Source organism: Caretta caretta, chromosome 9 (genome assembly GCF_965140235.1).
Source record: "Caretta caretta isolate rCarCar2 chromosome 9, rCarCar1.hap1, whole genome shotgun sequence".
NCBI lineage: Eukaryota > Metazoa > Chordata > Testudines > Cheloniidae > Caretta > Caretta caretta.
The window spans coordinates 62,788,801-62,919,705 of NC_134214.1; the positions used below are offsets into that span (position 1 = coordinate 62,788,801).

General features: G+C 43.9%; 1 protein-coding gene across 6 annotated transcripts; it reads left to right on the forward strand.

Annotated features, from left to right (window-relative positions):
• The first annotated feature begins 23,718 nt into the window (after nt 1-23,718).
• Nucleotides 23,719-113,975, forward strand: LOC125642467 (H(+)/Cl(-) exchange transporter 5). Of its 6 annotated transcripts, none has more exons than XM_048863883.2 (13): nt 23,719-23,919; nt 63,816-63,968; nt 90,606-90,757; nt 94,155-94,254; nt 96,936-97,123; nt 98,328-98,450; nt 99,025-99,231; nt 100,584-100,664; nt 102,179-102,721; nt 105,524-105,710; nt 108,939-109,337; nt 111,827-112,043; nt 112,750-113,975. In XM_048863883.2, exons 2-13 carry the CDS (start codon nt 63,833-63,835, stop codon nt 112,838-112,840), a joined length of 2,424 nt encoding a protein of 807 aa, XP_048719840.1. In that variant the 5' UTR covers nt 23,719-23,919; nt 63,816-63,832; the 3' UTR covers nt 112,841-113,975. The 6 variants fall into 6 exon arrangements, with proteins under 6 accessions (XP_048719840.1, XP_048719841.1, XP_048719839.1 ...); XM_048863884.2 differs by having other exon boundaries at nt 23,722-23,850; XM_048863882.2 differs by lacking the exon at nt 23,719-23,919 and adding an exon at nt 58,062-58,085.
• The last annotated feature ends 16,930 nt before the right edge of the window (nt 113,976-130,905 follow it).

Below are 130,905 nucleotides of genomic sequence, written 5' to 3' on the forward strand. Positions count from 1 at the left end.
GCTCATATGTACCACAAACGTCTGAGTTTTTTTCAGGCCAGAGCTCCTGTGGTCACATTGACCAAACGTTTCCTCCTATGCAGGAGCACAGGTGCAATGCTCCGTTGGTGCTGGCGGCCTCTCTTAAGAGGTGTGGGGAAAGCATTCCCACTACGATATAGGGACTGACCTCCTCCCTCACATTTCAGAATCTCCCCAGTCCACACCCACATAGGAAACTCCCGTGACATTGCTATTGGGCACAGCACTGAGGTCTGTCAGAACCCTTGAGAGATGGAATTCGTGGCCCGGTGAAGTAGCACCTTCAGCAGCGGCTGGGTCGCCCCTCCCCCATAAAACACCCACAGCTCACAGTCATCCTTTGCGATAAGGGTGCTGCTACTCACAGTGTGAATGCTTTGGCCACTAAGCGAAAGCACCATGGCAAAGGCAGTGCCCTGGGGAAAGGCGCGCCCAAAGCACATGATGCTTACAAAGCCGTGAAGCTGTTAACCACAGATCTCCAGAGACTGGGGCCATATTCCCTCACGCTTATCCTGCTCTTCATTTAAATGGAACTAGTGGGCTGTAGCTCACGAAAGCTTATGCTCAAATAAATTGGTTAGTCTCTAAGGTGCCAGAAGTCCTCCTCTTCTTTTTATGTGCTCTAAGGGACTGTTCCTTGTCCTGGTGTTGCTAGCAGGGGGCTCCACTGACTCCAGTAGCATTGGAGCCTAAATTTGCCACATCACTCAGGCTCCCATTTATATTTAGACTTCTAGCTGTTGTAGAAGGAAACACTTTTTGGACGATTAACCTAGTTCTCTTCTAAAACTGCCCCCCCTGGCATGTGGTGTTGTAGCCATGTAGATCCCAAGATATTAGTGAGACAAGGTGGGGGATGTAATATATATTATAGGGCCAATTTCTGATGGTGAGAGAGACGAGCTTTCAAGCTTACACAGAGCTCTTCCTCAGGTCTGGTCTACTCTACAGACTTACATCGGTATCACTACATCACCCAGGGGTATGAAAAATCCACACTCCTGAGCGACATAGTTATACCAACCTAAACCCTAGGATAGACAGTGCTAAGTTGGTGGGAGAGCTTTTCCTGTCAGCGTAGACAGCACCTCTCATGATTAACTGCGCTGACAGGAGAGCTCTCTCCTGTACACATAGAGCATCTTCATTAAAGTGCTTCAGCAGTGCAGCTGTTAGCTGCCCTCTGAGAGTCACAGCTACATTCAAGGTACAACAGATTGTTTAGCATAAGTAGTTAATGCATACTTCAAGGGACTATTCAAAGTGAAGTGGCCCATTAACTTTCCTCTAGTCATATGGGGGGAAAGGAAGTGTGTGTGTGTGTGGCAGGGAAGCAGCTGGGGGGGGGGGGGGAGGGGGAGAGATTGTTAGTGGGTTTCAGATTGCTGTAATAAGCCATAAATCCAGTGTCTCTGTTCAGTCCATGATTTTTAGTTTCCAGCAAAGTTATGAATTTAAACTCCCAGGCTCATCTTTTGAAATTGTTGTACAGGTTTCCTTCGAGGATAAGTACCGAGAGGTCAGATATAGAGTGATCACTTTGTGAAAAGTGTTCACCCACAGGTGATGTGGTGTTTTTGTCTTTTATCGTTTTCCTATGTGAGCTCATTTGAGAGTGCAGTGATTGCCTAATTTCACCCACATAGTTGTTATTGGGGCATTTAGCGCACTGGATGAGGTATACCACTTATTGTGATAGGTATGCGTAGGACCCATGGATCTTGAAAAGTTTGTTGTGGAGGGTGTTGATCATTGTAGGAATGGAGATATGTCTGTGGGTTTTGCATCTGTTGTTCTGGCAGGGTCTGGTGCTGCTTTGAGTTGGTGGGTTCTGGTCTGTGGGGATCTTGCTTCTCATGATGCCATTGGAGAGGTTGGAGGGTTGTTTGAAGCGCAGAAGAGGGGGTTCAGGAAAGATTTCTTTCAGGGTGGGCTCCCCATCGAGTATTTGTTGTAGCTGTTGATACCTTGTATGTGTCCCAGTGTGGGAGGGTGGGTGACTGCTAAGAGTGTGTAATCAGAGGGGATTTTACTTCTGTATTGAAGCAAGTTATCTCAGGGTATTTGGGTGCCAATTCCATGATGTGATCTACTTCTCTGGTGGAGTCTCTTTGTTTGGTGAAGGCAGTTTTGAGTGTGTTAATGTGTATATCCTGGACGTTCTCCTTGGAGCATATTCTGTGGTATCTGAGCGCCTGGCTATAGAAAACAGATTTCTTGGTGGTTACTGGATCTGTGAAGGTAGGTGTGATCCGTGGGTTTCCTGTATATAGTTGTCTGCTGGGTTCCATTGTTGAAGCTGATCCTGGTGTCCAGGAAGTTGATGCTGATGTGGCAGTGTTCCAGAGAGAGTTTAATGGATCAGTGGTGGTTGTTGAAGTAGTGGTGGAAATCTCACTGACTCAGATGTGGATATAGGGGCAGCTTCAGGCCACCAGAGGCAGGCTAAGGATATGATTGCTACCCTCAGCCCCCAAAGAAACTGTGGGATCATCAGCTGCATTTCCATACTTCAGACCTTCATTGAGTCTGGTGGGCCCTTGGAGTTGAGCTCCTGAAGAGCAGGTGAGCAGGAGTCATCCTCTCTGACGCTGAGGCAAAGCAGTTGGTTTCCTTGCTGGATGTGAATTAATCAGGGCAGAAGAGATTCATTATCTAATCAAGAGCGCATAGAAAGGGTGGGAAGAGAAAGCTTCTGAGAGAGACAGCCTGACCAGGATTTATCCCTGGTCCTTATGTACCCCATACTAAAGCACTGTGATTCTTTGTCTCCCTTTAGTGGTTGGAACAAGAATAGAGGTTGATGAGTCTACTGTTGCATCCAAGATGAGGAGCTTTGCCTTTAGTTCAGGCAGGAGAGGCTCATATCTTCAGAGCCAAAAGTCCCGGGTTCAATCCTCTAGCAGGGATGTTATTACACATACAATTGCACAACCATGTAGCTTCTGTACTAACTGTTTGCTGGGCACCCAGAAGCTGAGGGTGACCATAGGAATGGAAGATGCTGATGTTATCTGAGTGGAACCACAGCAGTGAATGTATCCCCTGCCTCTGCAGAAAGTTTGTTTTCCTGTGTGACAAACGCTCCCATGTGATTTGTGGGGGAAGTTCCAGGGTTAATGGGGGCTGCAGAGGAGGCACTAGCCTCTGTGCACTACTTTGTTTCTATTTGAAGAGCATGTTTTCTAGAACGTACTCTGGCAGAGAGTGAGGAAGCGTTTGAGTGCAGGGAGTGGATCGATTTGTACTGCATTTATTCCCCCCCACACACACATGCCCCAAAGAGTGTTGAATCTGTTCCTACCTCTCAAGATCCAATTCTATCTGGAGATGGTTTTGTTACTTTGGTCCCAGTTTCATTTGGTTCCATGGTTAAGCTGAACAGTTTAAGGGCAGGGTGGCAGGCAGACAGCAGACCTGTTCTGTGGAGTCTAGGGCAGCCAGAGATTCTTAGATAGTGAGACCTCTATGATCATTTAGTCTGATCTCCTGTGTAACACAGCCCAGTGATTTCACCCAGCGATTCCCTGGACAGCTCCCTCCAAACACTAGTGTGTTATTAAATGTCTAGTAATGCAGAACAAGCCCCGTAGACATCGAAATAGTTTAATTCTTGATGAGTTGGAGAATTTAAGTCAAAGTGTCCCTGAAAGATTTAGCTGAAGCACCAGGGCAGATTGGAAACCAGTCCTGCATTCTTGACACAGGGAACAGGGCCAGAATAAAACAGGAGCTGAGGTACAGAGCCTATCTCCTCTAGATCATTGGTCCCACTGCAGGTAGATGGTAACTGAAAGCTGGCTGTTTGGGAGCCTTTGTGAAGTGCAGTGTTGGGTGTCAGGCTAGTTTCTAGAGACTGGTCTCCACAATCTATTCAGCCCTTGACCTCTCTGCTGAGAGAATCGGTTATGGTGGGGTTTTGGGGGTGTGAACACCAAACGGCGCTCTCACCCCGAGGGGTGGTCCCTTCATTGGTAGGCCAGGGTAGTGGACTTTTGTGCTACCATGGCCAGTGCAGCACTTGTTCCAGGGACTTGAGTCTCCAGCATTATCGATCTGGCACCTTTCATCAGTGCTGCATGCACCAACACCTACGCTAGAGTGTATGGGCTCAAGGAAAGCGTCTTTGTTGCGCCTCAAGAGAGTCTCACTTGGCATGCAGTGAGAGAAATGAGAACATGCTGGAGACTGGAGTGGGTACTTCATCCTGAAACTACCCAGTGTGAGTAATTTCCTGTGTGGAGCTGGGAAAGCAAAGTGCTCGTATGGCCACACGTCCTCCAGCTCTGTGCTTTCACTATGTCACCATCACAGCTTTCCTCGGTGGAAGTGGCAGACCTCAGCAGCATCCAGGGAAGAATCATAGACTCATAGACTACCAGGGTTGGAAGGGACCTTGGGAGGTCATCTAGTCCAACCCCCTGCTCAAATCCCCAATTTTTGCCCTAGATCCCTAAATGGCCCCCTCAAGGATTGAACTCACAACCCTGGGTTTAGCAGGCCAATGCTCAAACCACTGAGCTATCCCTCCCCCCCAACGGGAAGGGAAGCGAAGCCCCTGCGGGAATGAGCTTTCAGGGGTGTTGAGATTTTATATGGAAAGTAGTACACAGTATGATTTGTCCTATTAAGCATGCAGCAGTCTGGGTGATCTTGTAATTCACATGGGGAGACAGCATTCACTGAGAATCAACTATACATACAATATAATGAGGGCTAATTTAGCTACAGCTAATCAGGAGAAAGATCTTGGAGCGATCGTGGATAGTTCTCTGCAGACGTCTGTCCACGCAGTGTGCAGCGGCAGTCAAAAAAGCAAATGGGATGTTAGGAATCATTAAAAAAGGGATAGAGAATAAGAAGGAAAATATCTTATTGCCCTTATATAAATCCATGGTACGCCCACATCTTGAATACTGCATACAGATGTGGTCCCCTCATCTCAAAAAAGATATACTGGCATTAGAAAAGGTTCAGAAAAGGGTGACTAAAATGATTAGGGGTTTGGAACGGGTCCCATATGAGGGGAGATTAAAGAGGCTAGGACTTTTCAGCTTGGAAAAGAGGAGACTAAGGGGGGATATGGTAGAGGTATATAAAATCATGAGTGGTGTGGAGAAAGTGAACAAGAAAAAGTTATTTACTTGTTCCCATAATATAAGAACTAGGGGCCACCAAATGAAATGAATGGGTAGCAGGTTTAAAACAAAGAAAAGGAAGTTCTTCTTCACTCAGCTCTCAGTGAACCTGTGGAACTCCTTGCCTGAGGAGGTTGTGAAAGCTAGGACTATAACAGGGTTTAAAAGAGAACTGGATAAATTCATGGAGGTTAAGTCCATTAATGGCTATTAGCCAGGATGGGTAAGGAATGGTGTCCCTAGCCTCTGTTTGTCAGAGGGTGGAGATGGATGGCAGGAGAGAGATCACTAGATCATTACCTGTTAAGTTCTCTTCCTCTGGAGCACCTGGCATTGGCCACTGTCGGTAGACAGGATACTTGGCTGGATGGACCTTTAGTCTGACCCAGTATAGCCATTCTTATGTTCTTATGTTCTGATGCTGGCATGTCTGAGACTGGCTAGACAGTGCATAGATTCAGCCATTAGGGCATGGCTTGTCAGGGAAGGGGGCCCTCAGAGGCCACTTGTGAATGGCGCAGATCTTCAGAGGGTGTCATTCTAGCAGGGCCTGGGGTCAGGCTTCTTGGGTGGGGCTGCATGGAAATCTGCTCTAGCCAGAGGCGAGCAGCAGTGGGAGAAGGGGACGGAGAGAGACACTTGGACACTAAGGCCAAAAGAGAGGACAGCAAAGAGAGAGGAAAAGGCAATGTGATTTGAAGGCTGCATATGGAACAGCGACCTGGAACCATGGAGCTGGGTGATAACGGTCCCTATCTATAGGGCTGTGATGCCTCGTTCTCTGGAACACTGAGTTCAGTTCTGGATTCCTCAGGACCGGAAAGATGTCACAAAAAATGGAAGCAATTCAGAGAAGAACAAAATTAATGAACATAAGAATGGTTATTCTGGGTCAGACCAATGGTCCATCTAGCCCAATATCCTGTCTTCCGACAGTGGCCAGGGCCAGATGCTTCAGAGGGAATGAACAGAACAAGGCAATTTATCAAATGATCCATCCCCTATCATCTAGTCCCAGCTTCTGGCAGTCAGAGGCTAGGGACACCCAGAGCAGGGGTTGCATTCCTGACCATCTTAACTAGTAGCCATGGATGGACCTATCCTCCATGAACTTATCTAATTCTTTTTTGAACCCTGTTATTGTCTTGGCCTTCACAACATCCCCTGGCAATGAGTTCCACTGGTCAACTGTGCGTTGTGTAAGAAGTACTTCCTTATGCTTGGTTTCAGAGTAACAGCCGTGTTAGTCTGTATTCGCAAAAAGAAAAGGAGTACTTGTGGCACCTTAGAGACTAACCAATTTATTTGAGCATAAGCTTTCGTGAGCTACAGCTCACTTCATCGGATGCATGCTGTGGAAAGTATAGACGATCTTTTTATACACACAAAGCATGAAAAAATGGGTGTTTACCACGACAAAAGGTTTTCTCTCCCCCCACCCCACTCTCCTGCTGGTAATAGCTTATCTAAAGTGATCACTCTCCTTGCAATGTGTATGATAATCCAGGATTTGTGCTGGAAATGGCCCACCTTGATTATCACATACATTGCAAGGAGAGTGATCACTTTAGATAAGCTATTACCAGCAGGAGAGTGGGGTGGGGGGAGAGAAAACCTTTTGTCATGGTAAACACCCATTTTTTCATGCTTTGTGTGTATAAAAAGATCTTCTATACTTTCCACAGTATGCATCCGATGAAGTGAGCTGTAGCTCACAAAAGCTTATGCTCAAATAAATTGGTTAGTCTCTAAGGTGCCACAAGTACTCCTTTTCTTTTTCCTTATGTTTGTTTTAATTCTGCTGCCTATTAATTTCACTGGGTGACCCCTGGTTCGTGTGCTATGTGAAGGGGTAAATAACACTTCCTTGTTCACTTTCTCCAGACCAGTCATGATTTTATAGACCTCCATCGTATTCCCTCCTTGGGACTGTTCAGCTTGGAAAAGAGACGACTAAGGAGGGAATACGATGGAGGTCTATAAAATCATGACTGGTCTGGAGAAAGTGAACAAGGAAGTGTTATTTACCCCTTCACATAGCACACGAACCAGGGGTCACCCAGTGAAATTAATAGGCAGCAGAATTAAAACAAACATAAGGAAAAAGAAAAGGAGTACTTGTGGCACCTTAGAGACTAACCAATTTATTTGAGCATAAGCTTTTGTGAGCTACAGCTCACTTCATCGGATGCATACTGTGGAAAGTATAGAAGATCTTTTTATACACACAAAGCATGAAAAAATGGGTGTTTACCACGACAAAAGGTTTTCTCTCCCCCCACCCCACTCTCCTGCTGGTAATAGCTTATCTAAAGTGATCACTCTCCTTGCAATGTATGTGATAATCAAGGTGGGCCATTTCCAGCACAAATCCTGGATTATCATACACATTGCAAGGAGAGTGATCACTTTAGATAAGCTATTACCAACAGGAGAGTGGGTTTGTGTGTGTGGGGGGGGTGGAGGGGGGAGAAGAAAACCTGGATTTGTGCTGGAAATGGCCCACCTTGATTATCACATACATTGCAAGGAGAGTGATCACTTTAGATAAGCTATTACCAGCAGGAGAGTGGGGTGGGGGGAGAGAAAACCTTTTGTCGTGGTAAACACCCATTTTTTCATGCTTTGTGTGTATAAAAAGATCTTCTATACTTTCCACAGTATGCATCCGATGAAGTGAGCTGTAGCTCACAAAAGCTTATGCTCAAATAAATTGGTTAGTCTCTAAGGTGCCACAAGTACTCCTTTTCTTTTTCCTTATGTTTGTTTTAATTCTGCTGCCTATTAATTTCACTGGGTGACCCCTGGTTCGTGTGCTATGTGAAGGGGTAAATAACACTTCCTTGTTCACTTTCTCCAGACCAGTCATGATTTTATAGACCTCCATCGTATTCCCTCCTTAGTCGTCTCTTTTCCAAGCTGAACAGTCCCAGGCTTTTTAATCTCTCCTATGGAAGCTGTTTTGTGCCCCTCATCATTTTTCCTGCCCTTCTCTGCACCTTTTCCAATGCTAACATATCCCTTTGAAGCTGGGGCGAGCAAATCTGCACCGAGTGTTCAAGGTGTGGGCGTACCATGGAAGAAGAGGGCAGGAAAGCATGAGTTTCATGAGGAAGGGTCACATGGACTGAACAGCTGATTCGGGACCGCAGTGATGAGTCAGGCCCTAGATATGTGCAGTTTGGCTGGGGATGTGCTAACCATCCACAAGCATCTGAAGAGGGTGACCCTTCACGGCTGGAGCTGGATTGTTTAGGGCGGTCCAGGGAGTGAGGGTAACTGGGAGCAATGGGATGAAACTGAGCAGAGGAAACCTCTGTGGAATCATCTGCCAAGGGAAATGACGGCAGCTCCATTGCTTGGGACGTTTCGGCCTGGCATATTAGTTGGGGATATACCGAAGGGAACAATTCTGCAGTGCCCAGGAGGGAAGTGGCAGGCTGGATGGTTTCTCCTCATGGCATCCCATGGGAGTTGTGATCACGAGGCACTTGAGCTAACAGTGCTGGGACCGCCAGGAGGGACTGAAGCCTGGGACCTCTCTGCATCTGCACCAGCTCCATCCCCAAACTGAGCAGGTACCCAGAACGACCTTGCCCTTTGGTGTGAGGCTGTGCCCGAGACAGCACGGCCTGTGGGAGCTTTAATGCGGCTGTGCAGGGACTGGTTATAAACTACAGCAGGGGCTCTGAAGCCTGCGGTAACCCCACAGTGCGTGGGAGTGTTTGGGACTGGAACCAAGACTGTATGGTGCAGCACCCAGAAGGAGAGCACTGGAAAGAGGGCGTGAGTGGGTGTGAGCTATACTCTGCTCCAGAAAGAGAAGTGGTCACGGCCACTTGCTCCACCCTCAGCTCTGTCCCACGGCAGTTCCTTTGGCTGTCCCGAATGTGCCACACTCTCCTGCAATGTGTCTCAGTGTCCTGATCCCCCAGATGATCCTGTGACAGTCACTGCTGCTGCTGACTCACTTGCCATAGCCTCCTCCCTGGCGCTCTCTCCAGCCGGAGGGGGTTTGGACGGAGCCGTGCTCTCCCCACAGCTTGGCTGTGACCCTGCTGTGCTGAGCAGTCCCCTGATCAGGAGAGAGGAGGAACATTGCTCAGCCAGGCGAGTCACAGCTGTCACTTGGACTCAATGTTTCTATTGCTAATGGGGAGAGATGAGTTGTAAGCTGGGTGTGGCCACCCCTTCTCCCCACTTTCCGGCGCTTACAGCGAGCCACTTTAACGGAGGAGGGGTTGGGGCAGAGGATGTAAAGAGAGGTTGCTGCGGGGTGGGGTGGAGATGGTTACATCTCACACGTACACATCCCAGCTGCTAATCTACCCCTCCTATCCCATCCCTTCCCCAAAGCCACGCCCTTCAGTCACATAACAGCATCTTCCTCTGGCATCTCGCCCCTTCTCCTCGGTGCCAGTCCCCAGGCACCCTCTTTCCTTTCTGGAGAGATGTGATGCCAACAGCCTGGATTTGGGCTCAGCTATGGCACGGCAGCTGGTTTACACAGCCTAGAGATAAACAATGCCTTAAATAGTAGGGAAGATGCTGAACACTGGGCCACTGGTATCACAGACCGACTCCCACAGTCCAGGTATTGCTGCTGTGTTACGTCACACACGCTGATTTCAGTCACCAGGCCCTAAGGTAAAAGTAGATGCAGCCCTATCTCCCCATCCCATGCCATCCTCCGGAGAGCCTAGGATTGCAATAGGAAGGGGTCTATAGTAAGCCTCGGTGTACTAGAGGAAGAGGATGAAGCGTTTTCAAAGGGTACTTCAGGCAAATGGCCTCTGAGCAGAGTGGGTTTGATATGCAGCTGCCCTGCCTGGCCAGGAGGATCCACATTTCACACCATTCCTCTGAGCTCCCAGGTGGGGCTGGGAGTTCTCCCAAACAGGTGTGGTATTGCGCCTTCATCGCATCCCACCAAAAAGACACAGGAACACATATGCTGACTTTTATTTTCCTTGGTGGGCGCTCTACCCCTGCTTCTTCCCAAGGCCCCGCCCTCACTCTGTCTCTTCCCGCCCCCGCTCTGCCCCTTCCCCCAAGTGCCTCCCACCAGATGCCAAACAGCTGTGGCTGGTGGGTGCTGAGCACCCACTCTTTTTTCCCGGTGGGTGCTCCAGCCCCAGAGCTTCCCAAGTGACAGGAGTTTGCTCAGTGCACAGAGCTAACCCAATCACCACAGCTCAGGGGCGAATGCATTTCCCACTGGGGTGTGCTGGAGTGGATGTAGGCAGGGGGAGAGGATTACTTGATTTTGGAGCACAGGGCATGGATCATCCGTTAGGGGGAGTATCCTATATAAATGATTTCCCATGATCACAGCAGAGGAAGGGGTATTTGTGGCCCTTGATCCTTCCGGCCTTCTCCCTTCCCCCTTCAGCTCCCCTCTTACTAGCAAGGCTGGAGTCTGACTTCATCCGTGAGGAATCCAAAGGCACAATGCAGCCTGCGGTGCTGCTGAGCGGTATCCTGTCCCCTCTCCTTGCTGGGTCATTTCCACAGATTGTTTTATTTCGATTCTGCGGGGCCCGGATGTCGTGAGTCCCCCCTGGGAACTGTGGTGATGCGTGATGCACACTGCATGGTATGACGGTAGTTCACTCAGACTCGGCGCGCGCTGCTTACCCCGGAGCCTAGGACAATAGAGTGGAAAGGCCGTTCAGCCACTCCTGGTCTCTTTCTCACCTGGCTTTCCGCTGCCACTTTTACTCCTACCTTTTCCTGCTTAAAGGGACCTTAGGCCCAGATCCTCCAAGGTGTGCAGGTGCCTAACTCGCACTGATTTAGGAGCCTAAATACCACTGAGGGTCTGGGTTGTAGTGCTGGCGAAAGCTGCTGGCTTGGCCACCCTGGGACTGGACTTCTGCAGTCACAGCACGTGGGCAGAAAGAGCAGCAGTGGTGCAAGCGGCCCTCACAGGGAGGGAGGTCAATTCCCATTCCGCCCTGGGCCTCTCTGCTGAGACTGCCTTGAAGGGACCAGTCGGTGCCAGTTTGGATGATGTGCGCTGGGAGCCCAGCTCATTTCCTATTGGCCACTGAACAGCCATGAGCTAGGAACAGCTTTTGTCCTCTGCTGATCTAGGCTGGACTGAGATCAGTGACGGAGAGGTTGACACTGCACTACCACAGCGATAGGTGCTGTATGAAAGCGTAAGGTAGATAAAGAGGCAGTAGGTTCTCCATCCTCTTTGCTGCCCTGTTCTCGGGCTCCCATGCTCATCCAGGAGAAAAGAAGAAGACCTGCTCCTGTGACGCTAATGAACGTGAGCTCTTCCTTGACTGTCCAACGCCCTCTTAGATTGGACCCAAACTCAGCTCTGCTTTACTACTTCTTGTACATTCCTAGGTACACATCAGAGCTCTCTGTCATGGTGCTGGGTATAAGAGGCCAGGGGAGGCTAAGCCTCCCTAAACAGCCGGCCCACTATGTTTGGTGCACGCTGCTGCTGAAAGGGTGCCGGGGCCATGGCCCTGCCCACGCTCCGCCCCAAGGCCCCACTCCCACTCGTCCTCTTCCTCCAGAGGCCCTGCCCTTGCTTCACCTCTCCTGGTCCCCGCTCTTCCCACATGGGGGTCTTGGGGAGGGGGTGAAGAGGCATGTGTAAGCAGTGAGGGGCCGGCTGGCTGGCTGGCTGCCCGGTCAGCAGGCAGGTGGGTGGGGTGGAGGGCCTCGGGGGAAGAGGTGTGAGAGGCAGGTGAGGGGAACCTCAGGGAAAAGGGCAGTTGGGGGGTCGGAGTGGGGGCTGGCCTTGGGGCGGGGCCACAGCCTGCAAAAGGAGGAGTCACGTGCCACCCATACTTTCTGTCCATAAATAGTGACCTTGTGGAGCACAGGGGACTGGTTATTTCTTTTTCCAGGGTCCTCCACGGAGAATATTCCAGTTTACCCTCCCCCCAGCACACACTTAAACTTCCCATGAAGGTTGTGAATCACAGGGAATTCCCTTCGGCCAGACAGGGGGCTGGATCGGCAATGCCAACCTATACCAGCCAGCAGCAACAGGAGGCTCTCCATTGCCTATAGCTCGGGGTGCTGTTTCATCAGTCCCAACCTCTGCTGGCGGATTAGTGATTTAGATTCTTGAATCAGATTTGGCTCAGAATAGAGGGGAGTAGCCGCAGAGCCCCCAGCACCATGGATGGATAACTCAGCTGGGCAGAATGTTCTACAGTGCAAACGCCATGGGAGAGGGGAGATTTGCAGGGTTTTTGACAAGTTTGCAAAGCGGTGACATCAGTGTGACAAGGCCAAGCGCTTACTATGAGTGCATGGGGCTGAGTCTGTAATCAATGGGCACAGCGCTCCAGCATCCACAGTAGCTCTTCTCTCTGCACACCAGCATCGAGCCGCACACTTCCGGTCTCCTGCTATTTCAGTGCTTCCCTTTTACAATAAGCGGTTTCCTAGCACACTGGAGGCAGAAGGGGTGGCAGTCGGGCAGAGGTTGCTGTCACATGATTTAGTTCTATCTTTAATGTTGAGCCAGGGGAATTTTTCTCTTAAAACAATGCCCAGTCCTCGGATAGGAAAACGCAGTGAGAAAGTTGCCTTTGACTTCCCATCCTCAATACAGCCTCACTGTCCACAGACCACAGGGATGAGGCAAGGAGACCCAGGGCTTCTGTTAAAGCTCCCACATGTAGCTGTATAAGACCTTTGGTGAAATGTATATCTCATCCGAGTAGGGAGGGATGGAACTAGTGTAATTCCTGGAGCTGTTTGGAAAATGGCAGTTTTTTCCTCCCAGGGAAAATTTCAATGAAAATGAAACTTTTTTGTGTGGTTTCATTGAAATTTTGGACATTTTGTTGGAAAACTGAAAACCCAACAATCCAAAATGTTTGGCTGAAATTTCAAACATTTCCGGTTGCCAGGTTTGGGGTTTTCAATGAAATCCAAATTTTGGGGGGCAATCAGGCACTTTCCACACATTTCCATTTAAAAAACAAATTAGCAGCAAATGTCCAGCCAGCCCCAACAATTCCAGCTCCCCCCACCATGCACACAGAACACAATTGCATGACAAATATTGACACTGATCATTGTCCATTTCCATGCCTTTTTCTCTGGGTGCCTATTGTTCGTGAAAAGCAAATGACGAAGAGCTGCCCCCTGTTTAAGGGTGAACGGTATTAATGCTCACACACACTGCCGGTTATTTGCTTCAGATGATCTGACCACTGCCCCGACAGCTTTTGGGAGTGGATGCCTGTCACAGCATGGCCTTGCCCTTTAAGGGAAGTTGGGCTCATCCTCACCTGTGCCTAGGTGTCTGCCTCCCAGGTGATGGGTTTGGGACTGGGCTGGGGGTTGGGTCAGGTGACCAGGCATCATGTGATGGTAGCCCCAAAGTGGGGCTTCCTATATGAGGAGAAGAAAAGGGGAGATCCAACACTAGGGAAGGTCTAGCTTGAGAGTCTTCTGGTGGAGCTGGTAGAATGCATCTGCTTAGATCTGAGAGTGAGACGGGACCTGATTCAAGGGTAAAGAGGGGAGAGACCTAGAGGAGATGCAAGTTCAAATTATCCCAGGGCAGAAGCTCTTCTTATCACAGAAAGGTAAAGGCTAGGCTAGAGCTACCTGGAGGGAGGGGTTGGAGGAAATCCCTTAAGAGGGCATTAGGAGACTGGTGAGCCTGGAGAAGAAGACTGGGCATGTCTACTGAGTTAAACTTTTTGCATGTTAGTAAATTAGTCCCCAGAAGGGGAGAGTAATGACAAAGTACCAGCTGTGGTGGTTTTGTTTGGCTCTGACAGTGAGGCAACTGAGGCAGCAGCAGGGCGTTACCTCTGATGAGGTAAGGCCTTGTCATGCTGCCACTTGTGAATGTGTTATTCAGGGCGTTGGTGAATGCAAAGCTAATTTTGTGTGCTATGGAGGTGGGTGGAGGCCAGGACTGACTTCTGACATATTGCCTTTCGCTGGAGATTAGGAATGTTGTTGTGGTGATACGGTCTTGAGCTAGGAAACTCTGGCTCCTGTAACATTCTCCACTGGCATGTCCACGCTGGCTGCAATGATGACTTCAATATTCTGGGAAGATCCTCTCCATGTTCCTGATGAAGACTTCAAAACCATCAAATAGAAATGTCTCCCAAACAATTGCAGGAAACCCAGTGCATGCTGCACCATTGAGGATGTCTATTCTAGGCAGACTCCAGAGGAGCTGGATGGATTCAGTAGAGCTGCCAGATCTCAGAAGTGAATGCTGGGTGTGGGCTGTCAGCAACAGAACTGTGCAGACAAAGGTATTTCCGGTTTGTGGAGGATTTAGATATTTTGACATTGGTTTCAGAAGAAATTCAAAATTTTCCACCAGAGGGGCAGCCCAAGGGGTCCCAGACTCAGTGGCAGTCTACATGGAGGAGCTTCCTTGGGGTCCGCAGCCCACTCCATATGGCTTGCTCCAAACCCTGGAAAATCAGGACTGGTGAAGAGCCAGGCAAGCTGGCAGGAAACCAGGCAGGTTTTGAAAGCTGCCTGACAGGCAGGGTTCCACTGGATCCCTGTCTGGTTTCTGGAGGAATGTTGTCAAAACCAAACCCTCCCTGCAGAACCTTTCAATTCCAACAAAACCGTTTCATTGGAATTTTTCCAACCAGTTTGGGGGGCAGCGTTGCTCACTGCACCCTCCAAGGTAACAGCAAATCCCCCCCGGTAGCTGCTGGGGCAAGAGACGAAAGACATCTCAAAAGGCAACTTTATTTTAGCATTGCATTTTAAGAGTGGGGCCTGATATGAGGGACACGGGAGACAATGGGAGTTGAGGATGCTCACTGCATGGCAGGATCAGGCCCTTAGAACAGAGGGCTGGCACGTTGATATAGGCTGCATGATGCCATCTTACACCTCATTTCTCCCCAGTGATATCCCTACTCCCTCTTCTACTGCAACAGTACACTACTATGTCTATTTCCTCCTTCTCCAGTGGTGAACCTGGTGAAAGCTGATGGGCTGACTCACCCACCAGTGCAACAGATAAAGCTCCCAAAGGAGGCTGAACTTCAATCTCTTTCTTCAGGGATGGGTTTATTTCTCAGACACCACAACAGCTCCTTTCCCGGGACCCAGGGACTCCTGAAGGCCTGTCTCAATGGGGTTGCTTTTTGGCCTTTCATCTAAGAACCAGGACCTAGGTCCTCAAAGGTATTTAGGTGCTTCACTCCCATTGAAATCAAAGGCTTTGACTGATCCCTGGCCTCCCAGGTGGGACAAGGCTCTTAAAGGGCTAGTGGCCCTGTAACAGGAAGCTTGTTAAAGTCAGTTTGGGGGAGAGAATGGATTTGGGGGAGAGAATGGACCCCCTCCCACCACCCACTGTCCAGATCCCTCACCCCAGCGATAGCTCGCCAATCATTTCTGTGCAGCAAAAGTAAGTTTTGAAGGGAGGGTGTTGACACTGAGTCCCTTAAGCTCATGGTTCAGAAGTGGGCTGGGATCCAAAGTGTTATTCAGGCCAGAACTAACCAAGCAGCTTCTGAGGATCACATTGTTATGAAGTAATCCAGTTCTGCCCCCAGTGCCTGGGAGAAGTCACCTGCTTCCCTGTAATGAGTGTCAGCGGCATCAGGGCTGCACTGTGGGAAGTTACAAAACAGGATCTCAGCAGAAGTCTGCAGCGTGTCTCACTTCTCTACATGTTCCTCCCACAAAGCGCCTGGAATTTCCACTGAGGGGAGACAACAACTAGGGTAAGTAAAGAAACTGAATGGGCCTGCGGGTCACTTGGTTACTGAAATGGAAACCAGAGCAGAAGAGACCCACTGATTCTAACCAGGGCTTGATTGTTTGGGCCAAATTCATCCTGGGTGTGAATTCCTTGGTGTTCTTTGTCCCCCACAGATCCTGGGATGCCTGTCTCTCCTGCAGCCAAGCTGCATGCACCACATTTTGGGAGGGTCTTTAAGCCATCCTTCTGTGCTCTTGAGTCTTTGGTCCTGCAGGGCAAGCCGGAGGGCTACTCTAACTTGTGCCAGTTGCCAACAGCCTGGAGGGACCATGATGGCAGATGGGAATAACCAGGGTGGCCCATTTAACCCAGTATCCTGTCTCTGACAGTGGCCAGCACTGAAGGTTTTAGCAGAAGATGTAAGAATGCTATGACAGGTAGATATGGGATCATCTGCCCCTGCATTAGTTCACCTCCTAATCTCTGATTGCCGGAGGTTGGTTTAAGCCCCGCAGCATGAGGTTTAGTATCCCTTCCAAAATTGTTGGCAAGAACTATTATAATTTTGCATATTGTATGTGCATAAGTGTTCAATTCCATCTTGAATTTTGCCAAGTGTTTTGCCTCGACAATTTCCTGTGGCCATAAACTCCAGAGTTGAATTAAGTGTTGTGTGAAAAAGTGATGCTCTACTCACAAGTTCAAGCTCTCAGCAAATTCCAGAAAAACTGAATGTTTCTGCTAAAATCATTGGCAGTCAAATAGCTCACAAGTATTTAAATGATCATCATTAGGTTTCAGGGTTAACACTCCACTCCAGGGATTGGGGCAGTTTACATCTCTGAGCTATTGTTTCAGGCAGGGTTGCAGGGAGGTTAGTTGTCAGTCCTTCTAGGTCAGGAATTAGCCCTAATGAGTTGAAGACAGGGATTTCCTAGACAGAAGAATGGCCCTTTTGTGACAGTACAAGGTTACAGAAACAGTCCATGTTAGCCTCCGCACCCAGCATTCCTCATACTCCCAGGTCCCTAGCTGGGTACCTGTGCAACTTGAAAGGAATTCCTGGCTAGCACAAAATAGGGACTGCTAGGATAGATGGCATGGAAACCAGTTGTACACGGGGCCTGGGAAGGGCTATGGAACCTTTCTAGGGTTGCCATCTTTCTAATTGCTGGTAACTGGACCCCTAAGACGCTGTCCCTGCTCCGCCTTTTTCCGAGAGGCCCCACCCCTGCTCTGCCTCTTCCCTCAAGGTGCTGCCCCCTGTCATTCATTCCTCTCCCTCCTTCCGCCCGTCACTTGCTGGATTATCTCAAGGAGCCTGCCTGCAGATAGGAGGTGGCCCTGCTTAGGCAGGGGTTGTACGTTTTAATGACCTGGTGCCTCCCCACACCCCATGGTAATGAGACTTTTGGTTTGGGTGCCATTTAGGGTTGCCAGATCCCCTTTTCAACCAGACTTTCTGGTAAAAAAAAAAAAAAAAGAGGCACCTGGCAACCCTATGGCACCTGGACACAGAAGCCAAAAACCGGACTATCAGGGTAAAACCTGGACAGATGCAACCCTAAATCTTTCACCCTTAGGGCACCAGATCAAACCCAGCTCAGTTTAGTAGGCCCAGTTGTTACCAGCTGACTGCCTGGCAGTCTCTGTGAAATGAGTGGGGTGAGTGTGCATGTCTGTCTATTTCCTGGTGGATAGGTGTCCCCATTACAAACATCACCGTTCCAGCTGAGTGTCATTGATAGCAGCACACAGGCCAAGGGCTGAATGGGTTATGGTGGCTACTGAGTCCTCTCTCCCTCTTAAGCGTGGGCCTTTTAGCTCAGGGCTGAGCGTGCCTTGCTGCTGTTTAGGGGGTAGCTGTTGTGGAGATGACTCACCCCCATCAGTCTGCCAGGGCTATCAGTCCGGCATCTCTTGCCCACACAGATTCACTGTCAATCAGTTTTACTGGAATGACTGCGTTAGTATGTAGCATCTATCTGGGGGGAATTCACACCAGAGGTGGAATCAGCTCAACAGAGAGAGATCAGAACAGGGGGTTGTACACTCTGTTGCATTATTACATGGCAGCCCAAGATCATGCAGGGGGGAATGCAAGTAATGTGCACTGGAAACCAGCAAGTTGGTGTCAGGCTGGCTGTTTCTAAGAAAAGTGTTCTGGAGTGGAAGTGAAGAACAGGTGTTGTTTATTTCCTGACACTCACCATTCACCACTCCTCCCCATCCAGGGGGATCCAGCTAGGGAATGAACTTCCAGTGGAGAAGAGGCAAATCCAGAGTGTGACTATATTTAGTAAATGTGGCAAAACTCTCCTCTTTGAAAAGGCCTTTCCACAGCATTGACACCCCCTTCTGCCCCCAAATCCCAACCACCTAAACCCTAGCACAAGCAGAGTTCTGACCCTCTAAAGAGAACTGAGCCAGAGACTCCATGAAATCCACTAGGGACTTATTGCTATTTATCATACATGAAAGGTGCTCAGATGCTATGGTAATGAGCAGTAGGTTAAGACCCTTACATTCTGAACCTTGGGGCTTTTCAAAGTCACATGGCATTGGAGCAGAAACCGTTGAACCCTAGGACCAGCATGTCATTCTCTCGCAGGAGCAATTATGCTATTGAGGTGACCTGGGGGACCAATGCGGGTCTCCAAAAAGACTGCAGCAAGCTGGGTCTGATTGCACAGAGAGAAAAGAAAGCAGCAGATAAGATAGGTGCCCTGACCCAATTCTGTCTCAGTCAACACACACAACCACGGCACCATGCACACACAAGTTATCCCTGTAGGGAGAAACACAGCTTTAAGAGAAAAAGACCTGACTTTTTTCCAGTTCATGCTAGGGATGTAAATACCGTTTCAAAAGTTAACCATTTAAACAATTAAAAAATATTTTGTTTAAACAGTTAACAGGCTGGGGCTGATCCGGATGACTGGTGTTGCTGGGGCCGCTCTGGCTGGTGCGGGGCCGGCCAGCCGGCCTGGGGGGTTAACAGTTAACAGTTAAGGCGGGTTAACCGGTTAACATTTTACATCCCTAGCTCATGGTTCGTCAACTGACTGAATTCTGATTGCTTATTTTTATTATGACTGATGCTGTAAAGGGCAGAACCCACTGGATTTTCAGTCCCCAGGAAGAGTAAGAAAAAACTCTTTGACTTGTAAACAAAACTGATTTCCTCTGGAATCACTGAGGGGGGAGGATAAAGACTGAGCCCCTTGATGACCTATATACAGAGTCATTTTTTTGACTGTCCTTTACCACTCCTGCTTAGTTATACAACATGCTGTGACCTCTGCAGCTGGTAGGCAGCCAGAGTTTAAAGGTATTTTCCTCTGATCTCTCTCTGGGGACAAGCTGTAAGTTCAGACAAGTGCTAGCTCCAATAAAAGGGAAACTGTCCAAGCCTCAACTGCAGCAAACCAGATCTTGTGTTGAAGGCCGTGTTGCTCACCAGACTGCCCCAGAGAGAGCTTTGTATCTGTAAAAAGAAAAGGAGTACTTGTGGCACCTTATAGACTAACCAATTTATTTGAGCATAAGCTTTCGTGAGCTACAGCTCACTTCATCGGATGCATAATTGGTTAGTCTCTAAGGTGCCACAAGTCCTCCTTTTCTTTTTGCGAATACAGACTAACATGGCTGTTACTCTGAAACCTTTGTATCGGTGTTACAGCTGCCCTCTAGTGCCAGGAAAATATATTTGGGTTAGTGCTGCCCTCTCCTGCCAGGAGATTTGGAGGATGAGCTGTGCCGATTGGGAACTCCTACAAATGCGTTTCCCATCATGCCCACAATAAAAGTCTGCTGGAGCCCAAAGCTTGGCAGCAAGAAGCATCTGAACTGTATTATGATGAAAAAATAATGAGGAGTCCTTGTGGCACCTTAGAGACTAACACTTTTATTTGGGCATAAGCATACAAATACAGGGAAATTTAATAGCAATCAAACCAGCACAGGAGCTACTGTGCTGCTTGTGGATTCATTTATTGGGGGGGAAGGGGGAGGGATAGCTCAGTGGTTTGAGCATTGGCCTGCTAAACCCAGGTTGTGAGTTCAATCCTTGAGGGGGCCATTTAGAAATCTGGGCAAAAATTGGGAATTGGTCCTGCTTTGAGAAGGGGGTTGGACTAGATGACCTCCTGAGGTCCCTTCCAACCCTGATATTCTATGATTGCCCTGTCCATACAAACCTTCACTGGCTTCTGTAAAGCTCCTGCAGGATTTCCAGTCTGTTGTGCTAGAGAAATCACAGAGCTTGCTACAGAATTTAGATCCAGCTTGCTAAATAGTCCACAAGGCCCTGGATCTAAGGGTCCTGCAGAAAGCACCTGGGAGGGCTTCTGCTTCATGGCATTCCAGTCACTGAGACTAACTTAATAATTATAAGGAAAAGAACACCAGCAACACAGATGGGAAGAGGATATTTGGGAAAGTCATGGAGGCCGGAGAATGTACTGTGCTGCTTGGAAACCCACCTCCTCAGCCACCGACCTGGAGAAGCTGAGGAACTGGAGAGAAATTTCTCGAAATCAGAGGAAATGAAGAGAAATCCACCTGCTTCTGTTGCTTCCAGTATGAAGTCCTATAACTGCAGCTCATTCAACTCATTCAAACAAGGCCTATGTAGACCAGGCAGCTGGGAGCTTCCATTCAGTTCCTGCTGGAAAGAGGAACTCGCCATCAGAGTTGATCACCATGTTTCATCATCACAGAGACAAAAAATGTCAAAGCTATTCAACCAAGTGTGGAGTCACTCTCTAGTGGCTAAATGCTACTATGCACATTATAGTACAGTCCTGCTCCCGTGTGCGTGTGTGTGTGTGTGAACTTTAATACATGACACCCAATTTTCTGACAATCTGGCCCTATGAAAGCTGAAGTTAATTACATATTAGACTCTGCATAACCCTCTTTGTTGCCTTTACCTCACTGTATTGACAACTGTCCATTCCATTCCAATAGCCTCTCTACATTCAGTGTCATTGAGTTAAAGAGAAAATCTGTGTAGCTTGTATGTGCTGCAACATTATTTAATCACAAACACATCTGTCCAAATCAGGGTTCCAGTTTTAAAGTCTTCTATTGTCAGACACCCCAACATCTCCTAGCAGCCCGTTACAAGAAGAAACATGCACTAATTTGCAGCACTTTACAGGGGCTTATTGTATACCCTAAGCTTACTATAAAGCATCTGACTGGTTGCTCTAAGTTGCCTGCTTATTCTCAGACAGTATAGTAATTCTGACCCAAATCCACATTCAGTGATGTTAGGAGTCCTAAAAACCTGACCCAGAAGATTATTATATTTCCCTCCTCCTTTCTTTACAATATTTTTTTCTTTGATCCTTTCACCTGCCTCCCAATGTGCTCATAAAACGGAGAAACAGCATTGGAAAGAAACAGGTAAGCTCTTTGCAAGTCACCATGCACAGTTCTGCCAGTTTCCCTCCATTGCGTTCTGCAGCCGTCCTCTGCTATTCCAGCTTGGGGTTCCCCACACACTGTTCTCCTGATACCCCTCAAACTCAAACTGTAGCCCACCCTGCTATCCAGCCCTGAGCTTCTCCCCTGACCCACAGCTCTGCCAGTGCACCTCAGTCCTGACCTGATGCATCTCCTGCTATTCCAAGAACACGTTTGGTCTTCCAGAACAAATCTTCAAAAGGCAACACCCGATGCAGAGCACACAATGGCTGATCACTCTGTGAACAGTCCCAGTACTTGAAGAATTTCACATCTGGCAAATGCTTTAGGATGTCAGAAATATGAAAGGTAATTCTGTTCTATTCTGTGGGACAAACAAGACCATTTGGAACCTTCCATTGGATCAGTATATAAATTTTAATGCGTATATCAATATTTTGCTCTTCTCTAGCATCTTTCCTACAGGCATCTCAGAACACTGTACATGCATTAATGAATTTACTCCCACTCCCTCTTGGGTATTATAATCCCCATTTATCAGATTGGGAAACTGAGGCACAGAATGGCTACCCACATTCTTATAGCAAGCCAGAGTTTGGGATGGAATCTAGCTTTCATGACTCCTAGGCCTGTGCCTTAAACATAAGATCATCCTTCTTCCATTTAAATTTTCTGGCCCAAACTAAGCAGTGTGATCTAGTGAATAAGGCACTAGAGAGGTGGACGCAAGTAGAGCCTGACAGAATTTTTGCACTGTAACTTTTCTCGCGTGAAAATAGCATATTTGGTGCCACCAAAACATTTAGCAAATTTGGGTCAATTTCACCAAATTGTTTCATTTAAAAATTAAAAAAAGCTCCTAATACAAAAAGCTCCACGAAATCAGTGTTTCATTTTGACACTTTCAAAATGAAATGTTTTGATTTTTTTAATTTGAGATGACTTTTTGTTGCAAAATTTCCTTTACTTTTATTCTTTGTAATATGAAAACATGCTCAAAATGGAAATGAAATGTTTTCTTTCACCCCAAGCAAATTTTTTAGCTTTTTAATATGCCAAATACTTTGAAAAAGATGGTTTTCAAGTTTGACCCATTTCCCCCCCAATTTTTTGAAATTGCTAGTAAACCAAAAAATCTATTATTTGCCCAGCTGTAGTCAGGGCACCTAAGCATGCAGGCCAGAGCCATAAGCTGCTTCTAGCTGGGCAAAGGAAGCCCAGATAGAGGGTCCACAGAGAAGGCATAGGATGGGAACTGTGAGAATATGTGCAAATTTATATTATTATAGTGACACCTAGAGGCCTCCGCTGAGATCAGGGCCTCATTGTGCTGGGCGCTTGCACGTAGTACTAGACAGTCCTTGCCCGCAACAGCTTGCTGCCAGAGACAGTAACATCTGCAGTGGGGCTTAGGTCTACCTAACTACTGTCCACGGAGTATGAATAGTTGCCTGACAAGTTGTGACAGGTGTTGGTCTGGCACACCTGCTCACTGTGTAATGAGCATGGCAGGGCAGTGCACCAAGCATGCAAAGGAGGATGGGTGGCAGTGAATCTCAGAGGCCTGGTGAGTAGTTATTACAATGCCAGAGCACTCTGAGTGATGTAAAGAAACTCTGAGAGAGTTCAGGTGTCTGGGAAGAAGCTCTGGAGACAGTGGGACTTCTCTGGAAACGGGTGAATGCGTAAGTGCTGGAACTAGCGGTGCTGGGGTGCTGCCGCACCCTCTGCTTGAAGTAGTTTCCATTATATTCAGGGTACATAGTTTATAGTTTGGTTCATTGGCTCTCAGAACTCCCACTCTACAAATTGTTGCAGCACCCCTGGGTGTATGGTCTCTACCTCTGACAGAGTGACTGATTTTTAACCATTCCAGGGCAGGGTGAGGCTGGGGATATATGGACAAGTGGGACTGTGGGCGAGCTGTACAGTGTCTCATTTAAGCTGGAGACGGATCCATGCTGCATCAGCAGAAGGCAGATGCTGGGGGGGGGGGGGGGAGAATCTGGATTTGGCTCTTTATAAAGCTAGAATCCAGCTGTGAAATTTGGCAGAGATGTGGCTTCCACCCATCCCGCCCTGTGCTAGGCCTGATGAGAGACAGTTTGGGCCCTGAGAGCTCATGTAAGCTGCTCCCCCCGCCATTTCACTTTATTTACACACATGTTATGTTTGGGGAGTACCCTGAGCTCGGGCCCCAGTACAATTATCCCCCCTTTGCCTGTGCCCATAACACCCACAAACTCCTGTCCGCCTAACCCTCTCTACCCCATGATTGAGGAGAGGATGGGATGAGGGATAGACGCTGATTCCTCTGCTATACACCAGGCAGGCTGCAGAAGGTGCCTGAGCATGGTGCCTCCCTGCCAACACCAAAGATGGCGGAACAGCGGCTTCACGGGGCGCACTGCTGCTGCGCCAGCGCGCCTCCCTTCCCCAGCCGGGAGCTGGCGGCAGCGCGCTGGTTTCCTGAGAAGGGAAGGTGGGTGGTAGCGCCCGGGATGGAAGCGCCTGCGACGGTCACTTGAGCGGCTTCCCACCCCCGCCGCGAATGGAGTCTCCCTCCTGCAGGTACAGCGCTGCGGGGAGCCGGGCGGCCCGCTGAGACACGCCTTCCCGGGGCCGCTGGCCCCCCGAGAGGTGAGCGCCCCGCTACGCCCGGCCTCCGAGCAGCCCCCGGGGAGACCCCCAGCCGGCCGCTGGCCCGGGCAGGGTGCTGGGCATTGCGGAAAGGAAGGGGAGGGGCCCCGGGGCAGGCGATTGGGGGTGGGGGGAGGCTGGAGGGGCCCCGGGGCAGGCGATTGCGGGTGGGGGGAGGCTGGAGGGGCCCCGGGGCTGGCGATTGCGGGTGGGGGGAAGCTGGAGGGGCCCCGGGGCAGGCGATTGGGGGTGGGGGGAGGCTGGAGGGGCCCCGGGGCAGGCGATTGGGGGTGGGGGGAGGCTGGAGGGGCCCCGGGGCTGGCGATTGCGGGTGGGGGGAGGCTGGAGGGGCCCCGGGGCTGGTGATTGCGGGTGGGGGGAGGCTGGAGGGGCCCCGGGGCAGGCGATTGCGGGTGGGGGGAAGCTGGAGGGGCCCCGGGGCAGGCGATTGCGGGCGCGGGGAAGCTGGAGGGGGTCTGAGGTATTGGAGACCCCCTTCCCCTCTGGCCAGTGCCGCCTCTTCAGTGACCGTGCTGGCATGCGGGGTGTCAGCGGTGCAGGTTCCCTTCTCCCTAGCAGAGGGCAGCAGGGTCCAGGCGTGTGCTGGGCAGGTTAGGCGGCAGTACGCTCTTCGAGCTGCGCGTTATCTTGAAGCTAGCCAAATCTCTCTGCAGATGCTGTCTCAGCAGCGAGCCCCTGTCCCTGATAAACGGCCCAGGTCGATCACCTGGTATCGTGTCCTTCCAGATGTGTCACAGAGCTGGACTGGGATCTTCAGTGGTGCTTTGTGCAGGGGGGTGGCTTAGGCTGCTGCAGGTGGGGTGCTTGGGGCAAAACCAGAGTGGCCTGTTGAAAATTGTCTTGTCACATGGTGCTGGCTGTTTATTTGACACCCTTTCATGAACAGCTATGGATGCATCACTCCCCTGATGTTCGTTTCCAGTGTAAGCAGCCGTTGTAGTTGCCACAGGGTTGTCATGGGATCACATATGGGCAAGTAGGTTGTTTTGCAGACCAGCTACCTGCTTATACACAATCATATTGGCAATCCCTTAAAGTGGTCCCCATCACTGAAAAGTTTGGGGCCCATTTGCTTTATACATACTTTGAAGTCCTCTTAAAAAATATAAGACCTGCAGCAGCTTTCTGGTTTGCCTGGGCATAGGGAACATTTTGCATTTACAGTTCAGACTCCATATAGTGTGTCAGAAAGGGTGTGGCTCTTGTGTGAATTCTTACAGGAACCAAGTAACTGCTTCTAGGATGGAAAGTTTTAGCTGTAAATGGGACTCTGGGGTCTTGTGATAGGTTCCTAAGTTCCTTAGTCAGGTGTTGAGCAAAGCGGCAAAAAGGTCATTTATGAAACCTTTTTTCATTTATCTCAAGGTGTAATATAGTATCTTTCATTTAACATATGCCTAGACCTATATCGTAGGGATATGTACTGCCTGCTCTTGTAATAACTGTGTGCTTGCTATATGAAACTGATCAGCAGTAGTGAACATCCTTGTGAAATTCATGGATACTTTGCCTCACCGTGTTCTCAGGACACACACAGCTCAGTTTGTGGTGGGCTGTACTTTAAAAAAAAAAAAAAAATTAGGTCAGGGAGACAGTTATGAATGTTGTTGTGGTGGAGAGCTTTACCAAATAGGAAACACTGCAAAACCTTCCTAAAGGTAGTCAGACTCATTTAATCTCCTCTGGAAGCTCATTTCACAACTGAATCCCTTCAGCTGAGTTCTTTGTCCCCAGCTGCCTCAAGATGCTTTCAAGGCTTTGTGGTCTGCAACTCTCTGGTTCATATATGGAACTGTGGTCTCTAACAGGGTCCCAATACATTAATTTCTTTGAAGGTTAGCACTGAGGCTGTAGACTAGCATCAGAGGCAGGGTGGGAGCCCTGTGGAGGCACTGAGGCACAGGCTTGAGGTGTTTACAGCCTAAATCCTGGAGAAGGCTGACAGCTGCAATTTGCACGAGCTTGAGCCTTCACACTGTTTTCATGTTCAGATTCAGATGTGGTGAATTGCAATAATTCAATTTAGAGATGACACATACATACGTAGCTGTGACTGGTTCCTCATCTGGAAGGAAAGGGCAGAGTTCGCTAGCAAACTAAAAGAACGTTTTAGTCACTTATGCTGCCTGGTTGTCCAACTTTTGTAAAAGAAGAACTCTAAACCAGTGATATGCTTCAGCAAGTCTTTGGTAATCAATAGCTGCAACTCTGAAAACTCAGGGGTTCAACGTCTAGTAGTGATGCTTGCACTTGGAAGTGCTGTGAACTGGTATTTGCAAGTGCTGCTGCTACATCAAAGAAGCGTGGTTTGCTAATACAAGTGAAAGCATCACTACTACTTCCACATGCAACTATCACCAAGGGACAGCTCTTATAGCCTCTGGCAAATCGTTCATGGAATTTAAGTGGAGTTATACTTTAAGCACTGTGGTATTGGATCCGGAGTCAGTTTGAAGTACAGTGTGTTGAGATTCAATTAAGATTTATTGAGAGCTAAATATGTAGCCACATTTTTTGTTCTCATTTTGACAAGGTAGATTTGCTTGTACGGTAAGCAAAGGTTACTAGTTTACACTGAATGTAAATTAGTTTATAAATATAATGAAGATGCAGTGATGTTTAACAATAGCTTGTTTAACAATGTTTCTTTCAAAACAATGTGATGAATTTGTAACCTAGACACAAGTTACATTCATCTATGCACCTTTAACTCCGGGAAAATAAAACAACCAGTCAGTGTAATTAGGTAACCGAGAGGCAGTGGTAGAGAAGACTGCCATATTCCTTGGTGCTTAGAACAATGATAGCGATACAGCAGGAGATCCTGGGTTTTGTATGAAACATTGGAAACAGCCTTTCAATTGATGCTTCTTTTTAAAGCAATCCAATTTCCTTATTTTTCTGCACCCCGAAGAGTGTGTAAGTCTTCTGCAGAGGTGGCATTATCAGAGGAAACTGAAGTGACTTAGGTAAGGAATATCATAAAGACTTTACGTTTATGTATGGCTGGCAGCAGAATGTACTCTTATTGCTATGAAAATGCAATTTGAGCCGTTAAACCCTTCATGGGTTTACAAATGAGTTTCTAGGTCACACTTTTCCTTTGCAGTTAAATATTTCACCATTTGCCTCTCCTGGGCTGTGGGATGACAGATTGTAGCAAGAAAGGATTTAAAACTTTCTCCTTTTAGCTTCTTGTCTAAGCATTGGCTTCACAATAAGTGGTGTGAAAATTGAATATTTCCTTTCCTTCACCCCCAGACAAGTACGTAAAGTTATTGTAGAACTTTAGGTAGTGAAGCTGTTTCTAGGCCAGGCTTTATTTAGGGAGTGAGATCTAATAAAGACTTCATCGTACATAACAGAGTGAAGAGCTAAGTTTAAACTAAACAATAATATGTTGACTCATCAGTTAAAGTTTTGACAGAGCTTCCCTTAAAAGATTTTTTTAAACACATACACTCCTCTTTGGGACAGGTCACTTTCTGTATACAAATTCTCACATTCAGTCTTTTCCCAGAAGAAATTTTGTTAAAAAAAAAAGGGGGGGGTGGGGTGAGAAAATCTGGATTTGTGCTGGAAATGGCCCACCTTGATTATCATACACATTGTAAAGAGAGTGGTCACTTTGGATGGGCTATTACGAGCAGGAGAGTGAGTTTGTGTGTGGGGGGGCGGAGGGTGAGAAAACCTGGATTTGTGCTGGAAATGGCCCACCTTGATTGTCATACACATTGTAAAGAGAGTGATCACTTTAGATAAGCTATTACCAGCAGGAGAGTGGGGTGGGAGGAGGTATTGTTTCATGGTCTCTGTGTATATAATGTCTTCTGCAGTTTCCACAGTATGCATCCGATGAAGTGAGCTGTAGCTCACGAAAGCCTATGCTCAAATAAATTGGTTAGTCTCTAAGGTGCCACAAGTACTCCTTTTCTTTTTGCAAATACAGACTAACACGGCTGTTACTCTGAAACCTGTTAAAAGTTGGTCAATCAGATCAGGAGTCTGTTATGGGACTTTGAATAAGTATGTGTTGTATTCTTTAAGTTTAAAAACCTCTTGTCCTCTGATAATTCAGGCTGCTTGATATCAACACTTCACACTTGTTTTATGCACTTTACCACAATTGGAACTAACAAACAGGATATTTTTTGCCCTGTTGAAATATGAACCGTTTTAATTTATTACAAGTTGACTTTTCTATAGTCTCCACATTTTAAATTTCAGTTGGAAGCCTGGCAAATATCACCCACTTAGGGCTTATCTACATGGTGGGGGAGTGCATACTATGGGGTGTGATTTCTAAAGCACACTAACCTTTTTACATAGACCAATTAATAGACCTTTCTGGTGTGCATTACAGGTTCCCTAGTGCACTTTCACATAGCGCTGTTTGAAATGCATCTGATGAAGTGAGCTGTAGCTCACGAAAGCTTATGCTCAAATAAATTTGTTAGTCTCTAAGGTGCCACAAGTCCTCCTTTTCTTTTTGCGAATACAGACTAATGCGGCTGCTACTCTGAAACTTGTGCTATGTGAAAGTGCACTCTGGAACCTTTAGTGCACACCAGAATGGTCTACGTGAACCAATTAGAATCATAGAATATCAGGGTTGGAAGGGACCTCAGGAGGTCATCTAGTCCAACCCCCTGCTCAAAGCAGTCCAACCCCCTGCTCAAAGCAGGACCAATCCCCATCCCAGCCAGGGCTTTATCAAGCCTGACCTTGAAAACTTCTAAGGAAGGAGATTCCACCACCTCCCTAGGTAACACATTCCAGTGCTTCACCACCCTCCTAGTGAAAAAGTTTTTCCTAATATTCAACCTAAACCTCCCCCACTGCAACTTGAGACCATTACTCCTTGTTCTGTCGTCTGGTACCACTGAGAACAGTCTAGATCCATCCTCTTTGGAACCCCCTTTCAGGTAGTTGAAAGCAGCTATCAAATCCCCCCTCATTCTTCTCTTCTGCAGACTAAACAATCCCAGTTCCCTCAACCTCTCCTCATAAGTCATGTGCTCCAGCACCCTAATCATTTTTGTTGCCCTCCGCTGGACATTTTCCAATTTATCCACATCCTTCTTGTAGTGTGGGGCCTAAAACTGGACACAGTACTCCAGATGAGGCCTCAACAATGTCAAATAGAGGGGAATGATCACGTCCCTCGATCTGCTGGCAGTGCCCCTATTTATACAGCTCAAAATGCTGTTAGTCTTCTTGGCAGTAAGGGCACACTGTTAACTCATATCCAGCTTATTGTCCACTGTAACCCCTAAGTCCTTTTCTGCAGAACTGCTGCCTACCCATTCGGTCCCTAGTCTGTAGCGGTGCATGGGATTCTTCCGTCCTAAGTACAGGACTCTGCACCTGTCCTTGTTGAACTTCATCAGATTTCTTTTGGCCCAATCCTCTAATTTGTCTAGGTCCATCTGTATCCTATCGCTACCCTCCAGCGTATTTACCACTCCTCCTAGTTTAGTGTCATCTGCAAACTTGCTGAGGGTGCAGTTCATGCCATCTTCCAGATCATTAATGAAGATATTGAACAAAACTGGCCCCAGGACCAACCTGTGGGCTCTCCGCTTGATATCGGCTGCCAACTAGACATTTAATAATTAACAGGCAAAATGTCAGCATGCTTTAGAATTCACACCTTTGCAGTGCATACCCCCCACAGAGGAATTACCCCATTGTATAGCCTGACTCTTAATCTCAGTGTTAAGTGTCAGTACCTCTACTTGATGAAATAGTTTTCAAAATATAAACTGATCGTTAGGTTTGGACCATAAACCTGATGGTGATTTTTTTTCCCCCTCTCCCAGAGAATATACACTGATTAATCTTGCTTATTTTTCCTAAAATAAAATCAATCACCTCCAGAACTGTGGTTTCAGTGTCAGATCTTCACTGCCCTACCTGGGGAAAAATGGTGACCAAAGAGCTTAAGGGAAAAACATAGCATCATAGTATTCCCTGAATACCAGGACAAGCAGCTGTCTTTTGAGCTACTGCCACACTGTGTTGTCATCTCTCCTGCCCCACATTGTGCATCATGTCTGACTTGGAGGGGCCATATGTGGGGATGACCTTACCAGCAATGTAGCAAATTTTGATGTAGAGTCTTGGCCTAAGGCTGGTTCCTGAGTGATATCAGGTCATTCACAAAGATGATCAACCAGCCTTCAAAAGGTAATGATTTTCACTTACTGACTTGGGTTGTATTTCATGTAGTGACCTAGAGGTGATAGACTTTGTATCCCATAACTAGGGCTTTTGTTTTTCAGGGTATATTTAATTTTGTGGGGCAAGGGTGGTTATTTTTAGCAATTTTTGAGTTCTAGGTAGATGTCCAAAACTTTGGTGTTTTTTTTTATTTTGTGGGGGGTGGGCTTTCTCTTTGTATATTCTGTAATGAGTAACTGCTTTAATTTGCCTGATTGCTCTTTAATGTAGTTCTGTTTCATCATCAGGGTCTGTGTGGAACAGTTAATATGCAAAATGTTGGTGCAGTTCAGAAATCACACCCCATAGTGCGCATTACTGTAGGTGTAGACAAGCCCTTAGATACAAGTAACCATTTCTGATGTTTTTCCTGGCATTTATTAGATAAATGTCAGTTTCTTTTTTTGTATTGTGGGTCTTTTATTGGTGTTACCGGTTAAAACCAAAAAGCAGATGCCTTACCCAAAACCCATCCCTGAAGCTGTTCAGTTTCCCTTGTTCTCTTCTAAGCAAGTTCACTTTTATTTTTATGCTACACTGATAGCATAAGAATGAAAGGAGAATTCACTGAACCTGTGGAGGGGAATCTGAAGCAAATGAAGTGTGGTAAATGCCCCCCTTTTAACACATTAACCTCTCTTCAGTATAAATGTTCCAGGTGAACACTGGCTATCAGACTAGAAAACTTGGAGTAACAATTAGATCAAACAGCCCCCTGTAATGTGGACTTTCAGAGTAAACATACATCTGATCCTGCACTACAAATCGGTGTCAGAGTGCATCTCAGCAGCAGAGAAGAACATTCTGTTCTCAGTTTCTCTGATCCTGTTGGATGTGCAATAATGGTAGTGCTGGTGGTCTTGTAAGATCAGCTGTCTGAAGAGAAAATCCCTCTGAAAAGGGAGCACGTAGGTTTACTTAGCAATATTTGGGATATGGGTGAGTAAGGTTCACCCATTAAACTTTGGATATTGTCACTGTCTCATTAAAGGCTATAACACTTCTTACATGGCAGACTGACTAATCTCAAAGCACATAATTCAAGTCTCTCAAGTTTACTTCTGTTGCAAGCACTCAGGGACAAAATTCAAATGCCCTGGGACCAAGTACCAAAAAATCAGGGATAATCTCTTGTGTGGGGACTGGGGACACTCTAACAGCCCTTAAGTGTGCTTATTTAAGGAGGTCGTTTTAAAAGGAAGTGAAACTGATACTGTATTTTGTGCTGTTGAAGTTCCTATCTTTAAAACCTTCCTTAATGTGATGTTGACCCAAGAATTATTTTTGCAAGATCAGGGACTTTCCTGACATCTCTTTTTAGCGAACAGTAAATTACAATTGTAATTTAATATGTGAAGTAGAAAATCAGATTTCTTGGATTTTATCAGGACTGTTGCTATATCAAATGAATAAAGCATTTCACCTAATACTCTAATGCAAAATATGATCACCAAGCTGTGCTCCAAAATTGTAATACAGGTAGCACCTACAATACAGTTGATTGTCTGTCTATTCTTTTGTATAGCTCCCAATGTCCAAGGAAAAGCAGGGAATAGATATCAACAGGGAATCTTAATGTACCCAGTGTGGTGATGCACTATTTTGGAACCCAGAAAACTATCTTTTAAGAGGGCTACAAAGAAATTGGCCCATCTGTAAATACCAGGCCAGGTTTCTAATTACACAATTTTCCACTGAGTTTTCTCTTTGTAGTTTATTTGTGTTTCTGTACGTAACTTATTGTCTGTAACAGCATCATATGTCTTCACCTACATATGGAAGAAATGTTTGTGGGTATAACAGAGGTTTCAGAGTTTTCCTGAGTCTGCACACAGCTCCGGTGCTGCTGCTCCTCATTGATTTGCCAAGTAGAGTGAAATTAACAAAACTCCAGTCTATTTTACTGTTACTTCTCAGAACCTTTTTGGCAGAAGTGAAACATCCTGCTGATTCTGGTTCTCTTTGAGAAACCTCTGAGCAACAGCATCAGAAGGAGGTGCTGGAATTATTCACAGTAGAAAGAGGACCCAAAACCAGACTAGGATGGGGTAGCGTAGCAGACACCTCTTTTCCTCCCACTTTCATCCTTGCAGCAACCATTCTTTGCAGATGAGACGGCTTTATCTGTAACTGGCCCATGCCTGAAACGTTCACCTGGAAGTTATTAGAATCACCACAAATCTCACCACCTTTTGAAATATAAACTGTATATCTTTGACCTTACCGTCACAAAGTAGCAAAATAAACTGATCTGGGAGTAGAGGATGAAGAGTAGACTGATTCTTTTGTTTACTGACGGAATGTGTACATGCATTTAGGTGAGAGTGGTAGAAATTTCTGGCTAGGACCTTCCCTTCAAAGTGGGTAGGGGCTCTTGGTGGGGTGAAAGAGGCACAAAGCTCTTTCTCCTTTTCAGTACTGAAAGAGGGGTGAAACTTCAATCTGATAAATGTCTACTAGCTAGATGCTGCTACAGCTCCCAAGCAGATCTCGGGTTATCTCTACACTAGAATTCCTAGCAGCTGTTGTCAAGGTGCCTGTACCTCACTGTAGCATGCCCTTTCCCTAATCTTCTGTATCTGCATTTGGGCTCGTAGGTCCTTTTTCTAGGAAGTGCCTGGCAAATTTTTCAAGCCATGGTTATAACCTTGTCCTGCACTATTGCCGGGTAGGTTGGGCATAAAATTACTGTGCTTTCTGTGGCCACTTAACTTAGTGAAGTGAGCACTAAAAGTAAAGTTTACGTATCTTCTGTTTGTAAATAAATGTAATAAATATTCTTATTGCTTGAACAATAGTTGAGTTAAAAAATAATCACTATATCTTAGCCACCACATCACACTCATGATGAATTGCTTATCCACTGTGACCCTAAGTCCACTTCATAATCTCAGCTTTCCAAAATACTCTCCACTAAGTGTGATCTATGTTCCTGGCTTCTAGCTGTACAACGTACATCTGGATGTGTTAAAACATGGTGTTCAGAAGAGTCCAGTTTTCCAAGCAATTTTGATTGCTCCGTAGAACTGTATCACTTGCAAACTTCAGCAGCAATGATTTTGTAGTTTTATTTCCAGATAATTGATAGAGCTGGAATAGCACTGAACCAAGAACAGTTCTCTGGGCAGCTTTAATAATAAAAACACTTACTGGGTGATGTAATTGTAAATGGGGAATTTTTCCCCCTATGCCACTGAGTGGTGTGCTTATTTCCTATAACAAAAAGTAGTGGAATTAAAAAAGTTAGTAAACGACCATTGTCTCTCCATTACCAAACTTGATTTCTGTTGTCTCATATTGGAAGTACTACTTGTAGCAAGTTATTGGGAGGTTGTACTTCACTGTCATGCTGGGTTTTTCCTTTTTCCTTACATAACAGCGTTGGTTATTCCTTCTATTAAAATAGAAGTTATTTTGCTAACTCAACTGCATTTCAGAAACCGGAGTCATTACATTTTTGGCTCAAATTATGAGGCAGTGTTTTTGATCTAAATAAATACCTTGAGTAATTCCCTAGCCTCACTCTCCCTGATTCAGATTTGATTCAGTTTTATTGATTTGTGCAAAAAATAAGGTTGTGTATAGCTAAGGGGCAAGGCTGCAGCCCTGGTATTTCAGAAAGTGGTACTGCTTTCTGGTAGTATAGCTATAATACTGACATGTCACTGGCTTTGATCTTTGCTAGCATTTTCAGCTGTGAGGCACTCCTGCAGTTGTTGCATTGCAACCTACAATTAGGAAATTGGGTCTCTCTCTTACTGGATAAACAGTTGCTGTTCATGTACAACTTGTTTAAATACAATGAATGGAATGCATTTATTTGCAAGATTTAAAGATGGGGAGGAGGGTCTAAAACATTGGTTGATCAGATTGCATAACTGAAAAGATTTTTTTTTTAAACACTTGGTAGCTAACCTTTCATTTACTGGGCTAACAGTTGAGGTTAAGGACTCCAGGAGCTTGATGTCAGATGGGTCATCGCCTTTGTCTGGCTTTTCCATTGTTGTACCTGAAGTGTTAGCAGTGGGCATCACCCAAGGGGCATAGTTGAAATACCGATACCTAGTCAATATTCCTTACTTCAGATACAGAAATGATACATGCATACAAATTGGATAATCACATTCAGTAAATTATAACCTTTTCAATGATCTTTTACAAGACCTCTCTTGCATAAAGTACATCTGTTATGTCATTTTCATATCATAAGCATATTTTAATAAAGATTAAGGAGTGAAACATCACAACATACCGTATTAAGGCTGTAGAACAGGGATACAATTAATATGCGTAACTTAATATATACACATCCCATATACCCAGCTGCCCCTCTACCGAGCCATTACTATTTGGGCAGCTTCTTGCGGGTGTCTTGGAAGAAGTGAGTCTTGAAGGAATGGGTAAAGTAAATTCTAACTTTTCATTTAAAAATCCATCTTTGCAAGAGGCTGTGTTCTCTCGTTATGCTTTTCTTTGTATGTATTCAGTCTGGAATGCAAGCAAAAGTTTTATAGCAGCTGATGTTACCATCAGGCTGGTTTTAAAACTAATCCAGCTGGTTTCTTTCTCCCTCAAAACCACCAATAAACCAGGTGCCAGACTACAGCAGAAGCCAAACTTTTTAGCTCCAGCTAGCAGTCTTGCTTATTCCCAAACATCATATGCCAAACCACCCACTCTCCTTAATACCTCTTTGTAATCTCCTGTTTTGCATTCAGCAATGTCTGAGATGTGGGTCAATGTATGGGAGTGTGACGGAGACAGCAAGAATTTATATTTGCAAGGTCAGAGTGGCAGTACATTGGATTAAGTAGTAACAGGCCACTGGTAGAGTAGAAGGTGACACCTTTGGGGACAGACTTATCAACAGTTGGTAGTTAGATTTCAGTGTCTAATGGCAAGTCTTGGGATGGGATACACAAAGTGTGTATAATAAGTATTTTGCATCATGCTCTTAATTATTCACATTTGAAATGTTGATTGGCACACCTTTCATAATGCAGAGTGGGTTCATATGCACAGCTATTGCAACTGTGCTTCTAAAGTACTACAAATCCTGGTTTTGGAAGATTAGATTTTGAATGTCTCTCCTGAGGATGGGACTACAGGCAGTTTTTCAATTTCTCAAATGTAGTTTGGAAAGTGATCAAAGACAAAACAGATGAGGCAGTTCCTAGAAAGACCCCTGTGAGTATACTACTTGATACAAACTAATCACAATAAGGTAAACTTGGGCATTTGGCATGTAAGGTTAATACAGGGAATTGGAAATCTCATAATCTGTTTTACTCAAATATATTATGGGCCCATTATTGTCACGGTGCAGAAGTTTGTACAGTTCTTAAACAGTTCTGTAGGCAAACCTCTTACAAGTGTCAAACAGAACTAAAACAAATTAAGATCTTAAGCATTAATACTACTCGGTGTTTGCTGTAGTGGGGTTGGCAGTACCTAAACACCATCAATCATCGCAAGTAATTTGAGATTTTTCTTTGAAATGTCTGGTTTGATTTTGAACACCTGGTTATTTGTGACATTGGGGTGTGTGTGTGGAAACAGAAGGGTCTTAATGATCTTCATTTTTTTTTTAAACACTTGGTAGCTAACCTTTCATTTACTGGGCTAACAGGCTTCTTGCCTCCCACCCTTAAACCTTCAAGGATCCATATCAGTGGTGGGTAACCTGCAGCCCATCAGGGTAATCTGGTTGCGGGCCGCGAGACATTTTGCTGACGTTGACTGTCTGCAGGCATGGCCCCCCGCAGCTCCCAGTGGCTGTGGTTCACCGTTCCTGGCCAATGGGAGCTGTGGGAAGTGGCGGCCAGCACGTCCCTGCAGTCAACGTCAGCAAAATGTCTCATGGCCCACAATCAGATTACCTGATGGACCACATGCGGCCCATGGGCTCCATATAGCAGCCTCTGGTCTTCTGACCAAGGACTGGATGCCTCTGTAATTGGCTTTAGGGAGGGAGGTGTACTAAAGAGCAAGATGAAGCAATGCCTTCCTTTCTTCCCCAAGGCTTCCACAGCATTTCTGCTTTTAATACTTTGTATCCTTGTTCTATAGAGCTTACTTTGTCAGTGCCAGAAGTCCAGTTTTAGAAGCCAATTGACAAGATTTAATTCACTTGCACAAGAGTGGCACAGTATTTCCATTGCAGTCAAAAGAAGGGTGCCATCGATTGCACCCACATACTATAGCGATGGGAGCCATTTGGGGTACGTCTACACTGCAGTGGAGAGCGAGATTCCCAGCCTGGGTAGCACTCGTGCTAGCTTAGCTTGAGCTAGTGCGCTAAAAATAGTCTTGTTGATGTTGCCATCTGGGCAGCTGCTGGGGCTCTGAAGTCCACCTGACTGAGTCTCCACCAGAGCTGCAATGTCCACACTGCTATGTTTAGCATGCTAGCTGGAGCCCTGCTTGTGCAGGTCTATGTACCTGGACTGAGAGGCTCACTCCCTGCTGCAGTGTAAAGATACCCTTACATACCTAGATCTACACCTGGGTGGTTGGAAATAGGCAACTTCCTGTATTGCTACATTTGAAGGGTTTTATTGAGTCCATGTTCCTTGATTCAGGTTCTTACTACAGCTGTGTTTAGTCCAGTTTTGTCTTTATTGGTTTCTTAAGCTTTAGTAGCAAGCTCTTTAAGAGAAGTAAGCATAGTAAATGAATCACATGCAGTGTTCACAGCTTAGTCCTATGGTGCGAAAAATGGGCAAGTCTTTTCTGGATTAATGCAGCGCTTTGGGCAGTTTCAGGCAGCCTAGAACTGCATCCAGAAATACCTGTTTACAGTAGATTTCAGATGAGGTGAGACTGTTGGTGGGGTCAATAGATCAATAGGCTTTTCTGTGACAGAAAAGGGTGAGAATGTGATGTTGGTGAAGGGAAAATCCTTGTTTTTTGTTTGTTTGTTTTGTTTTTTTAAACAGCATTATGGTCTGTGTAGTGCTTTTTAGTCAAAAAGGACTGTTCCCCACCCCACCGAGCCTGCATTTAAACTGGACATAATTCAGTGAGGAACAACAGATAAGGATTACCATAGCGCAGCAGTGAAACATTATGAAATGTGATTTCTACTGAGTATGCATCTTATTGATCCCCTTTTAAGATTTGGAATTACTTTTAATACAGTGGAACCACATTTATCCAATTTAATTGGGACTGGGGTCAAATCAAAGTGATTAAAAATCTGGATGATCTGGAGAATGGGCAAAGAGCTTCAGCCCTGGGTGGTGGGGCTCGGGCTGCCTGCCCTAGGCAGCAAGGGCTCAGGGTTCAGCTGAAACTGGAGCCCTGCTGTCCAGGGCTGTCTGCCGGAGCCCCGGTTCGGTTAATATGGAGAGCTGGATAATGGAGGCTGTGATGGTATGGACCCCTTGGGAAGTCACCTGATGTACTGAGATACCACTGAGTCTATCTGTTCTGCCTGTGATGACCCCGTTTAACCTGTCTTGCTGAGCCAGGCTCTTGAAACCTCCTCTAACACAGTGGTTTTCAAACTGAGGGTGGCGACCCAGTGCTGGGTCGCGGAATGGAAGGCACTGGGTCGTAGCGGCTCTGGTCAGCGCCACCAACTGGGTCGTTAAAAGTGCCATTGACGGTGCTGCACAGCTAAGACAGGCTAGTTCCTACGTGTTCCAGCACTGTGTTGCACCCCAGAAGCGGCCAGCAGCAGGTCTGGCTCCTAGGTGGGGGGATCACGCGGCTCCTCATGCTGCTCCCACCCTGAGCACCAGCTCCGCACTCCCATTGGCTGGTTCAGATTGTGCATCTAAAAATCTATGCAAGGCTTTTTTTAGAGATGTGATTTTTATAATCTTCAGCAACATACTAATAAAATATTTTTAAAGCAAATTTTAAACTAAGGTCCTGTAGACTAACATGTTCTGAGTAAATATTACAGTAATGCACTCCTGTTTTTGTCACTAAAGTCAGAAACTGACGGTATATACCTAGGGGTTGGCAAATGCCTGTGAAATGGCTTCATTACCACTTGAATGGCTCTTTAACAGTTTCAATCTTATGCTAATAGGTCTGGCAGGCTAGAAGGCTTTTTCACTTTTAAAAAGAAAAGGAGTACTTGTGGCACCTTAGAGACTAACAAATTTATTAGAGCATAAGCTTTCGTGACCTTCAGCTCACTTCATCGGATGCCTTCGGAGGAAGATATAGTGGGGAGATTTTATATACACAGAGAACATGAAACAATGTTACTAGATTCCCTCCAGAGGAAGACTCACTAGGCTGCAGCAGCTAGCTGTGGGAGCCTGCAGGAAGGGTCAGAACAGGGATAGGAAGAGGCGGTAGGGTGGACGCTAAGACCCCAGGTACCCCAAATTTTCGGGTGCCCTATGCAGCCGCGTATGCCTAAGGATGGCCCTGCCTGTGGGCGAGATCTGTGCAGAGCTGCCTGTGCACCATTTCTGGGATGCAGCGCATTCCGCGGTGCCAGGACAGACTGGAAGCCTGACTCTGCACCCCGGCTGCACTGCTGACCAGGAGCTGCCAGAGGTAAGCTCGAATTCTAACCCCACGCCCCAAACGCCTACCTCATCCCTGAGCCCCACTCAAATCCAGAGCCCCCTTCTGCACCCCAAACCCCTCATCCCTGGCCCCACCCCGGAGCCTGCACTCCCCAGCCCAGAGCCCCCCCTGAACCTCTCATTCCTGGCCCCAGCCCACACCCCAAACTCCTCGTCCCCAGCTCCATTGGGTCACGGGCATCAACAATTTTTTTCAACTGGGTCGCCAGAAAAAAAGTTTGAAAACCACTCCCTAACAAAGTGGTTCCCAAACTAGGGGCACCGCTTGTTCAGGGAAAGCCCCTGGCAGGCCGGGCCGGTTTGTTTACCTGCCGCGTCCGCAGGTTCGGCTGTGGTTCGCTTTTCTCGGCCAATGGGGGCTGCGGGAAGTGGCATGGGCCACTAGCCGCCTTTCCCGCAGCCCCCACTGGCCTGGAGCGGTGAACTGCAGCCAGTGGGAGGTGCGATCGGCTGAACCTGCGGATGCGGCAGGTAAACAAACCGTCCCGGCCTGCCAGGGGCTTTCCCTGAACAAGTGATGCCCCTAGTTTGGGAACCACTGCTCTAACACACACACAGGCAGGGCCACACCCAGCTGCAGATCAGCTCTGGGAAGACTCAGTTTAAGGGACTTGCTCCAGCACTCAGATGTCCACCTCCCTTGGAGTATAGACCCAAAGAGAGATTATATTCACCTCTTTCCTCAGTGTGGAAGAGGGTATGCACAATTTCTTACTCCCCCACAGTTAGAAATCACATAAACTGGGTTATGTCATAAACCAGAAATAAATTTATTAACTATAACAGGTGTATTTTAAGTAGTTAAGGAGGTAGCAGCCAGAACAAAGCAGATTACTAAGAAAATAAAACAGAGCATGCAAACTAAGTTTAATACACGAAACAACTGGTTACATGTGAGTTCTCACCCTAAATATGGTTCTAATAATCTTTTTCACAGGCCAGATGCCCTTCCAGTCTGGGCCCAGTTTTTTCCCCTCCTGTTCAGTCTTAGCTGTTTCCAGTAGTCATCTTGGATGGGGGTAGCAGGAGAGAGCTGATGACCTGGATTACCTCAGTCCCCACCTTAAATAGGATTTGCATAAGGCAGGAGTCCTTTGTTTCCTAGTTTGATCCCTCTTCCCTTACAGTGGAAAGTTACAAGAAGTCCCAGGTAATGTTTTAGTATCAGGTGACAAGACCACCTGATTCTGTAAGGCCCTTGTAGCCGTTCTTCACAGGCTGACCCACATGTTGACAGGAAGACTAAGGGCACGTCTTCACTGGCAACGTTAAGCGCTGCCGTGGTGTAAAGCGTGGCTTGTGTAGTTGCGGCATAGCGCTGGGAGAGAGCTCTCCCAGCCTGCTAAAAAACCCACTTCCACGAGGCAAATAGCTCCCAGCGCTGGTGCACTGTCTAGACTGGCACTTTGTAACGCTGAAACTTGCAGTGCTTGGGGGTGTTTTTTCACACCCCTGAACGAGAAAGTTGCAGCGCTGTAAAGCGCCAGTGTAGAGAAGCCCTGAGCTCTTTTACAATCCATTGTCCTTGTGGATGGGCCATCCACCCTGTCTGGCTTTTCCATTGTGGTACCTGAAGTGTTAGCAATGGGCATCACCCAAAGTAGCATAGTTGAAAAACAGATACATAGTCAATATTCCTAATTTCAGGTACAGAAATGATACGTGCATACAAACAGGATAATCGCATTCAGTAAATCATAACCTTTCCAGTGATCTCACATGAGCCATCTTGCATAAAGTATATCTCGGTTATGTCCTATTCATATCATAAGCATATTTTCATAAAGAATATGGAATGACATGTCATACCTCTCCTCTGAGATTACTGCCAGAGGGTTGGTCACTGACCAATACAGAGGCAGTAGGCCTAAAATCCCTTTTTGGCTTTGGATATACAACCTCCAAGTGTTACCAAACATTGTAATGTCATTCACAGGTGTTCTTGCAAAGTTCTGGGTATCTGTTCCCAGGGTGCCAGAAAACATTGTGGTGCTTAGCATTGTGTACATAATGTAGATGTCACTATCTTTTAAAGTGTAGGTGTCTTGGCATTTAGCTACAATGTCATGAGGTGGTGTGCCTCAGTTTCCCCTTCCCACAGCATTCTAGATTGGTTATGCTTTCTCTGCTCTGCCAAGCTTTAAGGATTTTCTTGTTACCGCTCCTAAACTATACCAAAGATTTTTCCAAAAATCATGCATGTTACCACTAGTATCAAATTCTTTGTCTTAACCCACAGTGTGTGTAGTAAGAGACATAAAGTTACCAGCAAATTCATGACAGAGAGGCACTTTGAATCATGATTAGACCCATTAAATTGACATCCTCTGCATCAATTGCAGCAGCATCAGTCTCCCAGTAGTGAAGACAAACCCTTAGTCTCTTACTGCACTATACCCCTACCCCTTCCTCGCTGCTCCCTTACCGTAGCATGCCCTTCCATTTCTGGTCTGCTGAGCCACTGTCCTCTTCTCATTCAAATTCCTCTTAGAACTCTCTTCTTGTCCTGTAATAATGGGTAAGGATGGTTCGTGGGCACAGATGAAACAGACATGCTTCCTAGGGGTACCCAGGGTTATGAGGCACTATGCTACTCCCTGCCCTTAGCATGAGGCATCCTTGTCTGTGCCTGCTGGGGTCACTTCCCAACTCCAGTGGCCACAGGCAATGCAAGCCCGCCCCGCCAGACCTCACAGGCCCTGCTGTCATTCTACAGGTGAACGATAGGCACACTCTGACCCTTAGGTCCTCCTTCCATCCTTTGTTTCCAAACTAGGAAACAAAGGACTCCCGCCTTACGCAAATGCCCAACCCCTGCTCACTGGATAGTTGCAGTATTCGTGGAGCCACCGCTTCCAAAGAAGCGGAATACCCCAGTTGACCCGTTTCATCTCAGAGCACTGCTCTGCCAAACTCATAGCGCTTAGATTGACTTAGTGTGAAATCAGAAGTTTATTTAACAAATTACAGAGATTCAAGTAGCTGCAAGTACACATATTGGAAACAAATGATTACATATAAAATAAAATCATAACATACATTCTTGAGCCTACACTAATTAACAAGATACTCTCATGTCTAATACTCTCAAAATCCCTGCAGCACTTTACAGCCAGGCAGGTTGCGAACCCTTCTTTCATGAGAGAAGCATGCTGTTACTTTGCCTCCTAGGTGAAGGATTCAGTCTGTTTGCACTCCAAGATCTGCCAGACCATTTTGCAATTTCTCAATACACATCTGGCTCAGTATCAAATAGACATACAGTGTGAGGTGTATAATACACCATACCCAAATGGACAGACAAGGAGATGGGTGTCCATTACCTTCTGCTCAAAAGGAACATCTCTGAGGTATGTCACCTCCTGGTGACCTGTCCTAACTCCAGGATCTTGAGAGCATAATTTTCAGTATAGACACAAAACTCCTTAAATATTGTCTGTACAGACATTTCACAGTGATTATGGTGACCAGTGGGCTACTGGCTGTTCGCAGAGACCTCCCGTGCCATCCTTTGAATTATTATGCAGCTGTCCAACCCAGAGGATTCATGTACGACCATATGCATCCCCTGTGCCATTTGCTGGTTGGCATCAAGGGGTCCCTGGGTCACAGTCTAGACATGTTAAGCCAAGTGAATGACTCAAAAGACATACAGCAGGCACAGCATGACAGACTGCAGTACGGGTTTCTCTAGGCACATGGAGGTGCATAACTGGATGTGTGTAAAGAAGAGAGCTTGGTTAGAGGATAAAACAGGCACATCTAAGTAACCTGAAAAGTATAATTGGTACAAGTGAATGAAGAGAGGATGATATCTATGTACTAGAATACAGAAAGTCGGTCTCAGATACCTGGTCTGGGATAACAGGTGGTGGAGAATGTGTGCTTTAAGGGTGTAAGATGTAGACTGGTCAGATTGCAGAGTTTAAAACTGTTACCTTTACAGCACGTTTTGTTTTAATCGTCTCACTATTCTTAATCTTGTTTGCATACAAAGTGTTCTTTCCCATAATATATGCTCTGGTGAGGGCTGGAGACCTCTGGTTGCATGGGAAACCCCTAATGTCTGTGGGCAAGAACAGTGTTTATGATGTGCTCTGGAAGTAACCTATTTGTGAGGAGGCAGCGCAGAGCTGAATGTTTTAATTTTGTGGGAGAAAAGTATCTTCTACCATGAAATCGGCTGGTTTGCTGAAGGTGTGACTGATCTGACGTATTTCGGGATGCCTTTAGCAAACCAAGTAGTCCCAAATGGATTTCAGAGTGAGGAAAATATTTTAATTAGGGCTGTCAATTGCTGTTAACTCACGCGATTAACTCAAAAAAATTAATTGTGATTAAAAAAATTTATCACAATTAATCGTACTGTTAAACAGAATACTAATGGAAATTTATTAAATATTTTTGAATGTTTTTCTACATTTTCAAATATATCAATTTCAGTTACATCACAGAATACAAAGTGTATAGTGCTCACTTAATTATTTTTTATTACAAATATTTGCACTGTTAAAATGATAAAAAGAAATAGTATTTTTCAATTCACCTCATACAAGTACTGTTGTGCAATCTCTTTATCATGAAAGTGCAATTTACAAATGTAATTTTTGTTTTGTTACATAACTGCACTCAAAACAAAGCAAAGTAAAACTTTTGAGCATACAAGTCCACTCAGTCCTACTTCTTGTTCAGCCAATCGCAAAGAGAAACAAGTTTGTTTACATTTACGGGAGGTAATGCTGCCCACTTCTTATTTACAGTGTCACCGGAAAGTGAGAACAGGCGTTCGCATGACACTGTTTTAGCTGGCGTCACAAGATATTTACATGCCAGTTGCCCTAAAGATTCATATGCCTCTTCGTGCTTCGGTCATCATTCCAGAGGACATGCTTCCATGCTGATGACGCTCATTAAATAACGCGTTAATTAAATTTGTGACTGAACTTCTTGGGGGAGATTTGTATGTCTCCTGCTCTGTTTTACCATCATTCTGCCATATATTTCATGTTATAGTAGTCTCGGCTGACGACCCAGCGCATGTTGTTTGTTTTAAGAGTATGTTCACTGCAGATTTCACAAAACGCAAGAAGATACCAATGTGAAATTTCTAAAGATAGCTACAGCACTTGACCCAAGATTTAAGAATCTGAAGTGCCTTCCAAAAATCTAAGAGGGACAAGGTGTAGAGCATGCTTTCAGAAGTCTTAAAAGACTTCAACGCTCCAATGCGGAAACTACAGAACATTAACCACCAAAAAAGAAAATCAACCTTCTGCAGGTAGCATCTGATTCAGATTCTGAAAATGAACGTGCGTTGGATGGTTATCGAGCAGAACCCGTCATCAGCATGGACTATGTCCTCTGGAATGGTGGTTGAATGGAATGGTCCTCTGGAATGGTGGTTGAAGCATTAAGGGACATAATCTTTAGCGCATCTGGCATGTAAATATCTTGCAGCGCCGGCTACAACTGTGCCATGCAAATGTCTATGCTCACTTTCAGGTGATGCTGTAAACAAGAGGCAGGCAGCATTATCTTCTGCAAATGTAAACAAAACTGTTTGTCTGAGCGATTGGCTGAACAAGAAATAGGACTGAGTGGACTTGCAGGCTCTAAATTTTGACATTGTAGAAAACATCCAAAAATTTAAATAAATGGTATTCTATTATTATTTAATAGCACGATTAATTGCGATAAACTTTTTTAATCGCTTGACAGCCCTAATTTTAATGTTGTTTTTTGCAGAGAACACTCCCAGAGCCTGGTTAGTTAGCAACTTTCAGCAAAAATCTGTATTTAATTTTCATTTCACCTTGGCAGTTTTCCTTAAAATAGTTAGTCACCCCATCCGTGTGAGAGAAATTCTATTAATACTCACTGGTTCTTGCCAACCATCTGGAAATCTCCCCCTTCAACGATATTTCTAATTGCAAAGGAACAAATTGGAATTCAGCACCCGGTTCCTATTGACAATTCTATGGGAATTGGATGCCTAATTTCCCTTTGTGCCTTTGAAAATCTCTCTTAAATTCTCTCCCAGCCCATATTGCATTAACAAGTGCTTGCTGACTGCAAGCCAAAGGGCATGTTTACAGTCTAAGGGTTAAAAGGCCTCATTGAGCCTGCTGTATATGTTGTCTGTGATCATTATGAATTTCAAAATATGCTGGTCATGTGAAGAATCCAGAGGATGATCTTAATGGTTATTTTACTGGAGCAGATAGTTCACCCAGAGCTAGATAAATACATAAAATGATTTGCCTACAGGCTGATATTTTGTACGAAATTAAGACCAGGTGGTATTTTATGGTACTGACCTAAACTTCTAAGATATTCATGGAAGTCCTGGCAACTCTCAGCTCCAGCAGGCCAAGTGTACCTGCCCCTTTCCACTGCCAACAGAATAATGCAGCAAATTTAATGCAACCAACTTAATGCAACATTTAAGATATTTAATTATGCAACCTTAAGCCAGGTAATGCAAAAGTTAAGGTTCCTGCAGCAGTTAACTCTGTCTCGTTGCACTTCCAGTATATTTTGTGGTATACTTCTTTACTAACCGGAAGAGAGTCAGAATCGCATCTAAACAGAGAAATATACATGTGCAATACATCTGAGTTAACATGGCTGTAGTAGCTTTGCATTTCTTGACTTTAAAGCTTTGACTATGGAATCATAATTATTTTAATTTCCTTGTTTTTGAAGAGGGAAAAATGTTGTCTCTTAGGCTTGCAAGTCATCCTTCATCTTTGGGGCACGGACCCTAACATATAACTTTTTACAGTTTACGGTACAATGGAGCTCCATCCCAATCCTGATTGGAGTTCATGGGAGATGCTGTAAAACAAATATTCAAGTAGTAATCTTCAACCTTTGCTGCTCCTAGTGCTTGGCTGGAAACAGTTCTCTTCAAGACTGAATTTGCAAAGCAGCAGCATGTCAATTTACAGTGCAGTGATGTATTTTGGAAATGGGAAACCTTCTATAATTAGAATCCCAAGGTTCTTTAAATTTAAGAAGAGGTTTTTTAAAAGTATGTTTATTTAAACATACATAGTGAGCCTTGAAACCTGAACCCTGAAGCTTAGATTTCAACAGAGCTAATAAAAATACTTAAAGGGCATTTTCAGACAGCAGTAAACCTGAAAAAAAATAACTTGTATTGAAAGCGTACTTGACCAATATTGTTTTTCTTGGTTTTTGCTGCTTGAAGACTGTTCAGTTTTAAGAGCTTCCTCTCCTGCATCCCAAGATTCCTTCTATTTATAGAAAACCCATCATCACCTGTTTATAATCTCAGTATGCTGTGATAGACATTATTGTGACAAACCCCTGCTGGGACGTCAGAGTTGAATGTATCAAGTGAAACTGGGTTGTGGAGGAGGGAGTAAGCTTTGATTTTAAAATGCACATTGCTATGATAATTAGTGAACCTGGTAGTGGTTTTATGGTAAAATGGAATGAATATTTTTGAGCAATTAAATAAAACGGGAACATTTTTATTCTCATTGATTTATTTCATAGTGACTCATCTGTTTAATGCAATACACAGGAGTGGCATGTTAATTTCAGTTCGGGCCAAATTGACTGCAGAGTTGCAAACTCCTGAAATTTAGTTGTCATAGACACACTGATATAACCTTAGCTGTTCAACCTTGACTACAGCGTCATTGTTGTGGAGCCGTGATACTTTCACAATGTGCCATTCTGATAGAGAAAGCAACTTACTTCCAAGAAATATTATCTTGGTCTGTAGGGTTCTCTTGGTTCCTTGAGCTCTTCTACTAGGGCATTTAAGTAATGCATCCACTAGTGCAATTTCAGTTCAGAGCTACTTTAATAAACTTTGCCTTCAGAAGTAGAAAGAGGCAATTTTGAGGCCTTCTTCCAAGACTTTGATGTTGTAAAGATGAATAAGTTTGTCTCTGATCTTGTCTTAGTATATCAATGCTGATGCAATTATTTTAATGAAAAATGACTTTTTTTTTTCTGGCATGTGAACTGGAGGGAAATAACCAGTCTTCAGAAACTATTACTCCTTTTGCATAGGAGTTAAATGAACAGCAGGATAAATTCAAGGAAATATGGTCTCATCTTCCCTGGAAACTTGATAAATAAACTACTAATCTTGCTGTATTGTGGAGTTTTGAGGTATCATTGATAAAGTTGTTTCAAAACTGTTAGCTTCTTCTGCATGTGAACATTATAAACAGTCGTAGTGATTGTCAGGAGTGACTTTCATGATTGTTATCACTGCCTCCGTGGGGGAGGGAGGCTATTGGTTGTGTCCTTTAGAATGGAAATTTCATTACAAACAAGAGGATTTAGCCAGAAAAATACAAAAACTATCAAGGCTTGTAAAAATTTGTTTCAGATTAAAGTATTTGGCAGCCAGATACTCCATTAGAATCATTTTTGGAATTGTCCAGCAAACTGGATTTTTTATTTTATTATTATTTTTTTTTTGCATGTCATTAGCAGCCTAGAAAGTGGGTTTGAAGTGGGAGTAAAAGCATTTAGACATGGGAGACAGATATTGTCAGTGTAGCAATGAAGTTGTTGGGCCAGGAAAGAGTTGAGTGGGATGCTGCCCCAGACTGATTACATTTTTTTTTTTTGGTTTGGCAGACTTATTCAGTTTCAGCCATACACATTTTCTAGCTCCAGCCACCTACTTCCTGGCCTAGCTTAAAAAAATAGTTAGTTTTTATATATATATCATTCTCATAAGAGACCAGAGTCTCTTATGTTACTTAGCTTTGTCGGCTGGGAACAAAGTAATCAGTGTCTTCCTTCCAAAAACGCCCACAAAACTGAGTTGCTCTGGCCTCACAAGATTGGCTAATTCACTCTAGATCAGGTGCCAGATCTTAAGGTCTTCAGTGTATGTTGCATGTGGGAGAAGTATTTTCAGTTTGGGTGGTGGGTGGAAGGAAGCTATGTGGGAGAGTCTGCCTGTGGTCACCTCGGGACTGTCTTAGGGGCCATTGTCTTTCAGTGCCTGCTTTCAGTGTATTTTTCAGCTTGATGAGGAATGCCATTCACATCCTATCAGTCTGTGCTGATGACATTCAGTTCATGGAAAATAATCTGTTAATTTTTTGCTGTGACCCAATTTGAGCAGCGTAGGTGCCTGCCCGTCACTGAAGACAAAAAGTTGATGTCTTCAAATGGAGAGTGTGACTACGAGTAACAGCTCTGAAAAACACTTGAGAAATCTCATTGATTTCTACCGTGTTTGATTGTAGAGGAGGAGGAGCCAGTTCATCAGTCCACATTGCTGGAACCAGGTCACAAGAATTATATTTTGGCTGCCTGGGGCTATTGGACAAGAGAACCTCCCCTAGGCGGTGAGGAATGCTCCAGGTCAGGAGTGGCCAACCTGTGGCTCCAGAGCCACATGTGGCTCTTTGTAGAGGCACCGACTCCAGGGCTGGAGCTAGAGGCACCAACTTTCCAATGTGCCAGGGGTGCTCACTGCTCAACCCCTGGCTCTGCCACAGGCCCTGCCCCCACTCCACCCCTCCCCACCCCCTCCCCTGAGCCTGCCGTGCCCTCGTTCCTCCCTCCCCCAGAGCCTCCTACACACCATGAAACAGCTGATCAGGAGGTGTGGGGAGGTAGGGGAGGCACGGGGCTGCCGGTGCAGTGCGTGGGAGGTGTGGGCAGGGGTGAGGGAGCTGATGGGTGGGGCTGCTGATGTATTACTGCGGCTCTTTGGCAATGTACATTGGTAAATTCTGGCTCCTTCTCAGGCTCAGGTTGGTCACCCCGGCTCTAGGTGAATGTTTGAAGCTGGAAGTTTCACTTAAATCAATACTATTGTGGCCAAATGAATCCCAGGTGTGAGTGGCAATGTTTAAGGAATGTCACCTAGCAACTCTGTTCTACCTTGTTAGCTGTGAGGCCTGAAATAAGTTACATTGGATCTTTATTGTTTAGACTAGTAAAGACTGGCATTTTGAAACTCCTGTAGGTCCTTGTCACTTGGTCTTTAATGTCAATGATTTACTTGGGTTGGTGAAATAAAACTTTGACACACCAAAAGCACATTGGCAACTCATCAGAAAACTGATGTCAGATCTAATCTGCATATGCATCTGCTAAATACAAATGAATCTTGCCAAATGACGTTGGCTATTAGTGCAAAGAAGGTGAATCTCCAGGAAAAAACTTTGTGGTGGTATGTTTGAAATTTTAGGTGCAGAAAATATTTTAATGTTCAGAGACCGACTTAAATTCACAGTGGAAATTTCACCATTAAACTCGCTTTACCTTTTCTCGTCCTTTCCCATTGACCTTAGCTCTTGCAAGAGGTCTGATTTGTACATGTACCTTATGAGCTGCAATACTTGATCAGACAGGGGTTGCAGAGCCTGTGCTCTCAAACAATCCCAAAATGTTTTGCAAACTACTTATTTACAACAGCCGTGCAATGCTCTAGGCTTGTAGCTAACCTGGATGTGTGAGCAAAATATTAATTCTTTCATCATCACTGTGGTGAGCAAATTTTGTGCCTGCACTTGCCAATATTAATGATTTTAGAAGGCTGTTGAATGGTATGATGTAATAAATGTGGAGGGCAGTATCCAGCTACAATGCAGAACAATGCACAGTGTTGCAGGTAGAAGAAACTTTAGCTGGATCACTGGGACAAAATCCTCTATAACGGGATCTTTTTTGACCATGCAGAGCAAACAGGACCTCCGCTTTTAAATTTCATAAAATGGGGGAGGGGAGTATTTAAATTGATTTTAAGATACGGTAACTTCCAGTTATCCAGTGTTCTCAATTACAGTATTAGCAGAGAAGCTTGGTCATTGTTTACACAATACTTGCTAACGAAACAAAAGGTCCATTGATCATAGTTCTGCCTGGCAGTAAGGGAAGTGACAAAAGAAAATTAAACATGAAGGGGGAAAAAAAGAAATGACATGTTTTGTAGATTTCAGAGTAATGAAGTCTATTACATCCGATGAAGTGAGCTGTAGCTCACAAAAGCTTATGCTCAGATAAATTGGTTATGTTTTGTAGAGTAGACTCTTGCTTAATATTAAATATTTACTTCAGCTTGAAACTTAACATCTAAACATTAAATCCAGCAAACTTTCTGTGACATGATAGAGAAAATGTGGGTCAGGATTCAGATCAGGGCTGGGGAAAGCAGTTGTAATCTACCAAGCGCTTCCCGTAAACCAAACATTAGTGATTTGAAATGGCCCTCCCAGTAGATTCTGCAGACCATCACAATATGGTCATCCCTCTTCTTATTTGGTATGTGCTTCAGGCAGTGATATCAGCTAACTGTTGTGTCTCTGCCTTTTGTGTTTTGGTCAGCAGTGAAATAGTTAATGATGTTGGCAAGTAAATCATTAGGCTTCAGAATTAACAACCAAATGAGATGAACAGAGGTGTTTTCCATCTTTGTACTCTTTTAGGCTGGTTGGCTATGGAGTTGAATATCAGTTTGCAATCTGTTCCTAATTTGAAGGTTCTCTTCACAGCCATGGATTTGTCTAGTTCTTGGTTGTATTGCAGCTCCACTGAATTAAAATTCAAGTTACAGCAAGACTAAAACCTGTAGTTTAGATGAATCCCATAAGAGTTATGGATTTAATTTTTTTTTTTTTTTTTTTAACAGTGAATGCTCAGATTCTAGAGCTCAGGGTGGTAGCCTGCTCCCCCCCCCCCCCCGAAATTCAAACCAAACAGCAACAAAAAACCCTGTTCAGAGCCAGCAGAAACCTGCATAATTTGACCCCTGATCTGGCTGAGTCAGGAAGCAAATACAGTCTTCTGTTTATCACAGTCTGATGATGTGTCTGCTGTAGCCAGGAAGCTTTCTTCTATGTGGATATAAAGCAAAACATGATCAACTATTAGTCCCCAACAGAGCCGGCCCACAACATTTTGGCACCTGAGGCGGGGAGCTCAAATGACGCCCCCTTGCTTGGGCCAAAACTTTAAAACTCTGGATCCGAGTGGCAACCCCCCCCATAGTCTGGCACCTGAGGCAGCCGCCTCAGTTCACCTCATGGTAAGACCAGCCCTGGTCCCCAAAGATTCATTAGAGTAGGTTTTCTGCCTTTCTGAAGTAAGAGTTACAGAACTTGCCAGGGAGGTTGGTGAACTAGAAAGCTTCCTTGATTTTTAATTGGCTAGAAAAGTATATTTCCAAGTTCCAATCAGTAAACAGGAAGTGGCCTAAGAAAATCATCTACAAGATCCTATCTTTCTCAGAGGTTACTAAACATGAGAGACAGTGGATAGTGAGGAAAAAATGAAAGCATTGTGAAATGTTCCTAAGTACAGTAAAAGCTTTAGGCTCTCTCTGTGCCAGCACCCTGAATCAATGTTGTCATGGCTAATGTTTCTGCAGTTTGTTTTATTAGCCAGACTAGGAATTCATAGTACAAGTTCTGTTTGTTCATCTTCTTGAGGATTTTTTTTTTTGTAGGAGGTACTTAAGAGTGATTTGGAGGAGAAAAAGATATAACCTAGAGCCTATAAATTCTAACTTCAGTTAAAAATAGTGTATACACAATCTCTTTCAAACAAAAAGATTAAATTCAAAATATGGGCAGCTAAATCTAGCCATTTGAAAATTTGACCACTTTTATTTAGAGGGGTTTAGCACCCAGCATCTCAGTGGGTGCTCTGCACCTCTACAAAGTAGAACATTTTTATATGGATGAGGAGTACTTGTGGCACCTTAGAGACTAACAGATTTATTTGAGCATAAGCTTTTGTGAGCTACAGCCTAACACGGCTGCTACTCTGAAACCTGTTTATATGGATGCTTAGCTTTAAGAACCAAAGAGTAAAAAATTTGAACTAAATTTCCAACAGATACACAAATTGTAAGTAAAGTGGGTATAAATGTACACCGCAAAAAAGGATTGCTATGAATGTTAGTAGTTCACAGCTCTCAATTTGATGTTTCACGTGTTGTGTGTTTGCGTATCAACATGTAGCTGTAAGAACCTTTGCTTTTTAACTTGTAAGAATTGGAGCTATTGGCATGGTAGTTAGAATGATGCCATCAATTTGAACTCTAGTCAATGTAAAAAAAAAAAAAAAAAAAAAAAGTTATTTTAGGGACTGCCTTTCCTTGAATCTCCCTATCAGTTTTTGTGCTTTTTTTTTAAAAAAATTCCTACTTGGGGTGTGTTTTCCCCATGCATATATGAAAGGCCCACCTAGAGCTCACCTTTGCAAGAAAATTCGATCCTGTTGGAATACAACACAGTCAGGAGGAGTCACCTTAACTAACATGATGTTAAACATGACATTGCAGCCAGTGAAAATTGGGACCATTGTTTAACAATTTGCCAGTAGAATTGACCCGTATTCTGGTCATGTGTTAAACATGATAGTCCCTGTCTTCATTGACTGCAATTCATATTTAATATTGTTTTAACACACCTTCTTAAAATCAGGCTCCAATGTGACTTTTCTTTCTAGTGAAGGTAAAATGCAGGGCAGGAGGATGAGTGACTGTATAGGGGAAACGATGTAACTGACTAGGCACAAAGTAAATAAGATGGGTGGTGGTGGGGAGGAAAGATGGGTATTCTAATCTCAGGTGTACTAATGGTTTTAATCTGAAGAATAATAGGTACATTTTTGACAAAATGTGACTAAGCTGAATATTCCTTTTAGCCATTCACTTCTAGAGGGGTCAGCTCAGATCCTTAATGAGGTCAGAAGCTCAATGACCTTTGCCTCATTTCTGTGTCTAGAGATTACTTGTATATATTGCAAAATTTCGTTGCTTGTCAGAATTATTACTTTTAGAGCCTTGCTTGTGGTTCGAACCTATCCCAGTGTAGAAATCCTCCCCAGTTCCTGAAGGGAGAGTGCAGCTACAGCAAACGGGTGTGGAAAGCTCTCTGATTTAACACGGAATACCCGAATTGGTGAAACAATTCGTTTTAGTATGGTCAGGATGGTCTCTTTAATACCAATGTGTAGTTTAAAAACAACTCATCCTTGGCACTTGTGTGTGAAGCAATAAGCATTTATCCCCATTTTATCCATGGAGAAACTGAGATGGAGAAATTATTAATTGCCCAAAGCCACAAAAGGAGTAATTTTCACAGCTAGGAATAGAATTCTAGAGTGCTGGCTTCTAGTGCCAAATTGTCTACACTCTGCTGACAGTGCTGCCTTAATTTTCCTAATCTTTCTGTTCTACTGTAGATCCTGAATGAGGTAATGGCACATTTCACACAATAGCAAATGTCTTTGCTTTCATTACAACTTTAATGTGGGAGTATACAAGAGAGACTAGTAACAAGTTTTTTGAAGTGCCTCTTTCATAGAAACAACTCTAGTCCCTGATGATAAATTTTCCTGAAAACTCTGATCCTGCTAGAATCCACAGGGCTCCAGGTGAATCTTGATTTGCTTTTAACTGTGGTCGGTGGGTAAAGGATCTCCATAAGATAATCACTTCTTGGTGTATTTTTAGGGGAACCATCAAGCACTGATATTTATTTGTCCTTTCCCCTCATTCTTTCATCTGAAAAACAGATGTTTCTATGATCCCCAACCCTTTCTGTTCTCTCTGTTTGTTTTCTTTAAGCACTCGATTTCTGTGTAAATGTGCTCATACTTGGGGATTAAAAGCAGCCCACGTAAAGTAGCTGTGGTTGGGAAAACTGCCAGAACTTTTCTTAAAGGTATTGGATAGCTTACTAAACTGATATTCTTATCATTGAGGCAAAAACTCCAGCTGGTGGATTGTTGGAAAACTGCTTGTGTGTGTTGTCCACATTAAAAAAAAAAAAAAAAAAAAAAAAAAAAGTCCAGTAATGTGGTTTGTATGTTAGGTGGGGTTGGGGATGTCAGTTTTTGAGAGAGGTGCAGTGGAGCAACTCCCGCACTACTTAGAGTCCTCAGATTTCCCCAACCCACTCTAGGTAATTGTTTTTGGCTCGTGTACAAGACTGCAACTACTTTCGTCAGTGTCTGATCGCCTAGGAACTTGGGGCCCTGGTCCCTTGTAGGCACTATGCTAATACAGATAATAGGTAGGTGTCTATATAGATGTAAAAATGATCAGTCAGCAGCTTTTGATACCACTGACTTGTGAGGTTTAGTGTGGATATAGTTAATGTGGAGTGTAGTTGCTGTGGAGTGGCTCTACTCTTTATGAGAAGCAGATTTTGGGCAACTGCTCTTCTTCTTTTCTCCCTCTCCCTGTTTCCTCCAGACTAGAGTGCTCTCCTGCAAAGTAGCTTAAGGTCTATTTTGGCCCTTCAATGTGTCTTCTAATTACCTCTTTTAGTCATTGAACTGTATGGGTGACATGAGTTGTGGAAATTCCTGGCAGGGCAGTTGGATTTTCTCTCTCCCCCCCTCCCGCCCCCATTTCTGTGTGTTTTTACTCTGTACTGCGCTTGGGGAATTGGTATGGTGTCTTATTAAATTACAATTAAAAAAAAGACACCCAGATGTGTTGCTGCCAAAGATCCACTCTTCTGTCCTATTTAATGAGTAACAAATACCTGATAAAACAAAGGGGATTTATTCAAAAATACAAATAATAGGCAGAAGCCAGGCATTGTTAAACAAGAGTGAGGCTGAAAACCGCTCTCATGGCAATAGTTGCTCAAGTGTGCTGCTACAGGGGCTGAATGGCACAAGGCTATGAGAAGCAGTGACGAATTATTCGAGAAGAGCTGAAACTAGTATGCAAATAGAGAAATCACTGTCCATCACATGTGCAGTAGAATTTGTCCTATTTATTAATGTCCCTGGGATGATGCATACTCAAGTATCCGATCATTATATAGTACGTAATTAAAATCTTGCACATTAGGTTAGCCACGCAGAGGTAAAGCTGTCCCAAATGCCGTAGAACCAAGGGGATCAGCCGTCTTGCATACACACGTATCACTTTGTAGCATTGATCAGGAAAGCACAGAGGGGTGTGTTGTCTTGATGGGACAAAGCCATATCTCACAACATGACCTGGGGTATCCCAGTGTAATTACAGTTAATCTTTGCATATGTTTAAAAGTGCAACAGTTTGTAATGATTTGCACTGAACCTGTTCAAATGCAAAACAAAATTGAATTTTTTACCTTCATTTTGGTTACATAACTGATACTTGCCTTTTGTAGCCATTTCTCCACTATCTGTCTGACCACTCTGGGCAGCCCCCAGGGTTGCTAAATCAGCTGCCTTGTGGAAAGTGCACTACAATGCTTGAAGGCACTTGGAGATGTAGATTGGTGGCCTCACATTTCACACTTGACTTACCCACCATTCGGAGCCCTGTCAGTCAGGTCTTCATAGTATCTGAGCCCCGGCCGAGAGCTTCCTTTCCCCCCATTGACAGAGCTGAACCAGGAGAGGCCATCAAACTCCATTTCGCTCGTCTGAATTTGAAAGTAAGCAACCTTAATTTCCCAACAGAGAGAAGGAAGGGATGAGATGAACAGACTTGTTACAGTAGTAGATGAAGGGGTGTTTCTGCTTTCTGGAACAGGAAAAGCTGGGTGGCTAATGGGTGGCAGGTTAAATGTCTCTTGTAATTATGAACTTAAAATACAATAGAAGAGAAACATGTATGGTGCCAATGTTGAACAAACCACTAAACCGCCATGGTCAATTAGTTTATTCTGAAAGAAACTGAATCCGTTGCAACACATTTTATGTATTAAAGGAGCAGTTTTGTTTTAAAAATCACTTCAGATTTTTTTGCTTATACTATAATTAGAAGTAACCTGTCTCTTTTCAGTTTCTTTCTGTCCAGCAACCTTCCCTGTTCCCTCTGTATAGTCAGTTTCCTCTATGTTCAGAGCAGTGGTGGGGAGGTGAAAAAAACACTTTCCAGCTCTGGATAATGTGATTATAAAACCATGAAGGTCTAGTATTTGAAATGACTTTTACTTGTACTTCGAAACTGGTTAGATTTCAAGTTGACAGGGTCCCTTTAAGAATTTTTCATACTATGTTATCCCTCTAGTATACAGTATCTTCATGTTTTTGCTACACCAGAAGATATTTGTAGTACAATTCCTCTTGGCTGAGGAGGTGTATGTCTGAGGGTGGTAGATAAGCTTCACAAAGAGTAGTCTTATTTCTGGGAAACTCGGGTGTCTATCCTGTCACAAGAATTTGCTGTTGCGATCTGTTCTACTTTTCTAATGATCAGAGTAGTAGCAAAAGAGAGCACTTGTCCCAGTCCAACGGCTAAGAGCCTTTTATTTGACTTGGCAGTGATACAGTACATAAAGCTCTTTAGTCTGAATCTTGTTACAAAACTAGTCTGGCAGTGTCTATATGCTGCAGGGTGTAACCCACATTATTTTAAGACACTCAACTAGATCAGTATCTGTTGAAATTATATTTGTACTCGGTGCTTTAATTTAGATAGTATCAATTAAATTACAGTGAGGCACTGTTCTCCGGTTACTGCTTGATGCAACCTGTATGTACAGGGTTTAATTGATTAGTGCTTTGGGAAGAGTTAACTATATATCAAGTAAAGGGATCATGAAATAGTTTAGGAGCAATTTAGGGTGCTTTAAGAATTTTTTAAAACGTGTCACTGAATTTGAAGAAATCCATCTTTTTGCCTGTTGTCATTCCCCTCAGCATGGTTGCCAATATACATAGAACAGCTTCATCCTATTCAGAACCAGGGAGCGAATCAGCCTATAAACAGAATGGGCCTCATCCAGCGCCCACTTATGCCAGCGGGAAGGCTCCCATTGAATTGTATAAGCTTTGGATTGGCCCCAATATAAGTGACTAGTCTAGATTCACTGTCCAAACTGAGCCAATGTATCATAATCAGTGACAACTATGTAGAGCTACCAGGTTGCTGTGATCACAGGTATGGCTAATTTATTTTAATTTTTTTTATATCTACCTTTAAATTTTGTTGTGGGTCATTACTTCTTTGTCAAATTTCATTTTTTAAATCAAAAGCAATATCTAAATTAAGGTTGCATATAAGGATCTGAAACTAATGAGCAGTTTTTCTCCCCTGTTATATGAGAGTCCAAAATAACTTACTTTGATGAACTAGCTCATTCTTTGGGGTCCTTTTGTAATGAGTTAAGTTTTCAGCTCCGAAAATAAGCATTTTATGTTTGAAATCACAGCACAAGTGTAAGTAGCAGTGTGACTGTGTTGCTATAAATCTTTGCTCTTCTGGCTTCAGGCCGGGTACTGTAAGTATTGGCACAACAATCCAGTGATGGTATTGTACTTTTTTCTAACTATTTGCAGTTAGAACAGATTTCTGTATTGTTGATATTTTCCTTCTTAGTGTTTGCACTTCTTAGGGTTTTCAAGTAATTTTCCTAACTATTTGTGGTACAATATACATATCCACTTTAAGAGGCGGTGTGAGCTTTGAGATGAGGGAGCAAGAGGAGAACACAGGATTCAGGGATGAGCCAAACTGAGGGGTGGAAGGGGGGGCGAATCAAGAATTCCTTGTTAGGTGCTCTGATTGCTGATTGGTTTGGAAACTTACATTTGAATTGTCTTGGACTATAAGAAAAGTACTGTCTCTCTAATTATCTGGATTTTCAAGTGAAGAGAACCGTAGGTGGTGAACTGTCACTCCTTTCCCCACCAGAAGAATGTCTCATGAAAGCAGCTGATCAGGATTAGAATTGTTCAGTTCTCTTGAAAAACATTTATCTTCTCTGGCTCTGTGTACTAGCTCTGGAGCCAAAGTCAAACCTTCTATCAGATGGAGGAAATGTGTGTTGGGAGCTGCATTTGAAATGTTCGTAGTCAGTAGAACTGTTTCAACATATTCCTTTGTTTAGAGCATTGGCCCTTTAAGGTTGGCTTTACAGAAGTGGATTGACCGGTGTGAGCTTGAATTGGCAGTTACTTCACTCAACCATATCAAACAGCTCTGTTGGGATTCTGGTACAGAAATAAAAGGAGTACCAGCCCTCAGACTGAGGTGGCAGCTGGAGTAAAACAGTTGAGTAGGGATGGGAAACAAATTCATTTCAGCGCTTGGCACATGACTAAGTGTGAAATGGGAAGGAGAAAGAGATTGGGAGCCCCGGGAATTGTTTTTGATTTAACCACGTCCCTTTGAGTACTTTTAACATCACAATGAAGACAGAAAAGGACTAGAACATCATTCTGGAAGTGCAAATTCCTATTGTGCAGTACTCAGTCTAGCTTTGTTATTATGGTTCCTATCTTCTGAGTCACTTCCAGCCACCAGAAGGGCGGATCTGCTTGGGTTTTTAATCCAGAGCTTCAGTACTGTGGTTGATCGAGATGGAGAAAATGGCATCTGGTGGCTGAAAGAGGTGGAAGAGGCTGATTGGAGAGTCTCTAGGAAGATGGCTTCACCTTGGCTAGGCCAGCAATCTTTTGGTATGTATGTCCACCATGGGGCATGAGGGAAAGCCAAGTTGTATCTCTTCCAGTGATTTTTTTCTACCTTCTGCCATAAAGGAGCTATAATTTTTATGTTTGGGGTGTATGGATTTGTGGAGGGGGGAAGGAGGAGCAGCTCTCATGTCTGGTCACAAGGTCATTATGTAGGGACAAAGCATGTGAACACACTTCTTTTGTGCACAGTAGGGCCCAGGAAGCTTAGTTTGGAAACTTAGGGTTTGTCTACACTGCAATTAAAAACCCACAGCTGGCCCCTGCCAGATGACTTGGGCTAAGAGGCTGTTTAATTGCGGTGTCGATGTTCAGGTTTGGGCTTCAGCCTGAGCTCTAGGGCCCTGCAAGGGGGGAGAGTCGCAGAGCTTGGGCTGCAGCCCAGGCCCAAATATCTACAACATAATTAAACAGCCCCTTAGCCCGAGCCTGAGTCAGCTGGCACGGGTCAGCTGCGGGTGTCTTTTGCAGTGTAGACATAGCCTTATTGCTCACCTGTGAGGGAGTAGTCTCTCAAAATAAGGCAAAAAACAAGCATGGTTGTTTAGTTTCAACAACCTTCTGCTGTATTTTCTGTAACTGGGGACTTCAAGATCCATCACTGAAAGAAGAGTTCAATTGTATTTTATAGTAAATGTTAAGTCAGCTGCTTGCTTCTATACAAAACTGCTGAGCACGCACGGTGGCTGTTGCACAGCATTTATTATTGGACTATCAGGAAGTTTTCTTATGCAATGTCAGTGAATGGGAGCAATTCAGCTATGAGCCACATGTACACATCTAAAGACAGGATAGTTCATATCCGAGTCTCTTATAGCATGAGTTCAATAGCTGTTCAAAAGGTACGAGTAAGTTCTTGTGGCTCCAGGGATTGATGTTCGACAGCTAAAATTCTAAATAACAAGAATGATGATAGAGAAGAGGAGCAATCCATAGGCTGCAGCCATTGGTTGAAAGATCGGTACCAGTCCACTCAAAGCTATTCTCAGAGCTATCAGAAGAACAAGGAGTGTACATTTTCTAGTGTAATATTCTGGGAGGTGTATTTAATTAGCATAAATTACATGGTATGAATTTCGGACAAAATTGTCGAAAAATAGGAATTTTTGTGTGTTATGTGGTGGAACACAGAAACATACATGGCTGCTTTTGGAGGCATCTGGCCTTTTGATTTCATCCTTAGACACAGGGCGAGTTGCTTTGTGTTCGGGAAGCAGAAGGCTTTCTGTAAACATTGAGATTACATTTGATAGCTAGAAGCTTGGGATAGAGTCATAGAAGTGTAGGACTGGAAGAGACCTCAGTAGGTCTTCTAGTCCAGTCCCCTGCACTCAAGGCAGGACTATGTAATAACTAGACCATTCCTGATGTTTGTCTGGTGTTTGTCTAAACTGTTCTTAAAAACCTCCAATAACAGATTGTACAACCTCCCTAGACAATTTGTTCGAGTGCTTAACCACCTTGACAGTTAAGAAGTTTTTCCTACTGTCAAACCTAAACGTCCCTTGCTGCAGTTTAAGCCCATTCCTTCTTGACCTATCCTTAGAAGTTAAGGAGAACAATTTTTCACCCTTCTCCTTGTAACAAACAACCTTCTATGTACTTGAAAACTGTTATCATGTACACCCCCCCCCCCCCCAGTCTTCTCCAGATTTAAACAAACCCAGTTTTTTTCAATCTTCCCTCACAGGTCATGTTTTTTAGACCTTTATTCCTTTCTGTTGCTTCATCTGGACTCTCTCCACTTTGTCCGCATCTTTCCTAAAATGTAGCACCCAGAGCTGGGGACACTCCTCCAGTTCAGGCCTTAGCAGTGCAGAATAGAGTGGAAGAATTATTTCTTGTGTCTTGCTTACAACACTTCTGCCTTCTAAAGCACTTGCAACCCTTTCCAGCTTGGTATCGTCCGCAAACTTAAGTGTATTTTTTATTCCATTATCTAAATCATTGATGCAGATATTGAATAGAACTGGACCCAGGACTGATCCCTGCAGAACCCCTCTCAATAAGTCCTTCCAGCTTGACTGTGAACCACTGATAACTACGCTCTGGGAACAATTTTACAACCATTTGGGATACTCATTTTTCATACTTATAAGTCACTTAACAGAAGTTAAAAATAATACTTCTCCAAAAAACATATGTACAAGAAATGAAAATCTCATTAAATGGGGACCTGGATAGTTAGAAGAATGAGTCTTTGACCTCAAGGTTATTTGGCTGTCTCCCAGGGCAGTTGATAGACATTTCTCTATCTCAGCTGTCAGATGGCCTGTTTGAAACAAGCTGATATTTCATAGTCCATTTCATGGTGGCTAGATAGCCACATAATACAGCCATCACTAGAGTTGTCCCCTTGCCAGCAGGCTTATTAGAGACCTATGCAGACTGCAATGTTCTTCCCACGGGGTGGTTCCTGCAGATCAGAGATGAATCTCACTGGCAGAGATTAGTGTCGGGACATCTACGCTCCAGTCTGTGCTGTACCTTTTCTTTGAGTACATAGGACCTCAGCTTTCAGAAGGCTATTAGTTCAGCACCTTTACCACCAAGAAATTAATGTCTTTTTTTTTTATAAAGTTCTTCACATTTACATCATCCTAGTTGAGGCTCTTGATGTCTTGCTTCTAAGAAGTAAGGGACATACATACAGGGTTCGCTTCGTTTATCCCATGTATGCAGCCTCTACTGGCTTGAAACATGTCAGCTCTTAAAGAACAACAACAGTGCAGATCCTATTTGGTCAGGAAATAGAGTTCCGTATCTGGTGGAAAATAATATATCCAAAAAGTATTTCTGAAGTAAACACTGTGCCACAAGAGGATTCCACTTGATTAACATTAGACTTTATTTTACTGTGTTGTAAATCTTTTGGCCAGAGGGAATACACAACAGGCCACAAATCTTCAACAAGTAACTTTCAGTTACTTGGATAAAATAAACCTTAAAGCCAACCTCCACTATGCGCTTATATAAAGTACTGGAAGTTGTTCCATCTGAGGGCTTTCAGAGGGCTATGAATATGAAGGCACTCTGTGCATTAGGTTAGGGTTAGAGTACAGCTGCTTACTGTCTGTACTGAACATTGGGTTCAGCTAAAGTGAATGTACCCAAAGCATTTTCTCTTCTCTTGCACTCTGCATCAGTTTAATGTGTTTAAAGTTTAAACACGGTTTAAAGGCTAACCAATGTACTGTGTTTTTAGGGGTATTTTTCTGAGAGAAGTTGTTTGTCATCTTATTGTGCAACGCCAGGATTGTTTTCCTTAATGGTAGGAAATTATTTTGCAGAACATAATTCATGCTGTTTGGGAGTGCTGTTTTCCCTAAAACAAGGCTGAGCTGCATATCTGGTGATGTGGCAGACAGGCCTCGGGGACAGGCGAACTCAGCATAGGGGTGCAGTAGTGCCATTCTGCCAGCATTTGCAATGGGAATCGCCTTCTAGTATGTACTCCCTTGGGAGCCATTTCTGCTGGGCTTACAGCACCTTTATGCAGTTGGAGCAGCATGAAGGATTCACAATGGAAGAAAGAAGCCAGCTTTGTAAATGCAAACGCTGGAGAGAAGAAAAGCCCAACATCTATTTTTCATGTTAGAGCGGTTAATGAGCAACATGTTGCATTGTTCTTTTGCAAAAGGATTACCATCTAGGGAGGTGAAGGTAGAGTTTATTCAGGAAAATTACTGGCAAATGAGTTATTTTGCTGTCTTCCCTGTCCGGAAATACCAGGCTGAGGAACCCGCTATCTTTCACCTGCTGATAACAGTACTGGTTTGTTAACCCCTCTTTGCGTGGGAATGTTCAGCAGCCATGTGCGGCTTCTGAGTTACAGTGCAAATGTCCCTTGTTATCCTAGCCAGAACTTTGAAAATGAAATACACTGTGTATTAACTTCTTCTGCTGAGCTTTCTGATTCAGATGAAGTGATGGGTTTAGGAGTCTGTAAATGATTATGGGCAATACAGAAATTCTAGAGCTAGTTCAAAGACATTTGGCTGTTTCAAAAAATTTTTTTTGCCGTATATCAGCTCTGTAGCCTTGATTAAAAACCATTCTGACATGACTGCTTACCAGGCTTTTTAAAATCCTTCTCTGATCTGTTGTGTACTTCATGCATTACCTTTTAAATCCCACTACATGACTATATGTGGATTTTAACCCCACCTACTTCAGGATTTGAACTCATGATTTTAGGGGAATTTAATATTTAATTTTGATATGTAGAGCGCTGGGTGGCTGCAGTTTCTTGAATTAGGTGGATGTGTGTAATATCTTGATTTTTGTTGTTGAAGTTGGTTCCCTCTGAGTTTGGACAGGGGGTGTGATGTTTTCAAAATCAATTTTAAAAACATGAGCATTTTAGTATTACACTTTCATGGCATCTCTACAAGTAACCAGGGTGGATTGATTTAAATTAGCAATTGATTTTAATCTTGTTTTGCATTTGTGCTATTTTGTTGGTTTTCGAAAGAGAGGCTTAGTCTCTTTGGTTAAAACATGTTGACATATAAGCAAATATAGCCTTTACACTAAATTTGGTTCTTTTTCCTAACTAGGAGGGTATATGATATCTATGCACATTTATTTAAAGCTGTATAATAGCTTAACATACATTTATTCAGATTCTTAATTTCTTCATTTTTTGGTTAGAAAATGAATGATGCATCACAACATTACTAAATGATTTTTTTTACTCATCATTTGTCATGCTACATTTGGATGGTAACTGAAATTCAATTCAAAATGCATAATAACAGCATTTTCAAACTGTTTTTAATAGCTAAAATAAAACTACCTCAAATGTACTGGATACAGAAACATGTTTCTATCAACATGTTTTGTATTTAAAACCGATTGATTAAACACAAGTATGAATGGTTAGTGAATTGAACTGATTGTTTACAGTCACTGTGTCCTTTAAAATTTTAGAATGAGTAGGTCTCATCCATTCGCATCTCATTTTTCTTTGTAGGGTGGAAAAGGAAAACAAGCTTTTCTGCTTTTTCAATTCCCAGTCTGTTTCTCAACTTTGAGAACCAGTCATTGAACTGAACGAGTGAAACTAAAATGAAGAGAATATTGTCTCTGCACCTGCACAAAGGGCTATTGCTGTTGAGAGTTGGTTTAGCACTTTACAAAACTCTGGTTCGTAGCCAGTGACTTCCACCAGTTCAGTGGTTTGACTTTCTTTTGAACTTTGGCAGCAGACTTGTAGTGCTTGAATATTGCTTTTAATTTAATTTATTTAATAGATGATAGTAAGTTTAGGCTTTAATAGGTTGTTATAATTTCAGATTTTATATTAAATAATTTATTTGTAAAGAGATTTAAATCCACTGATTTTTATGCACCTTGCAGATAACTCTTTGAAATGCTGTCCTCTTATTTTATGTAACTAAATCACTGTTTCTGGCCCATATGATAGCATGGAATATATCACAGGAACAACAGCTTGTAAATGTGGAAAATCCAGTCAGGTCCCTGGGCTAGAACAAGCAGCTGTCATACTTCATGTAGGCTTGCCATATTGAAAAAGTAAATGTTACCTCCCTTCCTGTGTGTAGGATACTAGGTCTACCATTTTATTCCATTCAGCTAGTCAGACTGGATTAGCACATAGTCAAACATCAATTACTGTGGCATGTAGGTGTACACATTGGTGTCTTCAACCTTATACTATAGAAACTATCTTTGTTTTCCCTTCCATTCTAGGTTCAGAGGCTGTAGCCATGAATAATAAAGGCTTTCGGCGAGGGAGTTTCCAGAGCAGCACCAGTGATGAAGACATGGTGGAGATAGCAGGAGGAGCTCTGGATTTCTCCATCACAGATGATGATCCCCCGCTGGATAGAGAGATGTTGGGAGGTAATGCTCATGTTGCCATCTCCATTAAATTCTTCATCACTACAATCTTTATGTAGATTTCAGGTTAATGTGTACTACTTCGTTTGACTGTCGCAAGAGCCGGTTTCTTGATGGAGTGACCAGGTTGTTGTGTAAGGGCCATATGCTTTGCTGTCACACTCCTATTGTGACCTCAACACAATTCTTTACACTGCAGTATTTTCATCTGGGTGGCTTTCTGTACAGGCTGCTGGAGTACCATATAGCAGCCAAGTGTGCACTCACCTGCTTCCATTGGCTTCTGTCACTATAAGTAAACAGTGATTGAATTAGGACTTAGGTGCAGCACAAAGTAGAAGTAGCCGAGTGTTTCTTTAAAAGAGAAGGTAAGATAGACTACAGAAGGTAGACTAGTGACTATTTGTAGGAAAGAAGCCAGGGCATCTCCCCATCACAGTAAATGATCTAATCCTGGCTGTGCACATGTAGTAAATTGTCATACAGGGGAAAGTATTTTCTCTTCTCAATATATTTTTCTGTTTGCATGATCGTTTAGTATATACAATAAATTAGCCTGCACTCTTTTTCTGTGTCTTCAAGGACTTGTTGCCTCCCCACAGTCCTTTATAGGCACTTCATATGTTACCAGGGCAAGCAAGCAATTAATCGGTGGCTTGAGGCAGCCTGGTGTATGAATAAAAGCAAACATGATCCTTGGGACAGTTATGGCCCAGAAGCTCTATTACTCATAATTATTCAGCCCCCATTCAAAGATCTTGGCAGCCCTTCTTTAAAATGCAGCTAATATTTGAGGCACTCTTCAATATCAGCAAAGCCATCTGCTTTGGTTTACTGTTCTGTATATGTTGAAAATTGGGAAGTTCCCATCTATCTTGTTCAACTGATAAGTACAATGTACCTTTCACCCAAGGTGAAGTGACTCTTTGAAAGAGTTTGCATGTAGTCTGCATTGCTACAGTGCAGCCACTTCCGTAAATAGATAAAGGTGTTTTGAGGTTCATCGATTTATAGAATGTGGAATAATGAACAAGGAGAAGAGGGACCCTGTCTATAGGGGACTTGTTAGAGAGAGCACTTAAAATCCTCTTGGGACCTCCATACCAAAAAGATGTGCACAAATTGGAGGGGAATTAGAGAAGAGCCACAAAAATGATAAAGTGGATGAAGAGACTTGAAAGATCAAATTCAATATATCTTGACTGATCAAAAGCTAAAGGAAATGGGGTATAATAGCCTATAAGTATTTAAAGGGGCAAAATGGCAGGGAGGGAGAGGAATTGTTAAGGATAGTTGACTGGGATGTAAGTAAGAGTAGGGAGCCTGAGCCAAGGAAAATTTAAGTTCTTCAGAAAATATCTGAACAGGGAAATCTATTAGCTTGTACAATCTCCGTTCCTGATATCTTTTAAAACTGGGCTGAACAAAGGACTCGAATACAACTGTAGGGACCATACTGATACTGACTAGAGGGATTGTCTAGATCAGTGACTTCCAAACTTTTCCAGTCATGTCTTCCTTTTAGACCATAAATATTTTCCATTACCTCCTCCCACGGGGACATAAGATTGGCCATACTAGATTAGATCCAGGGACTGTCTAGCCAGTACCTTATGTCCGACAGTGGCCAGCATCAGATGTTTCAGGGGAAGGTTTAAAAATCTCACAGTAGGCAGATGTAGCGTAATCTGCCCTATGAAGATTTCAAAATCATTCCTAATACACTTAAACTCTGAAGCATGAGATGTTACATTCCTTCCAAAACTTGTATTATCTATAACTCTGGATACTCTTGTTTCCCATGTAAATATTCAGTCTATCTTTTAATCTTGCTTTGTCTCTAACACACAGTGGCAATGAGTTCTATAGTCCATGCATTGTGTGAAAAAGTATTCCATTTTATGTTTTGAATTTGCCACCTTTAATTTAATTGAATGGCCCCTTCATTTTGTTGCAAGACTGGAAGAATAGAAAGTGTTTGATGCACCACCTCTGTACCGTCCATTATTTTATTTACTTTTATCATGGCTCCTCTTATCTCCTTACTAAGGTAAACAATGCCATTTCTTTCAAGCACTCTTCATATAAATATTTCAATGTCTCTAATCATTCTTGTCACTTCTCTGAATCTTTCCTAATTTTCTGCCATATCTTTGGAATTATCAAATAGAATTCCAGGAGAAGGTGTACTATTAATTTATATGATGGCATTATATTTTCCATATTCTCAATCTTGTTCTGTAATCTTCAATCCCCAGTTCCTTACCCCACAAATAAATACCTAGCTCTTATATCACACTCTTCATCAGTAGATCTCAGTGTTTTACAGTGGTTCCTTCTGATCTTAGGGTTTGTCTACATTACCTGCTGGATTGATGGGCAGCAATCAATCCAGCGGGGGTCGATTTATTGCATATAGTCTACACCTGATAAATCGACCGCCGAGCGCTCTCCCATTGACTCCGGTACTCCTCCGGGGTGAGAGGCGCAGGCAGAGTCGACAGGAGAGCGTCAGCTGTCGACTTACCGCAGTGAAGTAACAGCATGTTACTGTCCTTCAAGGTGGATATGCACATTTATCATGCAGCATAGACTTCATCTCACCCACTGGTGTAGAACTATAATATCTCACTATACAGTAACTTTGTCTTTTATTTTTGAGAGTCAGATTACCAGACATGTCAGTTTTCAAAAGCATCAGAAATGACGTGGAATAAAAACTCAGGCTATCAAATTTGCTTTAAGGACTATATTAGATGCACTTTTGGTAATGTGTACAGAATTTTACAGTATAAAATTTTCTACCAAGGTTGGCTGTGGATTTATAGGTACCTTTAACTGATTACTAACATTTACAGACCAGCATGTTTTGCCAATGGACTTGTAAACACTGCTTCTTTCTTATATCTGGGGTGCTGTTCCATCTATGGCAATACTTGGATTTCAGCAGATTTCAAAAATGAGTAACTCTTTTTAACTACCTCTTGAAGAGCTAATTGAATGCCTCTCAATTATATTCTGTCCAGTTAGGTCCAATTCAGAAAAAAGAAGGTAGCAGGAATAAAAATATTTTAATGCTTGAGATGCATTAATATTCTGAGCGGCTTTTTTCCCCTTTGCTTTCCTGCACACAGACAGAGATGGTCAGCTGTAACTACTGTTGTTGTTTTTTTTTTTTCCCACTTAAAGGAGTTGGCTTTTACACAAACCACAACTGGGTGGAAAACCACACAAGAGATCCATAGATGGTTAATGGAAACACTTTAAAGAGGGTGTCACTGAGATGTACATTTGCTTAGAGTTTGGGATTAACTTTAAAATGTCCTTTAATGTTCCCAAAATGTTTTTCTTAGTGAGCCTTTTCCTCTCCTTCCATGTGTCCGAGATTGAGCAGTATCTGGTGTTTTCTCTGTGTGTTGATACTTTCCTCAACTCATTTTGTCCATTGTGCATCTCCCATGTACCAATGTATGGCAGCACAGGGGGAAGTGGATAAATTGTGTTCTCTTCTTCGATCTCTTAATAAAAAAACAAAAACAAAAAACAAAGAAAGCCAGTCCATGGAGCAGCTGTCTGGGTACCCAAACAGCAGTATGGCCAAATTCCTTGGGATTTTTCCTGGCTAATGTCCCTTCTAGAACTGGGCAGGAAACCACATTAAAGTATGCTATGAAACTTTTAATGCAAGACAGAATGGTCCATGTGGACACTTAGTGCATGGCAGGCTAATGTGAGGTGGATTTAAATCCCGGCCTGCTGCAAACTAAGTGGTGTTGTTTTTGTGTAGACAGGTCCAAAGGGTGTGGTGAGAAATCTTATGATATTTTGATAACCATACATAAAAGTAAACCTCATAGTAGATACAGGAAAGATGTTTAGTAACAGGGCCATCTTCAGGCAGCAGCAGAAATACCTCCCCTTGTTCTGCTTTTTGTTACATCTGTCAAATAATCTAGGCCTTGATTTCCTCACTCTTCCCACTGTCGGGCACTTCTTCCCTATTAAATAAATAAGCATTTTTTAAATTCATGGAATCTAGTCTGCACTGACCTCATGTTTGATGGTAGCCAAATTCTTCAGAATGATAAAATTGTATTGTTGTTAACTCTTACCATTTTACTGAGAGTCTTATAATTGGAAGAACATAAGAGCTGCCATATTGGACCAGATCATATATTCTTGCCCGGTATCCTGTCTCTGGCAGTGGCTGGTACCAGAGCTTCACGGGGAGTGTGCTGAATAGGGCAACTCTAGAATGATCCACCAGTGTCTTCCCTTCCCAGCTTCTGGTAGAGAGGTTTAGGGTCTCCCCATGTGTGGGGTTGCGTCCCTGAGCATCTTGGCTAATAGTCATTGATGGATCTATCCTCCGTGAACTTCTGTAGTTCTTTTTTGAACCCAGTTATGCTTTTGGCCTTCACAACATCCCGTGGCAATGAGTTCCACAGGTTAGTTGTACGTAGTGTTGTTCATCTTCATCTTGTTCGTATTAAATCTGCTGCCTATTGATTTCATTGGGTGACCCGTGGTTTTTGTATTGTATGAAAGGGTAAATAGCACTTCCCTATCACTTTTTCCACACCATTCATTATTCTAGACCTCTCATATCTGCCTTTAATCAACTGTTTTCAGATGAACAGCCCTCATCTTTTTAGTCTCTCCTTCTTTGATAGTCCTTTTTGCCCTTCTCTGAACCTTTTGTATTTCTTCTACATTTTTTTTGAGCTGGGGCGACCAGATCTGGCCACAGTATTCAAGATGTGAGTGTACCATGGATTTATATAGTGGAATTACAATATTTTCTGTCTCAATTGCTATCCCTTTCCTAATAGTTGCTAACATCCTGTTAGCCTTTTAGAATGCTGCCGACCGTTGAGCAGTTGTTTTCAGAGAACTATCTGTGCTGATTCCCAAGATCTCTTTCTTGCGTGATTACTGCTAATTTAAACCCATTGTATATGTATAGTTGGGATTGTTTTTCCTGTTTGCATTTCTTTGCACTTATCAATGTTGAATTTCATCTGCCAGTTTTGTTGCTCATTGAGGAGGAGTTGTAGCCATGTCAGTCCCAGGATATTAGAGAGACAAGGTGGGTGAGGCAGTATCTTTGATTGAACCACCTTCTGTTGGTGAGAGAGACAAGCTTTCGAGCTCCTCGGAGCTCTTCTTCAGGTCTGGGAAAGGTACTCAGAGTGTCGCAGCTAAATACAAGATTGAACAGATAGTTTAGCATAAGTAGTTAAGGGACCATTCAAGGTGAAGTGGCCAGTTAACACACCCTAGTCATAGCACACAAAGGGGGGTTTGTGGGTTACAGATCGTTGTAATAACCCATAAATCCAGTGTCTTTATTAAGACCATGATTTTTAGTGTCTAACAAAGTTATAGCCTTGTGTCTCATTTTGTTGCCCAGTCACCTGGTTCTGTGAGATCCCTCTGTAGGTCCCTGAGTCTGCTTTGGACTTAACTGTCTTTAATTATTTCGTATGGTGACAAGTATCGGGGGTAGCTGTGTTAGTCTGTATCCACAAAAACAACAAGGAGTCTGGTGGCACCTTAAAGACTAACAGATTTATTTGAGCATAAGCTTTTGTGCATCTGAAGAAGTGGGGTTTTTACCCATGAAAGCTTATGCTTAAATAAATCTGTTAGCCTTTAAGGTGCCACCAGAATCCTTAGAAAGAAAAGGAGTACTTGTGGCACCTTAGAGACTAAGCAATTTATTTGAGCATAAGCTTTCGTGAGCTACAGCTCACTTCATCGGATGCATACTGTGGAAACTGCAGAAGACATTATATACACAGAGACCATGAAACAATACCTCCTCCCACCCCACTCTCCTGCTGGTAATAGCTTATCCAAAGTGATCACTCTCCTTACAATGTGCATGATAATCAAGGTGGGCCATTTCCAGCACAAATCCAGGTCTTCTCACCCTCCCCAACCCCCCCAACAAACTCGCTCTCCTGCTGGTAATAGCTCATCCAAACTGACCACTCTCCTTATAATGTGCACGATAATCAAGGTGGTCCATTTCCAGCACAAATCCAGGTCTTCTCACCCCCCCCGCCCACACACACACAAACTCACTCTCCTGCTGGTAATAGCTCATCCAAACTGACCACTCTCCTTACAATGTGTATGATAATCAAGGTGGGCCATTTCTAGCATAAATCCAAGTTTAACCAGAACGTCTGGGGTGGGGGTAGGAAAAAACAAGGGGAAATAGGCTACCTTGCATAATGACTTAGCCACTCCCAGTCTCTATTTAAGCCTAAATTAATAGTATCCAATTTGCAAATGAATTCCAATTCAGCAGTTTCTCGCTGGAGTCTGGATTTGAAGTTTTTTTGTTGTAAGATAGCGACCTTCATGTCTGTAATTGCGTGACCAGAGAGATTGAAGTGTTCTCCGACTGGTTTATGAATGTTATAATTCTTGACATCTGATTTGTGTCCATTTATTCTTTTACGTAGAGACTGTCCAGTTTGACCAATGTACATGGCAGAGGGGCATTGCTGGCACATGATGGCATATATCACATTGGTGGATGTGCAGATGAACGAGCCTCTGATAGTGTGGCTGATGTTATTAGGCCCTGTGATGGTGTCCCCTGAATAGATATGTGGGCACAGTTGGCAACGGGCTTTGTTGCAAGGATAGGTTCCTGGGTTAGTGGTTCTGTTGTGTGGTATGTGGTTGTTGGTGAGTATTTGCTTCAGGTTGGGAGGCTGTCTGTAGGCAAGGACTGGCCTGTCTCCCAAGATTTGTGAGAGTGTTGGGTCATCCTTTAGGATAGGTTGTAGATCCTTAATAATGCGTTGGAGGGGTTTTAGTTGGGGGCTGAAGGTGATGGCTAGTGGCGTTCTGTTTTAATTATTTTGTATTACCTGCAAACTTTGCCACTTCACTGTTCACTCCCTCTTTCAGATCATTAATAATTACGTTGAACAGTACTGATCTCTGTGGGGGCTTTGCTGTTCACCTCTCTCCAATGTGAAAACTGATAATTTATTCCTACCTTTTGTTTTCTATCTTTCAATCGGTTACTGATCCGTGAGAGGAACTTCCCTCTTATCCCAGGGCTACGTAATTTTCTTAAGAGCTTTTGATGAGGGACCTTGTCGAAGGCTTTCTGAAAATCCAAGTACACTATATTGACTGGATCACTCTCATCCACATGCTTATTGACTCCCTCAAAGAATTGTAATAGACTGATGTGGCATGACTTCCTTTACAAAAGCTATGTTGACTCTTCCTGGACATAAAGAAGAGGAGTACTTGTGGCACCTTAAAGACTAACCAATTTATTTGAGCATAAGCTTTCGTGAGCTACAGCTCACTTCATTAGATACATTCAGTGGAAAATACTTCTGTTCTTTACAATAGTTTCTTCCAGTTTGTCTGGTACTGAAGTTAAGCTTATCGGCCTGTAGTTTCCAGGATCGCCTGTGGAGCCCTTTTTAAAAATTAGCATTACATTAACTACCTTTCAGTCATCTAGTACAGAGACTGATTTCGGTAACATAGGTTACATGCCACAGTTAGTAGTTATGCAGTTTCGAATTTGAGTTCCTTCAGAACTCTGGGTGAATAGCATCTGGTCCTGGTGAGCTGTTATTGTTCAGTTTAATCAGTTGTTCTAAAACCCTCTTCTTATTGACATATATATTTGGGACAGTACTTCGGATTTGTCGCCTAAATAGAATAGCTCTGATGTGGCATGCTCTGCACTGAAGATCGATGTGAAGAGCTCAGTTAGCTTCTTTGCAATGGCCTTGTCTTCCTTGAGTGTCGCTTTAGCACCTTTTGTCAGTTAGTGGCTTCTCTTTCACCATCAGAAGTTGGTCCAATAAAAAGATATTACATCACCCACCTTGTTTCTCTAATATCCTGGGACCAACACAGGTATGATGACGCTGCAAACAACAATGAAACAGAACAGAAAGGCAGTTACGTTGCTGTGAAAAGGCAGAACTGAAATGGAATGTTTCTTTCTCACTGGTTTCAAAGGGAGGAAACATTCAATACTGAGTTGTTTCTGCAGCAAGATTCAGCAAGTATTTAATATTTATGGAGGAGAAAGTGGGTAAATGCAGTTTTGTTCTCAGTTGGTCCTTGTACGGAGTTAATGGGGATGGTAAACGTAATTGTCTAAGTTTATGCAAATATTTGCAATTTGCCTGGAAGGGTACTCAGTTGTCCTCTTCCCTATTTAATTAATAAGAAAATTTACTTTCCATCTGTTTCATCGTTTTATGGGAACATGGCTGCTTCTATGAGGAAAGCTCAATGGGATCAATCACTTACAGTGAAATATTGAAGCTTCCATAGGTATATCTTTAATATTAGTTTTGGATGTGTGTATATAACATGAAAATATAGGACACTTAATGTGGTATAAATGCGGTGTTAGCACTCATTTGGTATGACCTGACTGGAGCATTGAATGACACTTAACTGCTTATTTTCTAGCATTTTGTAGCTTGTGTAGATGGGATGAGGAGTTTAGCAACTTTAACTCTAGGCCAGGATAGCACATACAATACATCTGTGCATAGAAACTATGTGCATTTATTTATATATTCCACCAATAATATATCAATATAATTATTTGGGGAAACATATAAATAAGAAATGCACGTGGTTTTCATGAAACTACCTAGGTTCTTGTATAACCATTGCTACAGGAAATCAGGTGCTAAGATACTAATAAGAATTCTTAAATATGGACTGTGTTGTTAACATGGAAAGAAATAAAGCAGTCACCAAGAGGGGATTTTAAATATTTTGGTGATTGTTAACCTTACTAGCTTGTCCACTGAATTCAGGATTTTTTTTGTTTGGGAATACAGTAAGATGTTTGGGCACCAGGTATATAACCTACCCTCTAAAACTGCAACAGCAGCACATACCTCTGTGAGCTAGGAGTCTTAATAATTGACACTCTCTCTTAGCAAACAACCACTTGCAGATCGTGGAGAATGCAGCAATGTGCTCGGAATCGAGCAGTGCTGATTATAATATACTTACCCTGAATTCTGTGCTGGCTGCCTGTAAAGCGATGAACTGTTGTGTTTTAAAGCTTCTTAATTTAGAATCTAACTGGTGTATCTTCTCTGATACTACATGTCTTTTTAGGGGTCTACTATTGCAAATTACATTGGCAAGTAATGAGATTTTTTGCTATGGCAGTTCCTATGGTGAAGAACTTATCCCAAATATCTGCTTTAGGTCATCCTTCCCCTTTGTTTTTATATGTATAAAAGACTGGAATCACCTTTCTCTCCTCTCTCCCCCCCCACCCCCCCAGGCGTTTTAGTTATATGTAGGACCTACACTAATTATCACATTTATTATTTAATTTGCAATACTGAATTGGAACAAGGCATTTCTAGCCGTTTTTAAAGGCAAGTTTACATCTGAGGCCTAAACATCTTGATGAAAAAAACAAAACAACTTGAATTCAAAATGTTTCAGAAATAGAATACTGTTATGAGCTGGTCAAAACCTTGTTATGGGTTGCGTTAAACCTCTTTAAGCAGATGTGTGAATGAGACCTCCATTTAAATCCATCGTAAGAGGCAGGGGCCACACCTAAAACAAAGTCTAATAATCTGCCCCAAACTAGCACCAGGTGGGCAAACTGTTTGCCTGGGTATAGTGACCAGATGGGTAGGTGTGAGAGAACACACACACACTGAGAACAGGCTGGGAGAGAGAGCCTGGAGGAACAGCTGAAAGCATGTGGCTGCTCTGGAAGAAACTGAGGGAGTTTTTTGGGTTGGGATGTAGGCTGAAAAGACTGCTCTTGGTGCTGTGAGCTAAAGAAGGGCTAGTCTACACTACACAGTTAGGTTGACATAACGCTGCTTATGTCAACTTAATTATGTCAGTGTCTACACTACAGCCTTCCTCCCGCGGATGTAAGTGCCCTACTACACCGACATAATAACTACTTCTCCATGAGAAGTGTAAGGCTTATCTTAGTGTAGTTAGGGCAACACAGTGTCTGTGTAGACACTGCATCCCTTACCTTGGCTTTTAGCTGTCTTGTCCATTTCACAGCAGGAGCTGCTGTGAAATTGACAAGAAAGCCTGGCTGCTAGAGACCCAGCTCCCCTGGAGAGCTGGGCGACTGGACCCCTCTCCCTGGTGGCTTCCCCCAGCAGCCCTGCCTGGGAGCTGGGGCCAGAAGCCCCAGCCACTTCAGTGAACTGTGAAATTGACAAGGCTGCCCAGCTCCCAGGAGGGAGCAGGTGCTGGGGCTGAGAAGCAGGGGCAGCTGGACCCTAATCCCCAGGGGTGAGAAGCTCTGGGTGGCTTCCCTTGGCTCCTGGTGGGGAGCAGGGGTGGGGGCAGCCAAATGGGAGCCCCAGAGCCTGTGTGGCAGCTGGGCTCCCAGCAGGGAGTTGCCAGTGGAGCTGAGAGACCAGGCTCTCCGCTCCCCCACATGGCCCTTCTTAGGTCGGTGGAAGCGCTCCTGGTGAGGACGCGTACCATTGATCCAAGGAGGAGAGCATGGACCTGCACCACTGCAGTAATTACTGCGGTGGCTGCAAGTCGACTTAATGTAGGTCTACTTACATTTCTAGTGTCAACATACCCAAAGCTGTTTCCTGCTCCTAAGTTCCATCTGTGTTCAGAGAGTCAGGACTTTGCATGTTCTTTTGTAAACAAGCAAAACTGCGTCAGCGAAATACCTGGCAATCACCAATTTCCACTCCCACCCACAAAGCCCCAAACTTTGACTAACCACTCAGGTTGCAAAAGGGCAGAAAATCTGTTACTTTGTCCGATTTAAGGTTTCTAATGCTGCACTAGCTATGTCACCAAGAAGTGATTCAGTGATTATATAAAAAGAAAAGGAGTACTTTTGGCACCTTAGAGACTAACCAATTTATTTGAGCATGAGCTTTCGTGAGCTACAGCTCACTTCATCAGAGCTGTAGCTCACGAAAGCTCATGCTCAAATAAATTGGTTAGTCTCTAAGGTGCCACAAGTACTCCTTTTCTTTTTGCGAATACAGACTAACACGGCTGTTACTCTGAAACCAGTGATTATATAGTTACTCTGACTGCAGTTCTGTGACCTGAGTGAATCCTGTAACTTCCAATTTGGACTTTTGCCCAGGACTAAAGAGAAATGAGCCACATTCTCCTTGATTACCCACTCAGTGAAGTTATGCCTGAACTGTAACTTCTACATTTGTTCTTCAGAAGAACCCACAGACACATTCATCCCATTGTGCCAAATTCTAACAGCGTTTCTCATACCATGTGGCAAGTCTAATTAATCTAAGCTGTTGTTCGCACCCTGGTAGCTGTGCTAACCTGGCATGGAGAGGGTTAGATTTGGAATGCTACATATTTCTGTCTGCCTCTAATACTCCATTTGTCTTGCCTCCCTAAGTGCTGGATGAATCCAGAAGACAGCAACGTGGATTTTAATCTTAACCCTTTGGCTAATGGTGATTGTTGCAGCCTCCTGGGACACGGCAGTAGAATGCAGCTTTTCTTTGATGTCTTCCAAGGGGATGCACTGACAGTGTTATGCTCTGTTTATCGGTACATGAGTCAGCATGAGGTTGCCCATGCCAGATGTGAAACTAGATCTAGTAGCTTTGGTTTGATTCATTAGTTTGCATGTGAAACGCCAGCAGCTCTCTGTCGCTGTACACTAGTCTATTTGCTCTGTTCTCATAAGCTTGTTGGAATAGTGATGCAATCATGCTGTGTTTGAGTAGGAAATCTGAGGATGTGACATGAGTGCACTTGGGACACAGACATGCCTGTTCACTTAAAAAAACAAAAACAAATAAACAAAAAACCCTAGTGCCTTGATGGTCTGTATTAAGTTGCTGAGGAGGAAAGGTGGGATTTTTCCATGGTTTGGAGGGTTGCTCGCTTTTCAGTGGGAGAAAATTGGTCTTTAAGGTGGGCTGCTGTTAAATTTTGAGCCCGCCAAGAGTTTCGGAGAGATGCTTATATGGATAACAAGAATTTCCAGAATGATAATAGCAAGGAATTCTGAAAGGGATATAAATCCTCCTGCAGGTAATAAGTTCCAAATTCTAATGGGGGTTAGGAAAAAATTTCCCCTGCAAGCAGATTATTTCATCAATGGCCTTCCGCAAGTCTTCTTGCACTTTCCTCTGAAGCAACTGGTGCCAGCTGTTGCTGGAAACAGGGCACTGGACTAGATGGATCTCCTGGTCTGATTCAGTATCTAAGGGTGAAATCCTGACCCCTTAGACATCAGTGGCAAAACTCCCATCGACTACAGTAGGGCCAGGATTTCACCCTGAGTTTCTTCAGTGGTTTGGGGAATATAACTACAGTACCTTCCTGAAATAGAATGTATCCAACTGTGTGCAGATATGGTCGCCCCATCTCAAAAAAGATATATTAGAATTGGAAAAGGTTCAGAAAGGGCAACAAAAATGATTAGGGACATGGAACAGCTTCCGTATTAGGGGAGAGACTGGGACTTTTCAGCTTGGAAAAGAGATGACTAAGGGTATGTCTACACTACAAAATTAGGTCGAATTTATAGAAGTCAGTTTTTTAGAAATTGTTTTTAAATAGTCGATTGTGTGTGTCCCCACACAAAATGCTTTAAGTGCATTAACTCGGCGGAGTGCTTCCACAGTACCGAGGCTAGCGTCGACTTCCGGAGTGTTGCACTGTGGGTAGCTATCCCACAGTTCCTGCAGTCTCCGCTGCCCATTGGAATTCTGGGTTGAGATCCCAATGCCTGATGGGGCAAAAAACTTTGTCGCGGGTGGTTCTGGGTACATGTCATGAGGCCCTCCTTCCCTCTCTCCCTCTGTGAAAGCAACGGCAGACAATCGTTTCGCACCTTTTTTTCCTGAGTTACCTGTGCAGACGCCATGCCACGGCAAGCATGGAGCCCGCTCAGCTCACTGTCACCGTATGTCTCCTGGGTGCTGGCAGACATGGTACTGCATTGCTACACGGCAGCAGCAACCCATTGCCTTGTGGCAGCAGACGGTACAATAGGACTGGTAGCCGTCATCGTCATGTCCAAGGTGCTCCTGGCTGCGTTGGTCAGGAGCGCCTGGGCAGACATAGGTGCAGGGGCTACATTAGGAGTGACTCGACCAGGTCACTCTCTTTAGTCCTGCAGGGAGTCCTATTGTACCATCTTCTGCCGAGCAGCCAAGAGATGTGGATGGCTAGCAGTCCTTCTGCCCCGTCTGCTGCTAGCCAAAGATGTAAAAGATAGATGGAGTGGATCAAAACAAGAAATAGACCAGATTTGTTTTGTATTCGTTTGCTCCCCCCTCCCTCCCTGTCTCCGTGAAGTCCTGCCTGAAATGCGAGAGGGAGGGATAGCTTAGTGGGTTGAGCATTGGCCTGCTAAACCTAGGGTTTTGAGTTCAGTCCTTGAGGAGGCCATTCTGTGTGACAGTTGTTTTTGTTTCTCCTTGATGTAAAGCCACCCCCTTTGTTGATTTTAATTCCCTGTAAGCCAACCCTGTAAGCCATGTCGTCAGTCGCCACTCCCTCCATCAGGGCAATGGTAGACAATCATTCCACGCCTTTTTTCTGTGCAGACGCCATACCACAGCAAGCATGGAGCCCGCTCAGATCACTTTGGCAATTAGGAGCACATTAAACACCACACGCATTATCCAGTAGTATATGCAGCACCAGAACCTGGCAAAGCGAAACCGGGCGAGTAGGCGACATCAGCGCAGTGACGAGAGTGATGAAGACATGGACACAGACGTCTCTCAAAGCACGGGCCCTGGCAATGTGGGCATCATGGTGCTAATGGGGCAGGTTCATGCCGTGGAACGCAGATTCTGGGCCCGGGAAACAAACACGGAGTGGTGGGACCGCATAGTGTTGCACGTCTGGGACGATTCCCAGTGGCTGTGAAACTTTCTCATGCGTAAGGGCACTTTCATGGAACTTCGTGACTTGCTTTCCCCTGCCCTGAAGCGCATGAATATCAAGATGAGAGCAGCCCTCACAGTTGAGAAGCAAGTGGCAATAGCCCTGTGGAAGCTTGCAACGCCAGACAGCTACCGGTCAGTCGGGAATCAATTTGGAGTGGGCAAATCTACTGTGGGGGCTGCTGTGATGCAAGTAGCCCATGCAATCAAAGATCTGCTGATATCAAGGGTAGTGACCCTGGGAAATGTGCAGGTCATAGTGGATGGCTTTGCTGCAATGGGATTCTCTGAGTGGGGTGGGGCCATAGACGGAACCCATATCTCCATCTTGGCACCCGAGCACCAAGGCAGCGAGTACATAAACCGCAAGGGGTACTTTTCAATAGTGCTGCCAAGCACTGATGGATCACAAAGGACGTTTCACCAGCATCAACGTGGGATGGCCGGGAAAGGTACATGACGCTCGCGTCTTCAGGAACTCTGGTCTGTTTCAAAAGCTGCAGGAAGGGACTTTATTCCCAGACCAGAAAATAACTTTTGGGGATGTTGAAATGCCTATATGTATCCTTGGGGACCCAGCCTCCCCCTTAACGCCATGGCTCATGAAGCCGTACACAGGCAGCCTGGACGGTAGTCGGGAGCTGTTCAACTACAGGCTGAGCAAGTGCAGAATGGTGGTAGAATGTGCATTTGGACATTTAGCATCAAAAAGGGTACCATTAGGTTACAGGATCATAAGGCCATACTTTCTGTCAGTGGACTGATTGTCTGTTGGTACACCATTACATCTCTGAATGTGAGTATAACTGCAGTACCTGTGTAAATGGTAACTGTGTGTTTGCTTAACTAATCATCTTTCTTTTAAATAAAGTTTGGTTCTATCATTTGAAGAATTATCCAGGGTCATCTGCTAAACTAAATAGTCTGTAACCTACGTAGAGGTTTGGCCCTGAGAACTAAGTTTGGTTTATTGCACTCTTAGTTTTAATGATTTAATGCTGATTGGGAACATTTAAAAGTCCAGGTTACAGTGTACAGATACTATGTCAGGAGTTACGTATACTGAAAATGTTAACTTTTGTATCTCATTTGAGGTGGGGAAACAGACAAGATATTTATTCATCTGTCTTCGTTGAGGTGTTAATTAACCTCAGTTAATTAATCTCAGTTTAGCCAGGAATGAAATACCAATCTTTGTTTGACCAGGCATCACAATCAGTTATGTCACTGTATGGCAATGGATTTTGGTTATCCTGACATCTAGTCAAACCCTGCTGTTTGCAAAGCATGCTTTTTTAGTTTGGGGTCAGTGAGAACAGGGTGCCCCACAGAGCCTGGAACCAGCATGGTATCACACAAGACCAAAGTTTATATTCACCAGGGTGTAATGGTTCAGTGCCATAGAGCAAGGCTGAAATGACACAGGTTATCACTAGCATCTCGGAGCTAGAGAAACGTTATTACTTTCTGTGCATATCTTATGGCAAGCTAAGATCACCCATGAGGTTCTGCAAAGAGGTTGCAAAAAGAATTGAAGCAATGCTTATAGTAGTGCAGCTTTACTGGGCTGGGTACTGTCTCTGTGTGGAATGTCAGGTACCCAAGGAGTGTTGCCTTAACTCTCTTAATGGGCAAAACATCAACTGGTAGACAGGAAAAGAGAGAGGTCCTGAAAAGCATGTAATTGTGAAATAGATATTAACCTGTGGGAAAACTTCAGTGGCAAACAAATCCCGTTCGCTAAGCCAAAGTTAGCCATGGTACAGACAGCTTAAAAGCAAGGTATGTTGGTCAAGAAGAGGATACTTCGTAAGCCAGCATAGTAGGAATGAGATGCAACTACCCTGCTGTGTCTATCATGTGGAAAGGCCTGTAAATTAGATAATGGACTCCTTAGCAGTCAGTACTTCAGTATAAGCTCTTGTTAAAATGGCCATCTCTGACCCAAAGGATAATGGATGATGACATTAATTGGAAGAGGGGTGTGGATTCCTAGGACTGGAATAGCAGGGATGTTGGGAATTAGAATTAAGGGGCACAGAAGTGTAGGAAGTTTGCCTTAAGTATGCAGCGTGTACTTGGCACTAGCTGCCACAATTAATCACTCGTTTTCATAAGCACGAGCTTGCTCTCAGTTTAAAACCAACGAACAGTCTCTTCAGCTGTTTAGGAGATGGGGTTGACAGTGAAATGTGCAGGCAGGCTTTTTAGTAATGGAAGATCTAATGTCTAGAGGAAAGGAATGAAATCACCTGCTAGCTCTTCTGTGCCCCCGTTCTTCTCCCCTAAAACAAAGTTTTGTTTCTACTGTAGCTTTATAAAGAGAAGGAGTACTTGTGGCACCTTAGAGACTGAGAGCATAAGCTTTCGTGAGCTACAGCTCACTTCATCATGAAAGCGTATGCTCTAATAAACTTCTTAGTCTCTAAGGTGCCCCAAGTACTCCTTTTCTTTTTACGGATACAGACTAACACGGCTGCTACTCTGAAACCTTACTGTAGCTTTAGTTGCAGCTTCCTTCTGGAGGCTGTTTCCAATGACTGGAAGTTAAATTCTCTAGATGCCAGCTTCGTTTTGTCATTCCTAGTTTGCCCATCGTGAAGGAAGGAATACTGCATCTTTAACCTTCTTCTGTTCAGCTAAAATCCTCCCTCTTCAAAGGAGGTCCAAGAGTCCGCTCATGTGACTGTCAGCTGGTGACGACATGCTCAGTGCAGAGAGCCCAGCAGTGCTGGAAAGGGAGGAGAATGCAGCAAGTGCCACTGTAAAGGAAGTTACCCCACAGTTCTTTTTACCAGTCTCCTGGAGCCAAATGGCCATGAGACAGGCTTCAAAAGGTGTTTCTGTGGAGAGGAAAAAATCCAGTGAGGGTAAGGAGGCTGTTGAAGGGAGTGCATGTCTTGGCTAATTGTATCAACACACTGCAGCAGCTGTTAGGGAGCAATGGGTAAACTGCTGGTCATCGTGCTAAAGCTGCAGGTCTGATTTCTCTGCTCCTAAGAAAGGAGGGTGTTTGCAAAGGGCTGAGTGAATATTGGATTTCTGACCTCTAATGGTGTCATACAAATTGCTGTAAACAAGTGATTCCTTTCCTTTATGCAAAGCAGTTCTATTACCAGATTCCCTCTAACAGAGGAAGGTTGGGGCATCCTGGAGAGAATTGTCCCTCCCAAGTGCTGTAACCTTTTTATTGCCACATTAATCGTGCAGTGGACACTGAATGATGCACTGTGTAGGTGCACATGCTGCTTTATTTTAAATTAGATTTGTCAGTATTGTTCACAGATTGTCTGAAAGAGATTTTAAACCAAGGAAAATCTAAAACTGGAGCACTGACCTATTTTTTGGCGGGTGGGGAGAGGGGGAAAACATGCTAAAATATCTCTTAAAATGCCTAACTTCTGGCTATAGGGAGTCTTCCTGTTCTCATGTCAGCTGGTGTATTTGGCTGCAGTCTCAAGTACTAATTGCTGATCTAATTGTGCAAATTAGAGAAAGAGAAAACGTATTTGGTCAACTGTGCTCCTCCAGTCTTATGGCCTCTCCTTTCTATTTGGGATCTGTCTGTAATTAGCATAGTGTTTTGATCTGTGAGGAACAGGGACAGGAAATGCAGCCCTGGTAAATATTTATTACTACCAGCCATCTTATAGTTCAATATTGCTATTGGAAATGTAAGGATGTTTCTTTTTTATATTGTGTTTAAAGATGAATGTGTCCATTTTCATGTTCTTGCTGTGCTTTGTCAGGACTCTTGGATCCTATTTTCCAATGCAAAAATGATTTAATTCTCTTAAAGATGCTCGAGTGATGCTCTGGTGAATGAAATTTTCTATCCGTGAAACATGTGCTGCCTGGAGAGCCGTGCTATGCACCCGCATCCCTGACCCGGACAGGCTAGTTCTAGGGCTCCAGATGCAATGAACTATGAAGAGTGAATTTCCTGCTTGGCCTTTTAACTGAGACTTCCAACACCCATTGTGGTGATGGTGATAGTGCCTGTGATACACAAGATATCTGCTTGTCTACACAGCAAGTTACTGTGTTGCACGCCGAGGTGTGAATCTCCAGCACACCAGCTTGCTGCGTAATGACACCCTGTGTGCACGTTGCTACAGCGCATGTGGCTTAGTACGCTAGGCCGTGCTCCTGGATTTTCACTGCAGAGTAGCAGCATCCACGTGGAATGTTACTGTGCAGTGAGCGGGTGCCTTGTAGGTTCCCACCCCGGCTTGCTGCACAGTAACTTGCCCTGTAGGCGAGACCTTTATAACTTACCCATGATGCATAGGTATCCCAGGAGTCTCCAAAGAGCAGATGACTTAATCATAACTGAAGTATGCTTACCTAAGGTTTCCTGCAGTGCGTTCAGGCTGCATATCATGCTCTGCTGTGTGTGTTCTTTGTGCTATTGTATTCTGGCTGCTTTGCGGTGATCCTCAGCTGGGAGAAGATTCCGTGGCAGGTAGGAGCTGGGGCATATCCCAGGAGAGTGAATCTGATTGTGTCTTGGAGGGATGTAGGCTGAACAATAATAGCATTTTATAGATCCTTTTCAGTCACCCTTCGGCACTGGGAAGGGCTTTATGTTAAGTCAAAATACTGTGGTTTAATAGATGAGCTTTCCCAAGGGCCATTGCACTGCTTTTGAAACTGTGGCTCACTTTTATTGAGCAAGAATTAATCCTTTACTTGCAGTCTTAAATGTTAATTAGCAGAGTTTCCATGAGATTTTAATTTATCTGACTCTCTGGTATCCCCCTAGGATGGCATAGTTAGTTCTCTGTTCACTATTGCTGAACATAGTGACCCCATAAAACTCATACCAAAGTGTGTATATCAGGGCGCTTCCTAGCACCTACCTAAATCTATCTCATTGCTTTGCTCTTAAAACTGTGATCTGAAGCTGTTTCATTCTTTGAGTCAATAATAGAGCAAAATAACTGCTTACTCCATTACCTGGGGGACATAGCAAGAACAGTTTTCTGGTGCTCCACAGATGGTGTCTAGTCACATAGGGTATGTCTACACTGAGATGAAAAAACCTATGGCACTGAATCTCAGAGCCTAGCTCAGCTGACTCAGGCTGCAGAGCTACAAATACCAGTGTATACATTTGGGCTTGGGCTGGAGCCAGAGCTCTGAGACTCTTCCCCCTCATGGGATCTCAAAGTCCAGGCTCCAGCCCGAGTCTGAACATCTACACTACAATATTATAGCTCCAGGAGCTTGAGTCAGCTGACCCGGGACAGCTGCTGTGCTGCGGGTCTTTTATTGCAGGTTGTCCTCTGTTCTAGTAGTTAAATAGTATTTAAAGCGAGTAATACATTTTCCTAACATTACTTTTCCAGCAAAGCAATTGCTGTAGTTGCCAGAGGGATATTACGCAGTTACATGAGGGGAGACTGTCTCCTTGAGACAGTCTTTCTATTAAGATTTAGCCCATGCTATTAAAATTTGGGAAACCTTGAACTCGAATATTTAAGAGCTTGCACTAGTTTTATTCCTTGTTTTGAAGCTGCTACTGTGACTGGAAGGATAGCCATTTGCATCAGTCACCTAAGTTGCATTATTTTACCTTTTTTGCTTCCTCCATGTTTGTTTTAGTGCCCTGAGAGGGACAAGGGAGAAGTACTCTTTGGCATATATTATAGGTGGGATTTCTTTTTTGTGGTATAAGTATACTTGGGTCATACCGACTGCAGGTAGCTGCATACTTATTGAATGTTATCTGAAGGTTATGGCCTGTAGCAGTTGTGTATCAGCTCCAAATGTTAACAGTTTTTGTCCTTTATTTTCCAGGAGAGGGTAGTGCTTGGGATTTTTGTGGGGGTTATTTAAACAGCAAAGGCTATGAAGGCTGAAACCAGTTTACCCACTCTATTTTTAAGCGGCTGTCTGTCAAGTGTAAAGACACTGTCACAGATCACAGACAAAGCTAAATCTTTCTTGAATGCTTCCAGTGGAAACCAGGTGTGCTCAGAACCTTTGCAAATTGGGCACAGGGGTTTCACAGCGAGCTTACAAAATCTGTGAACATTTCCGGAAAATCTGGCTTTAAAATAGTCAGTTTTGTATCAAGTGAAAGGAACCAAACGTGTTTGATAAACACACTATTCTGCCGTGTGCTGGACAGGCATGCTACAAGACTCACCTGGTGGTCTTTATACTGGGGAGGAGGATATTGATTGTGGGGCTGTCTTGAGAACTTATGGAAAGTGGGTTTGGGAAGATACTGTAGGTTAGTCTGGTTTGCGGATCATGCTTTTCCTTAAAGTACTCTGTGTAAACAGCCATACAGTCTGATAATTACAACAGTTGAAATAAGCATTCAAATGCGTTTACTGTACTTATCTCCCTCTTTTCCTCTCCTTCCCGCTCCCCTAAGTTTAAAAAAAATCTGATTTATGATTGTCCAGGAAAAGTGGCTGAACTGACTTCTGAAACCATGGCTTGGTCTATTGATGCACACACATTGATGGAAGATTGAGTGAATTTTCTCCTACTGAACAAAATTAACCAAGGAAAGGAAGGACAAAAAGAGAAGAAATTCTTTAATTGCCTATACTCTAATGCTCAGGGTAACAGACAAGAGGAATTGAAATTGCTCATTTATGAACATAAATTCTATCTAGCTGGTATTACTGAAACCTGGTGGGATGATTCACATGATTGGAATGTTAAAAATCAATGGTTATATAACCCATTTAAGAAGGATCGAGTGGTGGTGGGAGATGGGGAGGGTAGTGGCACTCTGTCAAAAATGGCATTACTTGTTTCCGAGTTACTGATAACTTTGAAGAAAGTTATCCTGAATGCTTATGGATCAATGTCATAACAGATAAAAGCACAGTGTTGGCTACAGACCCCACTAGGGAATAGGACGACCACCTCCTTATGCACCTATCTGTAATGTGTAAGGAAAAAAACCTGTATGATCGTGGGGGACTTCAATTTGAGTGACATGCTGGAGGTCTCATGCCATCAGTACTGAAACATCCTTGGAATTTCTAAACCTCCTCGATGATGATTTCCTAACTTAAAAAGTGTTGCAGCCAACATGGGAATTCTGAATTCTGGAACTGATCACAGAACTAAAAGTAATCGTAGCTTAGGTACAAGTGATCATGACTCGATCAGTTATAATGTGCAGGAAGAATAAAGTCCAGAACAGTGAGATAGATATAGATCGATATACTTGGTGCTTTAATAGGGCCAATTTCACAAAGCTGAAAACAATTCTGAGCCAAATTAGCTGGGAGGAAGAATTTAATAAGAAAAATGTGAATGATGATAATTGGGAATAATTTGAGAACACGTTACTAGGTGCCCCAAAAGCCCCAATCTGAGGAAGAAGGCTGTGCTGGTTAAAAAAACAACTTGCTTTAGGGAAAAAGTGAAGGTTGCTGTAAAATATAAAAGTAAAATAACAAATGGAAGAAAAGGGAAGTTGATAGTAACAAATATTAATCAGAAGTTAGGAATTGTAGAAAATTGATAAGGGAAATGTAGGGACGCAAGAAGAAATTGATGACCAGCAGAGTTAAGGACAATAAGGAGTTTTTAAAATATGTTAGAAACAGAAAGAATCTTGACAATGGCACTGGTCCATTACTAGATAGAAATGGTAGAATTAGAAATAATGTAGAAAAGGCAGATGTGTTCAATAAATATTTCTGTTCAGTATTTGGGGAAAAAGCAGATGATTTAGTTTTCTCATATGATGACGATATATTTTTCCATTCCACTAGTATCTCTAGAAGATGTTAAACAAAAGCTACTAAAGTTAAACATTTTAAAATCAGCCGGTCCGGATAACTTGCATCCAAGAGTTTTGAAAGAGTTGGCTGAGAAACTTGTTGGAGCATTAATGCTGATTTTCAATAAGTCTTAGATCACTGGGGAAATTCCAGAAGACTGGATGATAGCTAATGTGCCAGTTTTTACAAAGGTTAAACGGGATGACTTGGGTAATTATAGGCCTGTCAGCTTAATATTGATGCTGGGGAAGATAATGGAGTGGCTGAAACAGGACTCAATAAATAAAAAATTGAAGGAGGGTAATGTAATAGAAATCAACATGAGTTCATGGGGAAAATACATCCTGTCAGACTAATTTGTTACCTATTTTTGATGAGATTACAAGTTTGGTTGATAAAGGTAATAGTGTTGATGTAATATGCTTTAAACTTCTGTAAGGCTTTTGACCTGGTACCACATGACATTTTGATAAACTCGAATGATATAAAATTAATATAGCACACACTAAGTGGATTAAAAATTGGCTGGTAGGTCTCAAAATATAACTAAATGATGAATTATGAAGTGGGTGTTTCCCCTTTGGGGTCCAGCAGGGATTGGTTCTTGACCCTACACTATTCAACATTTTTTATCGATGACTTGGAAGAAAACAAAACCATCACTCGTTTGTGGATGACACAAATGTTGTAGGAGTGGTAAATAATGAAGAGGACAGGTCACTGATTCAGCACAACATAGTTCACTTGGTAAACTGGGCACAAGCTAACAATATGCATGTTATAACTGCTAAATGTAAATGTGTACATCTAGGAACAAAGAAAGTAGGCTATACTTACAGGTTGGAGAACTCTGTCCTGGGAAGCAGTGGTGGATAATCTACTGAATATGAACTCCTAATGTGATGCTACGTCCAAAAGAGCTAATGCGATCCTGGGATGCATAAGCAGGGGCATCTCGAGTAGGAGCAGACAGGTTATTTTACCACTGGATTTGGCACTGGTGCAACTGCTTCTGGAATCCTGTCTGGTTCTGGTGCCCACAGTTCTAAAAGGATGTTGATAAATTGGACAGGGGTCAGAGAAGAGCCACGAGAATGATTAAAGGATTAGAAAACATGCCTTAGAATGATACTCAAAGATCTATTTACCATAACAAATAGAAGATTAAGGGGTGACTTTATTACAGTCTATATGAGTACCAACATGTGGAACAAGTATTTAATAGTGGGCTCTTCAATCTAGCAGAGAAAGGCATAACACTATACAATGACTGGAAGTTGAAGCTAGACAAACTCAGACTGGAAGTGAGGCATACGTTTTAAATGATGAGTGTGCTTACCCATTGGAATAACTTGCCAAGGGCTGTGGTAGATATTTCACTACCAGCTTTTAAATCCAGATTGGACGTTCTTCTACAAGAGCTACTCTAGGAATTATTTTGGGGCAGGTCTCTGGCCTTTGTTATACAGGAGGTCAGACTAGATGATCACAATGGTCCTTTTTGTTTAGAATCTCTGAATTCCTTATCATAGCGCAGTACACCCTCTTTGGATAGCTCTTTAAGGGAGCTGTATCACAGTAGTGTGCCTGTGCTGGGTGAGCATATCCTAGATTTACCAGCTGCTGAGCCTGTGTTCTGAGGACTGCATGGGATGGCACTTGCTTTGTTACATGCTTCAGAGTTTTGGGGAATTCTGGGTGTTGATGGGCTGCTAAAGAGCAATTTGTATTACGTATTTTTAAGGGATCTCCAGATTCTGTGGTCCAGTGTCTGTTTCGGAGACTAATTTGTGAAACTGCCTGCTGCTTTACAATACGTTTATATGTGTGGCTGAAATCTGTGCCCTGACTCTCCAAATCTGGTAACACACTCACTGCACTCTAATCTACTCCCCACATCCCCCCATACCTGGGCCAAAACACAAAGGGGCAGAGTTGCAGAGAAGTGTAAAGCTGGAGTGCCATCATTGGCATTCAGCACAGCTTTTTAAAAAATCCCTAATGCCCCTGCCTTGCTCATTCCGTCCAGAGTCCGCATGTTGGACATTCCACTGCATGAGATGCCTCCTTTTAGCAAAGGTGTTGGAATATTCTGCCATACAACCTGTCTGAGAATCTTTGGGTGCTTCTGTAAGTTACAAATCTTGCTGGATGTTCTTGTAAGGACTGTAAAAGAAAATCAAGGGGTTGTAACACCTTAAGGGTACTCTTACAGCCAACAGAGGTGCTCCAGAATGTGTGGTTCATAAAGTAATTTCTGTAAGTCACGGTTTTAAGGTAGTTTCTTTGGAAACAGTTTCTCTCCTATAATAAGTGATCTTCAGAGGGCAGAGGAAAATGTTCTATACTCATTTATGAGCTTAATCTAGCAATCAATAAAACTAGATCAGCATGTATGAAGTCATCTTATAGGGCTTCCTGATGCCCACCATTCAGCGGCAATCGTTAGCTGGTAACAGTTCTTCCAAGCAACCCTTCCAAGAGCACTTTTTATTGTGCTTTTTGTCTTTAGTTTGGGATTAGATTTTTCATTTCATTCATGATTAAAAGCTAGTACCCAAGGCCTCAGTAAGAATTGGGAAGCCTTGAATTATTTTGTCTGTAGAGAGAACTTATGAGAGGGAATGCCTGTAACATGAAAGCTTTCTTAAAGGAGGCAAAACTGGCTGCAAAACAATTATTCATGGGTGAAACCTCCATTAACTAACTTAATTCTCATTGTAACCTGAGGAGTCCTTGCTGCTAGAACATCTATGGGCTTTAGAAGAAAAATATATATGGAGTAAATATTAAAAGAATCCACTGTTATTGACCAGGATCAAAGGTTTGTGCCTGCATACACAAAGGAATGAAGGCTTGGTCTGATTTACACAGGAAGAATTTGTTCCACATATATTAATCTGTCAAAAAGCTGCTTGATTTCCTTGGATAGGGTTTAAAAGACCTTTGTTTTACTCCCTCCTCCTCCTCCTCCTCCCCCCCGCCCTTTATTCTAGCCCCTTCATATCTTCAAATCATGTGAAAAAGCACTTTAAGAAGCACATTTCAAAGGGGCAGAGAACAAATGTTAGGTGATGTGTTTTAAGGCTCTTTTCAGATTAAAGGGGGCTTACATTTTCTCTAAAACAGAATATTAATGCCGCAATGGATTAATGAACATTTTGCAGGTGGAGAAGAGTTCAATTTTTATCACATAAAAATACGTTTCATACTCATCACAAAGTTATAAGGGACACACTTTTCTCTTTGCTTCATGTTCAGTGGCTTTATTCTTGGGAGAGAACATGGGGAGGCCACTGGACCGAGAGTCAGGAGATCTGGGTTCTGTTCTCATCTCTGTCACCTTGGGAAAATAGTTTTACTTCCCCTCTGTGCCTGTTTTCCTTCCCACCCTTTGTCTTACCTTGTCTACCTAAGTTGTCTGCTCCTAGGGGCATGAACTCTTAGTATGTGTGTATACATTGGCTGTTACAGCAAGGTCCCAGTCTCAGTTGAGACCTCTTTACTGTGCTCTAATACAATTAATACACAGCAGTATCTCTTGTTGGTTTTGTTTTTTCTAGCATTATGTTGCTTGCTGTTATTGTCATCTTCATTATGGGGCTGTTTTTCTTTCCCTACTTGCCTCCTGTTTTTGGCATGCATTTTCTTAAATGCCACTCTGTATAGGTCAGTGATACTGACTGTTGAAGATGTCTAACACCAGGACTCAAAAAATCCAGCTTTCACTTCCTCTCTCCCCACACCCTCCTAAAAAAAAAATTCTAGTCTTTACATTTGGGAGTAGGGGAATTCTCTTCCAAATGCAAGCGAAGCATAACCCAGTGCTGCTTCTCGGGGTCAGCTGCTCTAGGCGCTGCTGTTAGCAGACAAGTGCCCTGGGAGGAAGGGTGAGGTGAGGTGGGGTTGCAGAGCGCGATGCAGGGATCCATCCACTGGAGCAGAGGGCTCTTAGACTTGCAGGGAGGAGGGAAGATATACCATAAATGGATTTATTGCAAGGAAGGGGCTGCACAACACTGATTTGTGTGGGGAGTTGCTATAAATATATCTTGAGGTGAGGGGCAGTTTTAACTTGATTTATTAGGAGCTGCTGCTTTTTGTGATGGGATGCAGCATTAATAGATTTAGTTGTGTTGGGAGGGATTGCTTTATCTGGGAGATTAGGGTTCAGTTGGTTGCAGACCAGGATCTTCCATTCTGACCTGCAGGAGATTGGACAGGAGACAAAGTGGCTTGGGGCACCCCAGTGTATATCAGCCTGTTGAGGAGCCTTAGGTTAGCGGTTTGTAGGATGAATTTTTCAAGCCTTTTGACTAATGCTTTTTTTTTGTGTGTGTGCTTCCTATGCCTCCTGCATCTCTCTAATCTGTCAGAGTAGCTACCAAATGCACGCCTCACTCAGGACTTGCTCCCAGGGCTGCTCATCCTCTGCTCTGCCAGCTGCAACATTTTCATTTTTGATTTTTTTTTTTAAAATATTTGCTGTAGTTTTAAATAGGACTAAGTCCCTCTCCACTCTCCCAAGAGAGAAAAGTATAGTTATGAATCCCTGCAGGGGGTATTGTCGGTCATACTCATGAAAGCCAGGGACTAATAACAGTAGCTATTGCCAGACATTAATGCCACCCCCTCCACTCTGTACTGTTCCTTGGTCAACCTTGGACAGACAATTGTAGTTTTGTCACAATACAGGGTGGTTTCATGATGTGAACCTCTGTTCACTATGGTCTGGGATGAGAACATGAGTGTATCTAATGCATGGGTATGTTGCGCCACTTAGTCATTGGTAGACTGACTTCTTTTCTCAACAAATCTGTGTGCTCAAGGAGTGATTGAATAACTACCTGCCTTTACCTAGGACTGCATTCATCACCTCTATTGGCATCCTAAGAGGTGGGGAATGTTGGAATTAATGCAGATGCTCATACCTTTCATTCGTTCTGTTTTTTCAGGGTTCTCCTTATATAATGGAGGAGGGATGAATGGCACAAGCCAGATGATGGATTTTTTGGAGGAACCTCTGCCTGGTGTGGGTACCTATGAAGATTTCAATACTATCGACTGGGTGAGAGAGAAGTCCAGAGACCGGGACAGACACAGAGAGGTAAGTTTTGTTTCTTGCTGCTTTGCTTTTCGCTGGTCGTGCAAAGCAGAATTGTCTGCATATAAACTTTATCTCCTTGTCTCTGAATACTTTAATCTGGGGACACTTATAGGAGTATCTGAGGGTGGAGGGGTTGCTCCCAGTGAGTGACCCGAGCACTTTTCCACAGGTGATCTTTTAGTCGAAGGAAACTTAGGTACAAACTTTTACCAGTCATCAAAATGTACCAGCTGCCCTGCATCTCTGTGCAAGGATTGTTAGACTCTCTGAATGGAACGTGGGATTGAAGAATTGGGATAAATTTTAGTTGGCTCATCTTTTCCTGAGTTTCTCTGCATCCAGGATATGGGAGGTTTCTGGGAACTGCATTACTATTATTTGGGGATAATATTTGAACTGGGGAAGATAGCAAACACACTATGCACATAGTTTTGTTTGTAAGGAAGAGCAAGATTTCTTTTTGATCACATAATGGCTGTTATCAAACAATAAAAACATAGCCATTCATTTTCAGCCTTGAAAACACATTCTCTGTTGGAGAAGACTAAAGAGAAGTAACTCATGAATTCCTTCCCCAGCTCTTTCTGGCGTTGTGCGGTGAAGGAATTGGATTAGAATGGCAGAGCGTGCCTTAAATGGGAAATTAAGCTCACTGCCTCCTGTATCATAAGACATGTGTTGGCAGGCTTTTTATAGGGCAGTGACTGGCCTAAGCATATTAAATGTAACTCTGTTTGCCAAAGTATTCTTTTGAAAGTTACACTGAGCATGACAGTGGCCTCTGTCTTAACAACTCTGCTCAACGGGTAGTGATCAATGGCTCCATATCTAGTTGGCAGCCGGTATCAAGTGGAGTACCCCAAGGGTCGGTCCTGGGGCCGGTTTTGTTCAATATCTTCATAAATGATCTGGAGGATGGTGTGGATTGCACTCTCAGCAAATTTGCGGATGATACTAAACTGGGAGGAGTGGTAGATACGCTGGAGGGGAGGGATAGGATACAGAAAGACCTAGACAAATTGGAGGATTGGGCCAAAAGAAATCTGATGAGGTTCAATAAGGATAAGTGCAGGGTCCTGCACTTAGGACGGAAGAACCCAATGCACAGCTACAGACTAGGGACCGAATGGCTAGGCAGCAGTTCTGCGGAAAAGGACCTAGGGGTGACAGTGGACGAGAAGCTGGATATGAGTCAGCAGTGTGCCCTTGTTGCCAAGAAGGCCAATGGCATTTTGGGATGTATAAGTAGGGGCATAGCGAGCAGATCAAGGGACGTGATCGTTCCCCTCTATTCGACATTGGTGAGGCCTCATCTGGAGTACTGTGTCCAGTTTTGGGCCCCACACTTCAAGAAGGATGTGGATAAATTGGAGAGAGTCCAGCGAAGGACAACAAAAATGATTAGGGGTCTGGAACACATGAGTTATGAGGAGAGGCTGAGGGAGCTGGGATTGTTTAGCCTGCAGAAGAGAAGAATGAGGGGGGATTTGATAGCTGCTTTCAACTACCTGAAAGGGGGTTCCAAAGAGGATGGCTCTAGACTGTTCTCAATGGTAGCAGATGACAGAACGAGGAGTAATGGTCTCAAGTTGCAGTGGGGGAGGTTTAGATTGGATATTAGGAAAAACTTTTTCACTAAGAGGGTGGTGAAACACTGGAATGCGTTACCTAGGGAGGTGGTAGAATCTCCTTCCTTAGAGGTTTTTAAGGTCAGGCTTGACAAAGCCCTGGCTGGGATGATTTAACTGGGAATTGGTCCTGCTTCGAGCAGGGGGTTGGACTAGATGACCTTCTGGGGTCCCTTCCAACCCTGATATTCTATGATTCTATGATTCTAAGTGAGGAGTCCCCAGATCTAAGACTGCCTGTCAGCACAGGAAATGTGCCAATCTTGTGTGATGCCTGGACTATCCCAAAGAGGAACAAGTGCTCAAAGACCCTGTAAATGGCTGTGTAGATGCTACAAGCATGATTCCTCCCACCTCCACAGCTCCTTCATCGCTGTCTATGGTGGGAACTAAACCAAAGGGATTGCATAGAAAAGAAAATGGAAAAAACGGTGATTGGCATGAATAGCCTAGTTGAGAAATGCCCAGACATGCGGCTAATAATGCTACCTCCTCTGTACAAACAAATTCAGACCAGGTCAAACCAAAAATTACTAACTGGCCAAAAAGATCAGTTTGCAACCGTAAAAAGAAACCTACGGCAGATAATTTATCCTTTCCAAAAACTCCCTCCCCCAGCCTCACGAGGTCAGTAGTAGCTATGCTCATAAACAATCTGGCTGTTGCTGCTGAAAGGCAAAATCTAAAGAAACAAGTAATTAAAATCCTTCAGCCAGAAAGATATCTGCTCACCTTATTTATTCCAGTTAAAGGGGATTTGTTGTTTGGCCATTGGGTCTTTTACCCAGGAGAAATAATGGACCGTGTACTGGGACTTGCACCAGAATTGTAAGTGCGCTCAATAGCCCACGTTTGATCCTTTCATTCAGCCTTCAAGAGCAGTAAGATGAACAAACTTAAAATATTATCAAATGTTAGGTAAATTTTATAGGGCAGAGCCTTAGGAGAAGTTATCAGCTTTGATCTTGAGACTCAGAACTGTGTCTAAGCCTTAAGAGGCCTCCTCGGAACAGTTCAATACCTCTGAACCAAAATGTCTGGCCTAAAAAGCTGTTTTGAAATAATGTTTCCATTAACGGGGATTTACACACACAAACTCAATTCCTGAGATTGTCAAGACCTTGCATATCACAGATCAGAGTCTACCTGAGTGCTCAAAGTAATGCCCAGCCTTTGTCATTCCTCCCATGGTCAAAGGACTAGATTGAACACACTAAGCATTTGCACCTTGCTGAAAAATGTGTATCTATCTAGGAATTCGTATACTAATTGAGGGTACGTGGCATGACAGGTGGACATGAAATGCTCTGAAGGTAGTTCTGTTTCCACAAACTGCTCAGGACAACAGTCCTATTACTAAAAATGCTGGGTTTGAGAGAACTAAAGAATAATATGCAAGTTTGTGTGTTTAAATGGGAAAAGACATTTAAGGTGAATGTTTGATTTAATCTTTTCTTTGATTTTCCCGGTTTGGGGAAGCTTAATTGTCCTTGAATCATGTTTTTGTACCTACTCTATGTAATGCGTTGCTTGCAATACTGGATGTTTTGATTTTGGAAACCCTGCATTTCCTGGGTACAATCACGTGAATAAAGGATAGAGTTTGAACCTTTACTCTGATTTTTCTGTATTGGTGGGAGACACTCAGACCCTGATGTTACTATTAGTATTTTTTCAGCATTAATTAAAAATATATGCTTCTAAAATAGATCTGTCTGTGTGTCTGCTAAAGAATGTCTAATGTCTGCCTTGTTAAACCTTTCCTCCAGATTGCTAGTAAAAGTAAAGAGTCAACATGGGCCCTGATTCACAGCGTGAGCGATGCCTTTTCTGGTTGGCTGTTGATGCTCTTCATAGGGCTGTTAGCAGGTGAGAGGACAATACAGTTTTAAAAATGAATTCCCAGTCCTGCACTATAGTGTCTGCATTGATTCCTCCTAACCAAAACTCTTGTGTGACCAGAGCCTGTGACTTTCTGGCCCAGAGATGAGTGCTCCCAGTTCTGCTTACATGGTTTTGCAGTGGAATATGAAATTATATTTAAGCACTTACAGCCATAGTGTGGGAGTGTCATGACACAAAAATCAAACAAGCTAGAATTACCCTTCCTGGGCATACTAAATCTGCTGTTACCACTGCAAATAGAAGACTCAGCCCAACAAGGAGAAATCAAACAGAAACATCTCATCTTCATCATACCCTGTCGGTCACCAAAGAATGGCTCTGGCCAGCAGCCAAAGGGAGCAAGTTCCAAAGTTTGGGACCCCACACTCTCCTGTCAGTACTGGAGAGGCCAACTCCAGGGACTAACAGCGGGAGATTTTTTGCTCATTTTTAATTGCTGCAATGGGATAAAGGTGAGGGGGAGGGGCTGTCAGGTGGCCAGTTCCCAGACAATTCAGAGAGACAGATTTGCAGATACCTTTAAACTGCATCAGAAAGAACTGGAGCCAGTGGAGCAGTGATAAATCAACAGGAAGCAGCTAAACTCTTACAATAAACAATGCGGATATATTCATATTTACATAGACAATTTGCCTATTGACACATGGAAATTACACTTTGTTGTGGCCCTTTTCATTAATGTGCATTGGAAGAGTATTGCTAAACAGCTGGCATGACCTCTGGAATATACTATACACAGACTTACTGATATAAATCAGGCTGACTCCATTCATGGTCACCTTGTTAAACATGTGAAGTTTCCTGCAGTGTTGGAAGTTGGGGACAACTCATCTGAAGGCATCTATTCTAAGGATGTTAGGGATCATGGGAATATCACACCAAAAACATAGACCTTGTTTCCTTACCAACTTTCTCCTACTTCCATTTGGCACATACCTGTAATTTTCTTGGTTTCTAATGGCTATTGGAAATGGCTTCTTTCGAGTCCTACATTGCTCGTGCCCCAGAGTCAATGTTGTTAGCAGAACTGTAGATTTAGTGCTTAAGTTCTGTAGAGAGCACAAGACCTTTTTTGTTTAGGCACTCCATAAATGTGATCTCTTACCCCTTCTGCACCTCAAAAATTATCTGTCACACCATATTTATATTGGAAAAACTTACCTGCTAACCAAAATGAATTATGTTCTGATGCCTGGGGTGGGACTTTGTGCAATTTTTTCTGTCAAATGTTGAAATATTGGGGCACTTCTCTCCCACACACATTTTAAAAACATCCATTAGTGAATCTTACCTTTAGCTCTTCAAAGAACAAACATAAATTGTATGTGTGACGGGTTGGATCACAGAAACCCCCTGGAGGTTGCCAGCTGATGTGCCAAGACTACTTCTGCCCCTGCTTTCTCTGCCAGCTTGGGACTCCAGCGCCCTGTCTTGCTGAGCCAGACATGCCAGTCTGCTCCAACACAGACCCAAGGTCTGAACCACGGGCCCCAAAGCTGCAGACCTAACTGAAAGCAATTTAAAAAGTGTTCCTGCCTTTAACACTCAGATGCCCAACTCCCAATGGGGTCCAAACTCCAAATAAATCTGTTTTACCCTGTATAAAGCTTATACAGGGTAAACTCATAAATTGTTCGCCCTCTAGAACACTGATAGAGAGATATGCACAGCTGTTTCTCCCCCCTCCCCTCCAGGTATCAATACATACTCTGGATTAATTAATAAGTAAAAAGTTATTTTATTAAATACAGAAAGTAGGATTTAAGTGGTTCCAAGTAGTAACAGACAGAACAAAGTGAATTACCAAGCAAAATAAAATAAAACACGCAAATCTAAGCCTAATACAGTAATAAAACTGAATACAGATAAAATCTCACCCTCAGAGATGTTTCAATAAGTTTCTTTCACAGACTGGACACCTTTCTAGTCTGGGCACAATCCTTCCCCTGGTACAGCCCTTGTTCCAGCTCACGTGGTAGCTAGGGGATTTCTCAGGATGGCTGCCTCCCTTTGTTCTGTTCCACCCACTTATATATCTTTTGCATGAGGCGGGAATCCTTTGCCCCTCTCTGGGATCCCACACCCTCCTTCTCAATGGAAAAGCACCAAATTAAAGATGGATTCCAGTTCAGGTGACATGATCGCATGTCACTGTAAGACTTCATTACCCACTTGCCAGCACACATGTATACAGGAAGACATACAAGTGAAACAGCACCATCTACAGACAGTTGTCCTGGTTAATAGGAGCCATCAAGATTCCAAACCAGCATTAATGGCCCACACTTTGCATAATTAGAGTAGGCCTTCAGAGTTGTGTTTTATATTTCTAGTTTCAGATACAAGAGTGATACATTTATACAACTAGGATGACCACACTCAGTAGATTATAAGTTTTGTAATGATACCTTACAAGAGACCTTTTGCATGAAGCATATTCCAGTTACATTATATTCACACTCATTAGCATATTTTTTATAAAATCATATAGAGTGCCTCACAGTATGTACATAAGTAAATACTGCAAGGGTTGTGTTTGTCCCTACGGTAAATGTACCAGAATGCCACAGGAGATGTAACGTTCAGGAGATCCCAGCAGTCTGTGAGAGATCATTCCTAACTTTTTATCTTTGTTTTCACGTTAGGTTCTCTAGCTGGTCTGATAGACATCTCTGCTCATTGGATGACCGATTTGAAAGAAGGACTGTGTATGTCAGGCTTCTGGTTTAACCATGAACACTGCTGCTGGAATTCCAATGAGGCAACCTTTGAGGATAGGGATAAGTGCCCAGAGTGGGAGAGCTGGTCGCAGCTTATAATTGGCCACGGAGAGGTGAGATGTAAAAAGAATTGATTCTGTTGCTGGTCTATTTTTTGCGCATTTACTTAGTCACAGGGTTCATTGTGGCAGGGCAAGCATACTTCAAGCCTGAAGTGTCCATCAGTCTTAGTACCAAATGCTGGCATCTTTCAGTTGTATGAATAAAAATAACTCCACTGCTTTATGTTTAGGCTTAGCAAATTCAATTTTTTAATTGTTTTATAATTTTGACTGATACTATCAGTGTTCATTTTTAAGCATTTTTTTAAAATTTTCACCGTTGCGTAAAATTGTGGGGTGTGTCAGACAATCTGATGTCAGACAATTATTTCGTGACAGACACAGAGATTCAAAACTTAAAGTTCGCTAATTGTTGAGACGCAAATTTTCAAAATCACATGGCCAAATATATGAAGTAAATATCCTCAGATCAAACCCTAAGTTCTCAAGTAGTATTTCTCTTTGCCTATCTGTACGTTCTGATTATTTATTGATAGAAATATATTTTGTCAGTTTGGTGCAAATAGTGAAATTGATGTCTACCGACATTAACCAATAAAAATCGAATTCTTCCAAGCTTAGTTATGTTTATGTTCTATCCAGTGAGGGCAGCTGAAAGCTTATTACATTGTGTAAAGGTATTAGTGTGCTAACACACATGTGAGTTCTTGGCCTTCCAAAGTGTTCTATGCACAGTTTTTAAATCTTTTTCGGGCAATGCAGAATTTGCTGGTTTTTTGTTTGTTTTTGTTTTTTTTGAGAACAGGATTTAAGAGCTTGTTCAGTACCAGTGTGTCCAATAAGTAGGACGTTCATATTTGTTCAGATGGTGGTGTATATCTTTATCCTCTAAGTTAAGCCTGTCCTAAAAACCACATGGTCCACTTTATTAGCCAATGTACTCTACGCTCACAAGATATCCCACTTAGGGTGACCAGATGTCCCGATTTTATAGGGACAGTCCCGATTTTTTCTTTTTCTTATATAGGCTCCTATTACCCCCACATCCCCTGTCCCGATTTTTCACATTTGCTGTCTGATCACCCTAATCCCACTGCTTCTGTATTGGCTTGCCATGTACTACGTGGTCACTGCATAAAACACAAATTCTACATGCTTCCCTCCCTCCCTGTCAATCTCTTTAAGTATTTCATAGACAATGTGATTTTGATTGAGGGTGACAGTCTTAATCAAGCAATTTTTTTCTCCATTTCAGGGGGCATTTGCATACATTCTCAATTACTTCATGTATGTTCTCTGGGCCCTGGTATTCTCTCTCCTTGCAGTGTTGCTGGTCAGGGGATTTGCACCTTATGCTTGTGGCTCAGGAATCCCAGAGGTGAGTCGGTCTGTCACTTTCCTCAAACAAAGCCATCTGAAATATTTTCCATCATTTGGCTAAAGGTTGTTTCTGGGATTGAGGAGGGATGTAATTGTTCATCAAAAGATGACAATACCATGGAAATTTAAGGAAAATTGCACTTTTAAAAAATGTAGACTAGAAAAGAATCAGAATGGTCTAACTTTTTGCTTCATTTCAAATTGCAGTGTTAAAATATAACTAGTCTCCCATGTCTCCAAGTAGTGACTGCAAAAATATTTTAAAAAACACCTTCCCCATCAGCATGTCATCATAGAAGTTTAAACAAACAGTACTGTTTGTATAGCACTTAGAGAGTGTGCTAGCCAGCAGCTTGGCAGAGATTAGCTGGCGTCATGAACAAACAGTTAACTTTGTTTACTTTCAGTGAAAATATGAAAGAAATTAACTGTTTAGCAACTATAAAGTGTTTAATAAAACTGTAAAACAAAGTCCTTGACAGCATAGTGGGCCTCTGATAAAATAGAGATCTAGCCAATTAGCAGACCAAATATTTGAATGAAAGGCTGTAAAACTTTGCTTTGACTTTCAGATCAAAACTATCTTGAGTGGTTTCATCATTAGAGGCTATTTGGGCAAGTGGACCCTGATAATCAAAACTGTTACCTTGGTGTTGGCAGTATCGTCTGGCTTGAGTTTGGGGAAAGAGGGCCCCTTGGTGCATGTAGCTTGCTGTTGTGGAAACATCTTGTGTCACCTTTTCACCAAATACAGGAAAAATGAGGCCAAACGCAGAGAGGTAAAACAAAGATACTGTAACATTGTTTTAAACTACAGGGGAAGATTTGTGGGCTTTGCACTAGATGCTGAATGGCTTACTACTATTTCTAGTCCAATTTGGAATATAAGTAGCCAATTTTTAAAAAATTTAGAGTGGTGGTTCTGCAGATCATTGAGTAAAACAACTTATCTTTAGTATACAGTATGCAAACATACTAGTGTGAAGACTACTCTGTGCCTGTGTAATGTGTTGAGTATAATATTGCTGTTTATATATATATATATATATATACACACTGTCTGATAGGTAAGGAATCTAGCAGCAACTTCTTAAACTTAATCAAATGCAACACTTATTTGGAACAAAAAATATTTGTGTTTGACTTCCCCTGTGAAAATATTTCTACCAGGAAATGATACTTTCCCACAATGTACATAGGGTAGGGATTTTTGCTGGTTTGTGAGATAAATATTAGCAAGTGATATAAACTTGCTTTGAGCCCAATTCTGCAGCCCTTGAGTTCTTGGACTTGCACAAGTAGTGCTTTGTGGACTTGGATAGGAGTAAGCACTACTCAGCCTGAGTACAGGCTGAGGAATTGGGCCATCTGACACTCAAATACCATGGAGATGGGTGCATTATAAGAACCTAACTAGTTCAGGAGAGAATTCTAACATCTGAATTGATTTAAAATACGACCAAAGTAAACAGGTGAAATGACCTAAATAAATTGGAGATCTATTCCATAAGTTACTACAAAATGTTATCATAGCATCCTATGGCATTTTATGGTAAATCTTGGAAAGTGATGACTGAGATACCTAGTATCACCTTGTCTGTATTATCATCTGGCAACCATAAATACAACACTATTTTAAGACAATTTAAGTATCATGAATGACTCCACGCAGTCTCTTGTTTAGAATTTCATGAATTAATTATTTCTAGGAAACTGGATAAAAGGTGTAAGGAGTACAGATAGCCATGTGATTGTTGATTGTAGAATTAACAAGAAAATACCTTTTTGTGTTTTATGCTATTGAGATTGTGACTTTTTTGTACTTAACTTTTTTCCAAGACACAGATAGAACATGAAATCTGAGGAAGGAGGTAATTGTAAACACATTGATACTACCAAGTTTGGGAATAGAGAGGTGTTTAAATGTTAATGGTAACATTTTGTAGTAAATTATGGAATATATCTCCAGTTTATTTAGGTCATTTCACCTGTTTACTGTGGTCATATTTTAAATCAATTCAGATGTTAGGTGAGCTATACAATAGAAATCTGAGCTGTACAAAATGTACCTACTTGAACAAAGGAGTAATATAACTATTGTCCGTGTCTGACTTCTAACCTCTTGATTTAGGTTTTGTCAGCTGCTGCAGCTGCTGGCGTGTCCGTAGCTTTTGGTGCACCAATTGGAGGGGTATTGTTTAGTCTGGAAGAGGTAATCTGAACTTTGTATTTACTCCTGGCAAGTTATTTTATTGCACACATACTAACTGCTCCTGCTCTTTTACCATACGGCACTTCAATGCCCTCCGTGGCTGTTTTGATGCAGAGGAAGCATACACAGTTAAATATCATTTGGAGTATTTATAAGTGTTAGCTAAGCAACACGAATGCTTGTGTGAGTCAGCTGAATGCTTTGAGTTTTGAAAGGTTTACTTCTGAATTAGTGTCTTTCTTTTTGCAGCATTACTGATAATTCCCCCACACAGCTGTGCCATTGCATGTGACCTGTGACCCCCCAGTTTTCATAGTCTTGTTTCCCGAACTCTCATCTCGCACTACTCCCCCCAACCCCCCCAAAAAACGCTGATGGTGTACCTCAATCCTAATCTGTATCCACCTTGATAATCCAGTCTTGGTTCTCTCCAAGGAGACTTCTAATTTAGTTGAGTTTTGGGGGGGGCCACAAGCCACACAAATGGAATACATCATTGCTACCCTTTTAAGAATTTAATGTTATGATTAGCAACCCTCTCATTCCTGTTCTGAGTGGCAAGATCGTGATAGCCACTGTAGCAACTGTCTTACAGCTCAGCTCTGATGCATCATGCCAAACTAATCAGTGATATGTAACCAGGCATTCAGCTCCAGCGGTCAGCAGTTTGTATCACAACATTCTCAAAGTAATATTCACTTACCCTGCGGGGGATGGCTTTCTGTGTAGCCAATGCCCACAAATGATCAGATTGACCACAAAACTTATCTTCCATGCAACCAATCAAGAATGGAACTCAAGATCAGGCCCGGGTACCTGGTATAAGACATAGGTATTAATCGGTGAGGCCATCTAGATGCCCCTTTCCCCCTTACTAAATAAAAAGCATTGCCACCTTTATATTTTCAAGCCCAGAACCTTATACCATGTTTTGAAAAAAATTCTACATTCTGCCTATAGATTGCACCTCTGAAATAACCTTTCATAAACATGTGTTCATTGTAAATATGGCTTGGAAATCATCTGACTTAATCCCAGATTGTGGAAGTAGTCTGAAGTCTCCAATGGATAGTATACATAGGGTACACACATGGTGCGCTCAGGGCTACTATGCCATTCATGTGTCACTTCACTATATAAAGGGGTGTTCCTTTTGAATGAAGCAGTAGCTTGACTGTTCCATGGCTTACTACTATTTCTAGGCCAATTTGGTATTTTAAGTAGCCAATTTTTTTAAGTTTTATAATGCTTGGTGGTTCACTGAGTAAAACAATTTATCTGTAGCGTACGGTATTTAAACACACTAGTATAAAGGCTACTCTATGCATGTGTGTAATGTGTTGAGTATAATATTGCTGTTTATATATACAGTACTGTGTGATAGGTAAGGAATCTCGCACCAGCCTTCTACATTAGAGTCCTTAACCCTACTTTATGCAAGGGTAGCTCTTACTGGACAGTAATTAATGTCAGTTTACAATAAATGACTGAATCTGCCTTTCCCCCCTTTTTAGGTGAGTTATTATTTTCCCCTCAAGACACTGTGGAGATCTTTCTTTGCCGCCCTGGTAGCAGCGTTCACTCTGCGCTCCATCAACCCGTTTGGAAACAGCCGTCTGGTTCTGTTTTACGTGGAGTTTCACACACCGTGGCATCTTCTAGAGCTCGTGCCATTCATACTTTTGGGAATCTTTGGTGGTCTTTGGGGATCTTTCTTTATTCGCAGCAACATTGCCTGGTGCAGAAGACGTAAGACAACCAAACTTGGCAAGTATCCTGTGCTGGAAGTGCTTATTGTGACTGCCATCACAGCTGTTCTGGCTTTCCCCAATGAGTATACCCGTATGAGCACCAGTGAGCTGATTTCTGAGCTGTTCAATGACTGTGGGCTCCTGGATTTCTCCAAGCTCTGTGAGTACGTGAATGACTTCAACAGCACCAAAGGGGATAATCTGCCGGACCGAGCCGCTGGCCCAGGAGTCTACACAGCTATGTGGCAGCTGGCTTTGGCCCTTATCCTAAAAGTCTTCATTACCATATTCACTTTTGGCATGAAGGTGAGAATGACAAGTAAAATGGTATGCAGATAGAAAGATTGAAATCCATGTCTTTTGTAAAGAATTGGCAGAAAGTGAAACTCTGTTGTTCTAAATGTTAAGGATCAAGTGTAGTAATTTTCAAATGAGCCTTAATCACTTAATAGCCTACATCCCATGGACTTCCAATGGGGCTGATCTCATGCAAAGTGACTAGTATGCTCTTGCAAATTTTACCTCCATTCTGAACTCTTCTAACTGTGCCTAGTTATTGGTAGTTAGCAGTGTTACTGTTAGCCGTGTTTTGCAACACTCCACTGTCACAATTACTGGGCTAAGTGCACCTCTGACCCCTATTGGTTTCTTTGAGTGCACCCCTCTCAGGCTGTGAGCCATCACCTGTCTTTGGAAGGATCATGTGATTCTCTCAAACCAGGCCTCACCTGCAGTCCCCTATGATAATCACAGCAGGCCTGACTTATCTTCAGTGCCTGTGGATCTCTTTCCCCCAGGAGCAAGTGGTAACCAGTACCCAGGCAGCCTTCTCAAAGCAAAGGCATTTCAGAGAAAACAGATCTCAAAAGCAATAACCCAGTGTATATGCATGCCAGCCTTTCCCTGTGGCTTACCGATTCCCTGGATCTGGGGGGAAGGCCTTAATGCCTTCAGACCCCGCTGCAGGATCTTTCCCTGTGCCAGCCTCTCTTCTTGACAGCTGACCCATCTTCTCCTGAAAAGGCTTTCACTGATTAATATCTTTTTGACCTGTAGTCTCCCAGACTGGCAAAATACTTCACCCTAGAAGTATGCCAGTGTCTTGTAATTGCCCTCAGCGTTTGCTGGGAGGCTGCTTACCTAGATCCATTGGGTTGCTTTCCTACTGGTTTTATCCGTAGCCTCTATTAAGCTTGTAAGTCTTATAACTCAGTGTACAACAATCTCACCGACCAGGCAACATAGTATTCACAGGGCATCTCCATCTCTGCCACACCCACTTCTTGAGATTACTTAAAAATGGAGCAACAAGCACAGTTCTGAATTGTCTTGCTTTTGGAGGCTTAGACTAGAACTTGACAGTGAAGTTGCGTGTATAAAACATTAAGTTCATTGTATGCAACTTAATTGCAACTTAATTTCTCACATCCTTCCAGCTTCTGCATTTTTTGCAGGCAGAATCAAAGTGCACTCATAAAAATGTAGCCCCTGGGAGTCTTTTTCAGCTTGATTTATTTTAAATGGTCATTTCTTAAGATAGTTAATTGGAAATACCCTCCTTTGGACATGATTTGCTTTGACAGTGGTTGTGAGCTATTTTCATTTAAAAAAAAAAAACTTATAGTATCCTAGAGTATCAGATGTGAGACCCTTTCATGCTTATTCAGTGGCAACCTTTTGAGCAACTAAGGTTATTATGCACTTGGAGGCTTCCTCATAAGAAACTGATGGGGGCAGGGGGGAATTTGAGATGCTGGCTGTAGGACTGCAAACTAAGGATCTTTTTCCCAGTATTTGAGAAGTGACTGATCATCTAATTCCACTAAAGGCAAACTTATGAATCACTAAATATATGCAAAACAACTTCCCCTTTCATGTTACAGTGAAGTGGTCCATTGCTACAATGGACAGTGCTCAAATGTATGAGAAAAGGATGTGATGCTTTCAGCTAGTCTGACAGTTTGACTGAAAGCACTTTGTACTTTATAAGCCAAATTATGTCAGAGTAAATTATGTGAATATGGCTGTGAGAATTATTAATGGTCCCTGTAAGACCTAATTCTGGGGACCACTGTGGCAAGGCTCAGTTTGAATTTTTTCAGTCTGGGGAGAGGGATTTTTCTATTTTTAGCGATGGAATTTTCACTCCATTCGGGTGTTTCACATATATGACCACACACAGCAATTGTTTAGTTGGAAAGGCATAGGGGAACACTAATATATTGCGTGTGTAGCTATTTTGTTATATTCTCTTAGGATAATGGCTTATTAGAAACTTATTAAACAGAACAACAGTAACCAGGTATGTATGGGAACAAATCCTGGGTGTAGGGGGTACTATATGTGTGCAGGTATAATCCACCATAGTGTAAATAAACACCAATAAAGAAATGAAGATGGGCTCTGGAACACCCTACTCTCAATAAGACCTCCTTTTCAATCTGCGATTGTGTTTTGGTGCTGTCACCATAGAGTTATCACAAACAATGTACATGGCTTAAGATTTGAGCCTAGTATACAAGTTTTCATTGGAAACTAATGATGGAAGCATAAGACAGGAAAGGGGGCAGTGTGTGGTACCTAAACCTTCCTCTGGCATGTCGAATGCCCCCATGTCTTTCCTTTAAATGGGGTGGGGCCTGGGGGTGATATTGTAAAGCATGGTGTCTGTCTCATTCAGTTCTTCTGTGTTTCTGAAATGATCAGTTGTCGGCTCCTCAGGCTAAAGCAAGGTTCTTTATAGCAGAGTTCTTCTCACAAACCTTGCACTGTTTTAGGTGTGAGTGACAGGTAAGTACAGTTGATTACGTAGGGAACTGAGAATGAATGTTACAGTAAGGGCTGTGTTATCCAGGCAGGCACCGTACACATTGTATTTTACCTGTTCATTCCGGATGTCCTAGCGCTGTCAGGACAGTATGTATCCTTCCCTCTGCAGGGAGCGGATCAGTACATAGTTTAACGATTATCGCCAACAATCATAGTTGATGATGACTGCCAAACTGATTCTGTGTTCAACTTCTAAGTCTGTTACCCCTCCGTGTATGTTGACTTACTGTTGCAGACGTGCCTTTACCTTACACTAATGTGTTTGGATTTTTTTGGTAGGTCCCTTCGGGTCTCTTCATTCCCAGCATGGCAGTTGGTGCCATAGTAGGCAGACTGCTAGGTGTAGGAATGGAGCAGCTGGCTTACTATCACCATGACTGGACTATTTTCAGTGGCTGGTGCAGTCAAGGGGCTGATTGCATCACTCCTGGCCTTTATGCAATGGTTGGTGCTGCAGCATGTCTAGGTAAGCAATAAATATTTGCTGCTAGTTTAAAGGCAAAACTTAGTGTGATACTTTGTCAGTTATCTACAGAGCTGCCTTCAGAGTTGCAGAGAAATGATTTTGTGTGAAATGCTACTAGTTTTGCGGACTTTGAAACTGCTTTTATCTGGAGAGAGGAAACTTTGAAACTGTACTTCGTAATGCATTGATCATATTTCTGCCTGCTCTAGTTTACACCATGATGTCCTTGGAAATGAGATGAAACACTTCAGTGGGAATTTCCTGAGTAAATACTTAAATCCCTGGTCAACCTAATTGATTTTAAGTCTTTCTCTAGGCTTTTAGTCCTTCTGTCAGCCTTTCTGCTTCATGGTACAATTCTTGTTTCATGTACTCTGTTGGGGGTTTTTGGGAGCATTTAATCCATTTAACAAAAATCCCTTTTTGTGAAGTAGAAGCATATCTGACTGAGTTCCACCCTGAGACACAATTCCCAACCTAATAGACTGCAATGTGTCTTATGCTTTCCAAAGATCTGTTTTGCCTTTGGTTTTCATCACAAGTCACACCAACTTCAGTTAACTCATCCAAGTGGAAGTAGTGTTGCAAACCCTGAAAATTTAGATTTATCTCGGTCCTGCTGCTGCTGTTTTCAGAGAGGACACGTGTCTGAAAACTCAAAATACTTCCTTTTAGGCCAGTGTCCCCCAAACTTTTATGTTGCACCGTTTCCCCCCCCCCCCCCCCAGGAGCCAGGGCTAGGAGCAGGACCACTGTTGGGGCCGGATCTGCGGCTGGGGCCATTGGTCAGTGCTGGGGCTGGAGCCGCAGCTGAGCTGGGAGCCAGGGACCAAGGCTGGAGCTGCAGCTGAGGGTAGGTCTGGGGCCAGGAGCAGAACCGTGACCAGATTGCGGTCTTGGGCAGATCTGGGGCTGGAACAGAGCTGAGGGCAGAGCAGGGCTGAGTGGCGCTCCCTTCCTACCCTGCCGTGCCCCCTAACGTTCCTCTACACACTCCTAGAGGGGGTATGCCCCACAGTTTGGGGACCCTTGTTCTGGTGTTGGGGTTCTGTTAGGAACAAGGAGTAATGCATTTGTTGAAATCTAAAATACTTCCTGGCTTTGGAGAAGTTGTGTAAAATAAGAGGCATATAAACATGTTATTTTAGAACGTTATCAATCTTCTTGGAAGTAGATCAGTCAGTTACTTCCACTGTTGTTGGCAGAGTACTCCATATGCAATATTAAGCGATAGCATTAAATAAACAAGGTTGTTTTTAATGGTCTTTGTCACTGGTGGACAAATGCTGAAGTGGAGATGTCACTTAAAGCAGAAGACCATTACTGGAGCAAAAACTCCCATATTATTATAAAATGTAAAAGTGAAAAACAAAGCTTTAAAAGTAGCTGTGGGGACTCAGAACTCAAGAAGGCAGTTTCATTGGGTAAAATTTTCAAAGGAGCCCAAGTGCCATTTTCAAAAGTGACTTAGGAGCTTAGGTCACTCAAGCTCTTCTGAATATTTTTTACCCATTTTTCTTTGAAAACCTATGTATGTGTATTTCCCGTCTTCAAAATGCCTGCATGTAGCTAAACCAAAGAAGTTAAAAAGCCATTTTTATCCCTCCGTGGCTCTCCAAGGAACTGATGATGGCAACAATGACAGGGTCAGAATGCCACCTGGCTTGGCGGTACACCAGCCTGAAAGAAAGTAACTGATCATAAACAGTTATCTGTCCTTGTGGTTATTACTTGAGTTGTTTCAGACCTATACTCTGCGTGTGTGAGAACAGTTTTGGGGCTAATTTGTACTCTTGTCAAGGAACAACTTTCCAGCAAGCTGAGACTAAGAAACACTGGTATTTTATTTATATATATATATATAAAAATATATTGGTGTGTAGTGTGACAAAGCTCTGTCCTTGTCTCCGGGGGTCCTGCGTTTCCTGGCGGATTTCACTAGCCTCAGGGGCTCACTGTGACCCTCCACATAGCCCTTCTCTCTCTAGAGGCAAGGATCACAGCTTATTGAGCCATTTTCATCATAAGCCAGCAAGGGAGGTGAGGAGAAGCTATCCTCCCTCGCACAGTCTCTGTTGTCTCCCAGTCTCAGTGATTAATCGCGGAAGGGATGGGAAAGCCCTCTACTCCAGGCTCCAGCCCAGGGACCCTAATAGTAGCAGCTATGGTAGCTGACTTTTTGGAAATAGGACATGTACAGTTCCCTGGGCCACTTCCCCAGAGCAGCCCCCACTCAATGTCTCCTTCACCGTTACCTCAGGACCTCCTTCCTTGCGCCTGATAGGGATTTGTACTGCTTAGTTCCTCCAACAGCGCAGCTTCCTCCTACAGCTCCTGACATGCGCACCTCACTGACTAACTGGGAGGCTTTTAACTAGTTCCAGCCAGCCCTTGATTGGCTTCAGGTGTCCCAATCAACCTAGCTATCTCCACTGCTTTCTAGAAGGATCTTAATTGGCCCCAGGTGTCTTGATGAACCTGGAGCAACTGCCATTAGGTTACCATGGTACCAGAGATTTGTTAGCCTGGGGCTAACAAACCTTTTCCTCACTACTTTACTATAGCCATCTGGCCTTGCCCTGTAACAGTAGTTACATGTATATTTATTACTAACTAATGGTTCTCAGTTCCTGCTTGCTGGGAAATTGATAAATAATGTAAATCTAAACTGTCAAAGGAAATAACATACTAAACCAATGTAGATATCAGACACATTTCAGAGGTTCTGTTAGTTCCTCGTGATAGCAGACCCACTGAATTTCATGATTCTGTCCACGAAAACATGAGGCAACAGTCCAGATCAGAAGTATGGCCAACCAGCTGATATGAATGTGTGGTTCCTTGGGGCTGCTTCTGTGTACTATGGGAGAGTTGAGGAACAACTCTGGCTTCATGGAATTTAAGTGACACTGAGAACCAGATCTATCCGAAACAAACTTAATGACTCCTATAATCCAGACTAAAATGTATAACCAATCTGCTGTAAAGCATGGACATTTTGTAATTAAGTAACATTTACCTATATTCACATTTGTTTTCCAGTGTAACCTTGAAAACGTCCTGTCTATACATAGAATGTGAAGACTAGGGATGTCCATCTGCTACATCTCAGGATGGCAGAGCTGACTTTAGTGTAGTATGCCTACATTGCACATCAGAAACAAGGGAGCTCTTGTTGGGAGTCCCTAGGAGTGTGTCAAACTCTGAGACTTTTGTTCTGCTTTGCAGGTGGAGTAACCCGTATGACTGTGTCGCTGGTAGTCATTATGTTTGAGCTCACTGGTGGACTGGAATACATTGTTCCTCTAATGGCTGCAGCCATGACTAGCAAGTGGGTGGCAGATGCGATTGGACGGGAGGGCATCTATGATGCCCATATTCGTCTCAATGGCTACCCCTTCCTAGAAGCCAAGGAGGAGTTCTCGCATAAGACTCTCGCCATGGACGTAATGAGGCCCCGGCGGAATGACCCTGTTCTGACTGTCATCACACAGGACAGCATGATGGTAGAGGATGTAGAGGCCATAATCAATGAAACCACTTACAGCGGCTATCCAGTGGTGGTGTCCCGGGAGTCCCAGAGGCTGGTCGGATTTGTCCTCCGGCGAGATCTCATCATTTCAATTGGTAAGAGAAGTAAGGCAGAATGCAATGTGGATAAAAACTTTGCAGTCAGAGACCAGTTACAACTTGTTAAATAGAGTGCAGTAGATATAGGCTTCAGTGAGCGTTGCCATTATACAACGCCTGTGATCAGGGCATGTAACTTCCATCACCCTGAGCCTTGGTGTGCAAAGTGCCACTCAGCATGTGTTTGACTAAATCAATGCAACAAGAGCACTGCCATGGAGAATAAGGCTTTGACCCAGCAGCAACTAAAAATATTCTGTTTTATCGGCTGGCTTATTTTTGAAAGACACTTTCTGCAGCTAAGCTTCAATGTGGTTGGAGTTTTGTTGGTTCCATGCATTTAAAAACAAAGCTTGAAAAGCACTTGAAAGAGTGGGTCTGGCTATTGCCTTATAGCGACTTGTCAGTGTTTCGGCCACACCCAGGGCCATTTGAGACTGTGCTGCCAATCCTGCAGATGGAGGGATCAAAGTCACAGGGTTCCCACCAACCTCCACTCCACCAGGGACAGGTTGAAAGGCTAGTGTGCTATTTGCTAGTCATGCTTCGGTGCCATTTGGTGGGGAGTGTGAGCAACTTTGTGTTGACCCAGAGCTTGAGAAATAAGGATTACTCCTCTTTCATCACAGCACTGTCTTGGGCATGTTGCAAATTCTCCTTACCCTCTTGCTTATCAGGAACTCTCCAATTAATTTGCAAGCTGGACACCATCAGATTAGGCCTGAATAAAGACTGGGAATGCTTGGGTCATTACAAAACCTAAGCCTAATTTCCCCAATACTAATTTCCCCATTGTTTCTCACACCTTCTTGTCAACTGTCTGAAATGGGCCACTCTTATTACCACTTCAAAAGTTATTTTTCCTCCGTTGGTATCCCGCTGTCAATTGAATTGTCTCGTTAGACTGACCTCACACTTGGTAAGGCAAGTCGCATCTTTTCATGTATATATACCGGCTCCTGTGTTTTCCACTCCATGCATCTGACAGAGTGGGTACTAGCCCACAAAAGTTTATGCCCAGATAAATTTGTTAGTCTCTAAGGTGCCACAAGGACTCGTCTTTGTTTTTTCAAGGACACAAGCACTGTCTCTGGGCATGCGACCTGTTGGTGCCCTCCGTGGGATGGAATCCTTTTGCCTGGCGTGGCAGAGGAGTTTGCGCAGGCAGAGCAAACACATTCTCTTGAGCCCCCTAATGTAGCTTGTAAGGGGGGACCCAGATCCGTGTGAACCAGCCCTGTCCATGCTCGTGTTAGTGAGAGACTCTGTAGTGCACAAAAAACACCTGTTGATTTTGGTGGGAATCTGCAGGCTACATGCAGTATAGACTTCACTCACTGGCTCTCAGTATGGGAATGCTTGTGCTTGATATGAATCTTACTAAATATTTCAGCCATTGACAATGGGAGGGAAGGAAATGCAGGAAAGGTACATTACAGCTTAATGATTTCCTTCCTTGGGCCTGACTGCACGGGGGTACAGCGTGGTCCCATTTAGTCAGGACTGCAGAGATTTCCCTGTGTAGTAGTTTCTGCTTGCTGAAGATGCACAAAGAAGAATTCATTCCCAGTGCTCAGCCTGATCTGATTGGTGAATGTCTAAGCTGGACCCCATTCTGAATTCAGACTTCTGGAAGTCAGGCCAGCTGCTCTCCTTGTTGTTGTAGGCAATAATGATAATTAAATGGTCTCCAGACACTGTGGCTACTATCAGATTGGCCTGTTGTGATTGGGAGGTGAAGTCTGCTACTCTCATTAAAGTAAACTTTCCAAAGGTGAAGAGTACCTTACCTGAGCCATGTCTTCAATGACTGGGGGGAATCTTCTTTCTAATCAAGTGTACATAGTGATCCTTATCTATTAAATTGCTATAAAATATTCTTCTGTACTATATATGAAAGGGACCCGATTCAGTAGCTGGGTAAGGGCATTGAACATGTTGCATACCCCTGTGTGCCTCAGTTTGCCCATCTTAAAAAGTTCTGTATAGATGGGTAGATTGAAGGTCCTTTTATGACTAGTGCTATGTAAAGGCAAACTATTATCCCTCTCTCACTTCTCCTGAGCAGCAGATCTGTGCCCAGCACTGTCCTCTAGTCATCTCCAGAAATGCTCTTCTATAGGTGGGTTTCTTGGCAGCAACAAGGTGATGCAACTGGTCTGGCAGCACCAAAAAGTTAATCCAAACTCTGTTGTGAATGTTGAGCTGTATGTAATGTGCTGAGCTGAAGTAGCATTCAGGAGTGGGATGATTATGGTGCCCCAGGGGCTGGGATATCTTCAGCTGAGAAAAGGAAGTTGGTGTCCAGTGTCGTCACCCCGCCCCCTCAGGTGGCTGGAGAGATGACTTGAGAGAGAGCCTCTGCTGCTCCTTTGCTTGAGTAGATGAAGGAAGGGTTCTTTAAAGCTCTGTGAATGGGAACAGAGGGAGCAAAAACCTGTGCTTTAAATGTCTTCCCTTTATAACCCACAATGTCTCTCACTCAGAAAATGCCCGGAAGAAGCAGGATGGAATTGTGAGCACTTCAATTATTTATTTCACTGACCACTCTCCTCCGCTGCCTCCGAGTTCCCCATCCATGCTCAAACTCAGGAGCATCCTGGACCTCAGTCCATTCACGGTGACAGACCAAACGCCCATGGAGATAGTTGTGGATATATTCCGCAAGCTGGGACTGCGCCAGTGCCTCGTCACTCACAACGGGTGAGAACGCCGCACGGAGGAATTTGGGCTGAGAATCTAACAGGGTAGCGCTGAATGCAAAGCATTAAAAATTGCTTGTTGAGCTCAGGAAGTCAAATTCTTCCCTCCTTTTCAACTGGTGTAAATCCTGAGTAACCCCATTGATTTAGTTGGTCGTTCTAGTTTTACATCTGTATAATAGAGAACTCAAAGCATAGAAAAAGTAAAAAGCAGGGGTAGCTCACCATCAAATTGCGTTAAAACAATAGACCTTGCTGGTAAAGGCAGTAAACAGTTTGGGAGGGGTTAAAGCCATTAGGCACAGCACCATGTCAGATCACTGCACCTGGGACACACAGTCCTCTTCCACTTGAGCTGTGTGGAGGAAGGGCAGAGGGCGTGCGCGTGTGTGTGAGTACATTGGTTTTAGAAAAACCTGTGGAAGATGGGTGTGGGGGAAGAATTAAAATAAATGGTTGACTAATATTTGTAGATCTGCTTGTTTAGATAAGGATATCCAAAGTGGATTGACCAGTGGTCTGATCAGACGTGTAAATTCCACACTTTTCGTAGAGTCTTAGCATTCTGAGCCATGGAAACATTTGATGGTCATCATGGATTAGAACTGCCATCAGAGAAGCCATGGTCATAAAGAGAGAGAGTCATTGTGGGAGGAAGATCAGGGAAAGGAGCTCATATGCTAACAATCTGTTAATTAACTTTTCAGGAAACTACTTGGGATCATTACCAAAAAGGATGTATTAAAGCACATTGCGCAGATGGCTAATCAAGACCCAGATTCCATACTCTTCAATTAAAAACAGACTAATAAGTATTGGTGTTTAACACAAAAATGAAACTTTATAAAAGACCGTGGATTTTCTCTTCTATTTTTATTAAGAAACTGGAGCTATCTTCAGAGTTTTCCTGTATGGAGCTGAAGATCATCATGTTTTTTCTACAAAATAACCAATTGCACTACGTAATCTGTGGAAATTAATTTTCTCTTTAGAAGAAAAGACTTTATTATAATGCTTTTGTGAAGTTGCATTGGAAAGATTCCATGAAGGAGTAAAAGCAAAATGCTACAGAATTAAATCTGTTCCCTTATTTTATTTGAACTTTGATAACTAATGTTGGGAGGGGAAGAAAAGACTATCTAGTTTTAAGTCTTCAAAAGCCATGGAGGAGAATGATGACTTTTGCACACAGCACTAAGATGCCTGAGAACGAGATTATCATAACTAAGGGCCACAATTCCCAGACAGCTGCTTGGTGAAAACACAAATTTGATCCTTCTTTTTTTAGGTTTCTAAAAGCAATCAGCAAAATGTAAAGGGGGCTTTTTGAGTTTTATATTTGAACCCAAGGTGAATCTACATATTCCTGAATTCAGTGTCCAGCTAAATGAGGACTTGTTTTGGAAGCTCTGCTTCTAATCAGAATGAAGCTTCATTTTAGTCTTCTCTGAATGTATTAAGTTACCCTCGTTAAAAGTACCCAAAGGGAGAGCAGAAGGGCTCACTGGTTATATTCTTGCAACTCTCCCCTTGTTGGCTAAGACCAAGGATTTCTCCTTCTCTATAATGAGCAATTGAAAGGGTTAAGACAGAGTGCCAAGTTATTGCCCAAGTTTTACTGCACTCCTTCCAAATGATCCCTGATCATGTTACAGATATTGCACAACTGACTTCTTTCTTAATCAGCAGTGTCTTTATGTTGAAGGGTATGTCTATTTTATTGGAGTTTCCCAGATCCATATTGTTTACATGTATGCATATTCTGTTCCCTTCTTCCATGCCCTTTACTGTGCCGAACTCAGGATGGAATCCTGTCTCTGGGAATGAGTAACACTGCCACTTTATGCATATTCTCCATCTGCTGTCTGTTTTTATTACCACCAACTATGCAATAAAAACCCCTTCCTGTTCACTCCAGCAGGATAATTTATAACCTGGATGGTCCTTCCCAATTCTGTTTGTCCCAGATTCTAGCAGATTGAATTGGTGTCAATTAATGAGATCACTTGACCATTTACTGATGCTTTCCAAGTACTGAAATACAATCAGAAACCAGCCTATTCATTTTAGCACCCACCCCAGATCAATTTATAGACATGGCTAAGGATTAGCAATGGAATGCAGAGCTGCCATTCACCTCTTACTCACCGATTTGAATTCAGGGAAGTGGCCAAAAGTTGACAGAGCGCCAAATACTTGGCTAGTGCTTTTGGCAGTTCAACTATCAAGCTGCCTATGAGAAATGAGTAGTGTTCTTAGTCTAGTTCCTGAGGGGCAATTATTGGGCCATTAAAACAGGCATTACATGTAGCACAAGTTGGCCATTTTTTTTTGGCAGTCTTGGCTGGGGAGCTGGCGGACTGAACTCCCCCCATCCTTAGACGAGGTCCATTCAGAGTAGCAGGCAACGTGGGAAGTTTACACCATCTAGGTTGCCTTTGATAAACCTGTTCTATGGGTAAATCGGACTTCCATGAGCACTAAAAGTTCACTCCAGTGTAAATGAACTAGTTTCTGTTTTAAGCACAAAACAAATGTTTTCAAAGCCTCTCCAGCAGTGGGCAGCTGTCACTGTTGCTTCAGCATCCTAACAAACAAGACAACAGCAGCTGCTACTTGAATCATATTGAATAGGAGAAGTCAAGTCAGCCGACCAGAATGTTATCACCACATCAGTATCTTCTGCTTGGAAAATAAAAGCCTTGACTTTGTCTTCAGCATTTCCTGTTCAGCAGGAGACAGCTGTTTGTTCCCTTTTTTACAGGAGGAGCGGAAAATGTTTTCAATTCAGAACAAGTAGGTTTTAAATTGTTATCCTCAGCTCTATCAATGGGTTGCCCTTGAAGTCTTGGTTTACCCTTGAAAAAACTGTTTTGTCCTGTTTTCCAAGTGCTGTCGCTGATTCCTCAACAGACTAATGCTTTATGCGCCCAGTGTTTGTAAGGAACACCATGAAAAGCTATTTTTGGCTAAATTATAATCAAGCCTGCCCCAACAAACAAATCTATCCCAGCTGGGGAACAAATATCATTTTGTGTACTCAATGCCGTATTCCGAACACAGAACTTTGCTCCCTTTTCACACTTCAGTTCCAGGAAGAGACAAATGGCTTTAAGTTCACATTTCTTGCAGTTGCCTTAGGTGTGGAAGACTCAGGCTCTCAAATATACACACCCCTTCGTCCTAATTTAGTCTCTTTGAGAGATGTTATCGTTTGGACCACCATATTCAGAGGGGGTTTAAAATGGCTTGTAAGATTGCCCAGTCCTGTCAGTATGTTGCATTCAAATGGATTCTCATGTTAGGTTCCCGTGTCACATGGGGAAAGGAACTGCTGTTCAAGCACACTGTGGGCCAGGGGAAGGAGATGGAAGACAAAAACAGCAGCGTTGAACATTGCAGTGGGCTAGTCCAGTGTCACCCATGGCCTTGGCCCATGTTCCAAGGAGAAGGGGAACAGAGAGAATCTGATGCCCAAACTGCCTTAAGCCATAGGCATATATACCTGTTGAGTAATGAAAACAAACCAGGATAAGTTATGGAGAGGAAAGGGTTTTCCTGGAATGCTGCTCACTAAATAAAATTTACTGCACTGAAAGGCTCTTGGGCTTAACAGCAGGAAATATCTGCCTGGCATCCATACAAGAACGAGGTGTGAGCCGACAGATTGTTAGAATCTTGCAGCGTTTCAACCACCTTACGTGAGTTTACTTTGGATTTCAGACTGCACCAGCTGGCGTCCAAAGGGAAGTTTGTTCACTGCATTACGCAGTAGATTCCTCTTGGTTCCTAAAGCCTGATGTGGTCTCCCAGTGCAAGTGGCACAGCCTGCCGTGCAGCTCTCTGCTGGATCCTCAGTTCTGGGAGCCCTTGCTTGATAAATGTTCTGCTGCTAGAGCTGGGTGGTGGACAGTCTGCGGCATCGCAAAAGGAGTGGGAAAGAACTGGTTCTGTTGGCCTTAAATGAAGTTTGGTATTCCTCCCAAAATTCATGGGTCAGAGTATTTAGAGAGAGTAAATTATGTAGGAAGGTGGTGGTAGGATGGACTTAAAGACAACTTGTGAAGAAAAGGGAAGTGTGCCCTTTCTTTGCTGTTTTCTGATCTAAAAAGACCTGAAAGATCTTTTTTCAATAAAGAGGGTGTGTTCGTTTTATCAATCTCCCTGTTTTGTGGGAGGACTCCGGCGAGGGCTGGAGAACTGGTAAGAGACTAGAAATGAGTGAAGCATTAACAATTGAGAGGGGAAGGCTGTTCTTTAAAAATGTTTAACACCTCTGTCACACACGTTCCTGTCAAGCACTGGGATGAAAAGTTCTTTATGCAAAGGGCAGTCCCTCTGCCCCTTTAATGGAAGGCTGAGAGCGCTCTAGTCCTCCAAAAATCCACTACCAAAAACAGGGAAGGAGGAAAAGACTTTTTATATTTCTAAGGTTAAAAAAAATCACCAGAAACAATTTCTTAACTTTCCAGGCCTTCTCTCTCCCTTATGAGGAAGCAAGAAGAAGGCGGGGTGTGGAGAGGCAACATGAGCTTTTTGCAGGATATCTTCAAGATCAACTGTGATGACTGAAACATGGATAGTTCTTCTCCAACACAGTTGTTTTCTAGTCAGATGAGCTTCTGGCATACAGTAGAGCAGCAAAAGGAGCCTCAGTAACTGCCAACAGATGAGAACGCCTGTAAATCATGTCTTAGTAGTTATGAATGAAAGAACAGGATCTCATGGGTAGTGATCAGTTTCTCAAAGGTTGCCTCCCTCTCTTGCCAAATACGCCACAGACATGGTCAAGGAGACAATGGATTAGTACCAACTTTGTCTATAAATGATGAGCTGCAGCTAAAAGGGCACTGAATAAACAATCGCCAACCAGAGAGTTGAGCCGTGTCTGCACAATGAAGCTGTACTCACTTAACTAAAGCCATTTCAAAATTAATTTAGGGCCATTCTTCCTGGTGAAACTCACCAGCAGAATTTTATACTGGTATGCCGGTATAATTCGGCTGATAAAATTCACCATGTAGACTAGCCCACTATATCTGCCTGGGTGAACACTTATTCTAGAAAGTGGCCATCGTGGAGTTATGCCAGTTTAAATATAGTCACATAACTATACAGGTATAGTTCCGCCAATAAATTTCTCTTGCAAAATGCAGCAGTCTTGTGTTCTGTGATTGGTGTTAAAAGGAGTAAGAAGGATGCACGAATGGATACGGCATTGGGGAGCTCTATTCCCATCTCAGGCAAGTCCCTTAATCAGCTTTAGGCCTCAATTCGCCAACTACAGTGCTGGTGTGTGAGGAAAACATAATACTCCATTAATGAGGGTGAGGTGCTCAGATACTATCATGATGAGCAGCATTTTAAAAGCACCATTGACCAATCGCGGGGTGTTCATAACCCTTGTATACATTGGTGCCCAGCCCACCACACCCATGCTGCCTACTCAAGAGGAGGTGGCTGCCCTACTTCTGTACATATCCTGGATCCAGTCTGGCAAGAGGGGCTCATGTCAGACCTATCAGTGTGGGACTTGTATAAGTGGAAATTGTAAATATTGGCTATGGTGTTAATATAGTCTTAATATTAATTCTCAATGCTCAGGATAAAGACAAATGAAATGTCCCTTGAATGTAATTCTCTAGCATGGGGTTTACAGCTTACTTTGGTAACATGGGTACTATGATTTTATAGGCTGCTTCCTAGTCCAGCTTTGCACTTTTTAGATCTGTGCTCTTCATGACAGGATATTGTCATCATCTGTGTCTGTCCACCTTACTCTGAGCATTACCCCAATAGAAATCCTATATGCTGCCCTGGATTTGTCTGAATGAAACATTGTAGCATGATGAAATACCACTGCTCTCCTACCCAAGTTCCCCGTCTTTGAATTCTGTAGGGCTGTGCTCAGAACCTAAGGCAGGAAACTGATCAAGCTGCCGTGCTGAGGGAAGGCTGAGTTGTAGAACGCTGCTTTGAGGCTGGGGAGCTCTGGTTTGTAGAGTTTAGGGGAAAGATCAGCAACTGGTTTTTCTTGCCTCTGGAAGAGCTCACCCTGGAGGCCTCATGTTTGTGGCATCTTAAAGACACTCCCCTAGTACAGTAGCAGGTTTTGGGATTTTTTAGGTGGTAAGTGATAAGGATTGTGTGGATTTTGTTCTGGAAGAGGATAGAATGTGCTCTCATTGGGGATTTTTTGCAGGCCAGATTAAATGAAACTGGGAAGAGAGGGGGGTAGATGAAAGGGGCAGCACGGAGGGAACCAAGTCTTCAGTGGTGTTGGTTGTTGTCCTTCCTGTACCGATGAAGGGAACATGCGGAGCCTGTGCTGTAATGAGCAAGTGACTGGAACTGACCCTTGCTTTATATTAGGTTGTAGCATCTCTCCCCCATGGAACTGGAAGGGGAAACACTGGCCAATTAGTTGAGATGTTGTTTGCCTTCTGAGTGGAGGCGCTAGGCTGGATTTAACCTGCTTCTGTGTTATCTCCTATCTGCACTACTTTTTTATTGCTCCCTGTGGTACAGGAAGTATTTGGAAAGCCGGCAGCAGCAGCCCACGTGGAGTATGATGCTGACCACCAGATGGCAGTGCAGCCTGTGAAATGGGTATGCGTTAGGCATAGAAATGAGAGGAAGAAGCAAGGGACGTTGTTTATAGTGGGAAGATTGAGACTCTCAGCAGCAGATAAAAAGGGCAATTTGCGCTTCGAACTGCTGTAGTATTGTGAGAGCACTGAAGCATCTGCAATCCATTCCTGCATCTGAACATGCCAGTGAACATCTAAATTAACAGGGGTGGAGAGCTCGCTGCAGCTGCCCCAATACGGGGGGTGTTGGGAGGGTGTCGTTGAGTCTCTCGAGGAGCGCGCACAATACCATACCACCCTGATTTCCCGGACACCAAGCAGGAGAGCATGGACCTCCTAGGGTTGCACTGTCAGATGTTCCACAGGATGAACCCTGAACATGAGCTCTGCTGAGCTCTTAGGGATAGGGTGACCAGATAGCAACTGTGAAAACACAGAACAGGAGGTGGGGAGTAATAAGCGCCTATATAAGAAAAAGTCCCCAAAAATGGGACTGTCCCTTTAAAAACGGGACATCTCGTCACCCTACTTAAGGTGAGATTCCACCCTATACACTGCTTTACACAGGCCCTGGCATAGGGAACATGTGCAGGACAGGAGGGGACAGTCCTAGGAGACATTCTGGTTTGTGCTGCATGCTGGAGGCTGCTGTAACTTAGAGCATCTGTTTGAAGCTGCTCAGTAGCTTAGAATGTTTTGAATAAGCCCTGAGGAGTCTGGGTTAGTGGGCAGAGTGCAAGGTGCAAGATTCAGTGCAATTTACCTGCCTATCACCACATGTGTGTGGATGCCTCAAATTTTAAGTGCCCAACATGAGACCCCTTTTAAGAGACCAGATGGCAGTTTAAGATGACTCCAGATGGCAGTTTCAGGCCTCTTTACAGTGTCTAGAGTTAGGCACTCGAAATCCCTAATCTCACATTTACAAATCTTGCCCATAAAATACATACATACACGGTTAAACTGCTTTATCTCTAACATCCCTCGCAAAAAAACCATTGTTGAGCCCATGGCAAGCATGCAAAGTTTAATAGCCAATTTTTGTGAAAAATTGTGACCTCCTTATGAGCAACTGACCATCCCAGTCCATAACATGGCTGGTAGCAACAGTATATTATGTTATCACAGTCCAAGCCTTTACCAGTTATGAAGGAATGCATGAGCAAGGCCACAAGATCCTACGCATCTCCGCCAAACCACTAAATCTCCCTGAGGATACAGACTGCACAATAACTGCACTTTGGCTGACAGTGGCCATTAATCATTAACTTTTGGCCAGAAGAATAGATACATTTTTGTGTTTGTTTTTTCACCCTTGACTGCAGAGTTGGTAATGGCAGATGCAGCAGAAAACTAAAAGTTTTATAAGCAATATAAGCAGTCATGAACTGAAAATATGCTTGCATTGAATACATTTGAGAAGGGGCCAAATCATGCACAGGGTGACTGTATGAGATCTCTCCTCTGGTGCTTTAAATAATAACTAGAACTTCTCTGGTAAAGTCACAACCCCAGCAGCCTCAAATGGGACAATGCTTTCTGTAAGGTTTATTTACTGCTCCAAGAAATTTCCTGAAGTGTTGATGTGTTTTGCATGTGGATTTCCTCCTTATCTGAGTGAGCTTGCTTCATGTTTGGGACCTAACCCAGTTCAGTTTGGAAGGGAACTAAACAAAAAAAAAGATCTGGCTGTTGAGATAATTGGTTAGAAAAATCACAAAAGGGGGAAGGCTTTACCTTGAGTGTTTTTTTTTCTAGATAAAGCGCAAGCTGGGCTGCAGTGGCAGTTTGCCAGACAGCTAAGGTTGTTTGCCTGAGCTGCATATGTGCTTACACACCGTGATTTCCAAGTCAACAGAATCCCAAGGCAATGAAGATAAGACACTGTATTAGCAACAGTAAAAGGGAAGGGGCTTGTTGAATGGGTTAAACGTTATGGGACCACAAGGATTAAAGTTAATCTGAATTTTTTCATCAGAGTCCACAGTTGAACCTCACCCCAGTTTCGTTTTATTAAAAAAAAAAAAAAAAGTCTTCTCCCAAAATGTCTTATGAGTGCCTTCTGACACCTGGGGAATTGGTTGTTCTAAGTTCAGGGCATATAAAATGAGACCAAATTAGAGAACTGAGAGGTTTCTGCTTTTGGAAGAACACTGTTTTAGGATTTTTGCTTACTTTGAATGTCTCTGACACTGCAAGTTTGTGCAATCCGGTTGCTCCCAGTGAATTCTTCATGCTGTTGGCTGAATGGCTGAATTTAGAATAATGTGCAAGGAACTCCTGAGCCTGTAAAATCTGTCTGGTTCTGGCAGAGATTAGAAATGTCTGTTTAAACTTTTTGGAGATCAGTGATCATCTCAGCTTTCACTTCAAACGGAAGGTACATTTCTAGCCCTTTCCATTTCTGAGAGACCTTTGAAATTAGGGGCTAGTGGTGTGGATCTATCACCAACCCAGTTTGCTGAAATTCACAGGCTATTCGTGGGCCTCCCATCTCTTCCCAAGCCCAGCTGTGCTGTTTTCTCTGCTGTCCAGAACTGTAGACAGGAAATCATTTTTAGTGCACAACTTTATTAACCCTACAAACATGAATAACACAGCACACCGCACGGCGTGCGTGTGTGTATACTAACTATAACCACATGCATACAGATACTGCTTTTCGTATACACCTCTTGTAACATCTACTCCAGCTGGTGCCTTGGACTGAACAAATACTCAGTTAAATATACATAGAAATACAACAGTCACGTTTATTGGGGCGACGGGAAACCTGATCAAAACTTTGTTTTTAATAAAGCTTAAATGGTAGGATCCAATTTTAAATTGTGACCCTTTAAATTCCCATTCAGCCTTGTTAGCCCACTGGATTATCTTCTAAGAAATGCAGAATTGCAGCATGGATGGAAATTAGACTGCCATTTTCACTTTTCCTGTGCAACAATGGCTGGGACTCAGATAACCATCTAGCTGCTGGGTCTATCTAAATTTTATTTAAATTCAGTATAAAGCGTTGCCAATTCTCACAGTATTTCACGTTTGTACTTAAGGCCCCAGCATGTGGTTAAGGGACAATCTCAGCTTTCTTTTTTTTTTTTTTTTTTTTAATAAAAGGTTAATAGATTTCTTGGTTACAGTGAAAAGCCTGAAAACATGACCAATTAATTTCATGACTCAAATGAAAAACCAGATGGTTGCCAATAAGACTACCTTGTATATAATGCTTTTCATATGTAGTTCTCAAAGCATTCTACAAAGAAGATTGGTATAATTATCTCCATTTTATAGATGGGGAAACTGAGGCCACTCTAAATTTGGCTACAAAATCCTAAGATTTTAAAAATTACATGATTTGGGGGGGTTTCACTCATGATCTTTGAAGACTTGGGGTTGGCAATCCTGAATATATAATATCCATGCTGTAATATCACTTTGACTATAAGCTTGCTCAAAGAGCTGGGTTTTTTGTTTTGTGTTTTTTTTTTTTTTAACAAAGCTTAAACGTTGGAGGTAAGTTTTAAATTGCAACCCTTTAAATTCCCATTCAGCCTTGTTAGAGAACTGTATTATATATTAACAAACCAGAAATGCAGCATGGAAGGAAATGAAAGTTAAACCTTTAGCAAGTGGGGTCAGATGTGTGATGAGCTGCAACACGGTGGGTGCTGCTTGGCTGTTGGTGCCCTTTCTGTTGTGTTGGAAAGTATAAGCTTGTCTGAGTTTGCTTTTAAGGTAGTGTTGTTAAAAAGTTCACCTGATTATACTGAAAAGTGGAAGTGACTGCCATCAAGCGGATCTTTGATCGAAAGACAATCACACGCCTACCTAAAGTGGATGGGTATGCAAAGCACGCTTCTTTCAGGCTAAATGGAAGAAGCAACTAACCCCATTTTACATAGTGATAACTGGAAATAATAGAAGCCACTGCCCAAGGCTTGGGGATGCCAGATAAAGCCTGAGCAAGAACTAATCCAGGGAGACTGAGTGAATTCCTGGAGACTAGCTTCAAACACAGTAGCTAAGGAATTGTTTGGCAAGCTGTGTGTATGAGAGAAGCAGAAAGCCGGCAGACAGTGAGAGAAGCAGTTGTGAGCATGGTCCTGAGAGGGAGCAGCAAGAGAGCTCCTGGGGACACAGGACTGGCTCAAGGGGCAGACTTGGAAATTGTGAGCAAGGAAACTGCCTGCTATGTTTCCTACTGTGTTCAGGGAAACAGAACTTCGTGCACAGTCTTTGCAAATAAACAGCGCCTAGCAGAATGAAGGCCTGGTGCATGAGCAGGTATCCTAAGGGCTATGGGGCAGGTCTTCTGGAATTCCCAGTTCATTTCTGTAGCTCTTCAGTTGGTTCACAGCTATGACAATCCAGAAGAGCCCCATCAGCTAAGATTTGTCTCTGTGGAAAGTGGAACCAAAATAACCACACACACCTTTAGTTATCCCAGCGCAAGTCTGTGTGTAGGCATTTATTGCAGAGCAAGAGTGTCCCGTGATTTACTGTAGTAAAAAAATCCATGTAAACTACATCAAAATAATCTTATCTAGCACTTTTCATCAGTAGATCTCAAAGCCCTTCACAAAGGTCACATGTTTCACCATCTGACATGGGATGTCTACACCGCAATCAGAGGTGTGATTGCAACCCAAGATAGCTTTGATGTAGCTAGATCAAAGCTAGCTCAAGTAACAAGAGCAGCATAGCCCTGACCACTATAGAGATTTGGTCTCCTGAGTACAGCCCCGCCCAGGATCATGGGTACATACTAGAGTGCAGATAGGGATGATGAGTTTACTTTTAATAGGGAAGTTTTATAGCAGCGGTGAAATCCTGGGGGCAGCTGGCTGAATAGCTCTCAGGAAAGGATGACTGAGCTAAGGCAGCCTCCAGCCAAGAAAGGGCTTTGTGGAGTAATGCTCCAAGCTTAACAAATCAGTCCAAATGTAGGACAAACCCATGTGGTGTTCCAAGGGGATGTTGTGATCCAGGGCATTGCTGCACTGGGGATGGGTGGAGGCAGCATTGGCAGGTGCGTGTGATACATGTTGGGCAGTCTTGATGCAGCCAAGGAAGAGGAGCAGACTTTGGGTGATGGAGAACTGAGGCAGTCCAGCTCCGCCCAAGGAGAGGCTGTGTGGAGAGACGTGGGAAAGTCATGTCACAGCGCTGCAGGAGCAAGGCAGAAGCTGAGACAAGGCTAGGGAATCCGTTAACATGGATGTAAATCCAGGCTGGAGTCTGCCGACTGCAGTTCTGTAGCTTGTCAGCTCTCTGGGGCAGGGACTGCCTGTGTGTGTATGCAGCGCAGTGGAGCCTCTCTGCACTGCCCATATAAATAATAATAACCCAAACGTTGCAGATTTAGGTTTAGCAGCATTGTCCCATGCACTGCAAACCTCATTCTGCTATTGTGCCAGCCCAGGGCTTCTGCCCTCCAGTGGCAGCCATTGGCAGAGCATGGGAAGTATAGGCCCAGTCATTTTCCTGTGCAGCAAAACCTATCCTTTCCCCCCTGCTCCTGGGTTGAACTTTTGCAGCGCAGGCTCTATGCTGGGATCATGGATGCAGGTGAGGACTTGGTTGGAGTTTACTGAATGCAGTGATCCAGTGTAAGCAAATCACCTGCACCTAGTAATATTTCCTGGGAGTCATTCATGCCCATAACACAGCTCTCAGATCCTTCCGGCACTGCTGTTTATCCCTTCTTTATATACACGCACCCTCTCCATTTTCAAGCCATGTATCACAGCCACCTTCCCTTTAAGCATGCAGGACAGGACAGGACAGGAGGCCTTTAGCAGCCCAATGTAGTTCCTCCTGCTTCAGTCCCGAAGGTGACTGCTCAGTGATATATTGTGATTCCTTTGCTGCTCTCCTCCCAATGGCTTTGCTTCTGCAGTATCCCCAGATCACCTTTGCGCAGAGCAAGGGCTCAGGACTGGGATCTGAACCCGTAGCCTTCCCCATACCAATGAAATGGCCTATATACACTCATTCAGAATGAGTCTTGCTTTATACATTGTGACAGGGTTGGGCTATAGGAGAGTAATAGAAGGCAGATATATTAGCCCCAGGCTAAGTAGGTCCCTTTTCCCTGGGTAAGGTAACAGGGAAGGTTCCAGAACAATCAAGAACCTTCTGGAGACAATTAAGACAGGCTGATTAGAACACCTGCAGCCAATCAAGAAGCTGCTAGAATCAATTAAGGCAGGCTAATCAGGGCACCTGGGTTTAAAAAGGAGCTCACTTCAGTTTGTGGTGCGTGTGTAAGCAGCTGGGAGCAAGAGGCACTAGGAGCTGAGAGTGAGAACGTGGACTGTTGGAGGACTGAGGTGTACAAGCATTATCAGACACCAGGAGGAAGGTCCTATGGTGAGGATAAAGAAGGTGTTGGGAGGAGGCCATGGGGAAGTAGCCCAGGGAGCTGTAGCTGTCGCACAGCTGTTCCAGGAGGACTCTAGACAGCTGCATTCCACAGGGCCCTGGGCTGGAACCCGGAGTAGAGGGCAGGCCCGGGCCCGGGTTCCCCCCAAACCTCCCAACTCCTGGTCAGACACAGGAGTCGTCAACCTCGACTGTGAATTCAGAAAAACGGCCAAGCTGAGGGCTGCCATGAAGCTTCAAGGTGAGCAAATCCGCCAATAAGCGCAAGACCCACCAAGGTAGAGCAGGAACTTTGCCACAACATGTACGGGAGACCTCCAGAGAAGGTCACAGGAAGTGGCGTGGAGGGTTCTGTAGCAGTCAGGTTTTCAGGGTCAGTATTAAACATATACCCCAGGCTCGATGCTGGGTGGCACTCTGCTGCCAAACCCACTGTGAGACTTAGAACAGAGGCTCCGACCACTGGTGGTCATTAAAAGACCTCATGGTACTTCTGGTAAGAAAAGAGGGCTTATCTGCGTGCTCTGGTCAATTCTAGTTTGAGTGGGGGTGATCTCCTTCCCCAAAGTCCTATGATGCAGTCTTGATGGGCTGCCATATTCCTTTCTTCCATTCTTAAAGCATTGTGTTGATGTTCATGGTGAAAACGGCAGCCGCCTTCCACCCCAGAGGCAGCTGCAGTCCTGTCTTTTCTTTCACGGCTGTTTGTTTTTTTTTTTTTAGTCTGAGACTTCCAAGCTTTTTGTGTTTCGTTTCTCGCCAGTGGTGCTCTGTTTGGAATGAAACGTGTTTCCTGTGTTGCGAACAGAGCCAGCTGGTTCCCAGCTGGGGTTCTTTGGCTGAAGCTAATAATGGTTGTGCGTGGCTGACATTCAGAGTCCGTGGTGGGTTGACACGGAATTTCTCTGCTCCCGGGGTTTGTCTTGTTACCAGTCTCCCGCCTGGCAGCTGGATATCAGCGCCTTACACTGATGAGACGTCTGGAAATGGCCCTACTGCCGTTTGGTGCCTTGTTTTACCCTGCGGCGCCCAGGCCTCTTAACACAGCACCACTGACCCTGCTCCAGTGCTCCACCAAACACCACTGTGAACCCCAGAGCCGGGGAGACTTGGCCGTTGACGAGCCAATGACAGCAGAGCTGAGTGAGCTGGGGAGTGACTCGATTTATGGAGAGCCCCAGGCCGGGGATGTGTAGGGGAGGGACAGCGTGGTGGGCCTCCCCACCTTTTTGGCTTTGCAGGAGAGCCTGACTTCATCCTATGTGACACCAGTTGCTCTCTCCTCTAACACACGGTGTGTTGCTCAGTAGGGTCTGAACTGCACCCGCCTGTAACTGTAGTCACACTGCACTACTGCTAGTTTGCCTTGTATTTCTACAGCTACGTTTGTCCCCGGGAGTCCATCCACTAGGCACAGAAATCACTTTTCCTACCACTGAAGTGCTAGCCACCCGTTACCCAAACTGGAGTTTGGCCAGGGCTAACCCTCAGACTCTTGCACAAAAGTGCCTTGGGCTCTTTGACCCGGGCTCCTGGGTGGCCTGGGAGCTGGCAGGCAGCATCTCCTGCAGTGTAGCCCTTTCTACCAGCGTGCTGGGGCAATGCTTTAATATGTCCTGGGGGGGAAGTGTACCCGCCCTGTCGTAGGTGCCGACTTCTAGTTTTCCCCGGGGGGGCTCCACCCTCCCTCCATTCTGAGGCCCCGCCCTGCCCTCAAGACTCTGCCCTCACTCCGCCTCTTCTCACCCCCTCCCCAAAGCCCTGCTAGCCCGCTGCTCACGGCTCTCCGCCTTCTCCCGGGCCTGTCCCTGAGCCTCCAAACAACGGTGGCTGGTCGGTGCTGAGCACCCCCTATTTCTTTCTGTGGGTGCTCCAGCCTCAGAGCACCCACAAAGTTGGTGCCTATGCCCACTATGAATCACTAGGTCTACTTCCTACAGCACCTCGATGTCTTTGGAGGTCTCTGATCTAGCACTGGGTAGCCCTGACCCTGCCTAGCTCGTGAGACCTGCTGTGATCACAGCCTGAGGAAGCATAGCAGCCAGCTGCTAAGGGACCCGAAAAGGTTGAATCACGGAGGAGGAGGGGGGGGGGGGCAGGAGAACAATTTGCCTGGGGGATTATGGGTAAAACTCTCAAAAACATCTTAGTGACTCAGGAGCTGAAGTCGCAGTGAAAGTCACTTAGGTACTTTTGGAAAAAGCCTGGGGAAAAGTGAGTCTAAGCAGGGGTAGTGTATAGAACAGTGGTCCCCAAACCTTTCATGTGGGGAGTGGGGTGCAGACAAGAGTAAGGGGGCTGAGGCTGGGGGCAGGGTTGGGACCAGGGCCAAGGCTGGGGGCGGGGCTGTGTCCAGGGCTGGGTGCAGATTCGTCGCTGGGAGCCAGGACCACGGCTAAGGGCAGAGCCGGGACAGGGTGCAGCTGGGTGGCCCCACCCAAATGTTCCTCTGTGCCTCCCCCCCACCCCAGTTTGGGGACCACTTGTATAAAGCTATTTCAAGTACCCCGTTCGTGCACGAGTCCTCTTGTAAAAAGAAAAGGAGTACTTGTGGCACCTTAGAGACTAACAAATTTATTTGAGCATAAGCTTTCGTGAGCTACAGCTCACTTCATCGGATGCATTCAGTGGAATATACAGTGGGGAGATTTATATACATAGAGAACATGAAACAATGGGTGTTGCCATACACACTGTAACGAGAGTGATCACTTAAGGTGAGCTATTACCAGCAGGAGAGCGGCGGCGGGGGGGGGGGGGAGGGCTTTTGTAGTGATAATCAAGGTGAGCCATTTCCAGCAGTTGACAAGTTGACAAGAATGTGTGAGGAACAGTAAGGGGGGGGGGGTAATAAACATGGGGAAATAGTTTTACTTTGTTCTCTTGTGGTGCCCACCAGAAACCACCCCAAGCAGCAGTGTGAGCGTAGCTAGGCCTGGCAGGGAGTGAGTCTATTTCCTAAACACAACTGTCAATCAACCCGGCAGTGCCCATGGGCCTTCCTTCACGTTGTTTGTGCAAAGAGCAACAGATGCACCCATTGGCAACAAGAATGGGCTCCTAACCCAAGCACGCTGGCATGGCCAGTAAGTGTAGAGGCCCTCGTGAAATGGGCAAGGGCAGTGCAGCTGCGGCGCTGGGTGTGTGAGTGAGCTCCTTGTCTGGCGGTGAAAGGGGTGACAGATGTCTGGGTGTCTGAGGCAAATGGAGCTGTCTCATAGCTCAGGAGAGTGCTGGCCCAGTGATATCAATAGATGACGCTGAAGGTCTTGCCTGGGCTTGTTAAAGCCCAATCTGCAGAGGCACGAATGGGCACAGTCCCCAGTGCCCACACCGTTTTCATGGAGAAGAACGAGTTGGAAGAAACCACAGAGAATACGCAGGCCCAGAATAGAAATAAAGGCCATTTGGGCTCCGTACAGCATTGATGGGAGAGAGCCAGGGCCGAAGGGGCAGCCATTGCCCCCTATAGGAGCAGAGGGAATGAGAGGGAGGGATCCCTGTCCCTGGGCTCATTGGTTCCTCCAAGGTCTGAATCATGCACTTAGCAAATCTCTGCAGGAGGCGGTTGGCACCCTGTAGGCAGGTCCAGGCGGCCCCTCCCTGCACTCTTCCCCCAGCCACAAGCAGCCCTGGGACAAGCTCCCAAACAACAAACTGACTTTGCTGAGACAGGAAAATCTCCCAATGAGAACAAACGAGCAGCTCCTGAATCCCTCAGGGCAACAGGAGTAGGGAGCCAGGCTGTGTTCCCTTGTTGGGGCAGAGAGCATCCTCCTCCTTCCACCTCCTGAGCCCTGTGTGTGGGATCTGGTACAAGGGATTTCCCATGGCAGACTCTCACCTTGGCACCTGGGCTGTTCTCTTCCCCAGTCGGAGGGAGGTGCAGGTCCTGCTCTGCCTGGGATCGTTAGATAAGTCTAATTCAGTGGTTTTTCTATCCTTTGGACCTATCCTGTTGATGCACACACCCAATGCATGCATTCGCCTAAAGCAATTGACAAGGCTCCAAGAAGAGGAACCTGTTTGCTGAGCAGGAGCTGAGGACTTTTCAGGCTGGATGGAGGCTCTGAGAGAGGGGCTCTGGGTCTTGGTTTGGGGCTGTGTCAGATCATCACAAACTATAAATGCTTTCGACAAGGGTGTTAGAAACAAGCTCTTCACCTTTGCGGGTGCCACTGGAATTGGAGGCAGAGCAAATACTGAGGAACTGCGGAAGCAGATTCCCAGGGTTGCTGAGTGGACAGCAGATACCAAGTGGTGGTCACTGCAGGGGGCAGAGGTGAGAGAATTAGCCTGGGAGTAAGAACCACTCTGGGGAATGCAGATTTAAATGGTTCGGCCCAAGGATCAGGAGTGTGAGGTTAAGGTCCGAAAGCCCTCGGCCCAGAGTACAGCTGGATTGGAACAGGCAAGCTAGAGCTGGAGTCCTGTTAGCAGAGGGATCAAATACAGAACAAGAGTCATCTGGTTACTGCAGGCGCCTTTTAAAATCCATCTGCAAAAATTAATCCTAATCAGTTGCTCCGATGCCATGCAGATGAGCACAGCTTGACCCCTTAGCTAGAATACTGTGTCTAGTGGAGGGCTGGAGTGGGAGACCACAGACTGATGGCATGTTTCCTCTACTCAGTCACCCTAACCCTACCTTCTCCCCGTTCCCAGCGGTGGTGAGACATTGGAGTGTGGCATCCCTCTTACACTGCAGGAGGATCTGCTCTCAACCTATAAAAACAGGGAGGCTGGTTTAGTGTGTGAAAATCTTGAAGGGCCAGCTACATTTGCAAGCTGGGTAAGTGCGGGGGAGGCAGTTGAAATGGCCAGTGCCACCCTGTAGGGTTCTGCAGCTGATCCAGGCGTTAGCACACCTGGACTGCCCAGGTTTGGAAATACCCAGACCTGGACTTGTGATCCTGTGAAGCATCACTGATTATTAATGTATGGTTTGTCATGGTAGTTTGTACTATGTGCTTTCCAAACAGACAACTAGGAATGAGCCCACCCCAAGGACCGTGCAATCTAAGGACAGACACACACCAGAAGGGAGAATGAGAAACATCAGCTAGTGTCTAGCCAAGATTTGGGCCCCATTACGCATGGGTGCACACAGTGCCTGGCACATGCTGAGAGACAATCCTTGCCCCCCAGAGCTTGCAATCTAAATGGACAAGAGAGACGAAGAGTGGGAGAAAGGAAGTGCTATTAGTGCCCTTTACCAAGGTGAAACTGAGGCACAGAGCGATTCAGGGGCCTGCCCAACATAACCCAGGGAGCCTGTGAACGCAGATCTCCTGTGTCACAAACCAGCACCTTAACCACCAGACCAGACTTCCTACCTCACCTCACCACACCCCTCAAGAACAAGATTCCCTGTAAGCCCCACGGCCCAAGTGGCACTTAACTGAGGGCAGGGGAGCGTGTACCAGGCCTAGGGCTGCATGAAGGAAGGCATCGGGCTGCTCGTGTGACTGAGTTCTCCCTACGCATCCTTTCAGCCACAAGGTACTCGGGTTGAGATTCAGAGAACAGTACGACAAGCCAGAACAAACTCCAAGTCTCCCCAGGACCAACACATGCACTGAACCTGCTCAGCTGCCTCCTTAAAGATGGCAGGGAATTTTGGAGAGTAGAGGCGCTCGCCCTGGTCTCTGGCCCGCCGTGCACGGATTGATTCTGTATGCGTCTGCGTTCCCAGGGTGCTATATGCATCCGGTTTGCCTTGGGCTGTGGAATTCTTTGTCAGGAGAGGTGGTCTTGAAGTGGGAAATACTCTTACACGCCACACCAAATGCTGGCCCTATTGAAGTCACAGGGAACTTTCCCATTGACTCCAGTGCAGCCAGGTTTTTCACCCTCTGACTTCAATGGACTTGGGATCAGGGCCCTTGTCTT

Excerpts from the sequence above, each read along its gene's own strand:
- LOC125642467 (XM_048863883.2), top strand. The coding sequence starts at position 63,833 with ATGAATAATAAAGGCTTTCGGCGAGGGAGTTTCCAGAGCAGCACCAGT. Across the intron at positions 99,232-100,583 it reads ATGAGGCCAAACGCAGAGAG|GTTTTGTCAGCTGCTGCAGC; the intron begins GTAAAACAAAGA and ends CTCTTGATTTAG. Across the intron at positions 100,665-102,178 it reads TATTGTTTAGTCTGGAAGAG|GTGAGTTATTATTTTCCCCT; the intron begins GTAATCTGAACT and ends CCCCCTTTTTAG.